General features: G+C 44.0%; 1 protein-coding gene and 1 long non-coding RNA gene across 2 annotated transcripts; both read left to right on the top strand.

The window, feature by feature from the left end:
- Nucleotides 1-5174: 5174 nt before the first annotated feature.
- Nucleotides 5175-106018, top strand: MED23 (mediator complex subunit 23). Its single transcript, XM_044288675.1, is given in 31 exon segments — nt 5175-5413; nt 11034-11065; nt 27581-27668; nt 32038-32162; nt 34164-34275; nt 36240-36338; nt 39551-39652; nt 43353-43422; nt 43857-43969; nt 45357-45452; nt 45940-45957; nt 55395-55595; nt 56353-56496; nt 56683-56828; nt 57551-57796; nt 60043-60185; nt 61596-61770; nt 62249-62412; nt 64478-64602; nt 68867-69072; nt 76918-77098; nt 77263-77433; nt 78179-78395; nt 79293-79529; nt 85334-85359; nt 85361-85500; nt 86921-86993; nt 96435-96649; nt 97179-97299; nt 99957-100088; nt 104830-106018. Coding segments are annotated over 31 exon segments (4131 nt in total). The 5' UTR covers nt 5175-5374; the 3' UTR covers nt 105004-106018.
- Nucleotides 106019-110881: 4863 nt separating this feature from the next.
- LOC122934723 lies at nt 110882-112411 on the top strand. Its single transcript, XR_006388678.1, has 3 exons — nt 110882-110965; nt 112120-112179; nt 112281-112411. It is a non-coding gene; the product is annotated as an uncharacterized LOC122934723 (long non-coding RNA).
- The last annotated feature ends 6330 nt before the right edge of the window (nt 112412-118741 follow it).

The following is a 118741-nucleotide window of genomic DNA, read 5'->3' as shown; positions in this document are numbered from 1 at the left end:
TTCAATTTGGAATAAATCCCCAACAGTGTCCCCAGCAAAGCACCCCCACACCATCACACCTCCTCCTCCATGATTCACGGTGGGAACCAGGCATGTAGAGTCCATACGTTCACCTTTTCTGCATCGCACAAAGACACGGTGAAAGCAGTAATCAAAGCAAAAGGTGGCTACTTTGAAGAACCTAGAATATGACATATTTTCAGTTGTTTCACACTTTTTTGTTATGTATATAATTCCACATGTGTTAATTCATAGTTTTGATGCCTTCAGTGTGAATCTACAATTTTCATAGTCATGAAAATAAAGAAAACTCTTTGAATGAGAAGGTGTGTCCAAACTTTTGGTCTGTACTGTACTGTATATATATATATATATATTGCGGGGTTTCGCTCTGGTAGATAGGGTAAGCAGGCGCAGTACAGAGGCAAAATACAAGTACTTAACTCAAAACTTCAGTATTCACACTTGAGGCAATTGCACAAAACAGCACGTAACTTTGCAGTCTTGGTGTTAATTCACACACAATAGAAAGCTCATATAACACAAGTCACCTTGCTGGCAGTTCTGCCTACAGTAGTCCACAGCAGGCTTTAGGGGGCCTGTTTCCCCAGCATGCGGCTCTCATCCCTCCTTTATTTCCCTAGTGGTGACTGGTCGGGGCCAATTCCGTATCGCCTCTATTTTGTTCACTTGGGGCTTTATGACTCCGTGCCCAATGACATACCCCAGGTACTTAGTCTCTTCTAACCCTATCGCACATTTTTTGGGTTAGCGGTTAGGCCATCTTTCCGAAGGGAGTCCACTACAGCCTGCACTTTGGGTAGGGGGACTTTCCCAGTCGGTACTGTGGATGACAATATTGTCCAGGTAAGCCAAAGCGTACGGACGATGTGGACGCAGCACAATGTCCATTAGTCGCTGAAAAGTGGCGGGGGGCGCCATGCAGACCAAAGGGTAAGACCTTATATTGATACAGCCCCTCAGGCGTGATGAAGGCAGTTTTCTCTTTGGCAGCCTCTGTTAAGGGAATCGGCCAGTACCCTTTTCGTAAGGTCCAAAACAGAAAAATACAGGGCTTTTCCTAACTAGTGATGAGTGGGAGGTGCCATATTCGATTTTGCGATATTTCACAAATATTTGATTGAATATTCGTCTTATAGTCTTCGAAATCAAATATTCGTCATTATTCTATTTATCGCAAATAATTTGCAATTTAGACAACTTTCCTATTGGTTGGCTATGGCTAATATGTGTATTTTGCGAATATTCGCTATATTGCTATATATTCTTGTTTTAGAATATGACGAATATGACGAGTATTCTAAAAAACAAAGTTAGCGAATATTCGTAAAATACACAAATAGACTGTAATTTAGCTAATATAGTGCTATAATCTTTTTTTTATAGTTAGATTTTTTTGTCTCTTCTGAACTACAGATTTGGAAAAAATTTACACTATAAAAAAATAAAATACTATAGCACTATATTAGCTAAATTGCAGTCTATATGTGTATTTTACGAATATTCGCTATATTGCTATAACTTTGTTTTTTAGAATATGACGAATATTCTAAAAAACAAAGTTATAGCAATATAGCGAATATTGTTATTTAGAATATTTACATTTTCTAAATAACGTTCACAAACTTCTCCCCGACAAGCGTCCCCGTCACCATGGGAACGCCTGTGGGTTAGAATATACCATCGGATCTGAGTTTTCACGATCTCAGGAAAAACTCAGATCCGATGGTATTTTCTATTCTAACTTACAGGCGTTCCCATGGTGACGGGGAGGCTTGTCGGGGAGGAGTATGTGAACGACCGGACAGATTGGAAAAAAAATTAGAATATTCTAAATAACGAATATATTCCCTATATTGCTATATATTAGTTTTTTTAGAATATTCGTCATTTTTTTCCCACATGAAAACATGTTTCCTTTCTGCTTAAGTTGCTTGTGGGCCAATGACTCATTGACCCACAAGAAAGAAGCAGGGAGGAATCATGTTTTCAGATGTTAAAAAATGACGAATATTCGATATAGCGAATATATAGCACTATATTCATAATATTCGCGAATTAGCGAAGTTGCGATATTTGCGATTAATTTTTCGCTATTTGAATATTCGCACTCAACACTATTCCTAACCTCTCGATGAGGTCATTCACCCGGGCCATGGGATACACATCGAATTTGGAAACCTTGTTAAGTTTTTGAAAGTCGTTACAAAACCGCAACGTCCCGTCCGGCTTGGGTATTTATACTATAGGACTGGCCCACTCACTTTTTGACTCCTCAATGACGTCTAGCTGCAACATTAGCTGCTCCTCCTCTGATATGGATTGTCGCCGAGCCTCGGGTACCTGGTATGGTTTTAACCGGACTTTTGCCTGAGGCTCAGTGACAATGTCATGCTGGATTACGGAAGTGCGACCAGGGAGGTCTGAGAACATGTCCGTGTTCCGACTAATGAACTCCCTGGCCTCCTGAGTCTGTTTAGAGGAGAGGCTGTCAGCAGTTTTTACTGTGGCAGCTGCCTCTCTTGCATCAGAGGGGCTGGAACCTTTTCTACTAGAAAACCTGGCCGCGGGCTGTCTTTTGTACAAGTTTCCCTATCTTTCCACGGTTTGAGTAAATTCACATGGTAAACCTGCTCTGGCTTTTGCCGCCCTGGCTGGTCTACCCTGTAGTTTACATCTCCAATTTTCTCAAGTACCTCATAGGGCCCCTGCCACCTAGCCAGGAACTTACTGTCCACGGTCGGCACCAGAACAAAAACCCGATCACCCAGGTTAAAGATCCGGACCCGAGCCTGACGATTATAGACCAGACTCTGGGCTCATGCAAACATATGATAATAAATCAAAGCAAACTGCCAGTATATATAAAAATAAGTACCATTATAAAAAAAGAAAGAAAGAAAAAACGATGGATAAACACATGCTCAAATGAACATATGTTATATGGACATATATAAAGTGCAGAAGTGTGCAGCAAACATGCCGGCCAACAAGGATACCTATGTAATAACAGACGGACCATCTGAGAAAAACACATTGCATCCCGCAAGCCCCATTCAGTTTTCTAAGGTGAGGGCTGTGTGAAAAACGCACAATATAGAAGATGCTGTGATTTTTCCTGAACACATAGATGATGCGTGAAAAACAACACTCATGTGCACAGTCCTATTAAAATGAATGGGTCAGGAATCTGGTCGCTCAACCACAAAAAAAAATGAGAAAAGCAGGCCCAAAGTAAAAATACCACAGTTTATTTATTCCATAATGACACAAAATGCTAGTGTATAAAAATCAGTATTGCTGAAAAATATTAGAGGGAAATAAAACCCCCCACCAATATAGAGTGCACCCGGGCGGTGCAACCCACACTCAGTGTCTCAAGGAATATGTATAAAAAGATTACCCATATTAAATAGCAGAGTACTGAGAAATAAAAATAAAAAAGGTACATCTATGTAAATAAAGCTGTGGGAACAAAGATAATTAATATATACAATATATATATATATATATATATATATATATTGTGGTACAGGGAGGGGTTGTGTTTGGCAAGGCAGGTATTTTCCTCCCAGAATGTGCGGCTGGGCTGGTTTCCAGCCAGGTGAGGTCAAATACCGAACAGAAGTTTAAGTGCTGTTCTGGGTTTTGGCAGCACCTGGCTGTCCTTAAATTGGCAGCTGGGCTCAGCAGAGATGTCTCTGTTTTTGGGATCTGAGGCTTTGTGCCATGCTGGAGGGCTGAGAGCTGCACGCTGGAGAAACAGGCCTCCTAAAGCCTGCTGTGGACTACTGGAGGCAGAACTGCCAGCAAGGTGACTTGTGTTATATGAACTTTCTATTGTGTGTGAATTAACACCAAGGCTGCAAAGTTACGTGCTGTTTTGTGCAATTGCCTCAAGTGTGAATAAACACTGACGTTTTGAGTTAAGAACTTGTATTTTGCCCGCTTACCCTGTCTACCAGAGCAAAACCCCACAATATATAGTGACAAGATATGTCACATCAATAATTGCAAAGAGTGCTCAATATGAGAGCTTTACATGACACTGCCGTCCTCATTCACCAGGACAGAGCTTACGGTATTTCACTATCCACATAGACCACCCATAAGCCTTTTTATGGCGGCCCAGTCTAAGCGCTGCACGGGTCCCTCATGCAGCGGACTCCCTCTGTCTCACATCTGCATCTAGCAAATGCTAGATGCAGAAAGTTACGTGCTGTTTTGTGCAATTGCCTCAAGTGTGAGTGTGAAATAAGTTTTTCAATGAAAAAAACTGCAAAAACCAAAATCTCCCCCATATGTTTGATATCGTCCGTAATGACCCACACTACATAAATATCATGTAAGTTATCCCCTACGGTAAACGCCGTAAAAAATGCTTTTCCGGCATAGAGTTCCGTCCCAGGGGCTCAATACTGGAAAATAACTGATCAGTTTTATCCTAATGCATTCTGATTGGAGAGAAATCCGTTCAGGATGCATCAGGATGTCTTCAGTTCAGTCACTGTACGGTTTTTGGACTGAGAAAATACCGCAGCATGCTGCAGTATTTTCTCCGTCCTAAATTCCGGAACACTTGTCGGAATGCCAGATCTGGAATTATTTTCCATTGAAATGCATTAATGCCAGATTTGGTTTTGCGGTCTGCACATGCGCAGACCTTTAAAAATGTGAAAAAGATGAATACCGGATCCGTTTTTCTGGATGACAACCGGAGAGACAATTCCGGTATTGCAATGTATTTGTGAGACGGATCCGCATCCGGATCCGTCTACAAATGGTGTCCGTTTACATACAGATTGCCGGGCGTAATCCAACAACGCAAGTGTGAAAGTACCCTTAGTTGAAACTGAAAAAACTTCATAACAAGCGATCAAAATGAAATACCAATGAAAACTACAGAAAAAATAAAAAAGCTCTAGCTCTTGGAACGCAAGTATGAAAAATGAAAGAATAATGTTTGGTAAGAGAGTAAGTGGTTAAACAAGAATCCTTATTATGGCTTCCTGCAAAAAACAAACAAACTGTAGGCGACTGGTAAACCCTGAACTGAGCTCGAGCTTCCAGCACGCATGCGCAGTACTGGTCCTTTGCCGTCGCGTTGGGAGACCCAAATGAAGCGGAAGTTGATAGTTTCCGGGGGAGTGAATTATAGGTTGCGCTCAGTAACCCGGAGACAATAGTGAGAACCCCCACTGTTGTGCACTATGTATTGTCGCAATAGCTGGTTATTGTGTGACATTGTGGCACTTCCATTGTAGTGTGAGCAGCATGACGTGTAGTGTGTGGTGAGGCCACTGTCGCGGTGCCCTGCAGACTTGTAGCGCCCGGCTGGTATTCCTCCGTGCACATGGAGTCCCAGCTACAGAGCATCTTCGAGGAGGTGGTGGTAAGTGGGCACCCAGTGGGGTTATGGGGAGCAGCTGCCGCCAGTGATGGGGCTGATGGTGACAGTACAGGATTAACCCCTGTCTTTCTGGATTACATTTTGAGAGCTATGTTTATAGGGTGAAGTAGTAGCACATGGCAGAAAGAAAGTGTGTCCTCCACACAGAGCTCATATAGTAATGCCAGGGGCTCATACATATCTCTTTTATTATGTACTGCAGCCAAATGCATATGTAACAGGCTGTGGGCGCACCAGGCAGCGCTAGGTGACGGGCTGTGGGCTCACCAGGCAGCGCTAGGTGACGGGCTGTGGGCTCACCAGGCAGCGCTAGGTGACGGGCTGTGGGCTCACCAGGCAGCGCTAGGTGACGGGCTGTGGGCTCACCAGGCAGCGCTAGGTGACGGGCTGTGGGCTCACCAGGCAGCGCTAGGTGACGGGCTGTGGGCTCACCAGGCAGCGCTAGGTGACGGGCTGTGGGCGCACCAGGCAGCGCTAGGTGACGGGCTGTGGGCGCACCAGGCAGCGCTAGGTGACGGGCTGTGGGCGCACCAGGCAGCGCTAGGTGACGGGCTGTGGGCGCACCAGGCAGCGCTAGGTGACGGGCTGTGGGCGCACCAGGCAGCGCTAGGTGACGGGCTGTGGGCGCACCAGGCAGCGCTAGGTGACGGGCTGTGGGCGCACCAGGCAGCGCTAGGTGACGGGCTGTGGGCGCACCAGGCAGCGCTAGGTGACGGGCTGTGGGCGCATTGTTATTGTCCATATTGCTTTTTTTTTGTGGTTGGGTTCATTTTTCCATTGCATTATACACTGCTCGTTTCCATGGTTACGACCACCCTGCAATCCATCAGCGTGGTTGTGCTTGCATACTATAGAAAAAGCACCAGCATATGTGCGCTCCCTTGGTCCCGGACACCAGAGAGGTCAGCATTTTTTATTATAGTGTGCAAGCATGACTACCACTGATGGATTGCAGGGTGCTCTGTAACCATGGAAACGAGCAGTGTATAATGTGATAGAAAAATGAATCCATCCAGCAAAGGAAGCAATATGGACAATCACAATACATTAGTAAGTGCCTTGTATTAACTCTCTCTACATGATAAATGCTGATTGCTGAAGTGAGACAACCCCTTTAAACAGGTATTCCGGTAGGTAAAAGTTATCTCCTATCCACAAGATAGGGCATAACTATAAGTTCAGTGGGAGTACTACGGCTGGGAACTCCACTGATCACAAGAATGGGGGACCATGCCCCCTGCTGCTTCCCTGAAATGACCGGAGTGGACGCTCCATTCATTTCTGTGGCAGTTCCGGAGATGGCTGAGCACTGTACTTGGCTCTCTTCGGAACTCCCATAGAAATGAACGGAGCTGCTGACCGTTTGTGCGACTGGCCTCTCCGTTCTTTCCAGGGGATCAGCTTGGAGTATGGAGCCCCCGTTCTCCAGCAGTGGGACCCACACTAAACTGTGGATAGGGGATAACTTTTATCTACCACAATACCCCTTTAAGTTTCTAAAAGATCTTCTTGCAAATTTTGATGACCGTTAGTTCATATGTCAAAGGACAGCTGTATATGCAGATGTCAGAGTTTCTGTCACCAGACATTACTACGCAGAAGTCGGTCACCTCGATTAGCCATTACTAAAGAGAACCAGTCACCAGGAAATGCAGTTATACTGCCGGAGGAGCTGAGCAGGCTGATATCTAGTTTTATGGGAAAAGATTCACCAAAACTCATCATTTTATACTTTTTAAATCTCTGCTCTTTCTGAGCTGAAGATGGCCCATTTGGCTATTATCAATGATTGATGGCATTCTCTGTGTGTGTATATCAAGATAGCTGTCAGTCACTGATAAAAATGGTCCCCATGTACAACTAAACTCAGAAAAAACAGAGACTTAAAAGTATAAAATTTAAAGTTTTGTTGGGTCTTTTACCACAAAGCTACAAATCGGTCCGCTCAGCTCCTCCTGCTCTATCACATTCTGCCAGCAGATTGCTCTGCATTTCGTATTGACAGGTCTGCTTTAATTGCAATATTACATGAGTAGTTCTGCTGACCCTGCTTTCCCATTCCCCCGTGTGTTGTAATACACAGAGAGGACTCGGGCACCATCATGGGCACAAGCTCACAATTCATGGTAATGTCCTACAGAAGAGCATTGCATGGGGGTGGGTGGCAGTATAGACATATGAAGTACTGTTTGGAAGTCAGTGTCACCAGTACTATTTTTTGTTGTAGTGCTTAAAGGGGTTGTGCAGCCACAGGGTAGGTCATCTATATCTGATTGGCTGGGGTCTGACGCCTGGCACCCCTGCTGATCAGCTGTTTGAAGAAGAGACATTGCTGCTTCCTCTTCATTACACTGCCCGTTGTCTCAGAAGTGCAGTGTAATTACGAGTAGTGTTGAGCGAACTTGTTTGGCGTCTAAAGTTCAAGTTATCGAAGAATCGCGTTATGGATTCCACTACCACGGACCATAATGGAATTAGAATCCATACCACGATTCTGCACGAGCCCTGTAATCAAAGTGACAAATTCCCTTTAAATGCCCTCTTATAATACCGCCATACTTGGCATGTATGCTGTGGAATTGCATGCAGAAAACCCACAACATTTAAAGTAGCAGCAAAGTAGATAAGATTTTAACCCATAGGAATCGAGCGCCGTACAGCTACGGCACTCTGATCAGGCGGGCTGCAGGGGTCCGGCAGTCACTGATAGCCGGACCCCTGCTGTATGCGCTGGCACATTAAAGGGGTTGTCCAGGTTCAGAGCTGAACCTGGACATCCCTCCATTTTCACCCCGGCAGCCCCCCTGACATGAGCATCGGAGCAGTTCATGCTCCGATGCTCTCCTTTGCCCTGCGCTAAATCGCGCAGGGCAAAGGCATTTTTCTGAGTTCCGGTGACATACCGGGCTCTCTATGGGACTGACAGGCAGCCCGGTGACGTCACCGGCACTGATGGGCGGGATTTGGCTCTGCCCTAGCCAGTAAAACGGCTAGGGCAGAGCTAAAGCCCGCTACGATTTGGACCGCACAGCCGCAGTGGAAAAGGACAGGGGAGGGGAGTAAACGGGCGGGCAGAGGCGCACGGAGTGCGGGGTTATGAGCCGTTTAGGAGGTGCCTGCCTGGGGCTCCGAGGATTGAGAGACCGCCCTGGGCACTTGAGAGGGCTCAGAACATAATCTTATAACTTCATTTTCGGCAAAAAGAAAAGTCCGTTTTCTACTACAAAGGTACCGTTTTTATGTTCTGGCTGGATCACATAACCCTATTTTAACGGTCTAACATGCTAAAATGTGGTGACAGACTCCCTTTAAAGGGGTTTTCGGGGATTTCAATATTGATAGGATAGGGACTCAATATCAGATTGGCGGGGTCCGGCGCCTCCACCGATCAGCTGTTTGAAGAGAAGGCCGCGCTCATGCTTGCATGCAGTGGAATAACAAGAAGCCGTCCCATTCACTCCAGTAGGACAGCTGCTTCACATACACTTGAATAGGAAGGAGCCGTCCCATAGAAGTGAACGTGGCCTTCCCTCCAAACACCTGATCGGCGAGGCTGCCGTGTTTCGGACCCCCATCGATGTAATACTGAGGATAGGTCATCCATTGTAAAATCCCTTTAATAAAATCTGTGAGCCGCTTTCCCATGCTCATTATCTGTAAGCTGAATCCAGGTGATCATACAGGACTGTATAACGTGGGCTTGGATCCTGTGTAGCAGATGGGCCATAAATAGCAGTCAAGGTCCAGCTGCCATTAGGATTCTATATTTACTTACATATTACCGCCTGATTTTTGATACCCGGCTTGAAATTGAAAATGCCCCTTTACTGACCCTCATCAGATCTGATATCCAGTGTGAAGAGATGCAGCAGGGTGCGGAGGCACCCGTACAACACCTGGCTAATACTGTGAACCGGTCCTATTAATAATTGGTGTACAGTTTAGCATTATGTAAGGGTCATCGCTGATGGGGAATCTTAAGGGGGTTGTCAAAGAAAACTGTACCAGAGCCCCAAATGAAATAATAATAAAAAAAAATATATATATATAAAAATACCATTTATCACTCACCATTTTATATAAAATAGCACCCAGACCTTGTATCAAACAATACTTAGAGAGTAAAACATTTGTAACACTTTGGGGGACATTTATCAAACGGGTGTGAAGTAAAACTGGCTTACTTGCCCATAGCAACCATTCCGATTCCACTTTTCATTTTCCAAAGGAGCTGTGAAAAATGAAAGGTGGAATCTGATTGGTTGCTAAGGGCACTAAGCCACTTCTACTTTACACCAGCTTGATAAATGACCCCCTTTGACTAATATCAGACACATTTTTCAGGGCCGAACACTGCTCCTCTGACCCAAACTCCCAGCCTCCTGATGTGAAATTAGTCTTAAAGGGAATCTATCACTCTGATTTTAGACCATTATCTACAGCAGGCATCTCACACTGCGGCCCTCCAGCTGTTGCAAAACTACAACTCCCACAATGCCCTGCTGTAGGCTGATACCTGTAGGCTGTCCGGGCATGCTGGGAGTTGAAGTTTTGCAACAGCTGGAGGGCCGCAGTTTGAGATCCCTTATCTACAGTGATACATGAGTGGTACTGCACATCACTATTTATTTTCCGACTGTCCTCCGTTCCCCCATTGTCAGTGCTCAGTCTGGACTGCTGTGCTGTTCTAACATAATGTAGAGGACTCATGAGCGCATGCACAGCAGTCCTGACAATGTATTTCAATGCAGCTCTAAGCGCTGATAGCAGGGGAATGGGAGGCAGTAGGAAAGTAAAATATAGTGACCTGGACTCCATATCTGCAGTACTACTCATATATTACTGTAGATGGTCCAGAATCAGGGTGATAGATTCTCTGTAAATTCAGTACAGAGACACAAGAAGGGCCATGATACACCCCAGTCTCTAAAACCACTGCACCTGTATCACACAATGAATTTAAGATGATAGATACAACATAAAGCAGAGAATAATAATAAAAAGTTATCATTACCATTAATATGTCATATGACTGGAGGAGGCCTTGTGTCCTATACTGCTAAGTCACCGCTTCAGCGCGCACGGTGTGGGGGAAATGCGCTATGTGTTCTTTTGTTATTTTATCACATTTGGGGGCCACTGGGTGTTTTCTTGTACCTCAATCAATATGCCGAGCGCTCCATTATTGACCAGTGCCCGTTTCTCATGCTGTATTCAAGTTCACAGTGAGTTCTGTAAGGGCAGCACTCAGTGACGCTTGCTGTAGCTGAGGGCCCATTTACACTGATTGCAGATGGGTGCTCATCAGGTGATCAAAATGTTCACATGGGCACCTGATCATCTGCCCATGTGAATAGTCCTTAGGGATTGTCTGCAGCGGCGTCAAACAGTAAGTTTACATGGAGGGACCTGAGATGAGCAGCAGAGGCTGGGGATCAGGGAGGTATGATCACCAACGCAGGTCCTGCCAGGCTGAGAGGAAATTAGTGCACCACCCCTTTAAGGGGGCCGAAAGTATTGACTTTTCATTAGTGTGTGTTAGTTGTTGTTCCTTAGAGATGGGTGGAGTCGAACCATTTAATATTTTTGTTTCCTTTTGCAGAAGACGGAGGTCATTGAAGAGGCCTTTGCTGGGTGAGTATCTTGTCTTCCTATCCTGAACAATTCTGTGCATGGGATGTGTGGTGATAACACCAGACATCAGTGGCCTCTCTAGGAACAATATATAGGGGGGCACATAAGATACAGCAGTCAAAAATGGGGGGGGGGGCGCCACTAATCATTTTTACCACTTAATCATACTACTGAAAAAAAGAAAATGCATTTATACAGTGAATATAAAAAGTCTACACACCCCTGTTAAAATGTCAGGTTTCTGTGATTTAAAAAATGAGACAAAGATAAATCATTTCAGAACTTTTTCCACCTTTAGGCCTCTTTCACACTACCGTATGGCTATTTCAGTGTTTTTCGGTCCGTTTTTCACTGATCCGTTGTTCCGTTTTTTTTGTTTCTGTTTTTCTGTATGGCATATACAGTAATTGCATAGAACAAATTGGGCTGGGCATAACATTTTCAATAGATTGTTCCGCAAAAAGCGGAACGGATACGGAAGACATACGGATGCATTTCCGTATGCATTCCGTTTTTTTTTTTTTTTGCAGGCCCATTGACTTTGATGGAGCCACGGAACGTGATTTGCGGCCAAATATAGAACATGTTTCATCTTTGCATGATACGGAAACGGAATGCATACGGAGTACATTCATTTTTTTAATTTATTTTTTGCGGACACGTTGAAATAAAGGGTTCTGTATACGGAACACCAGAAAACGCCCCGCAAAACGGAAAAACTGTACAACTGTTGGAAAACAAACTGAAATCTTTTAGGTAGAGGGAAGAAAAAATATAAAAATAAAATATGGTTGCATAAGTGGGCACACCCTTAAACTAATACTTTGTTGAAGCACCTTTTGATTTTATTACAGCACTGTCTTTTGGGTATGAGTCAGCATGGCTCATTTTGACTTGGCAAGATTTGCCCACTCTTTGCAAAAACACTCCATATCTGTCAGATTGTGAGGGCATCTCCTGTGCACAGCCCTCTTCAGATCACCCCACAGATTTTCAGTCGGATTCAGGTCTGGGCTCTGGCTGGGCCATTCCAAAACTTTAATCTTCTTCTGGTGAAGCCATTCCTTTGTTGATTTGGATGTATGCTTTGGGTTGTTCTCATGCTGAAAGATGAAGTTCCTCTTCATGTTCAGCTTTCTAGCAGAAGCCTGAAGGTTTTGTGCCAATATTGACTGCTATTTGGAACTGTTCATAATTCGCTCTAGCTTAAAGGGATTCTGTCACGTTTTTGACCCCCACATTCAAAAATATGGTTATGTGCATGGAGCTCTTGTGATTCCTAATGTGGTCTGAACATTTCAGGTCATCGGGAGGTTGAGTGAAGTGCCGGCGCATGCGCACTTCGCTCAGTGAAGCCGAACGGAGAAGTCCGCACGGGCGCATCAGGCACAAGCCTGTGCGCACGCGCGGGATGTTAGAGAAGAAGGAGGGGGGAGTGAGGGAGAGCCGGAGGAGTAGCAAAGGATTCTGAGGCGGCGCTGATGACAGCAAAGGAGGAGCTGGGCACAAACGGCGGCGGGTGCGGGCGGCATCTGAAAGACATGAGCATCCCCCTGTGCACCTTAGTGAGATGAATGACAGGTTAGATAAAACGTTTTTTTACACTAAATGAGCACACAGATTTAGCTTATAAGACCACATTAGGAATCACAAGAGCTCCATGCACATAACCATATTTTTGAATGTGGGGGTCAAAAACTGGTGACAGAATCCCTTTAACCACCTCCGGACCGCCTAACGCAGATGTGCGGTCCGGAGGTGGCGGCCCTGCGCAGAGTCACGCATATACGCGTCATCTCGCGAGGGCCGGGATTTCCTGTGAACGCGCGCACACAGGCGCGCGCGCTCACAGGAACGGAAGGTAAGCGAGTGGATCTCCAGCCTGCCAGCGGCGATCGCTCGCTGGCAGGCTGGAGATCCGAATTTTTTAACCCCTAACAGGTATATTAGACGCTGTTTTCATAACGGCGTCTAATATACCTCCTACCTGGTCCTCTGGTGGTCCCTTTTGTTAGGATCGACCACCAGAGGACTCAGGTAGGTCAGTACAGTCGCACCAAACACCACACTACACTACACCCCCCCCCCCCGTCACTTATTAACCCCTTATAAACCCCTGATCACCCATGATCACCCCATATAAACTCCCTGATCACCGCCCTGTCATTGATCACCCCCCTGTCAGGCTCCGTTCAGACGTCCGTATGATTTTTACGGATCCACGGATACATGGATCGGATCCGCAAAAAGCATACTGACGTCTGAATGGAGCCTTACAGGGGGGTGATCAATGACAGGCGGGTGATCACCCATATACACTCCCTGATCACCCCCTGTCATTGATCACCGCCCTGTCACTGATCACCCCCCCTGTAAGGCTCCATTCAGACGTCCGCATGATTTTTACGGATCCACGGATACATGGATCGGATCCGCAAAAAGCATACGGACGTCTGAATGGAGCCTTACAGGGGGGTGATCAATGACAGGCGGGTGATCACCCATATACACTCCCTGATCACCCCCCTGTCATTGATAACCCCCCTGTAAGGCTCCATTCAGACGTCCGCATGTGTTTTGTGGATCCGATCCATGTATCCGTAAAAAATCATGCGGATGTCTGAATGGATCCTTACAGGGGGGGTGATCAGTGACAGGGGGGTGATCACCCTGATCACCCCCTGTCATTGATAACCCCCCTGTAAGGCTCCATTCAGACGTCCGCATGTGTTTTGTGGATCCGATCCATGTATCCATGGATCCGTAAAAAATCATGCGGATGTCTGAATGGATCCTGACAGGGGGGTGATCACCCTGATCACCCCCTGTCATTGATAACCCCCCTGTAAGGCTCCATTCAGACGTCCGCATGTGTTTTGCGGATCCGATCCATGGATCCGTAAAAATTATACGGACGTCTGAATGGAGCCTTACAGGGGGGTGATCAATGACAGGGGGGTGATCAATGACAGGGGGGTGATCAATGACAGGGGGGTGATCAATGACAGGGGGGTGATCAGGGAGTCTATATGGGTGATCACCCCCCTGTCATTGATCACCCCCCTGTCATTGATCACCCCCCCCGGTAAGGCTCCATTCAGACATTTTTTTTTTGGCACAAGTTAGCGGAAATTTTTTGTTTGTTTTTGTTTTTGTTTTTTCTTACAAAGTCTCATATTCTACTAACTTGTGTCAAAAAATAAAATCTCAAATGAACTCACCATACCCCTCACGGAATCCAAATGCGTAAACATTTTTAGACATTTATATTCCAGACTTCTTCTCACGCTTTAGGGCCCCTAAAAAGCCAGGGCAGTATAAATACCCCACATGTGACCCCATTTCGGAAAGAAGACACCCCAAGGTATTCCGTGAGGGGCATATTGAGTCCATGAAAGATTGAAATTTTTGTCCTAAGTTAGCGGAAAGTGAGACTTTGTGAGAAAAAAACAAAAAAAAATCAATATCCGCTAACTTATGCAAAAAAAAAAAAAAATTCTAGGAACTCGCCATGCCCCTCATTGAATACCTTGGGGTGTCTTCTTTCCAAAGTGGGGTCACATGTGGGGTATTTATACTGCCCTGGCTTTTTAGGGGCCCGAAAGTGTGAGAAGAAGTCTGGGATCCAAATGTCTAAAAATGCCCTCCTAAAAGGAATTTGGGCCCCTTTGCGCATCTAGGCTGCAAAAAAGTGTCACACATGTGGTATCGCCGTACTCAGGAGAAGTTGGGGAATGTGTTTTGGGGTGTCATTTTACATATACCCACGCTGGGTGAGAAAAATATCTTGGTCAAATGCCAACTTTGTATAAAAAAATGGGAAAAGTTGTCTTTTGCCAAGATATTTCTCTCACCCAGCATGGGTATATGTAAAATGACCCCCCAAAACACATTGCCCAACTTCTCCTGAGTACGGCGATACCACATGTGTGACACTTTTTTGCAGCCAAGGTGGGCAAAGGGGCACATATTCCAAAGTGCACCTTTTGGATTTCGCAGGCCATTTTTTACACATTTTGATTGCAAGGTACTTCTTACACATTTGGGCCCCTAAATTGCCAGGGCAGTATAACTACCCCACAAGTGACCCCATTTTGGAAAGAAGACACCCCAAGGTATTCCGTGAGGGGCATGGCAAGTTCCTAGAATTTTTTATTTTTTGTCACAAGTTAGCGGAAAATGATGATTTTTCTTTTTTTTTCTTTTTTCCTTACAAAGTCTCATATTCCACTAACTTGCGACAAAAAATAAAAAATTCTAGGAACTCGCCATGCCCCTCACGGAATACCTTGGGGTGTCTTCTTTCCAAAATGGGGTCACTTGTGGCGTAGTTATACTGCCCTGGCAATTTAGGGGCCCAAATGTGTAAGAAGTACCTTGCAATCAAAATGTGTAAAAAATGGCCTGCGAAATCCGAAAGGTGCACTTTGGAATATGTGCCCCTTTGCCCACCTTGGCAGCAAAAAAGTAACTACCCCACAAGTGACCCCATTTTGGAAAGAAGACACCCCAAGGTATTCTGTGAGGGGCATGGTGAGTTCCTAGAATTTTTTATTTTTTGTCGCAAGTTAGTGGAATATGAGACTTTGTAAGAAAAAATAAAAAAAATAAAATCATCATCATTTTCCGCTAACTTGTGACAAAAAATAAAAAGTTCTATGAACTCACTATGCCCATCAGCGAATACCTTAGGGTGTCTACTTTCCGAAATGGGGTCATTTGTGGGGGTTTTCTACTGTTTGGGCATTGTAGAACCTCAGGAATCATGACAGGTGCTCAGAAAGTCAGAGCTGTTTCAAAAAGCGGAAATTCACATTTTTGTACCATAGTTTGTAAATGCTATAACTTTTACCCAAACCATTTTTTTTTTTATCAAAGACATGTAGAACAATAAATTTAGCGAAAAATTTATATATGGATGTCGTTTTTTTGGCAAAATTTTACAGCTGAAAGTGAAAAAATGTCATTTTTTTGCAAAAAAATTGTTACATTTTGATTAATAACAAAAAAAGTTAAAATGTCAGCAGCAATAAAATACCACCAAATGAAAGCTCTATTAGTGAGAAGAAAAGGAGGTAAAATTCATTTGGGTGGTAAGTTGCATGACCGAGCGATAAACGGTGAAAGGAGTGTAGTGCCGAAGTGTAAAAAGTGCTCTGGTCATGAAGGGGGTTTCACCTAGCGGGGCTGAAGTGGTTAACTAAGGCTCTAAGTCCAGCTGAAGAAAAACAGCCCTAAAGCATGATGCTGCCCCCACCATTCTTCACTGTGGGTATGGTGTTCTTTTGGTGATGTGCAGTGTTGCTTTTGCACCAAACATATGTTTTGGAATTATGGCCAAAATGTTCAACCTTGGTATCATCAGACCATAACACCTTTTCCCACATGCCTTTGGGAGACTTCAGATGTGTTTTTGCAAAATGTAGCCTGGCTTGGATGTTTTTCTTCGTAAGAAAAGGCTTTCGTCTTGCCACTGTACCCCATAGCCCAGACTTATGAAGAATACGGGAGATTGTTGTCACATGAACCACACAGGCAGTACTTGACAGATATTCCTGCAGCTCCTTTAATGTTGCTGTAGGCCTCTTGGTAGCCTCCCAGACCAGTTTTCTTCTCGTCTTTTCATCAATTCTGGAGGAACGTCCAGTTCTTGGTAATGTCACTGTTGTGCCGTATTTTCTACACTTGATGATGACTGTCTTCACGGTGTTCCATGGTATATCTAATGCCTTGGAAATTCTTTTGTACCCTTCTCCTGACTGATACCTTTTACAATGAGATCCCTCTGATGCTTTGGAAGCTCTCTGTGGACCATGGCTTTTGCTGTGGGATGCGACTAACAAAATTTCAGGAAAGACCAACTAGAGCAGCTGAACTTTAGTTGGGGTTAATCAGAGGTACTTTAAATGATGGCAGGTGTATGCTGATAGTTAACATGATAATTTGAATGTGATTGCTTAATTCTGAACACAGCTAGATCCTCAGTTATAAGGGTCCATTCACACGTCCGCAAAAGGGTCCGCACCCGTTCCGCAATTTTGCGGAACGGGTGCAGACCCATTCATTCTCTATAGGCCCAGACGTGAAGCGGAGAGCACACTATGTGCTCTCCGCTTCCACATTTGCGGAGCGCGGCCCCGAACTTTCGGTCCGCAGCTCCGCAAAAGATAGAATATGTCCTATTCTTGTCCGCAGCTGCTGACAAGAATAGGCATTTCTATAGCGGGTGCCGGCTGGGTGTGTTGCGGAACCGCAATTTGCGGGTCCGCAACACATCACGGAAATGTAAATGGACCCTAAAGGTGTGCACACTTATGCAACCACATTATATTTTATTTTATTTTTCTTCCCTCCACCTAAAAGATTTCAGTTTATTTTTCAATTGAGTTGTACAGTTTATAGGTCACATTAAGGCCTCTTTCACACTGGCGTGTGTGGCCCGTGGTCGTGCTGCGGCCTGGAAAATGCGGCCCGCAATGCACGAGCACAGTCCGTGGGACAGCTGCAGCAGATCACGGACCTATTCACTTGAATGGGTCCGCGATCCGGCCGTTGCGCAAAAATATATCTCACAGAAACCTGACATTTTACTAGGGGTGTGTAGACTTTTTATATCCACTGTATAAATAAGATTACAAAATACAAGAGTATTGTGGTATGCAGGGATACCTTTTTATTGTACTAACATAATACTTAAAAGACAAGCTTTCAAGAGTTTTCCTTTCTTCCTCGGTATTGCTTCAGACCCGAGAATGAGAGAAACGCTCTTGAAAACTTTTCTTAATAGTTTAACCCTTAGGCTACCAGCGGCGTACATGTGCGCCACTGGTGCGATGTGTAAACATGACGCCCGCTCGCAGTTGCAGCGGGCGTCATGGCCTGCAGATCTCTGCTGTTTCATACAGAAGAGACCTGCAGCTAATTACCGTGACCGGCAATAATGCCGATTTGCGGTAGTTAAATGCTTTAGATGCCGTGATCAAGTGAGATCACGGCACCTAAATGCGCAGAAACCCAGAAGCTCGCACTTCCAGGCTCCCTACCTATGCCCCATGTGTTCAATCTGGGCATAGGTAGTTGCGCTGAATACTGGTAGTCTTACGAAGTAGGCTAACAGTATTCAAACTGCAATTCTTATTTTGGCCACCAGGTGACAGGCCAGGTTAAGAAATTAGCAAAAGTAAGTAAAATAAGCTAATAATAAATTCCTGATAAACCAAAATGAAAAAATGTAATAAGCTCATATATGAGGCACATAATGATCACAAAAAATGTTAAAAAATATATAAAAAAATATATCATTTTCCCTTTCCGTATAATTAAAAAATGAATACCTAAATAACAATAAATATAAACATCATGGGTATTACCAAGACTGAAAATGCACATACTATTAAAATATAAAAATTTAATTCCAATATGGCAAATGGCGAAATGGAAAAAAGGGTCAAAATGGCTGATTTGCAATTTTTTTTTTATTGCTTCTCTTACCCCAGGAGATGGGGGCGTTGCGGGAGGCAGGCGGTGCGGCAGGCCTTGAAAATTCGTTGGCTTCTGATATAAACCCTGCGGTATGGAAAAGGTTAACTGTCATCGGTCAGGGAGCTCTCTCCATCGGGGGGCTGCTGTGCCTTTGCAGCCCCCCGATGGAGAGGGAGAGAGCCCCCCCGACAGCCCCCCTCAGCCGTGTGCTTACCCTTCCCCGTCTGCGAAGTTGTGGCAGACGGGGAATGTTCCCATGGCAACAGGACGCCTTCTCAGGCGTCCTGCTGTCCATGGTGCTGAACAGATCTATGCTAAAGGCATAGATCTGTTCAGACAAAGTGTAAGTAAAATACAGACATCAGACCCACTGGATCTTCAAGAACCAAGTGGGTCTGGGTCCAAAAAAAAGTTAAAAAAGTTAAGATAAAAAAAAAAACATTTATCACTGAATAAAAAAAAAAAAAATGAAATCCACTACACATATTAGGTATCGCTGCGTCCGTAACGACCTGATCTATAAAACGGTCATGTTACTTTCCCTGCACGGTGAACGCCATAATAAAAAAAAAAAGGAGAAAATTGAAATTTTGCCCACCTTACTTCCCAAAAAAGGTAATAAAAGTGATAAAAAAGTCGCATGTACGCCAAAATAGTACCAATCAAACCGTCATCTCATCCCGCAAAAATTGAGACCCTACTCAAGATAATCGCCCAATAACTGAAAAAACTATGGCTCTTAGACTATGGAAACACTAAAACATGATTAACATGATAAAACATGAAATCATTGTGTAAAACTTACAGAAATAAAAATAAAGTTTACATATTAGGTATCGCCGCGTCCGTATCGAGTGGCTCTATAAAAATATCACATGACCTAACCCCTCAGGTGACCACCGTAAAAAATAAAACATCGGTGTAAAAAAATATATTTTTTGTCATCTTGCGTCACAAAAAGTGTAATAGCAAGCGATCAAAAAGTAATATGCACCCCAAAATAGTGCCAATCAAACCATCATCTCATCCCGCAAAAAATGAGATGCTACTCAAGATAATCGCCCAAAAACTGAAAAAACTATGGCTCTTAGACTATGGAGACACAAAAAAATGTTTGGGTTTTAAAAATGAAGTTATTGTATAAAACGTACATAAATAAAAAAAATTGTATACATATTAGGTATCACCGCGTCCGTGACAACCTGCTCTATAAAAATACCACATGATATAACCTCTCAGATGAATGTTGTAAATAACAACAAAAAAAGTGCCAAAAAAGCTATTTCTTGTTACCTTGCCGCACAAAAAGTGTAATATAGAGTAACCAAAAATCATATGTACCCTAAACTAGTACCAACAAAGCTGCCACCCTATTCCGTACTTTCTAAAATGGGGTCACTTTTTTGGAGTTTCTACTCTAGGGGTGCAACAGGGGGGCTTCAAATGGGACATGATGTCAAAAAAACCAGTCCAGCAAAATCTGCCTTCCAAAAACCGTATGGCATTCCTTTCCTTCTGCGCCCTGCCGTGTGCCCGTACAGCAGTTTACGACCACATATGGGGTGTTTCTGTAAACTACAGAATCAGGGCCATAAATAATGAGTTTTGTTTGGCTGTTAACCCTTGTTTTGTAACTGGAAAAAAAAATATTAAAATGGAAAATCTGCCAAAAAAGTGAAATTTTGAAATTGTATCTCTATTTTCCATTAAATCTTATGCAACACCTAAAGGGTTAACAAAGTTTGTAAAATCAGTTTTGAATACCTTGAGGGGTGTAGTTTCTTAGATGGGGTCACTTTCATGGAGTTTCTACTCTAGGGGTGCATCAGGGGGCTTCAAATGGGACATGGTGTCAAAAAAACAGTCCAGCAAAATCTGGCTTCCAAAAACCATACGGCGCACCATTCACTCTACGCCCCGCTGCTTGGCCGTACAGTAGTTTACGGCCACAAATGGGGTGTTTCTGTAAACGGCAGAGTCAAGGCAATAAAGATACCGTCTTGTTTGGCTGTTAACCCTTGCTTTGTTAGTGGAAAAATGGGCTAAAATGGAAAATTAGGCAAAAAAATGAAATTCTCAAATTTCATCCCCATTTGCCAATAACTCTTGTGCAACACCTAAAGGGTTAACGAAGTTTGTAAAATCAGTTTTGAATACCTTGAGGGGTGTAGTTTATAGAATGGGGTCATTTTTGGGCGGTTTCTATTATGTAAGCCTTGCAAAGTGACTTCAGACCTGTAGTGGTCCCTAAAAATTGGGTTTTTGTAAATTTCAGAAAAATTTCAAGATTTACTTCTAAGCCTTATAACATCCCCAAAATATAAAATATCATTCCCAAAATAATTCAAACATGAAGTAGACATATGGGGAATGTAAAGTCATCACAATTTTTGGGGGTATTACTATGTATTACAGAAGTAGAGAAACTGAAACTTTGAAATTTGCTAATTTTTCCAAATTTTTTTTAAATTAGGTATTTTATTATGCAAACATTTTTATTTATTTTTTACTTCATTTTACCAGTGTCATGAAGTACAATATGTGACGAAAAAACAATCTCAGAATGGCCTGGATAAGTTAAAGTGACACTGGTCAGATTTGCAAAAAATTGCAAAGTCCTTAAGGTGAAATAGGGCTGAGTCCTTAACCACTTAAACCCCGCTAGCTGAAACCCCCTTAATGACCAGGCCACGTTTTACACTTCTGCACTACACTACTTTCACCGTTTATCGCTCGGTCATGCAACTTACACCCAAATGAATTTTACCTCCTTTTCTTCTCACTAATAGAGCTTTCATTTGGTGGTATTTTATTGCTGCTGACATTTTTACTTTTTTTGTTATTAATCGAAATGTAACGATTTTTTTGCAAAAAAATGAAATTTTTCACTTTCAGCTGTAAAATTTTGCAAAAAAAACGACATCCATATATAAATTTTTCGCTAAATTTATTGTTCTACATGTCTTTGATAAAAAAAAAATGTTTGGGCAAAAAAAAAAGGTTTGGGTAAAAGTTATAGCGTTTACAAACTATGGTACAAAAATGTGAATTTCCGCTTTTTGAAGCAGCTCTGACTTTCTGAGCACCTGTTATGTTTCCTGAGGTTCTACAATGCCCAGACAGTAGAAAAACCCCACAAATGACCCCATTTCGGAAAGTAGACAGCCCAAGGTATTCGCTGATGGGCATAGTGAGTTCATAGAACTTCTTATTTTTTGTCACAAGTTAGCGGAAAATGATGATCTTAATTTTAATTTTTTTTTTTCTTACAAAGTCTCATATTCCACTAACTTGCGATAAAAAATTCTAGGAACTCGCCATGCCCCTCACGGAATACCTTGTGGTGTCTTCTTTCCAAAATGGGGTCACTTGTGGGGTAGTTATACTGCCCTGGCAATTTAGGGGACCAAATGTGTTAGAAGTACTTTGCAATCAAAATGTGTAAAAAAATGGCCTGCAAAATCCGAAAGGTGCACTTTGGAATATGTGCCCCTTTGCCCACCTTGGCTGCAAAAAAGTGTCACACATCTGGTATCGCCGTACTCGGGAGAAGTTGGGGAATGTGTTTTGGGGTGTCATTTTACATATACCCATGCTGGGTGAGAGAAATATCTTGGCAAAAGATAACTTTTCCCATTTTTTTTATACAAAGTTGGCATTTGACCAAGATATTTTTCTCACCCAGCATGGGTATATGTAAAATGACACCCCAAAACACATTCCCCAACTTCTCCTGAGTACGGCGATACCAGATGTGTGACACTTTTTTGCAGCCTAGATGCGCAAAGGTGCCCAAATTCCTTTTAGGAGGGCATTTTTAGACATTTGGATCCCAGACTTCTTCTCACACTTTCGGGCCCCTAAAAAACCAGGGCAGTATAAATACCCCACATGTGACCCCACTTTGGAAAGAAGACACCCCAAGGTATCCAATGAGGGGCATGGCGAGTTCAAAGAAATTTTTTATTTTCACTTTCCGCTAACTTAGGACAAAAATTTCAATCTTTCATGGACTCAATATGCCCCTCACGGAATACCTTGGGGTGTCTTCTTTCCAAAATGGGGTCACATGTGGGGTATTTATACTGCCCTGGCTTTTTAGGGGCCCTAAAGCGTGAGAAGAAGTCTGGAATATAAATGTCTAAAAATGTTTACGCATTTGGATTCCGTGAGGGGTATGGTGAGTTCATGTGAGATTTTATTTTTTGACACAAGTTAGTGGAATATGAGACTTTGTAAGAAAAAACAAACAAAAAAATATATATATTTCCGCTAACTTCGGCCAAAAAAATGTCTGAATGGAGCCTTACAGGGGGGTGATCAATGACAGGGGGGTGATCACCCATATCGACACCCTGATCACCCCCCTGTCATTGATCACCCCCCTGGTAAGGCTCCATTCAGACGTCCATATGATTTTTACGGATACATGGATCGGATCCGCAAAACACATGCGGACGTCTGAATGGAGCCTTACAGGGGGGTGATCAATGACAGGCGGGTGATCAGGGAGTGTATATGGGTGATCACCCGCCTGTAAGGCTCCATTCAGACGTCCGTATGATTTTTACGGATCCATGGATCGGATCCGCAAAACACATGCGGACGTCTGAATGGAGCCTTACAGGGGGGTTATCAATGACAGGGGGTGATCAGGGAGTGTATATGGGTGATCACCCCCCTGTCATTGATCACCCCCCTGTAAGGCTCCATTCAGACGTCCGTATGATTTTTATGGATACATGGATCGGATCCGCAAAACACATGCGGACGTCTGAATGGAGCCTTACAGGGGGTGATCAGGGAGTGTATATGGGTGATCACCCCCCTGTCATTGATCACCCCCCTGTAAGGCTCCATTCAGACGTCTGTATGATTTTTACGGATCCATGGATACATGGATCGGATCCGCAAAACACATGCGGATGTCTGAATGGAGCCTGACAGGGGGTGATCAGGGAGTGTATATGGGTGATCACCCCCCTGTCATTGATCACCCCCCTGTAAGGCTCCATTCAGACGTTCGTATGATTTTTACGGATCCATGGATACATGGATCGGATCCGCAAAACACATGCGGACGTCTGAATGGAGCCTTACAGGGGGGTGATCAATGACAGGCGGTGATCAGGGAGTGTATATGGGTGATCACCCCCCTGTCAGGCTCCATTTAGACGCCCGCATGTGTTTTGCGGATCCGATCCATGTATCCATGGATCCGTAAAAATCATACGGACGTGTGAATGGAGCCTGACAGGGGGGTGATCAATGACAGGGGGGTGATCAATGACAGGGGGGTGATCAATGACAGGGGGGTGATCAATGACAGGGGGGTGATCAATGACAGGGGGGTGATCAATGACAGGGGGGTGATCAATGACAGGGGGGTGATCAATGACAGGGGGGTGATCAATGACAGGGGGGTGATCAATGACAGGGGGGTGATCAATGACAGGGGGGTGATCAATGACAGGGAAGTGATCAGGGAATCTATGTGGGTGATCACCCGCCTGTCATTGATCACCCCCCTGTAAGGCTCCATTCAGACGTCCGTATGTGTTTTGCGGATCCGATCCATGTATCCGTGGATCCGTAAAAATCATACGGACGTCTGAACGGAGCCTGACAGGGGGGTGATCAATGACAGGGGGGTGATCAGGGAGTTTATATGGGGTGATCATGGGTGATTAGGGGTTCATAAGGGGTTAATAAGTGACGAGGGGGGGGGGGTGTAGTGTAGTGTAGTGTGGTGTTTGGTGCGACTTTACTGACCTACCTGTGTCCTCTGGTGGTCGATCCTAACAAAAGGGGACCACCAGAGGACCAGGTAGCAGGTATATTAGACGCTGTTATCAAAACAGCGTCTAATATACCTGTTAGGGGTTAAAAAAATCAGATCTCCAGCCTGCCAGTGAGCGATCGCCGCTGGCAGGCTGGAGATCCACTCGCTTACCTTCTGTTCCTGTGAGCGCGCGCTCACAGGAAATCTCAGCCCTCGCAAGATGACGCGTATATGCGTCACTCTGCGCAGGGCTGCCGCCTCCGGACCGCACATCTGCGTTAGGCGGTCCGGAGGCGGTTAAGGGGTTAATGGTGGCATTAGAAAGTACAACTTGTCTCGCAAAAAATAAGCCCTCACACAGCTATGTGACCGGAAAAAAAAAAAAAAGTTAGGACTCGCAGAATATAGGGAAGAAAAACGAATGTGAAAACGGAAAAACCTCTGGTATCCAAAGGGTTAAAGCAGTTTCAGCAAACACCAGGGCTGTGTAAATAATCCCATATGTTAAAAATGTCACTAAAGAAGACCAATGAACAGACGCTCACAGGCTTATTCACAAAAGGGTGAAGAGTTTGGAGAAGGGAACAATCTAGGACAACATAACGGAATAGGAAAGTGAGCAGAATTGGAGAATTGTTTTCAAATCGGCTCTGTTGTCCTATATTGTTCACTTCTCCAAATTCTTCACCCTTTTGTGAAATAACCCTGTTGATGTTGTTGGTGTGTGCAACTAATACTACTTATTCTGCTTGTTACGCAGAGTGCGGCGATCAAGGGTGCTTGTAACGCAAGGTCCGCTGGTCAGGGGTGCCTGTGACGCAGGGGAGCGCTGGTCAGGGGTGCCTGTGACGCAGGGGGGCGCTGGTCAGGGGTGCCTGTGACGCAGGGGGGCGCTGGTCAGGGGTGCCTGTGACGCAGGGGGGCGCTGGTCAGGGGTGCCTGTGACGCAGGGGGGCGCTGGTCAGGGGTGCCTGTGACGCAGGGGGGCGCTGGTCAGGGGTGCCTGTGACGCAGGGGGGCGCTGGTCAGGGGTGCCTGTGACGCAGGGGGGCGCTGGTCAGGGGTGCCTGTGACGCAGGGGGGCGCTGGTCAGGGGTGCCTGTGACGCAGGGGGGCGCTGGTCAGGGGTGCCTGTGACGCAGGGGGGCGCTGGTCAGGGGTGCCTGTGACGCAGGGGGGCGCTGGTCAGGGGTGCCTGTGACGCAGGGGGGCGCTGGTCAGGGGTGCCTGTGACGCAGGGGGGCGCTGGTCAGGGGTGCCTGTGGGGAAGATTCACTTGGCTGTCGACTGCCGAGGAGCCCGTAGTGAAGTGGGTGGGCAGCATGGGCAGTACTTTCAGGCAAAACTGACTGATCACTGCTGTAATAGTGACGGCAGCGGCCAGCGTTTTAAAGGGGAATAAGCTGGGGGGGGGGTTGTACTTCTCTTATATCTACCCCTTGTCCTTATGGATTGTCAGTTTTTGTGGGTGGGAATGTTCTTTAGCGTTCCTGTTTTGCCTGTGGTATTACACCTTGGATTGTGTGCTTTCTTTTTTCATTCAATGTCTTTTCTATAGAAGACATTGTGATGTCTTTTATAGAAGTAGTGCGCAGATTAATAATGCATACAGTTCTGCTGGGAACCGTGGGAGCTCCGTGGGAGTTTGAACCCTTTACCCACTATAGGAAACTTGTGGCCCTTTGTAAACAACTTGACCAAAGGTAGGGGATGGCCATTTAACGTCTACGCCTTGCGGTCGCATTGAGCGACAAACTCATGCTGTGTTTACACGGCCAGTTGTTCGGCTTTTTATAAGGAACGAATGCTCGTTTCCATTAATCGGCCCGTCTAAAGGTGCTGCAGATCGCCTGATGAATGAGCGGTACAACATTTGAACATTTGAAATTGATGGCCTATACTCAACATAGGTCTTCAGTATCAGATCTGCGGGGGTCCAACTCTCGGGGCCCCCGCTCATAAGCTGTTAATTGAGGCTGGGAGAGCTTAGCCCTCTTCCTAGGCTAGTGACATCACTGTACATCGGTCACGTGGCCTAGGCCCAGCTAGTTCCCATTCAAGTGAATGGGGTTGAGCTACAAAGCATAGCTGCTCAGCATTGTGCTTAATCTGTGAAGAGACCGCAGCAAAATGTGAACAGAGCCTTAAAGGGGTTATCCAGGAATTTGATATTGATGGCCTGTCAATACCAGACAGTTTGAACTCAGACCGCGGCCTCTACAAAGAGCTGATCGCGGGGCGCCAGGAGTCTGAGTTCAAACTGTCTGGTATTGACAGGCCATCAATATCAAATTCCTGGATAACCCCTTTAAGGCTCTGTTCACATTTTGTCAGAGCCTCCACTGGCTGTCCCATTAGACACATTTGAAAGGTAGAATAAGCCTAGTTTTCCTATCAAAACAGACTCTGTGCTGTTATAACTTGGATCCATCACGCACCCATTAATATTAATCATATCCAGCAATTACTGTTAGAAACTATGATATAAGTGTGAACATACCCTAATTACATGCAGGATTTTCTGTGTGAATGGGGGTTTTAAAGTTTCAAATTTGCGCTGTGTAGATTAGATATAACTCCTTAAAGCAGTGGTTCTTAACCTTGTTGGAGGTACTGAACCCCACAAGTTTCATATGCGCATTCACCGAACCCTTCTTAATTGGAAAAATTAAATATGATTTTTTCAAATTCAAAACATAGGTATATATTTATACATAGGTGCACAAAGTGAATAAAACCATTAAAGAACAAAACCATAAAGAACAAAGAACAAAACCCCTGCTAACCCCCCTCCAATACAATGCTGACCCCTTAAATACAATACACAATAGGTCCTCCAAGCCCCTTTACTCTTACCTGTAGTACAACAGGTCAGCTTAGCTCAATGATGCCGGTGTCTGTGTGCAGGAGGGACAGGATGCCGCCGCCGCCACCATGCTGTGCAGTCACTAGATCCGCCGCCGCGCAGCCGCCAGATATGACGTCATGTCGTCATATGCCGCTCACATCCAGCGGCTGGCGGAAGCAAAATCATTGCGCTCGCTCGGCTCTTCTGATCATGAGCCGCAGCGGGCGCAAAAGGAGTCTGAGTAACAGGAAATAAATATTTTGTGGCAGCCACCTATCAAAGCGGCCCCCCAGGGCCGGCGGCTGAACCCGCGAGACTGACTCGCCGAACCCCTGGGGTTCGATCGAACCCAGGTTAAGAACCACTGCCTTAAAGTGTTAAAAGAACATTTGTATTTTTGCAGTATGTTTATGGACACACCAGAAGATGAAAAGACGAAGCTTATCAGCTGCCTTGGTGCATTTAGACAGTTCTGGAGTGACCTTCCTCAGGTATGTTGTCCTCATTAAGCTTTATTACCTTTTCTTAAAGGGGTATTCCGGTTACATAAAAGGCTATGTATACCTTTTTGGAGGGAATTAGAATTTTTTTTTTGTTTGATTGCATTTTACTCATTTTTGTCATCAGTCATTTTTTTTTTTCAATTGGTCTTCATTAACCACCTCAGGCCCCCTTAATGACCAGACCACTTTTTACAATTCTGCACTACACGACTTTCACGGTTTATTACTCGGTCATACAACTTACCACCCAAATGAATTTTACCTCCTTTTCTTCTAACTAATAGAGCTTTCATTTGGTGGTATTTCATTGCTGCTGACATTTTTACTTTTTTTTTTTATATTAATCAAAATTGACCGAAATTTTTGCAAAAATATGACCTTTTTCACTTTCTGTTGTAAAATTTTTCAAATAAAACTACATTTCTATATAAATTTTTCTCTAAATTTATTGTTCTACATGTATTTGATAAAAAAAAAATGCAATAAGTGTATATTTATTGGTTTGGGTAAAAGTTATAGCTTTTACAATCTATGGTGCAAAAAATTTACGCACTTTGGAATCCAAATGCGTAAAAATGCCCTGTGAAATCCTAAAAGTACTCATTGGAATTTGGGCCCCTTTGCGCATCTTGGCTGCAAAAAAGTGTCACACATGTGGTATCGCCATCTTCAGGAGAAGTAGGGCAATATGTTTTGGGATGTATTTTTACATATACCCATGCTGGGTGAGATAAATATCTCTGTAAAAGACAACTTTTCCCCTTTTTTTTTTTTTTTTTTTTTTTTTTGTATACACAGTTGTCATTTTACAGAGATATTTCTCTCACCCAGAATGGGTATATGTAAAAATACACCCCAAACCACATTGCCCTACTTCTCCTGAGTACAGCGATACCACATGTGTGACACTTTTTTGCAGCCTAGGTGCACAAAGGGGTCCAAATTCCAATGAGTATCTTTAGGATTTCACAGGGCATTCTTTACGCATTTGGTTTCCAAACTACTTCTCACGCTTTAGGGCCCATAAAATGCCAGGGCAGTATAAATACCCCACAAGTGACCCCCATTTTGGAAAGAAGACACCACAAGGTATTCCGTGAGGGGCATGGCGAGTTCCTAGAATATTTTTTTTTTTGGCACAAGTTAGCGGAAAATGATTTTATTAAATTTTTTCTTACAAGGTCTCATATTCCACTAACTTGTGACAAAAAATAAAATTTTACATGAACTCGCCATGCCCCTCACGTAATACCTTGGGGTGTATTCTTTCCAAAATGGGGTCACACGTGGGGTATTTATACTGCCCTGGCATTTTAGGGGCCCTAAAGCGTGGGAAGAAGTCTGGAATACAAATGTCTAAAAATGCCCTCCTAAAAGGTACTCATTGGATTTTAGGCCCCTTTGCGCCCCTAGGCTGCAAAAAAGTGTCACACATGTGAAATCGCCGTACTCAGAAGAAGTAGGGCAATGTGTTTTGGGGTGTATTTTTACATATACCCATACTGTGTGTGAGAAATATCTCTGTAAATGACAACTTGTTACATTTTTGTTTTAATACAAAGTTGTCAATTTACTGAGATATTTCTCTCACCCAGCATGGGTATATGTAAAAATACACCCAAAACCACATTGCCCTACTTCTCCTGAGTACGGCGATACCACATGTGTGAAACTTTTTTGCAGCAAAGATGCGCAAAGGGGCCCAAATTCCAATGAGTACCTTTAGGATTTCACAGGGCATTTTTACGCATTTGGATTCCGTGAGGGGTATGGTGAGTTCATGTAAGATTTTATTCTTTGTCACAAGTTAGTGGAATATTGTACAATACAAGACTTTGTAAGAAAAAAATAAAAATAAAAAATAAAATCAATTTCCGCTTACTTGTGCCAAAAATAATAATAAATCTTCTATGAACTCGCCATGCCTCTCAAAAGTGATCTTTATAGCGCTGTAGCGATTTTACTGTGTTTTTGCAGTGATCAGAAAAAAAAAATATTCTGTCACTGCGGTGGGGCGGACTGAACGCAAGTGTGCGCACAAGATTAGGCCTGATCGAGCGAACACTGCGTTTTTTGTAGAGCCTATAGAACATGTCCTATTCTTGTCCGCAATGTGCGGAAAGCACATTGCCGGTGTCCGTGTTTTGCGGATCCGAAAACACATACAGACGTCTGAATGGAGCCTTACAGGGGGATGACCAATGACAAGGGGGTGATCAGGGGTTAATAAGTGACCGGGGGGGGTGTAGTGTAGTGTAGTGTGGTGACTGGTGCTACTTACAGAGCTGCCTGTGTCCTCTAGTGGTCGATCCAAGCAAAAGGGACCACCAGTGGACCAGGTAGCAGGTATATTAGATGTGTTAACAAAACAGCGTCTAATATACCTTTTTGGGTTAAAAAAATCGCATCTACAGTCTGCCAGCGAATGATCGCTGCTGGCAGGCTGTAGATCAACTTCTCAGGTTAGTGTTGCTGTGAATGCACGCGCTTTCATGCAAAATCTCGCCTCTCACGAGATGACGCGCCGATGCGTCTAGGAGGAATAACCCGGCCGCCCGCAGGTCGCATCCCTGCGTTAGGCGGTCGGGAGGAGGTTAAAAATATTGAGCCGTTCTGTCACAACTGTTTTTCTAGCTGTGTGACTGGTACTTTTACTTTGTGCCGGTCATCTAATAAACCTAATCTCAAAACTACTGAGAGGTCATAAACACTTATTTATGCCACATTCTTATCAATAAATGAGCAGAGATTAGGGGTTGCTACTAGAGCATCTCAGCTTTGTACAGAAAAAAAGGCTCCATATTAATAAAAATGAGTACAATGCAATAATTTAAAAAAAATTACTAAATCTCCTATCCCTCCTCTTGTGATTGGTGAGAATCCTAGCACTGGGACCCTCTCCAATCTAATAGTTATACCCTATCCACCAACTTAAAGGGGTTGTCCAGGTTCAGAGCTGAACCCGGACATCCCTCCATTTTCACCCTGGCAGCCCCCCTGACATGAGCATTGGAGCAGTTCATGCTCTCCTTTGCCCTGCGCTAAATCGCGCAGGGCAAAGGCATTTTTAGGAGTTCCGGTGACATACCGTGACATACAGTAAAATGGCTAGGGCAGAGCTAAAGCCCGCCCCTCAGAGCCGGTGATGTCACCGAACACACGGCCGGGCGGAAGTTACCGCCCGGCAGTGTGTTATTGAAAACAAAATAGCCCGTGCCCTGCACGATTTAGCGCAGGGCACGGGAGCGCATCGGCGCATGAGATGCTCCGATACTAGGCTCAGGGGGGCTGTTCTGGGTGAAAATAAGGGTTCAGCTCTGAACCCGGACAACCCCTTTAATGTAACTGGAATACCTCATTAAGATACAGAACATAAAAAAAAATTATTTACTTCCTCTCACACAATGTGCGCGGCTATAGAACTACCCTCTTACTCTAGTTTGGTGCTTCACATGAGAAGCTGCTTTGCCTGACGCCATGGGTAGCTGACGCTTGGATGACCCATGTTTGTGTACATGCTGAATTCTGGTCTGCATGTGTTTCCGCTGTGACAATCGTTGTACATATTCTCATATGGAAAAAGAGCGATATTCTCTGTGCATTCTGGCTGTGCTGCTAGTTGGTTAGAACACCTATTATACCAGTTCTAAAAATAAATTTGGTCATTAGTTAGCCCATAGCAACCAAGCCAGTTCTACTTTACACCAGTTTGATAAATGACCCCATTAGTTCACATCAGTTGTGTTTTTTTTTTTGTTTTTTTTAATTGCACGATTGTTGCCCAGTGTACATACAGGCTGTTCCTGTAGGCCTTATGCTAGGCCAGTAGGCATCAGCATACTTTTTTTTACTGTATAGGAAAGTGTAGTCTAAGTTTTCCTATGCAAAGCGTAGGAAACGTACACTGCAGAATGTTTTTGGCAATGGGGATCAGTGGCGGATAATGTGGCGTCCTTCACTCACTGCACCGAATACTAAACGGAACGGCGCACGATTATGAGGACGATGTGGAGAAGAACAACGTCAATCAAGTGGGCGTGCCAAACGGCGAGTAGACCGAGCCTCTAGGTGCTGCAGCAACGCCCTCATAGCACCTAGAGGCTCATTAGCATATTATAAAAGTCCATTTTTTAAGAGAACGGCGGCGGGCAGGGAGTTATAAAACGCACTGTTATGTACTGCTGACATTAGCACATTGCTAATGTCAGTCAGCTACATAACGATTTTTCCCATGACGGAAACCCTTTTGTTACATGATCTGCCTAGACATGATCTTTGTGAGCACTTATCTCTATCAAAACTATATTTTCTAATATATACTTAATTAGAAGATTATTTTAACTATTTACTCCTTCAGGATTCTCATGAGCAATGTGTGCAGTGGATCATAAGGTTCATTCATGGGCAACACAGTCCAAAACGAATCTCCTTCCTGTACGACTGCCTGGCTATGGCTGTAGAAACTGCTGTCCTTCCTCCGAGGTATGGTAATGGTTTGATGGGGACTTGTTATTAAGACTTAGTTATTGTATAACTCCAACCAGAATGCATTGCAGGACTTGCCCTTGATTGGATCAAACATTCATGAGATACTGATTAATAGTAACATCTGTTCACACACTCGAAGCTATCATACCTAACCTTCACCCCTTTGTTTCATAGATCTTGCTCACCGCAAAACTTGGCTGTGATTTCACTCCACACGAGTACCTTTTGTCCACTGTATCATATTGAAAAGCATATATTAGCTGTTCCTGAGAGTGACTATGAATACTGTAGTCACTGGTGATTCTCATCTCCGCTTTATTCATATTGATGACTTATCCTCAGGATAGGTCATCAATATCTGATTTGCTGGGAGTCAACACTTGGCACCCCTGCCGATCAGCTGTTTGAAGAGAAAGAAGTCTGCGCTGCCTTCTTTGCTCTCTTTACCAGCTCGCAGTCGCAGCTGCTGTGGTGAGCAGGTGTAATTACACCTAAGGATACTTTCACACTAGCATTTTGGCTTTCCGTTTCTGAGATCCGTTCAGTGTTCTCACAACTGGTCCGAAACGGATCAGTTTTGCCCTAATGCATTCTGAATGGATAAGAATCTGCTCAGAATGCATCAGTTTGCCTCCGTTCTGTCTCCATTCCGGTCTTGAGGCTCTGCCTGCAGCGTTTTAGTATCCATCTGACGAAACTGAGCCAAACGGATCCGTTCTGACACGCAATATAAGTCAATGGGGACGGATCCGTTTTTACTGACACAATCTGGCACAATAGAAAACGGATCCGTCCTCCATTGACTTTCAATGGTGTTCAAGACGGATCCGTTTTGGCTATGTTAAAGATAATACAAACGGTTGTATTATCTGAACGGATCCATCTGTGCAGATCCATGACGGATACACACCAAACACAAGTGTAAAAGTAGCCCAAGTCGTCCCGTTCACTTGAAAGGGACAGTTCCTTCCTGTTCAAGTGAATAGGAAGGACCTGTCCCATTGAAGTGAATGGGGACGCCATAGTTGTAATTACACTTGCTCACCATTGCAGTTCAGACAGCGAGCAGGTAAACAGCTGATTGGCGCGGGTTCTGGGAGTCGGACCCCCGCCAATCTGATTTTGATGACCTATTCTGAAGATAGGTCATCAATATAAAAAAAAGCGGACAACTTCTTTAAAGAGTTTGTCCCATGTCGCGGTTTCCTCAGCAAGATGGGACTAAGCGCTGACCCCAGTTGGCCGGGCTGCCAGAAACAGGCAAGTGGGGTGGTGCTCTGTTGTTTGCATAACTCTTATTGTAGTGAGTGGAAGCTACTTCTGGAAGGTACAGAATGGGAGTTATGGGAACAGCGGAGCACCTGCTCGCTCATCAGTTTCTAGAAGCCCTACTACCTGGATACATCCTGTCTCACGACGTAAACAGTGAGGTGGCACAACCCTTCAGGGTCTTTATTTTTCTTAACCCCCTCTTTTCCATTCCGGTTAAATATATTTTGCTAATGTGTATTGTGCCTTACAACAAGGAGAGAGCGCTGTTCTAATGTATGTGGGAAAAGAGCTACCGATAGCTGGTGATCTGCTGAGGGTCAGTCGGATACCAATTTTAATTCATAGGACCCCATAGCAAAATAAGATGGGTTCCCCACCACCTAATGTAATACAATTAAAAACCGAGCATAAATGGCAGTAACTAAAGATGTGTAATTGCACCATATATCAAAATACTCACATTATAGCAAAAAGCAGCCATATTGTTATTCCTCACAAAAAGGTACAATCTTTCTGCACCTGATTGGGCTCCTGCAACCTCTGGGCACCATGGCAAGTACTATGGCTATAGTCACACCCATGTCGAGCAACCATGACCCACTGTTTCCCTCTCCATACTCCATATCGGCTAATACAATATAAAGGCCGTCTTGTTTTGAAGTGTCTACTACAGTTGCCCTACTACCAACATAGTACAAGAGCTTTATGTTTTTTTCCCCTCAGAATGGTTTGTGAGGCCTTGGTAAACTCGGATGCCTTGGAATGGGAAAGGACACAACTCTGGGTGTTAACATTTAAACTTGTCCTGAAAATCATTGGTGGTGTTGATTATAAGGTATGTAGTCCTAATCCTAGGGTCAACATGATACTGTGAGCTGGAGTCATCAACCCCACGGTCAGAGTCTAGCCTCACCCATGCTTCAGATTTTGTTCCCTTTTTAATACAGCAAAATGTGTAAACTAGGACAGAAGTGTCTTGGGGTACTTTCCGGACGCAAATGGATGCATTTGCGAGACTGATCCGGATGCGGATCCGTCTCTCACAAATACATTGCAATACCAGATCTGTCTTTCTGGTTGTCATCCAGAAAAACGCATCCGGTATTTATTTTTTTCACAGATTTAATGGTCTGCGCATGGCGGGCGGAAAGAACGGATCTGTTTTGCCGGAACACTTGGGTCCGGATCCGTTATTAATGCATTTCAATGGAAATTAATGCTGGATCCGGCATTCCAGCAAGTGTTCAGGATTTTTTGCCGGAGAGAAAACTGCAGCATGCTGCAGTATTTTCTTCGGCCAAAAAACTTAAGAAAGACTGAACTGAAGACATCTGCATACTGAACGGATTGCTCTCTATTCAGAATGCATTGGGTTAAAACTGATCTTCTTTTTTTTTTTTTTCAGTATTGAGCCCCTAGGACGGAACTCAACACTGGAAAAGAAAAACGCTAGTGTGAAAGTGCCCTTACTTCTAGCAATATGCACTACATGAATTATCTGGTGTGAGCCCCCATGATAAATTTGGCCTATCTTCAAACTGACTGTCTAAATATTAGTCAGGATTAGTCAATTTGCCCCATAATGTTGAAATTGTAGATCCGTCCTCTATGTGTATATTGTCCAGCACCGCAGCTGCATTAGTTTTTTTTAAAGGCTCTGTTCACATCTGCTTTGTGGTTTGTTTATAAAGGGAAAACACAGCTCTGTGTCATATCCTTAACACCCATTAGTATCAGTGGTGCCTGACGGACCCGTTGCACTATTCTTTCTGTCAGATATGAGCCTGTGACGCAGATGTGAGCAGGTTGAACAACAACAAGCATAATGCACTCCCTGTACTCTGATCCTATGCAATGAACTCTTTAGACGGGGCGGCCACTTGTTATCTTACTTTATCAATACTTTACTGATCTGTTTTCTTGACTCTAAAAGTTCAAGTGGTTGATAGTAATTCTATAAACTATGCGTGCCACTGCACATAGTAAAATCGTGGACAGATTAATGCAGCCGTCCATTCGCAGTAAACATTTCCGACCGCAGTTATATTTTACCATGGGCAAGCTAATATAGTGCACTCCAAGACAGTATGTTGTGGTTAGCACAGAGTGCCATACTGTTGTATCAAGATGAAAGAACAGGCAACGAATCTGGTTGTAACTGACCGGGAGGCCGGGAGCAGAGAGAACTTTTGGAATGGAAATATGTGATTAAAGGCAGAGATGAGCGAATTTCATGTTATGAAATTCGTTCACGCTTCGTTTGGTGGTAAAAGGTGAATTGCGTTATGGATTCCGTTACCACGGAACATAACACAATTCTATGACTGATAGAAATGGGTGATTAGTGATCATGAAACCTAAGTGGCGCCACGGCGGCTGAAACAAGAGCCCCCAAGGTCTGCCATGTTGTATGTGTCTATTAAACCCTGTAGTAAAGAAATCAAATGTTTGGGAAAAAAACAAACATATTTGGAATTGCTGCAGTTTTATCGGCCTGTAGAATGTAGTTAAAACGGTATTATACTGTACAATGAACAACTAAAAAAAATTAAAATGTTTTATTTACTCCCTCACCAACATCAACTGCATATCTACAGGAATTATTATATGGGTTATAAATGTTTTGAGGTGGGAAAAGCACTTAAATGGTTAAATGTGGTAGAAAGATCAACTGTCCCATAACGATTGACCCTTTACATAATTTTTGGTACTGATATTCTAAATTAAAGTGTATTTAACAATTCCAAATTGTTTAGTGTTTTTTTTTATTTATATTTTTTTCTTTTTTCTTTCTGGCAGGGAGTAAGAGATCTTTTGAGAGTGATAGTGGAGAAAATTCATACTATTCCGAACACTGTGAGCTCTGCTGTTGTACAGCAGCTTCTAGCAGCAAGAGAGGTAATTTGTAATATTTTTTTTTTCCTAAAGACAATATCTCCGAAGGTATATTTCATGTAGATAAACTCCTCAACATTGACATTGCAAAACAATGAAGGTCAAGTGGTAAGGTTATGCAAATCGCACATTTTCTAGCACCTAGCTCCAATCTGTGACATGTGGGAGGGGCATAAAAACCTGATTGAAAGCAAAGTTTTTTTGGCCACATAAAAACTGAAACATCTGATTGTCATGTTGGATGATTGTGGGACGCCTCCTGTTCGTCGGCATGCCGGTTATCGACACTTGTCACAAATGAAGGGAGAGAATTCCTGAACTGAAAGACCTTGGTTTATCACTCCAGCAGATTGCTATGCACCTAGTCTGAGATGTCAGGGCTGCTCGGTGTTGTGTGTCCCGGTAGCTGGGAGAATGGCGATAAACTGGAATGTAAGCAACCGGTGCACAGAGGCGAACCTCTGCATGGATGGATCATCTGATTAGAAGAATGGTGTGTAGTGATCCATTCTGTACTGTGTCTACAGAAACCATCAGAAGGTGTTTGCAGGACATTGGACTACAATCCAGACGTCCAGCTCCAGGTGTTCAATTTACCTCATGCCACCACTCTCAAAGGCTATTATGGTGTACAGCAAGATGGCAATGGAGGTCTATCCTCTTCAGCAATGAGTCCTGCTTTTGTTCATGCATTGATATCCGGAAACTGGTCAGAAGACCACGTGGGCAAGGCCATGTAGAGGTCTTACCAAGGGAACGTCACATCAGTCCTAATCCTGGGATTTTGGTGTGGGGTGGCATAATAGTGTGGTAGCCAGACCCCTCTAGTCCTCACTTCAGGTACACTAACTGCTCGACATTACATTGATTTGGTAGTGGAACCAGTGGTACAGCCATGTCTCCATAGTGTCCCTGGAGCCGGTGTTTTTTGCTCGTGCTACTCTGAGAAGCCTAAATATGCTGGCATGGTCTGGAGCATCTCCGCACTTGTCTCTCATTGAGCACATCTGGGACTTCATTGGTTGGTGATTGCAAAGGGAACTGCCAGTGGCGGATCTTGATTCTCGTGGCCAAGTGTATTCAGCTACCATTAATAATCTCATTGATAGCATCCTAAGGCCTGTGTGTGTATTTCTGCACGTGGTGCTCATACTCGAAACTGATTAAATGAAAATGTTCTGAATATTATTATTTTTTTTTATCATTTTGCATATAATTAACATGTCTATCGATCCAGAGATTTCCATAATTCAGTGACTTTTCCTTCTTGGTGTTGCACTTTCAGTTTTGAGTGTAGTTGATATCGGCCCCTGCAATGCACTTTTATCACTCTTCTGCCACGTAGTCAGACATAGGTCATCGTAATCGTAACTCCTTATAAATACTTCTGAGTAATGTAGTTGTGGTGTAATGTACAGGGAGTGCAGAATTATTAGGCAAGTTGTATTTTTGAGGATTAATTTTATTATTGAACAACAACCATGTTCTCAATGAACCCAAAAAACTCATTAATATCAAAGCTGAATATTTTTGGAAGTAGTTTTTAGTTTGTTTTTAGTTTTAGCTATTTTAGGGGGATATCTGTGTGTGCAGGTGACTATTACTGTGCATAATTAGTAGGCAACTTAACAAAAAACAAATACCCATTTCAATTATTTATTTTTACCAGTGAAACCAATATAACATCTCAACATTCACAAATATACATTTCTGACATTCAAAAACAAATCAGTGACCAATATAGCCACCTTTCTTTGCAAGGACACTCAAAAGCCTGCCATCCATGGATTCTGTCAGTGTTTTGATCTGTTCACCATCAACATTGCGTGCAGCAGCAACCACAGCCTCCCAGACACTGTTCAGAGAGGTGTACTGTTTTCCCTCCTTGTAAATCTCACATTTGATGATGGACCACAGGTTCTCAATGGGGTTCAGATCAGGTGAACAAGGAGGCCATGTCATTAGATTTTCTTCTTTTATACCCTTTCTTGCCAGCCACGCTGTGGAGTACTTGGACGCGTGTGATGGAGCATTGTCCTGCATGAAAATCATGTTTTTCTTGAAGGATGCAGACTTCTTCCTGTACCACTGCTTGAAGAAGGTGTCTTCCAGAAACTGGCAGTAGGACTGGGAGTTGAGCTTGACTCCATCCTCAACCCGAGAAGGCCCCACAAGCTCATCTTTGATGATACCAGCCCAAACCAGTACTCCACCTCCACCTTGCTGGCGTCTGAGTCGGACTGGAGCTCTCTGCCCTTTACCAATCCAGCCACGGGCCCATCCATCTGGCCCATCAAGACTCCCTCTCATTTCATCAGTCCATAAAACCTTAGAAAAATCAGTCTTGAGATATTTCTTGGCCCAGTCTTGACGTTTCAGCTTGTGTGTCTTGTTCAGTGGTGGTCGTCTTTCAGCCTTTCTTACCTTGGCCATGTCTCTGAGTATTGCACACCTTGTGCTTTTGGCACTCCAGTGATGTTGCAGCTCTGAAATATGGCCAAACTGGTGGCAAGTGGCATCTTGGCAGCTGCACGCTTGACTTTTCTCAGTTCATGGGCAGTTATTTTGCGCCTTGGTTTTTCTACACGCTTCTTGCGACCCTGTTGACTATTTTGAATGAAACGCTTGATTGTTCGATGATCACGCTTCAGAAGCTTTGCAATTTTAAGAGTGCTGCATCCCTCTGCAAGATATCTCACTATTTTTGACTTTTCTGAGCCTGTCAAGTCCTTCTTTTGACCCATTTTGCCAAAGGAAAGGAAGTTGCCAAATAATTATGCACACCTGATATAGGGTGTTGATGTCATTAGACCACACCCCTTCTCATTACAGAGATGCACATCACCTAATATGCTTAATTGGTAGTAGGCTTTCGAGCCTATACAGCTTGGAGTAAGACAACATGCATAAAGAGGATGATGTGGTCAAAATACTCATTTGCCTAATAATTCTGCACTCCCTGTATATTAATATTTATTATTAAAGCGCCATTCATTCCATGGCGTTGTACATATGATTTATTATGCTGGTTTATGTGATAAGAGACTAAAGCAGTCTGCTTTGCTGTATTGTGTACATGGATTGTTAAATCCTGAGATGTACATAAAAAATAGTTTTTGGATTGAAATGTCCATTTTGATAATTTGTGCTAAACGCCTGTAGAACAAGAGATCGCTTCTCTGCTTCAGAAGACTGAATAACATTTTCTGTTCCAGGTTGTAGCGTACATTTTAGACAGAAATGCGTGCCTTCTGCCAGCGTACTTTTCAGTAACCGAAATCCGTAAACTGTATCCCGAGGGAAAACTTCCACATTGGGTAAGGACAACTGAGAAGAAAAGAACCACTTAGGCAGAAACTGAAAACATAGAAGTGTACTTTCTTTTTGTAAGGCTGAATTCACACTTGATTTATTTGTTAAGTTATTGCCCTCATTTATTGTGAGCCAAAACCAGGTGCGGCTCAAAAACAGAGAACATGTGCAGATCTTTCCCTTATACCTTAGCTCTGTGGAGACTTCACTACTGGTTTTGGCTGACAATCACCCAAGTTGAACTCAGCCTAAGGCTACATTCACAAGACTGTATGAATGAGTCCGCATCCGTTCCGCAATTATGCGGAACAGGTGCGGACCCATTAATTTCACTGGGACCGCAAAAGATGTGGACCGCACACTGTGTGATGTCTGTATCTATAGTTCCATTCCACGGCCCTGCAAAAAAATATAGGGCATGTCCTATTCTTGTCCGCAATTGAGGACAAGAATAGGCATTTTCTATGATAGCGGCGCCCATGTGCGGTCCGCAAATTGCGGAAAGCATACCGGCCATTATCCGTGTTTTGCTGGTCCACAAAACACTATGGTCGTGTAAATGTACCCTAAGCAGTATGTTGATGATATTAACATTGATGGCCCATCCTTAGGATAGGCCATCAATATCAGATCTGCTGGGTCCTATATCTCACACTCTCGCTGATCAGCTGTTAACGTTTAGCTCTGGCACTGGAAAAACTAATCTCCATCCAATGGAGCCCAAAAAAATGCATCTGTCACCTATTGACTTTCAATGTATTTAGTGACTGATCCGTTTTTTTTCCATTTTGATTTTACACAACCGCATCCTAACGGAATGGATGCACCCTGATGTGCAAAATCAAAATGGATTTAATTCCGGTATAGAGATCTTCTGCCGGATCTTAATACCGGAATTATCAACACAAGTGTGAAAGTAGCCTTAGGCTCTGGTCACATCAGAATTGTGAAGTTTTTTTTCAGCAGATTTATGCTGATGAGACAAAGATAGATACAGTTGCAAGAAAAAGTATGTGAACCCTTTGGAATGATATGGATTTCTGCACAAATTGGTCATAAAATGTGATCTGATCTTCATCTAAGTCACAACAATAGACAATCACACTCTGCTTAAACTAATAACACACAAAGAATTAAATGTTACCATGTTTTTATTGAACACACCATGTAAACATTCACAGTGCAGGTGGAAAAAATATGTGAACCCCTAGACTAATGACATCTCCAAGAGCTAATTGGAGTGAGGTGTCAGCCAACTGGACTATGAGATTAATGAGATGAGATTGGAGGTGTTGGTTACAGCTGCCCTATAAAAAAACACACACCAGTTTTGGGTTTGCTTTTCACAAGAAGCATTGTCTGATGTGAATGATGCCTTGCACAAAAGAGCTCTCAGAAGACCTACTATTAAGAATTGTTGACTTGCACAAAGCTGGAAAGGGTTATAAAAGTATCTCCAAAAGCCTTGCTGTTCATCAGTCCACGGTAAGACAAATTGTCTATAAATGGAGAAGGTTCCACACTGCTGCTACTCTCCGTAGGAGTGGCTGTCCTGTAAAGATGACTGCAAGAGACTGCTCAATGTGGTGAAGAAGAATCCTAGAGTGTCAGCTAAAGACTTACAAAAGTCTCTGGCATATGCTAACATCCCTGTTAGCGAATCTACGATACGTAAAACACTAAACAATCACAGCGCAGAGAGAGGGAGAAAAAAACAACTCCCTCTCTCTGCGCTGTGATTGGTCAGCGCTGCTGTCAGGGGGAAGGACAGACACTGGCGTCTCCTCCTCCTTGCTCTGAATGTTGAAATTACTGGGGGCCACAGCGGGTGAACTGAGCGGCGCCCAGGACTAATAGTAAGTGCACTTAGATCCCTGGGTGCCGCTCTATGCAGCCTGCTACTAATAAGTTAATATTTTTTGGACCCACGAAAGGTCCTCTTTAATTTCATTCATTGCTGATGCAGGCCTCACCCCCCCCCATTATCGCTGGCCACAAGTGCCCCCCCCCCCCCCCCTCATTATCGCTGGCCACAAGTGCCCCCCCCCCCCCCCCCCTCATTATCACTGGCCACAAGTCTCCTCCCATTGTTATATGGTGGCCACAGGGTCCCATCCCCTCCATTGGTGGCAGTGGCAGATTACACTGCTGGGGCTCAGATCGTTACCATGGCAGCCAGGACGCTACTAGAGCCCTGGCTGCCATGTTCAGCTCCCTGCTGCTGTGTGCACAGAGCACAGGGCAGCAGGGAGATGTGTGAGATCCTATTCACCCTGATAGATCTCTATCAGGGTGAATAGCACAAGGGATGAAAAGATCCAGGTTCTAGTCCTAAGGGAAGAAATGGTTATTAAATAAAAAGTTAAACAAAAAAAAACGCCAAAATACTAAAAGTTTAAATGGCCCCCTTCCCAGTTTTACATATAAAATTTACAAACAATAAAGAATTAACATATTACATATCGCCACGTCCCAAAAAGTGTGAGCTCTTAAAATATAAAAAAATATTTCCGCTCGGTGAAGGCCGTAACAGAAAAAAAAAAACTCTAAACCACGCAATTCGCCATTTTTAGTCACCTTGTCCCCCAGAAGATGTCCCTGGATGTGAGAGGTATGTGGTGCTGTTTTCTCCTATATGTAGTGCTGGTTCACTACTGTGACCTGCGTCTCATCTTCTCAAAGTCCTTTTTTTTTAAATTATATGCATTTTAAATTTCGCGACTAAAAAATGTAATTTGGCTCCTAAATTTTTTAGTTTCGGAGCCAATGGCTCCTGGTCATTTTTTTTTGTCTGGAGCACTGCTATGTGTGGAGAAAAAGAGGCACAGCACATCAACATCAAAACCTCATCCCAACTGTAAGTATGGTGGTGGGGGCATCGTGGTTTGGGGCTGCTTGGCTGCGTCGGGGCCTGGACGGATAGCTATCATCGAAGGAAAAATGAATTCCCAAGTTTATAAAGACATATTTTGCAGGAGAACTTAAGGCCATCTGTCCACCAGCTGAAGCTCAACAGAAGATGGGTGTTGCAAGAGGACAACGACCCAAAGCATAGAAGTAAATCAACAACAGAATGGCTTAAACAGAAGAAAATGCACCTTCTGGAGTGGCCCAGTCAGAGTCCTGACCTCAACCCGATTAAGATGCTGTGGCATGACCTCAAGAAAGCGATTTTCACACCAGACATACCAAGAATATTGCTGAACTGAAACAGTTCTGTAAAGAGGAATGGTCAAGAATTACTCCTGAACATTGTGCACGTCTGATCTGCAACTACAGGAAACGTTTGGTTGAAGTTATTGCTGCCAAAGGAGGTTCAACCAGTTATTAAATCCAAGGGTTCACATACTTTTTCCACCTGCACTGTGAATGTTCAATAAAAACATGGTAACATTTAATTCTTTGTGTGTTATTAGTTTAAGCAGACAGTGATTGTCTACTGTTGTGACTTAGATGAAGATCAAATCACATTTTATGACCAAATTGTGCAGAAATCCATATCATTCCAAAGGGTTCACATACTTTTTCTTGTCTCTCTCTCTCTCTCTCTCTCTCTCATCTATTCACACCAAGCGCATCACAGAAAATTGGGCTTCATAAGAATACAAATTATTTATGAAGTTCTGTAGTATTGATTCGCTCATCTCTAGTATAGAGCCTTACTGATTATATTTCCAGACCTAATTCTTGCCTTTTTTTCCTCAGTTGTTGGGGAACTTGGTGTCAGACTTTGTTGACAGTTTTAGGCCCACAGCAAGAATTAACTCTATCTGTGGTAAGTTTAAAGGAAAAAAACACCTGCAAAGGTGTAAAGCTGACCATACACAGTAGGTATCTGCAGAATCTGCCCTGCCAACCTGTCCTACAATGTCTCCTGTCAGAGAAACCAAGATTGGGCAGCTTCAATTTTAACATGCCCAATCCCACGCCTTCAGATGCACCTGGTTACCACTTATCTCGCACTCCTTTTGGAAAAGAAAAATTACCAAATGAGCCAAACATACTTGTCTTTGAAGGAGTCGAGATACATGGCTGACCCGGGGTTTTACATTCTGAATGTGTCTTTGAATCGTAGAGAAGTACAGCCTGTCGTTTCATGTGATATCCATTGTTAATTCTAGAATATCAGGTGCATGAAGAGATTTGTACATTTTGTGAAAACTAGGGGACAAAATTTTTGTGTTTCTTTATCACACACAATGTTCCAAGGTCGCTGCAGTCTTCTTCCTGTGGTGAATAATTCGGGCGCCATCTGTAACTCTTGGAAGTTGGACCCTTTAACGTTGCGATTTCCGCTAAAAGGACTTTTGCCTTATGACAAGGTGAGTTGGTATTGAATTTTTTTTCTTTCACAAATTTGCAGTTGCTTTTTACCTTTTTTTTTAGACTACTGTGTTTTGCATTTGTCACTTAACTGCAAGAATACTGAATGCCTAATTCACCGGGCTTTGTGGGCATACACCCCTTGCTCCAGTATCTGCTTTATTATCATCCAAACATGCCATTTAGAATAGCCTAGATCTATTGAACACATAGATATTGACAAGGAGGAAGTTTAAAGAGGACCTTTCATGCGATTTTATTAAGGGAGATATATACCTGTACTTGCGGAGCAATAAGGAGGAGACTCATCTTTCTCCGTGGGCGTCTCTTTCTCCCTGGCTGTGATGCTCTGCGCTGCGATTGGACAGCGCTACAGCCAGGGAGAAGGAGACGCCCACGGAAAAAGACTCGGTCTCCTCCTCATTGCTCCGATGCTCAGTATTTGCATACTGAGCAGGAGAAAGCCGGCAGGGCATAGGAGGCATATTTTAAAAAAATTAAGCAGGGTGGCAGCATCAGCAAGTACTGGTATATATTTCCCTTAATAAAATAGCATGAAGGTCTTCTTTAACAGGGCAGCAGGACAAAAAGTAGAAAAAAAGCTACCCATTGAGAGAACAAGGGTCCAGTGGCCTTTGTTCTATGATGTGCAGCTGCCACAGCCTCTATATATTTAAAGGGGTTTTGCCAAGTTTTCCCTATTGATCATGAGATGTAACAGCATGTCTTGCATGCTCACTGCCTATGTGAGCCGTCAACAGAGCTTGGTTATCTTTGGTGCTCCCATAAAGAATGAATGGAGCAGCAGTACACGTGCATGGCGGAGGCTTCCGCCCAGCAGTGTATTCGGTGACGTCACCGGTTCTGATGGGCCGGCTTTTTCGCTGCCCTAGCCGTTATCGCTAAATACCGCCCATCAGTGGCGGTGATGTCACTGGGCTAAAGCCTTCGCCTGACAGCCCTAAGGAGAGCCCTGTTGGTCATGGGCAGGAAATCTGCAGCCTGCTCAATACAGCAGATATCCATTTCCACCAACACATTTATTAAGAGCTTTTCACCTCATAATAGATTGGTCAGATCTTCTGATCTGACTCGCCTGTCTTTAGTAAGTGACCCCCTAAGGTGTGAATGCAGGCAGCTCTAGACAGAGGCGGTTTTGATATAATTTTTTTTTTTTAAAGAGGCAGTTCTAAGACAATGTTTCTAGAACTGATTTAATAAAGTGTTGCTTTAATGGAAAACCCTTTTACAGTATACCATGTAAAGACTGCAACTTGGGCTGCATGTCCTAAAAATTGCACGATGGGCATTTACATCAAAAGATGGCCACGATGCAGAGAAGGTGTATTGTGTATTCTCCTATCTGTATTCTGTCTTTTCTTGCAGGACTTATTTGAGCCACAGACCGCTCTGTTGAGATATGTCCTGGAGCAGCCTTACTCCCGGGATATGGTGTGCAACATGTTAGGTCTGAACAAGCAGGTATTGAGTATTGCCCCCTCAGTATTGCTCTATCCCTTACATTTTTCTTTGCTGTAGCAGAATGAACAAAACAGTTGTGATAGTAGTCCCTTCCTTTTATATTTCTTTTAGTATCTTGGGGGTTCTTTTGAACAACTCCTTCTCCTTTTGGTACTTCCTGCCTGGGGGTTTCATAGTGCAGTAGATATTTGAAAATGACTTTTTGTTTTGCATTGCTTTCCCCTTCCTATAAGGCCTGTCTCAAGAGTGCCCTTTGCCAGCCCTTACTACACCATGTAATACTCAGCAAATTGTCTCTCAAAGTGCTTTTAACATCTCATCGCCCTGTAAGACCGAGTGAAATGTTGCTCCCCTTTGCAGATGCATTGGTGGGTATCTTCTGACTCGGGGCCTCTTGAGGCAGGCCTCATAGTCACTGTTTTGTCTTTTCTTTTTTTCTTCCTTCATTTTTGTTCTGTCTTGTCCTGCCCATCCTCCAATGCTCTAGACCTTGAACATTGCTCAGGTATGTTCACAACCTTCTTCTTGTATTGTGACTAACAGTACTGCTGGCTGCTTCGTAGCCGCTGATCCCATTTAGAAAACATACATACAAGGTCAGGGCTTGAAATTGGCATAGCTGCGACATACCAATTTCATGCATACACTTAGATCATCGTTCTAGTGCTTCTGCAGTCCAGAAACTTGCAATTGTACCTTCTCTTCATGGTTATGATGTGGTGAGTTGTTGCAATTCAATATGAGTGAATGCATTGAAAAAGTCAGGGACAGGGTTTCCAAACTTTTTTTTTTGTATAAATATATATTCATATTCCGATGTGCGCTTGTGCATGTGTCAAGTGTTATCTGGATTGTTAGTTATGCTTAATAACTAAAACTTACTCCCATCATGCTGTCATTGCATGCCTTCCTACCATAAATTTTTATTTTTCACCTTACTTTTTTTTTATTCTCAACCTTAGTTGATTTTTTATTTTTCACAGTGTTTGATTGCACACAGTGAGTTGGGGAATGGAATAACTTTCCTGCTGCCACAAACCTTCACTCTTTCCTGGCATACACTACACTACAAGTTAGGGATATTTGGCTTGTGGGTGAAATTTCAGGATGAACCTAAAATGCACTCTAACCTTTACAGGAGAACTTAATATGACCACCTCTAAACTTCTGAATGCACATGTCCAACAATTTCAGTACTTTTTGCACAACTTGCTGTTCTCTAACAAAGAGCTTAAAGGGGTTGTCAGAGTTATGAAAAAATATATTTAGCACTGTAAATCTGATGGGCAGCAATATATAACGAAGCTAAGCAAGTTTTAGGCAACAAAAAAAATATATATTTCCTCATTTCCCTGGTTCTCTTCTGGCCCTTTGTTTACCTGCAATAACAACAATCTCTGCCCCTCCCCCTGCTCTGCAAAGGGAGTGAATACAAGTGCTGCCCTGAGTGACATGTCTGCCTGCTGGAAGACTCAGAAGCATGTTGTATGTGTAGGACTACAACTCCCAGCGGTACAATGACACTGCTGATACACACAGGATCTTCCCCCCTACCTGTTCTTGTGCAATGCTCTGCAGAACTCCTCTGTCAGCTTCTGTGCCCAGCATTTGTCTTCTCCACTGCCTGCAGCTACTCAGTGAAGCCTTCAGCCCTGAGTCTGTGCAGCTGAAGGGGTTAATGTTTTTCCTTAAGAATCCAAGCAGCGGGCAATAAGCAGCAGCCGGCAGTGCAGGAGGCGTGGCCAGCACAGAGACGTTTGGTGTACAGACACATATCTACTCTCAGGCTTCTGCACGAAATATGATCAAAGTACGGAGAGAAGCTGACATCACAGGTCATGTGACCCTCAGTGAAATCTAAAAAGCAGAAACTGGAGATAAAGTAAGTCAGTTGTAAAGTCCTTACATTTGCGTAGTTAGAAACATACAAAGAACAAAAAAATAACTCCGACATCCCCTTTAACAGCAAAATTCACAACCAGTGTTTGATCTATGAATCGCCCAATAAATTACCAGGTTTAATTAGAATTGGTATTTAAACATTCCTCCTCGTCATGCTGTTCACATTTTGACATCATGAGATCTAATAATTGATCAGTACCTCGCCATTGCGAGGCTTCAAGCACGATGTTCTCAGACAGAAGTGGCCACTGAGCTTAGTATCACAGAGTGTCATCAGCAGGTTGCAAAAGAGATGCAGTGCGACTGAAAGGTCAGAGAAATGCATAGCAGTGGGCGTCCTTGGGACACATCCCACACTGATGACCGCTTCATTGTGAACAATGCCCTGCGGAACCGCAGGGTAAATGCCACACAACTTCAGGCACATTTAAGGGAGGTGAGAGGCACCCAAGTGTCACGTCAGACCATTCAAAACCATTTACATCAGTGTGGTCTGCATGCTAGACCGCCTGCAAGGGTACTTGACCACAGGCGTCATTGTCTTGCATGGGCCAGGGAGCATCTATGCTGGACGAGGGACCAGTGCTGATGAAAGTCAGTTCACGCTGAGCTGAAATAATGGCCATTGTGGGCAGGTGTGTCTAGTCAATACAGAACTGCCCTACACTTTGTGACTGGTACAGTGACAAGCCTATACTACTTGAATAGCATCATTAATTCTGTCATTGTCATTGTTCCTCTGCATGAACAACACAGGACTAATTTAATCTTCCTAGGCGACAATGTGCCAGTTAATCAAGGTTGCATCATTATCATTAGGGAACGGCTGCTAGGACACTGGGGTAACTTAAATGGTGTGGCCTGCACTTTCTCCAGATCTGAATCCCATTGACAACCTATGGGATCAGCTGATTTGCCATCTACAGGCTTGTGACTCTGTACCCCAGAACCTCAATAACCTGAAGGCCGCCCTTCAAGAAGAGTGGGATGCCATGTCTCAGCAGATAATAAGTCAACTTGTGAACAGCATGAGATGTTGTTTTTATCCAGATTCAGTGTCCTCTGCTGCCCTTAATTCGGTCAGTAAACGGTGGCCGCTGGTAGCTGTCGCAGTGTCTCCTGTGTCAGCGTGAGTGCTGAATAAAGTGCAGATAAAAATGCCTTCAGGCGGTGGTCACTGATAGGACCACCTCCTTGACTTCAAAGCCCAGAAAGAGAAGGAATTAAAATGTATAAATTAAGTTATTCTGATAAAAAGTTATTCTCATAAAAAAAAGATATATCAATTTGCTCAGCTCCTACTCTATAACATGCTGCCTTTAGCTCAGACACCATGTTCGCCTAGACAGGTTACCTTTAAATCTCTCCTCTTTCTGACTTAATTATTCATGGGGGAGGTGTTATCAGCGATGGCTTTCTCTGTGTAAGTGTGTATACATAGCTGTCATTCACTGATGAAAGCCCCCCCCCCCCCCCCCCCGAGCAATTAAATCAGAAAGAGGAGAGATTTAAATGTATAAATTACACGTTTTCCAGAATTTTTCTCCCCACAAAACTCAAATCAATCTGCTCAGCTCCTACTGCTCTATAACTTGCTGCCTGTAGATTGTATTTTTGTGGTGACCGTTCCCCTTTAAAGTGAATCTGTCACTTCTCCTGACGTGTCTGATTTAGTGGCCTATTTTTATTGACCATGTAATAACAATTCTACAGCATCTTTTCTTATAACTGTGTGTAGTGCCATTATTCCTTCTAGAAGTTTATGAATAAAAGTGCTACTAGGTATTAACAGTTTGGGGTGTATCCCTACACAGTCTGCCACTGGAAGCACTGTTTGGACAGGGACATATCCCCATGTAGTAACATCCTGTTGAACCTTTATTCATAAACTTCTATCAGGAATGGCAACAAAAGTATAAGAAAAGATGCTCCAGAATTTCAGGTGGAATACTGCTATTTAGGAAAAATATACATTCAGAATTGGTGACAGGTCCTCTTTAAATGAATGTTCATTAGTGGTCAGGAAAGTAGAGATGAGTTCTGTAGTTGGAGCCATCAGAGCTGTTTTCTGATGGATTTTGGTGAAGGTCAGTGACGCTGAAGGCTGTAGAAGACAAACAGTTGAAACTTTTTAATAAAAGGCTGATTGGAAAAATACTTTTTAGCCTAAAATAAGCACAATACAATAATAAAATGCCCCGAAGGTGTCTGTAGCCACACTTCCACAGTGTGTACCAGCTGCACACCACGGTGCCACATATAGTAGAAATACACCCATTGACAAAAAATTGAATGAAACATTCTATGTGAGAATGTAATGTTTAAATATATTTACAGGATTAGAGTGAAAGAATAAATCAGTTGAAAGGAGGCTCTAGTACCCTGTTGGGCCACCTCTTTTCTGGATATAATATGAGATACAGTTGGGCATGGAGACAGGTTCCAAATGGTATTCTGCATCATGTTTGCCTACATGTTGCCGCTGGATCATGTAGATCCTGCACACTTGTAGTTTGTGGAAGCTGAATATCCCAGCTGGTTCAATAAATGCTCAATTGGCGATAAATCTGGCAAGTGGGCATGCAAAGAAAGTGTTCCAATCTGAAGGAGACATTCTTGGAAAATCCTTGCTGTGTGTGGGGGAGCGTTATTCTACAGAAAAATTCCCAATGGAAGCCTGTCATGAGAGGCAACACGTGGCCGCAGGATGACCTGCTCATATCGCTGAGCTGTTTGTGTCCCTCGTATCACTACTATGGGAGATCTACTGTCGTTTACGATGGCTCCTCTGAGCATCACATCGGCAGTTGGAGCAGTGTGTTTCTCCACTGAAGCCTAACCATGCGGACTCTATAGATAAACCCAACCATCGTCAGAGCTCAAACAGAACTTGGATTCATCACTAAATACATTGTGGTTCAAGTCCATGGCAGTACAGGTTTCTCGTTCACAACACCACTGAAAACAAAGGCGATGGTGGCTGGCTGTCAATAGAAGGACACATGGGTGCCCTGACACCACATTTCCTTCTGCCAAGCACCTGGATATGATCCAGGCTGAGATAGGAATGTTTAATGAAGGTGTCACTAGTGTCTGGATGGTGGACAAACTGTAGGATCAAACAGTCCTTTCTACTGGTAGTCTGTCTGGGTCATCTGGAGTCTTTTCGGTTTGTGCATGCCCTCACGTATTCACTGCTCCCAACACCTCCTAATAGCTATGTCAGAACAGTTTTCCTAGAAATGACCATCCTGCTTCCCTTAGTCCATTGATGCGCTCCTTCTCAAAGTCTTGCCAACTGAGAAAAATGTCTGTGCCTCATAGAGGCATGTCTAGCAGCCAGTGATCTCTCGCCAAGAGGTACACCTTCCAAAATTAGCCCCTGAGAGCCTTCTTATGGGAGATTACCAAGGTTCTAATCAGACCACACCTGTAATCATTTACAGATCTACCTGAGACATAATTCTTTCCGGGTGCATTCTTTTTTTTGTCAATGACTGTAGAATTGCTGTGCTCCATTTTATTATAGCAGTTTGAAGAGAAGGTTTGCTGTATATCCTTTTTCAGTTTCATGCATATTTATCATCCATTTAATGAGTGATTTACTGTTCTCGGGCCAGCTTACATTTGTCACTTTGTTCTTGTGTATGCTATATATATTTCCATTTCTCTCTCATTTCAGTCAGTAGTATTCGCAGTAAGGCGACTTCAGTAGTTACTCGTCCATCACAGTATTGCTTACGTGTCAGTCTCCCTAAGTTACTAGTGCCTTACTAGAACCCTTGCTGTACTCCAATTTACCATTAGTCTGTCTGCAAACAGATCATGCCCATCAACATTTTCCATAGTATATTCTAGAATGGAATGTACATTTGGAGTTACTGAGACATTTGGTTATTACTGGAGACACTTGTTTGACAATTCTCTTTACGTTCAGGTTTTCTAATAAAAGCAATACTTTTAGAAATACCTTCTCAAGTACAACCGTTTCCATGTTGTACACAAATAGTACTCCTCCTGGATGCGCAGGACTAGTTAATTTCAAGCCCTGTACACTAGTTTTTTTTTTTTTTTTTTTTGTTTTTTTGCATGCTAGATAACATTGATTTTGTTGTGTTGTGCATTTTTCTGTGTTTGTCTCGGATGATAGTTTTTCTTAAGTCTTGTCGTCCAAGGGGTCACAAGCAGTCTCTAATTTTCTTCTGTTCAGAATTTAACAAACTGCTCTAAAATTAACATGTTGCTTTTCAACTTTCTGCTTTACTACCATGGGTTGGTGTACTGTTTTTAAACGCTTAGGGTGTTTTTACCAGCATAAACTGCGGCTGGCCACAAATTCAATGGCAGTTGAGCAGTGTTATGAGGTTTGTGCATGTCAAGCTCATTTTTACATGGGAGCCACTATTAAGATTCATAAAATATTTGAGGTATACTGGTTTTCGATAGGTTAGAAAAAAACATTTGCACTTGGCTGCATTGTAAATGCTAAGTGTGAAACACTGTTCGGTCATCATTTGCATATTTTGTCAATTCCATCTCGTTATCTTCTCAGGAACACATTAGCAAATGAAAACTGACATTGGTATAGCAGGGTCAGATACAACCCAGTGTCGGGGTCGTCATGGCAACGCATCGGCTGACTTTCCAGGCCTTTATGCATTTGGTGTCTGAATGCCGTCCAGTGCAGACTGAGTGGAGCTGGGCTTTCAGTGAGAATATCAATCTCCATCTCTTGAATTGATCTCAGCAGAGACTGATGCAGAAACCTGAAGCTGACAGCCAAAACTTGGCTGCTTACCTGTGTCTTCTTGCCTGCAATTTTGAGTAGATTTTTGAGAGTGTATGGTTGTAGGTACTGAGGCTTGAGAGCAATACGCATAGGCATGGTTTAGTCTGTTGCTAAGAAGATGATTGGAAGCATCTGACTGATAAAAGTGAACCTACAGATGTAGCAGGGTTAACACACAAACTATTAACTCAACTCAAATTTCTTGACTCATCGTGTTATCTTGAAACAAAAGCCATTGAAAAGCAATTGAAGGTGTTTGCTTAACGCATTTAGTTTAGGTAACGCCTATCATAATGCATGAGCGTTAACTCTACTACATCTGTATGCTTAAAAGGGGTTGTCCCAAAATAACAAGATAGATCATGTGTCTGATTGGTAGGGGTCCCCGACCATTGTGACCTTTACCAATCATAAACAAAGGGGTCCCATGTCTACCAGCTGTTGAGCATGCTCACTGCCACCCCATTCCAACTCTCTACTGGAGATAACCAAGCATTGTACTATGTGCCCTGTACACAAGCATACTGTATGGCTGGGTTTATCTTGATCAGTTCAACTCTGCTTTCCTTTCTACAATCAGATGTTCTGTTGCAGAGAAATCCAAACTTTTCTTAATATGCTAATGAGGTGCTCGGAGCACCGCTTCACCTTCTCCGCTCTCCGGTTGCCACTTTCCCTCTTGCACTGATTGAGAGGGCCAGACACTCACTGCTCCAATCCCTGACCCTGAAATCTTGTGCATTCGCCAGTGAGATTACAATTGGCACATCACAGTTCAGATATCAGACAGGGGGCAGCTGAATGAGATCAACAGCACATTCACCATGTGCGAGCAGTAAAGATGCCTGGTCCTGTCAATCGGTGGTAGAGGTAAAGCCTGGGCTTAGCATATTAATTAAAAATGAAAGGCGAGTTCATATCTGCGTTAGAGGCTCTGTTGTCCGGTAAATAAACAGGGGTCCAAACAGAAAGTGAACGGACTCTATTGTAGTCGGTGAAGTCTGTTCAGGTCTGTTTGGGCGAGTTATGTGCTGTATCCATCACTTCTGCTACTCTAAAGGAACAGAACAGCAGAAATATTTAGTGAGATGTTTTGAGATTTTTGGTATATAATTCAAGAAAGGAAGTAGCATTGAACTCAGCATGATTGATCCTTCCAGTCTGTACGCCTGGTTTAATAGGTTCAGCATGTTGTGTTTAACATAGACTGGAAGGGTCAGATATAACCCATTTCCTTCCTAAGGTATGCTTTTGCATTCCTCTATATCCATTCATAATCAAAGGTATTAAAGGAGTTATCTGGGAATTTATATTGATGACCTATCCTCTGGTGTTGGATCGCCACCGATCAGATGTTAGAAGAGGCCAGTGCTCCGTGAGCCCCGCTGCCTTTTCCTAGGTCATGTAACATCACCATACATCAGTCACATGGCCTAGTTGCAGCTCATTCCCATTCAAGTCAATGAGGCTGAGCTGCAATACTAAGCACAGCATCCATTCAATGTACAGTGCTGTTCGCGGAAAGCTTCCAGGAGCCAGATGCGCGCACCAGAGCCCTGGTGAGAGCGGTGGCTCCCTGAAACAGCTGAACGGTGGGTCTGCCAGTATTCGCACTCCCGCCGATGTGATAATGATGACCCATCTAAGAATAGGTCATTATCAATTCCTGGATAACCCCTTTAACTACATCAGTGGTCAGCAACTTGGTGCACTCCAGCCGTTGTGAAACTATAATTCCACGATGCACGCTTGCTTGTCTGTACTCGGAACTACCGTAGAAGTTCATACAGCATGCTGGGAGTTGTAATTTCACAACAGCTGGAGTTTCGGAGGTTGCTTACCTCCGATCTGCATAGTTGCTATTGTATTTGTCACTGTGTAGTGTGTTTTTTGAACCTGGGAGGACCATAACCGACTGTCTGATCATCATAGAGTAGTCAGATTTTCGCTGGTATGGGATATCCTAATTATTGGAGGATACCCAGCAATAGAGGTTACCCTAGACTGCTTTGAGTCAATTTCAGCCTATTTATATTTGCTTTCACATCGATAAGATTTTGATGTGGTATAAATGGTGATGGTTTGGTAAGATCAATGGGCTGCCTATTATCTGCTTTGATCATGGAGAATTATGCTGAAAAGCTATGGAAATGTATGTAACGTGTCATAGTCTTGGCACCCCCACAGATCAGCTGTTTGTAGGGGCCGCAGTGCTCTGGACGCTCTTGATCGTTTACATATGTCTGAACGCTCCGCTTTTAGCGGCTGTTCTGAGTATTGCGGCTTTGTCTCCTCAATTGCTGTTGAAGGAGAGACTTTATCATCTACATTAGTACTAAGCTATTGGTGCATACTAAGGAAGCTGAAGCCATGACAGTCCGTAAGCAGGTATGACGTTATTGTTGGGAAAGCTTGTAGATAATGAACTGCCATTGGCTTCAGAGCCACAGACTGCGTATTGCTGCTTTACATGTGGATCTCCCATTTACAAATGTCAGCCTGTCCTCTGATTGAGTTTCGCTGGCCCCGAGACTACATGTTACTCTTTGTCACGGCATGTCTTGCCAAGTCGTCCTTAGTCTTGCATCTTTTGTGTTTCTCTGCTGGCAAAGAGCATGTAAGGGCAATGTTAATTGTACGTACATATCTTAACTTGGCAGCCATTTTCCTTCTCCCTTTTTTATGGCAAAAAATGCAATGTCATGTCCACCTATACTTTTACAGAAGTTGCCAATTCTTGACTAACAATATGTCATAGCCGTTCATTGCTCTATGTACCCTCTGTATATATTTTTCTACAAAATATATACGTCTGGTTTTGCCTGCAGAAAGGGACACTGCAATTCTTTGTTTAGTCTTCTGCTTCTTTTCACAGACTACATGAAAGCTGAGTGACGGTGACAGGAGCACCCTGGTGACAATGTGAAGAATATTCACTGCAGCCTTACTTATCATTCATCTACAGTGCTGAAAGCAATTGAAATAAATTGTGAGCTAAAGTTCATTTAGCTTACACTGGGATAGTCTGCTTTGATGGTTAATTGTGGTGGTCACGGCTTTTATGGTTTCTGATTTAAACTTAAAAATGGGAAGTACAGACGTATAGTTCAGTCACTTTCATTCAGCTTTCATGAGCATTCTTGAGATGTAATCCATTTCATGCTTCTTGGCCTGGTTTGGCCACCTTTATTGTGTGCTGATACATCGGTTTGGAGTGTGGGACTTTTGGAATACTGATTTCTACTTTTCAGCACAAGCAGAGATGTCCTGTGCTGGAGGACCAGCTGGTTGATCTGGTGGTCTATGCCATGGAGCGATCCGAGACGGAAGAGAAGTTTGACGATGGTGGGACGAGCCAGTTGTTGTGGCAGCATCTTTCAAGCCAGCTGATTTTCTTTGTGCTCTTTCAGTTTGCAAGTTTTCCACATATGGTCTTGTCTCTTCACCAAAAGGTATTGAATTGCATATCTGACATAGCTAGTGTCTTTGAAGATTCATTGATGGGAGCTATGCACAGTGTCATTTTAAAGGGGTTCTCTGGGCTCTTAATATTGATGACCTTTCCTTGGGATGGGTCATCCGTATCAGATCGGCGGTGGTCAGATGTATGAAGGGAAGGCACGCACACTGTGTGGGTGCCGTTTCCCGTCTCTCTTCCTGCTCTACAATAGACATAGCAGCAGCCACGTGTGCACTGTGCGCGCCTTCCCTTCATACAGCTGATCGGACACCTGCCGATCTGATATTGATGACCTATCCAACAGTTTTCAGTGCCAGCGACTACCCAAAACAGTTATTCGGTGGGGGTGTTGGAACCCCACCCATCTGATATCGATGACCTGCCATGAAGTACTGAAAACTCATACATAGTTTATGCAGATCTTCTTGTGGATTTTTGTGCATCAATATCCATATATGTAACTTGCGGACTTTGAGGCTGATTTGCCGCAGCTCTCACCCTTTCTATTGCAGAAGGTGAAATCTGCATAAACATAACAACATAAACAGTTGACATGTTGCGGAAAATTTACGTAACCGTGTACATGAGATTTTGAAAAGGTCATTTACTCAGCTAGTACTGTATTCACGAAAATCCGTACATAATGCGCATTGTGTGCAAGTGCCTTTTAGGTAATGTTGCTCATGTACTTTAAGAAAAAGCTGATAATTTACTACAGTGTTTTTATCAGTGACACACATTTGTTACAGCTTGCAGGTCGAGGTCTCATTAAAGGCAGAGACCATCTCATGTGGGTTCTTCTTCAGTTCATCTCTGGAAGCATACAGAAGAATGCTCTGGCTGACTTTTTACCAGTTATGAAGCTCTTTGACCTCTTGTACCCTGAAAAGGAGGCGAGTATTTGGTTAAATGACAAGATGAAATATTGTTTTCATGTTTCTTTGTCAATAGAAGTAGATATTTTTATTATAACCTAGCTAAAGATTTTAGAATTTGTCTACTTGATTTACTATAATTACCCAATTTAAATGTTTTTAGTAATGTTTTTCCCCAATTTTTTTTTTTGTTTTTTGTTTTAGTGTATCCCTGTGCCAGATATCACCAAGCCTCAGTCCACACATTCCTTTGCAATGACTTGTATTTGGATCCACCTTAACAGAAAAGCTCAAAATGACAACTCCAAGCTACAGATTCCTATTCCTCACTCACTAAAATTACATCATGAGTATGTAAAAAAACCCACTATTGATATATATTAACTGAATATTGAATGTTATCTCGGTTCTTCACCACCATATATGTAATGACCTCCACATTAATTGCATTTCAATGGGAGATTCAGCGCTGATTCTGCCCCAAGATAGGATATACATTTTTTTTTTTTTTTTAGATGTGTGTAAAAAAAAAAAAAAAATGAAAAAGCTGCTTCCCATTGAAATTAATGAAAGGCTGATTTTGAGGTAGAAGCACCCCAAAATCAGCGCCAAAACTGTGTGAACTGACCCTTATAGTTTGACTGTTTTTAAAGAAGGACTTAAATAGAAATACATTTTTTGTAAGTAGCTCCATCCCTTGCTAACCCAAGCCTATTTGTACCCTATTAGCCTGTCTAATTTGAATATGCTCTTTGCTCAGTATCAGTTTACTACAGTTAGGGCACATTCACATGACCGCGCCGTATTTTGAGACCCGCAATTTGGGTATCCGCAAAACAAGTATGCCGTCTATGTGCCTTCTGCAATTTGCGGGACGGAACAACGGATGTGGAACTATTCATACGGTCGTGTGAATGAGCCCTTATTAGTAAATTTTATACTGTTGGTGTGTTTGGTGTTGCATTGCTAGACGGAAAAATCCATATTAAATGTCCTTACCTAATTTAGTAATTTTTTTTTTATAGATTCAGGTAGCATTTTATTTGTAACTGGATTGTGCCTTCTTTTTTAGGTTTTTGCAGCAGAGTTTACGGAATAAGAGCTTGCATATGAACGACTACAAAATAGCCTTACTGTGCAATGCCTATTCCACCAATTCTGAGTATTTCACGTTACCCATGGGAGTGCTTGTGGAAACTATTTATGGAAATGGAAATGTAAAGATACCACTACCAGGGACAAATTGTACAGCATCTGGTTCAACTACTCCGCTGCCAATGAACTTGTTGGATTCACTTACTGTTCATGCAAAAATGAGGTATGGCTCTTAAAGGATAATAACACTCACTCTCGATTGACATTTACCAATATGCCTAAGTCTACATAGAAAGCTGACTAGTTTTGTAAACTGCTTTCATTATTTGTGTGACGTTTTGGTGGCTGTTCAGACAGAAAACTTTCAATTCTGCTGTATTCCTGTTATCTGTGAGCATTGCATTGTGAGAGCTCAGAACTATGCTAATAAACTTGAACATAAACTATAAAACAGCTTTTCCTGAACGAATAGGACATATGAATATAATAAGCTTTTGTAATAAATCTTATTAAAGAAAAAGTTTTCTTTTAAGGCTGCTTTGCTCTTTTCTGGCTTTAATTTTTGAAGTCTGTGGAGAGAGGAGGTGAGAAGAGGAGGCTGCTAAATGACAGACACACAAACTGCAGTTTCTTAGCTATGCTGCACTTAGCACTTTTGACTGTACTATATCTAGTAAGATAATGTGCTACTACTGAAGTAATAAATCTCTACCAGGCAGCAGCCTCCTCATTTCTACTCCCCTCTCCACAGACTTTTATGTGTGATGCTGGAGACAGGTGCTATGGCTGAGTGAAGGGAAGGAGGAAAAGCAGCCTGAAAAGCCTACGAGGAAGCATAATTCTTTTTATGAGATAATGAGATTTATTACAAAGTTTCTTATATTTACCAGTACTTTACATTTATGCAAACTTGTTCATACTTGGCGGTACACTTATCTTAACTAGCATTATTGGAAGCAGCAGTGCACATTAATGAAGAAATTAAATGGAATCTATAGAAACTGAAACAAAATCTGTAAGCGGCCACATTCAACGCGCAGCATTTTCTTCAAATACATTTTTAAGTTTAAGAAATACAAATTTACCAGCTTGTTACCTTCTTTGAAAAATAAAATAAAAAAAAGTGCTATGGCATCAGTGGGGGCTGCCCTATAAAGGTAAGACCATAATTAGACTAGGGCTAAACTGATAAAAGGTCCTCTTTAAAGTCTGTTAATTGCACAAATGGTGCAGGCATAGTGAGCACTGCAACAACACTCAATCAACAGTCTTGTAAGACAGACAGGGGCAGATTGACCATAGACCTTACAGGGAAATTTTCCCGGTGGGCCGATGCCCAAGGGGCCGCCTGAGGCCTCCTCACGGCCGGCAACTGAATGTTTTTGCGGCTGTATTTTGTGCTGATGGCTGCAATATTTTGTGATGGACTGTGGTATTTGGCTCTGTTAGGGTAGTATTGCTGGCCCTGCCTACTTGTGTTGGCCCTGCCTTCCATTAATTTGGACCGGACTACAAAATGGTGGCACTTAGTATTTTTTTCCAGGGCCACTTTAAATTCCCAATCCACCCCTGAAGACAGAAGATGAAAAACAGGGCTGTCAGGCAACAAAAAACTCAACAGTGATGCCAGACAAAAAATAAATCAGTGGAGCATCTGTATGTAAAGGATCTTGCAACTTTGATCACTACACATAACACCCTCCAGCAATGCTATATTGTAAAATAAGCTTTTCATCTGAACTTTCTAGGTGAACTTTTTTTTTTTTCATTTTCTACAAGGGAAATGGGGTGACAATTAGGGCAACAAAAGCGGTCTTTGCCAGGTTTTGGGAAAACTATTATGTCAGCTTCAAGCAATTGTCTTGCAGTGAAGGGAAGAGTTGGAGAGCGTTGAAAAATTTTATTAAAAATATGGAAGCGGGGTTGTAGACATTAGGGCTGGACTGCTTTCCTTGTCTGAATTGTGTTTTAGTCAGTATTTTACATCAGTATTTGCAGTTCAAGTACAGAAGTGGAATATAAACAGAAATATAATGGAAATATTTTTTAATCTTCTGTATTTTGGACCTACTCCTGTCTTTGTTTTACTGACCAGGATATTGCCATGTAAAAGTGGCCACACTCAACGATCAACTACTCAACTATCTGCATTTTAACTCGAAAATTATATTATCTGTTAGATTTAATTTTGCTGGTTTCTGAATTTATATACACAAAAATTATACACAAAAAAAAATTCAGAGAAGGTAGTAAATGAAAGTATGAAAAGTATTGGAGTCTTTCTGTAGTAACAATGAAAAGGTTTTTAAAACCTTTTTCTGCACAATATGAAATGTTGAACCATTTTCTTGGTGACTTATTGGTAGAGTAACACATTTATTGCTTTGGCCACACATATTCTACAGTTCCTTGCTGTAACTTTTGTTTTTTTTTACGACTTATTTATTTTATTTTTTTCTTATTTTTCAGTCTTATACACAGCATTGCTACTAGAGTTATTAAACTGGCTCATACAAAATCTAGCCCAGCCCTGGCCCCTGCACTCGTGGAAACCTACAGTCGCTTGTTGGTATATATGGAGATAGAATCGCTTGGCATCAAAGGATTCATCAGTAAGCATTTGTCATTTTATGCATAAAATGGAGACTATAAAAAGAGCAAGCAATCCAGTCAAGCAGAGAATTTCAATATTAAATAATAATATAACTCCATTCAGCATCTGTGTATTTTGGTGGTAGTAACTGAAGGAGACCATGAATGCACGATCCAAAACCCAAACTTAAAGGGGTTGTCTCATCTGGGACATTGATGGCTTATCTCTAGGAAATGTCATCAATGTCAAATAGGTGCAGGTCCCAACTCTGGGACTGACTCCTGTCTTCAGAATGGGTGAAAAACAAAGTGAAGATGTGTACCCTATGCTTGCGCGGCTTGCACACTATTCAATGCCATGGAAGTACCAAAAAGCAGTGAATGGAGAGTAAGTACAACTTGGCAACTTCTCCATTCACCTCTATGGGACTAGTGGACATAGTCAAGCACTTTCTATGCTGTCAGAAAAAAATATGTTATAACCCCATAGCTACGGTATGGTCCCTGACATATAGTGACCATTCTACCCAGCTTATGGGCACCATGTGCGGTTTTGCACCAAAGTGTAACTTTTTGTAAAAATTCTAATTAATATTTGCTGGCAGGTCTGATACAAAACACAGCCTGAGGCATCTCCTAAAAAAATGAAAGTTCTATGTCTAAATGCGCAGATCATATATTCACCAGAACTGAAAACACCCAAAATTTGTCATGATCCAGATTGCATGTCACAGAGACAAGTGACCTGATTAGGTACATTAGCTAATTAGATGACAAATTGCCCATCTTCTTACCTAATTAACAAGAACACCCAGAGCAAAAAGTAGCTTATCTGTCCTGTTTAATGTTTCCCGTGGACCTTCAGTTCCATCTGGAGATGGCGTTTTACCACTGTAAACGCCACAAAAAATGCAAACGTGCAGAAAACACCACAAAAATTGTGTGTGTGAAAGCAGCCTCAGTTTAAGGCCTCGTGCACGCGTTGATATCCGTTCCGCGCATTGGGGACCGCAGTTTGCAGTCCCCAATGCACAGGCAACATCTGTGTAAATTCTGCAGACAGATCAAGACCCATTCAACTTAAATGGGTCCGTGGTCCGGCCGCATTGCAAAAAAGTATTGCATGGGCACGGACAGAAACCCCACGAAGCCACTTCGTGATGCTTCCATGGGGTTTTGTGTTTCTGTTCCACACCGGACCTTCCGGATTGCGTGCCCATTCATTGCGGGCCGCAATACGGGCACGGCCGGGCAACGGCCATGTGCCTGAGTCCTAACAATCAGAGACCACATATCCTCTTTCAGTGATGTGAGGGGAGACAACACCAAGAAAAGGCTTTGGGAGACTATATGGGTGCAGAGAAGTAAAACAGAAGACTGTGACTATATTAGTATTTTAAACAATTTTTTTTTTTTTTTTCTTCTACCAGGTCAGCTATTACCCACTGTGTTCAAGTCTCATTCATGGGGAATCCTTCACACCCTGCTGGAAATGTTCAGTTACCGAATGCACCATATCCAGCCTCATTATCGAGTTCAGCTCCTAAGTCACCTCCATTCGCTTGCTGGAGTCCCACAGACCAATCAGAATCAGCTCCACCTCTGGTTGGTACCCCTAAATTCAATACTTGGCCCATGATTAAGTTTATATTTCTGAGGTGTTTTTCCATGATGTAATTTCAGTTTTCCTTGCCTCCCTGTATTATGTGTGTGTGCTCTAATCAAGTATACAGATAGAAGATGTCTTATTTAGTTAAGCCAAAGAGCAGAGAGCAGTTACTTAAAGGGGACTTCCAGGGCAAGAACTAGAAGGCGTATCTATAGGACATGCCATATATCTGTGGAGATACTAGGTCTCCTGTTGGGGGAAATGAAAAGAGGCTATGGGGATTGACTGAAATATTGCCATTGTATAGATATACCCTGTTCTGTATTGGTGTCACTCAAATACCTCTTTTAAAGCTTCACTTGAAGGTTATTTGCTTTGTTTTCTTATTTTAGAGTTTAATAACTTTGTGTGCTGAAAAAAATACCAAATCTTTTTATATATATATATTATTATTATTATTTTTTTTATTTCAAGTGTTGAGAGTACAGCTTTAAGATTGATCACAGCTCTGGGAAGTTCTGAGGTGCAGCCACAGTTTACTCGTTTCCTGAGCGATCCCAAAACTGTTTTATCAGCAGAATCGGAGGAGCTGAACAGAGCACTGATTTTAACGCTGGCAAGAGCCACTCACGTCACTGGTATGTTTAGTGTCTTTAGCAGTAAGAGAAAAAATACATTTTTATGGGAATAGCTGACCATCTTATGTGTATTCATGGTGCCCCTACTCTCCTGTGATGGCAGATGTCAGGGGGAGAAATAACGGGAGGGTTGCATTTCAACGTGCCCAATTCTTTCTTCTCACTGGATTTAAAGCAGTTGTCTCACTTCAGAAAATTGCATTTATTATGTAGATAAAGGTAATACAAGGCACTTACTAATGTATTGTGATTGTCCATATTGCCTCCTTTATTGGCTGGATTCATTTTTCCATCACATTATACAATGATTACTTCCATGGTTACGACCACCATGCAATCTATCAGTGGTGGTCGTGCTTGCACACTATAGGAAAAAGCACCAACCTACGTGTACTTCTGCGGCCACCAGAGAGGCTGACACTTTTTCCCTACAGTGTGCAAGCACGACCACCACTGATAGATTGCAGGGTGTCGTAACCATAGAAGTAATCATTGTATAATGTGATGGACAAATGAATCCAGCCAGCAAAGGAGGCAATATGGACAATCACAATACATTAGTAAGTGCCTTGTATTACCTTTCTCTACATGATATAAATACCATTTTCTCAAGTGTGACAACCTATTTAAGCTACTGTTAGAGATGTCTCTTTGTAGTTTATTACCCTTTCCCAATTGAAAACACATGCACGTTAAGCATACCGCTATCTAAGGTGTATGTAATGTAACAGGATTAGCTTGCGGTCTCCTGGGATAGACGGGCGCTGTTGGCACACAAAACACAGTACAGTCCAAGCAAGTATGGTGCAATTGACTCAGCCAGTTTTATTGGCTTTTTCAGACAAAAGTATTAATCAAAACAGTACAAAATAAAAGAAATACCTGGCTGTCTGGCCACTACTTCTATATATCAAGCAGTTCCTAACTAAAGGAAACTGAGTCTTGTACCCAGCACCCTAAACAAGACACACGGTTGCTTTTTACTCACAGCAGAGCTTCCCGGGAGCAGAGACCTCAATTAGTGAGCTGTCTGCCCCGTTTATGGCACACCCAGCTTTTCAGGTGATTGCCAGTTACCACAAATACCTGGAGTGGCTAATTGGAGCAAGGACCCACCCAACTCTCCCTGCTCCAAGCAGCCAGCCTCTTCTAACCAAGTTTTTGATGAAAACCCTTAGGCCTCTTGCACACGACCATATGCCCTCTGAGATATACGGTCTGTGAGCGGGAGAAGCATTGATTGTGCGCACGGGAGCACACAACATCATAGATCACAGTGATGCTGTGCACGTCGGGCCACCCGTGGGGCTATTGTCCCACATAAGATCATATGAGTGCAGGACACTTGCCCGTGGGCGGCCCAATATGTGAAGTATCATTGTAATCTATGATGCTGTGTACTCCCGTGCGCACGATCAATGCCGTTCTGGTACATATGGCCCGCTCACGGACTGTATATATCTCGGAGGGCATACAGTCGTGTGAAAGAGGCCTAACTGAGCTACATGTAAAGCTTAACCTGGACTGAGGTGAGTTGTAATACATTATAATGCTCCAATGTCTGTGTATTGTGGGAAGGTCAGATCTATGAATCAGCATTTTGCTTAAAATAGGTCATTGGTAAATATACGCTGTTCAGACCATGCCCTCCATTACAGGAGTTCTCATCCATAGAATATTAGCCTTTTGGGGTTTTTCAGGGGCAGTGAATGGATCGCTGAATAAGTAGGGCACCCAGAACTGTAATAGCCTGGGTGACAACTTCTGTAATAATTGTAAAAGCTTGTGCTCGGCTCTCCCAGATGCAAATGGTACTAAGACAGAAACAGCAGCGTGCAAGCATTTTTAGGAAAAATTGCTCTTTTAAAGCCTCTTGTGAGAAATTATTTTTTTCTTTTTTTCCCCTAAACTTTCTTAATACGGTACGTCTTCATCTTACATTATTTGTCAGAAGCTAGTATGTTGAACATTTGCATATACAGTTGTATCTATCTTTTTTTTTTTTTTTTTTTTTTTTTTTTTTTTTTTTTCTCTTTTAACTCATGAAGTGTTGTTGCTTTGCTAGATTTTTTCACAGGTTCCGAATCAATTCAAGGCACTTGGTGCAAGGACATCCTGCAGACAATTATTAGCTTCACACCACATAACTGGGCCTTGCACACACTCAGCTGCTTTCCTGCTCCATTACAGGTAAACATATTCATGATTTGTATTGCCAACCTCAGCCGCAAGCAGTAAATTGTAACTATTTTGACATTTAATTTTTTTTATTTTATTTTATTTTTTATAAATTATTTTAACCCGCAAGGCAGAAAAGTTCTAGCCTCATTCAGTGGGGCTAATCCTTGAGCAGCTGCTCGTCGTGATTTCTGTACCAAAACTGTTCCAACAATGGACGTGGCATTTTATTTTTTACATAATGTGTATTACAAATGTTTATTCCCATTTTAATCAATATGCAGTTTTCAGATTTGCTGCTTTGTGAACATAGTCTTAATTATCTGTGTTTAGTAGTTTTGTGCAAGTGGTGGTTTAATCGAAAACACTTCCGTTTTGTTCCCATTCGTTGTCAATGGGGACAAAACTGTACTGAAGGGAACGGAATGCACCAGAATGCATTCCCTTTGGTTTGCGGAGCAAAACGGATGACGCACAATGTAAGTCAATGGTGCCGGATCCGTTTTCTCGGACACAATAGAAAACTAATTTGGTACCCATTGACTTACAATGGTTTTAATGCCGGATCCGTCATTGCTGTTTTAGAGATAATACAACTGGATCCGTTCATAATGTATGCAGCCGATTGTATCAATAACGAAAGCATTTTTTGCTGATCCTTGCCGGATTGGGCAAAAATGCATGTGTGAAAGTTGCCTTAGGGCTGCTCCTCTTTTCATTTTTTTATTAGAGTAAATTGTTGAAAAAGTATGAAAAATCAGTTACTGGCAGTCGTTCCGTACCTGCTAAGACCCTGCGGGTCAGCATTGCACTAACATTACCGCTGCCTCTGTTCACTATGCAATGTTAGACTGCTGGAATATTAAACCGCACGGTAGCTTTACTGCAGTGGATCCTTGCCATTTTAGTGGAAGAAGAGAGCTGTCCCTTAAGCCTCATGCACACATCCGTGGGAACACGGACCGTGAGATACCGGCCTGGATTCCTGCTGAGTGCACGGCGTCATTGGTTGCTATGACGCTGTGCGCCCGCTGCTGTACAGTAATACACTCGTATAGATAATACCTAGGGTTGTTGCGGGTATCGAAATTTCGATACCCAATCGATACTTTTGTCCCGGTATCGATACGATACCGGGATTTCCGTTTTTTCGATACTGGGCTGCACTTCTGCGCAGTCTAGTATCTCTGAACATGAGCTCGCTGCTATCGGCGCGCTCATGTTCTCTCTCAGCAGCACGGGGAGAAGGAAGCTGTCCTCCCTCCCCCTGTCCTGCTGCCGCTGCCACCAATGAGAAGCGAGGGGCGGAGGAGGGACGGCAATGAGAAGAGAGGGACGGAGGAGGGGCGGCAATGAGAAGAGAGGGGCGGAGGAGGGGCGGCAATGAGAAGAGAGGGGCGGAGGAGGGGCCGGGCGCACTGCGCCACCAATGATAGGATTATTTCCACACAGAGCGGCGCCCCGCAGTGCTCCATTACTGTCTCCTCTCCTGCTCCACATGCTGCTGATTACTATCGGAGCGATGGGAGGAGACATCAGCTTCACTAGTGGGCGTTCCTTCTCCCTGCGCTGTGATTGGACAGCGCTACAGCCAGGGAGAAGGAACGCCCACTAGTGAATCTGATGTCTCCTCCCATCGCTCCGATAGTAATCAGCATGTGGAGCAGGAGAGGAGACAGTAATGGAGCACTGCAGGCGAACGGAGCGGCGCCCAGGACTAATGGTGAGTGCTGAGACATTGCTGGGCGCCGCTCTGTGTGGCCTGATAGTGAAATACTCATATACAGTAGTCAGTCTGGACTCATATACAGTAGTCAGTCTTTAACACATACAGGAGGCGGGTGCCGGCAGCAGAATCGCATTGCCGGCACCCTGCCCCTGACAGGGAGCTGCGATCAGCGGCAGTTAACTGCCGCTGATCTGCCAGTACCCGCCTCCTGTATAAAGGGGTAGTTATCATTGGTGGTGCAGTGTGCCCCCCCCCCCCTCAACCCCCCCATCCCATTAAAATCATTGGTGGCACAGTGCACCGGCCCCTCTCAACCCCCCAGTATTAAAATCATTGGTGGCAGTGGCCACAGGGACCGCTCCCCTCCCCCTCATTGGTGGTGCAGTGGCAGCTTCTGATCAGAGCCCCAGCTGTGTAAGCCTGGGGCTCCGATCGGTTACCATGGCAGCCAGGACGCTACAGAAGCCCTGGTTGCCATGGTAACATCCCTGATGCTGTGTGCACAAAGCACAGAGCAGCAGGGACAGTGTGGAGTCCTATTCACCCTGATAGAGATCTATCAGGCTGAATAGGAAAAGGGATGAAAGATCCCAGGTTCTAGCCCCTAAGGGGGAAATAGTTATTAAATAAAAAGTATAAAAAATAAATAAAAAAAACCACTAAAATATGAAGTATAAATCACCCCCTTTTCCCAATTTCACATATAAAATATATAAATAATAAACATATTACATCGCCACGTCAGAAAAGTCCAAACTATTAAAATATATTAAAAAAATCTAGGTGGTGAATGCCGGAACAGAAAAAATAAAATAAAAACTGCGCGATTCGCCATTTTTAAAAATGAGGAATGCACGTGGCTTTTTTTGTTTATTTTTTTCGCGTGGTATCGAATGGTATCGAGTATCGCAATACTTTTTCATGGTATCGAAACCGAATCAAAAAATTGGTATCGCAACAACTCTAATAATACCAGTGTATTACTGTACAGCAGCGGGCGTCCCGACATCATAGCAACCAATGACCCATGCTCTCCTGCACTCAGCAGGAATCCAGGCCGGTATCTCATGGTCCGTGTTCCACTGACATGTGCATGAGGCTTTAAAGGCTATGTACACCTTCAGAGTTTTTTTTTTTTTTTTTTACAATTCCATTTTACTCATTTTGGGTTATAAATCATTTTTTCAATTGGTTTTTATTAAAAATATTTAGCTGTTCTGTCACAAAGGTTAACTGTTTTTCTAGCTGTTTGACAGGTACTTTCATTTTGTGCCAAATCCTTATCTCTAAATTACAAAGAGGTAAGAGGCCATAAACGCTTATTTAATCCCCATCAGTAAGATAAGAACTGAGCTATAATTAGTATCTATAAGGTCACAGAGCAGAGATAAGGAGCCCATCAGCTGAGCTGGCTGAGGAGGCAGAGAGAAAATTCAGATCCTGCTAGTAGAGCATCTCAGCCCTGCACAGAAAAAAGGTTACATATTTTTAATACCAATAAAAAAAAAAATTCAGCTCAAAATGAGTACAATGCTACAATAAAAAAATACTCCCAAAAGCGTACGTAGCCTTTAACCCATTCTACCCCGGGCCAGTTTTCACCCTTCTGCCCAGGCCATTTTTTGTAAATCTGATATTTGTCACTTTGTGGTAATAGCTTTGGAACACTTATATTTATCCAAGCCATTCTGAGATTGTTTTCTCATGACACATTGTACTTCATGATAGTCATAAATTTGAGTCAATATATTTCACCTTTTTATATATGAAAAAAAATCCTGTTTACCAAAAATTTTGAAAAAATTCGCAATTTTTGAAATTTTCAATTTCTCTGCTTTTAAAACAAAGTGATAGCTCATAAAATATTTATTACTTAACATTCCCCATATGTCTACTTTGTTTGCATCATTTTGTAAATGTTATTTTATTTTTTGGGACGTTGGAAGGCTTAGAATTTTAGAAGCAATTCTTAAAATGTTTAAGAAAATTTCCAAAAACCACTTTTAAGGACCAGTTCAGATCTGAACTTTTGGGGGTGCATTACATTACATATGTATTGTAACGCATTGCCTGTTAGTGTATTACACTGAGTAGTCCACTAATAGGTTGCCTAGGAGACCTAGCCTGAGGCTGGATCTCCTGGGCACCAGTATAAGGCAGGTACCGATGCCGTGCAAGGCATTGGGCAGCCTGTGCATGGCATTAGGCTGCCTTGTCACCCATTGGGTCACCGCCACAGCAGCGCGGGACCCGATGGGCTTCCTAACCCGCCGCATGCACCTTCTATGCCGCGGTCAGCGCTGATGCCGGTGGATACAGTCCCTGATAGCCGGGCCCCTGCAGTGATCAGGCACGCACCGCTCCGGTGCCCGCCCAATCACCATAACGTAATAGTATGTCAAAATGCCGCAAGTCACTTGCCTCCATGATGTACTATTACGTCAAATGTCGGGAAGGGGTTTAATCCGTATGAATGCATAGCCATAACTGTGTCTTCCCTTTCTTGTAATTGTGTCCACTAAAATAATTTTCTATCTGTTATTGTAGGCTTTCTTCAAACAGAACAATGTGCCTCAAGAAAGTCGTTTCAACCTCAAGAAAAATGTGGAAGAGGAGTACAGAAAGTGGAAGTCTATGACCAATGAAAACGATATCATCTCTCACTTCTCCTTGCAGGGCTCCTCGCCTCTGTTTCTTTGTCTTCTTTGGAAAATGCTTCTAGAGACCGATCAAATCAACCAGATTGGATACAGGTAAATGAAGTCTGGGTTCTGTGTGCATGAGAACATATTACCTTAGGCCTCATGCACACGACTGTTGTTTTGGTTCCGCATCCGAGTTTTTGTGTGCTGTCTGCATCCGCTGTCTGTTCCGTTCCGTGGTCCGCAAAAAAATATAACATGTCCTATTCTTTTTTTTGTTTTGTTTTTTGTTTTTGTTTTCTGTTTTTATTAACAGAAGTAAATTAACAACAATCTTATACACATTTGTTGCCAAATACAGTATAGAAATAGAAGACAGAAGACCTATGTGCTCTCCATCTCTTACTGCAGAACCTATCCTATTCTTGTCCTTTTGCGGACAAGAATAAGCAGTTATTTTAACCACTTAAGGACCACAGGTTTATACCCCCCTAGTGACCAGGCCCTTTTTTACAAATCGGCACTCCACAACTTTAGCGGTTTATTGCTCGGTCATGCAACTTACCACCCAAATGAATTTTACCTCCTTTTCTTCTCACTAATGGAGCTTTCATTTGGTGGTATTTCATTGCCGCTGACATTTTTACTTTTTTTGTTATTAATCGAAATTTAACGATTTTTTTGCAAAAAAATGACATTTTTCACTTTCAGCTGTAAAATTTTGCAAAAAAAACGACATCCATATATACATTTTTCGCCAAATTTATTGTTCTACATGTCTTTGATAAAAAAAAAATGTTTGGGCAAAAAAAAAATGGTTTGGGTAAAAGTTATAGCATTTGCAAACTATGGTACAAAAATGTGAATTTCCGCTTTTTGAAACAGCTCTGACTTTCTGAGCACCTGTCATAATTCCTGAGGTTCTACAATGCCCAAACAGTAGAAAACCCCCACAAATGACCCCATTTCGGAAAGTAGACACCCTAAGGTATTCGCTGATGGGCATAGTGAGTTCATAGAACTTTTTATTTTTTGTCACAAGTTAGCGGAAAATGATGATGATTTTATTTTTTCTTACAAAGTCTCATATTCCACTAACTTGCGACAAAAAATAAAAAATTCTAAAAACTTGCCATGCCCCTCACGGAATACCTTGGGGTGTCTTCTTTCCAAAATGGGGTCACTTGTGGGGTAGTTATACTGCCCTGGCAATTTAGTGGCCCAAATGTGTGAGAAGTACCTTGCAATCAAAATGTGTAAGAAATGACCGGTGAAATCCAAAAGGTGCACTTTGGAATATGTGCCCCATTGCCCACCTTGGCAGCAAAAAAGTGTGACACATCTGGTATCGCCGTACTCAGGAGAAGTTGGGGAATGTGTTTTGGGGTGTCATTTTACATATACCCATGCTGGGTGACAAAAATATCTTGGTCAAATGCCAACTTTGTATAAAAAAATGGGAAAAGTTGTCTTTTGCCAAGATATTTCTCTCACCCAGCATGGGTATATGTAAAATGACACCCCAAAACACATTCCCCAACTTCTCCTGAGTACGGCGATACCACATGTGTGACACTTTTTTGCTGCCAAGGTGGGCAAAGGGGCACATATTCCAAAGTGCACCTTTCAGATTTTGCAGGCCATTTTTTACACATTTTGATTGCAAGGCACTTCTCACACATTTGGGCCCCTAAATTGCCAGGGCAGTATAACTACACCACAAGTGACCCCATTTTGGAAAGAAGACACCCCAAGGTATTCCGTGAGGGGCATGGCGAGTTCCTAGAATTTTTTATTTTTTGTCACAAGTTAGCGGAAAATGATGATTTTTTATTTTTATCTTTTTTCCTTACAAAGTCTCATATTCCACTAACTTGCGACAAAAAATAAAAAATTCTAGGAACTCGCCATGCCCCTCACGGAATACCTTGGGGTGTCTTCTTTCCAAAATGGGGTCACTTGTGGCGTAGTTATACTGCCCTGGCAATTTAGGGGCCCAAATGTGTGAGAAGTACTTTGCAATCAAAATGTGTAAAAAATGGCCGGTGAAATCCGAAAGGTGCACTTTGGAATATGTGCCCCTTTGCCCACCTTGGCATCAAAAAAGTGTCACACATCTGGTATCGCCGTACTCAGGAGAAGTTGGGGAATGTGTTTTGGGGTATCATTTTACATATACCCATGCTGGGTGAGAGAAATATCTTGGCAAAAGACAACTTTTCCCATTTTTTTATACAAAGTTGGCATTTGACCAAGATATTTTTGTCACCCAGCATGGGTATATGTAAAATGACACCCCAAAACACATTCCCCAACTTCTCCTGAGTACGGCGATACCAGATGTGTCACACTTTTTTGCTGCCAAGGTGGGCAAAGGGGCACATATTCCAAAGTGCACCTTTCGGATTTTGCAGGGCATTTTTTACACATTTTGATTGCAAAGTTCTTCTCACACATTTGGGCCCCTAAATTGCCAGGGCAGTATAACTACGCCACAAGTGACCCCATTTTGGAAAGAAGACACCCCAAGGTATTCCGTGAGGGGCATGGCGAGTTCCTAGAATTTTTTATTTTTTGTCGCAAGTTAGTGGAATATGAGACTTTGTAAGGAAAAAAGAAAAAAAAAGAAAAATCATCATTTTCCGCTAACTTGTGACAAAAAAAAAAAAATTCTAGGAACTCGCCGTGCCCCTCACGGAATACCTTGGGGTGTCTTCTTTCCAAAATGGGGTCACTTGTGGCGTAGTTATACTGCCCTGGCAATTTAGGGGCCCAAATGTGTAAGAAGTACCTTGCAATCAAAATGTGTAAAAAATGGCCGGTGAAATCCGAAAGGTGCACTTTGGAATATGCGCCCCTTTGCCCACCTTGGCATCAAAAAAGTGTGACACATCTGGTATCGCCGTACTCAGGAGAAGTTGGGGAATGTGTTTTGGGGTGTCATTTTACATATACCCATGCTGGGTGAGAGAAATATCTTGGCAAAAGACAACTTTTCCCATTTGTTTTATACAAAGTTGGCATTTGACCAAGATATTTATCTCACCCAGCATGGGTATATGTGAAATGACACCCCAAAACACATTCCCCAACTTCTCCTGAGTACGGCGATACCACATGTGTGACACTTTTTTGCAGCCTAGATGCGCAAAGCGGCCCAAATTCCTTTTAGGAGGGCATTTTTAGACATTTGGATCCCAGACTTCTTCTGGCTCTTTAGGGCCCCTAAAAAGCCAGGGCAGTATAAATACCCCACATGTGACCCCACTTTGGAAAGAAGACACCCCAAGGTATTCAATGAGGGGCCTGGCGAGTTCATAGAAATTTTTTTTTGGCCATAATTTAGCAAAAAAAAAATGTTTTTTTGTTTTTTTCTCACAAAGTGTCACTTTCCGCTAACTTAGGACAAAAATTTAAATCTTTCATAGACTCAATATGCCCCTCAGCAAATACCTTGGGGTGTCTTCTTTCCAAAATGGGGTCATTTGTGGGGTGTTTGTACTGCCCTTGCATTTGAGGGTCTCCGCAATCATTACATGTATGGCCAGCATTAGGAGTTTCTGCTATTCTCCTTATATTGAGCATACAGGTAATGAGATTTTTTTTTCCGTTCAGCCTCTGGGCTGAAAGAAAAAAATGAACGGCACAGATTTCTTCATTCGCATCGATCAATGTGGATGAAAAAATCTCTGCCCAAAAAAAAAAAGGAGGGGAAAGGCGTCTGCCAGGACATAGGAGCTCCGCCCTACATCCATACCCACTTAGCTCGTATGCCCTGGCAAACCAGATTTCTCCATTCGCATCAATCGATGTGGATGAATAAATCATTGCCGGGATATTATTTTTTTACATACAAAGTGTTTGCCAAAGCATAGGAACGCCGCCTCCTCCTCAGCTCGTATGCTTCGGCAAACGTATCTGTTACTGCAGAGTAGAAATCTCGTCTTGCAGCGCCGCATACACCGACTTGCGTGTAATCTGACAGCAGCGCAATGCTTCTGTCAGAATGCACATCAGTGCTGCAGCTGCTTGATCGCTTGGTCCACCTGGAAGGTAAAAAAACAAAAAAACAAAAAAGAAAAAACCAGGCCGCAACGCAATAATTTTATTAACATTAACTTTAGAGAACATTAACTTTTCTAAACTTTTGAAACAGAACAATAACTTTTTTGCTTACCGGTGATTTTTTCTTTTCTTTTTTTTTTGTTTTTTTACCTTTATTGGACAAACCTCTCCTTCCCCATGGGACAATGTGCAAAGCGCAAATCGCCCAGAGATGCGGCGAAGTACATTATGCACTTTGTCCCAGGTGAAAGGAGAGGTTTGTGGCAGCTCTGTGTGAAAGGGCCCTAAGACCCCTGTGTGCCTGTCCTGTGTACGCAATCCCTATGCTAATAGTGTACCTGAGTGTGGAACTTGCGGAAACACTCCCCTATGCATAGGGCAGGCTGGTCAGGACAGTCAGGACAAAAAAAGGTGGTGTCACGCCTTATTCCACCCCTGCTACAGACACAACATCTTTTTCTTGTGGAACGTTGAGTTGGGGTACCAGGATAGACAGACGGGAAGTGTCTGCCATGTAGCCGGCTCACTACATCAGGGCCTTGGGGCACGGACCCTCCTGGATACAGGATTTCCGAAATGATCTCTTCCTGGAATTTTAGGAAGGATCCTGTTCTCCCAGCCTTACTGTAGAGAACAAAACTATTGTACATCGCCAATTGGATCAAATAAACAGACACCTTCTTATACCAGCGTCTGGTGCGTCGGGACACTAAATAGGGAGCCAACATCTGGTCATTGAAGTCCACCCCTCCCATCTGAAGGTTATAGTCGTGGACAGAGAGGGGTTTCACAATGACTCCAGTTGCCCGTTCAATTTGGACAGTCGTGTCTGCGTGAATGGTGGACAGAAGGTAAACGTCCCTCTTGTCCCTCCACTTCACCGCGAGCAGTTCTTGGTCACACAAGGCAGCCCTCTCCCCCCGTGCAAGTCGGGTACTAACGAGCCGTTGGGGGAAGCCCCGGCGACTAGGTCGCGCGGTACCACAGCATTGAATTCCGACTATATGTAAGTGCCGAAAGAGGGCCACGCTTGAGTAAAAATTGTCCACGTATAAGTGGTACCCCTTGTGGAATAAGGGTGACACCAAGTCCCAGACAATCTTGCCACTGCTCCCCAGGTAGTCAGGACATCCGACCGGCTCCAGTTTTGAGTCTTTTCCCTCATAGACCCTAAAACGATATGTATAGCCTGTGGCCCTTTCACAGAGCTTATACAGTTTGACCCCATACCGGGCGCGCTTGCTGGGGATGTACTGTTTTATGCCAAGGCGCCCGGTAAAATGTACTAGGGACTCGTCTATGCAGATGTTTTGATTAGGGGTATACGCATCTGCAAATCTGGATGACAAATGGTCTATGAGGGGCCGAATTTTGTGGAGCCGGTCATAAGCAGGGTGGCCTCTTGGATGACAGGTGCTATTGTCCGCAAAATGCATAAAGCACATGATGACCTCAAAACGTGCCCTAGACATTGCAGCAGAGAACATGGGCATGTAATGTATTGGGTCTTTAGACCAATATGACCGCAATACATTTTTTTTTGTTAGACCCATGCTGAGGATAAGGCCCAAAAAAATTTTAAACTCGGAAACAGTGACTGGTTTCCACCGGAAAGGCTGGGCATAGTAGCTTTCCGGATTGGCGGTAATAAACTGTGTGGCGTAGCGGTTGGTTTCAGCCACAACTAGGTCATAGAGATCCGCGGTGAAGAACAGCTCAAAAAACTGAAGGGCCGTTCCTAAATGAGCCGTCTCCACGCGAACTCCAGACTGGGCGGTGAAAGGGGGCAATACGGGTGCGGCGGAATCAGGGGATTGCCAATTAGGATTTGCCAGCACCTCTGGGAGACTAAGGGTTCTACGGGCCTGTGAACGCGGTGGCTGCGACGGGGGAGTTATTGCACGTGCCACCGTACCAGCTGGAACTGCCCTTCTGGTGCTCGCCACTTCACCAGGGACTACGGCAGTGCTGGTAGAAGGTCCAGGCTGTGCTGCGCTGCTGGTGTATGCCGCACCATAAACAAGATCAGCGCTAGCACCACTCTGCTGCAAATGAGGATCATCATGCAGGGTAGGCAGAACTCTTACATGGGATCGGGTACGTCTGGCCGTAGCAGGGACCTCTACCTCGTCATCCTCACTAGCCGTTAGAGTGCCACTGCTGTCTACAGGTTCATATTCTGAACCACTGGATTCAGCGGATAAGGCGTCCCCATCGCTTTCATCCATCACGGTCAGAATCCTGTAGGCCTCTTCAGCGGAATACCCCTTGTTTGACATTTTGGGTTCACTAAATTTAGGGGGTATTCCTCTGAGACTACCCAGGAAAAAGAGCAAACCTGCTTAGTAAAAAGGAGTGCTTGCGAAGTAAAGCTGCGATCGCTAATAAAGATCCAAAAAGCTCAAAAGTGATCTTTTATAGCGGCGCAGCGATTTTACGTTTTTTGCAGTGATCAGAAAAAAAAAATTCTGTCACTGCGGTGGGGCGGACTGAACGCAAGTGTGCGCACAAAATCAGGCCTGATCGGGCGAACACTGCGTTTTTTGTAGAACCTAAGGTGACCCTAATGTACTTATATAGATCTGATTGCGATCAGTATTGATCACTTACAGATACTATATAGTACTAGTGCTGATTAGCGACAGCGATGACGCTAATCAGCGACTAATCGGTGACTGCGGTGCGGTGCGGAGGGCGCTAACTACCTAACAAGTAGCTAACTACCTGGCGGTGATAAGGGACCCTAACAGGGGGGTGATCAATGACAGGGGGGTGGATAAGGGGGTGATCAGGGTGTCTAATATGGGTGATCAGGAGCTAAATAAGGGGTTAAATAAATGACAGGGTAATATCTAATGTGTAGTGTGGTGTTTGGTGCTACTTACTGAGCTGCCTGTATCCTCTGGTGGTCGATCCAAGCAAAAGGGACCACCAGAGGACCAGGCAGGAGTTATATCAGACGCTATTTTCAAAATAGCGTCTGACATAACCATTTCATTGGCCGATTCAAAAATCCACAGCCTGCCAGCCAATGATCGCGGCCGGCAGGCTGCAGATGAACTTGTGAACTGCGGAATCCTGTGAACGCACGCTCCTGTGAGCGCGCGTTCACAGGAAATCTCGGCTCACGCGAGATGACGCCAATCGGCGTTAGTGTGACCTGGCAGCGCCGCAGCATTGACGCCTTTCGGCGTTAGTGTGACGGCAGAAGGTTAATGGCTGTCTGTGCCATTCCGCAAATTGCGGAATGCACACGGACGCCATCCGTGTTTTGCGGATCCGCAATTTGCAGACTGCAAAACACACAACGGTCGTGTGCATGTAGCCTAATTCAGCGCTTCAGAATGGATTAGCTGCAGTGCCGTTTTTGCACTGTGGCCCTCACCGTTTTTCCCTGCATAGTGGTGCTTTTGGCCACCCTGCTGTGCAGAGAACTGAATTGGGCACATTCACATCAGCATTGTAGCTGCTCCATTCTCAGCATTGGGGAAGGTCCCAGAGTTTGGTCCTCCACTAATTATAAAGTGATGGCATGTGCTAGTCCTCACTCACACCATTTGCCATTTGAGATTGGAATAGCCCTTTTTGTGTATTTTTTTTCCCCACTTATACAAATTTTTGGTAATGAAAATGTTCTAATATGACAACAACTCCTGTGCATATGCCATGTTAGGACACATACATGTCATAGAGGGGGTGCATGGAATATATGGCCAAACATGGCAAGGAGTTACATTTGAAGACATTTATACCAAATTAGTCTGGTATCTTGAAATGCATGTGAAGAACACAAGAAAAACAGATACGGAAATACTTACAGGCTAGTTTCATGCAGGGTGATTGCCAGTGTAATTCTTCTCCTTCAGTGTTATTTTTTTTTTTTGTTCCCAGGGTTCTGGAGAGAATCGGTGCCAGAGCACTTGTTGCCCATGTCCGCACATTTGCAGATTTTCTTGTTTATGAATTCTCCACCTCCGCTGGGGGTCAACAGCTCAATAAGTGTATTGAGATGCTCAATGACATGGTGTGGAAATACAACATTGTCACGCTGGACAGGCTGATTCTATGCTTGGTAATTTTTTATTATTATTAACTTGCTGTATTGCCTATTGGTTAAAATACATACAAATATTGAGGTTTTGGATACAAGGGAATTGGCTTGGGTAAACCAAAATAGTTTAAGACCTTGTTGTACATCATGGAAATCAAAGATGTATTTTTTCATCATTGTTACAGGCCATGCGCAGCCATGAAGGAAATGAAGCTCAAGTCTGCTACTTTATAATTCAGTTGCTTCTTCTGAAGCCTAATGACTTCAGAAACCGAGTGAGCGACTTTGTTAAGGAGAATTCCCCAGAGCACTGGCTGCAGAACGATTGGCATACCAAACATATGAACTACCATAAGGTAAGGTAATTCAGAAAATGAAAACCACATGAAACTAGGCTGGACTTCTGTTTCTGGAAACTCATTTGATTATAATGGCCTTGACCAATCCTTTCGGAAGTCACTACAGGCTGCTTTCCTTGCCTTGCTATCCCTCGCTTGTGACATGGATTTTTCATCTTAACCTCTTTATATGTAAGGGACATTGCAGGAGATATATAGATTTCTTCCAGTTAGTAGGCTATCTTTTGTCCAAGATGCATTGGTGCGTTTAGGGTATATTCTCACGTGGCAGATATGTTGTAGAAATTTCTGCAACTGAAAACCCGTTTTGTTAATCCGGTTGAGGTTATTTTGGTGAGTCACATGGATTTCCTAATGGAACAGTCGCAGAACTCTGCATTAAATCTGCCGCCTGTGAGTGTACTTTGGGGTTTCCTGCTAGAAATAGCTTGCCTTTTTCAGAGTCAGTTCACAACATTTCATAGTCAGTTCGCTCATAACAGATCGTATTGATTCCATCCATAAGTGACTAAAAAAAGCTCCCTGTTATGCCTAATAAAGTAACATATACAGCCTTCCTCTTTTCCGTGGGGTCTGCGGCCATTTGTATCAGTGGATGGATAGGTTGTTCCAGTTTCTATCCATATGAGTCAGGAACTGAGTTTATCAGAGTGATGCGTGTAGATAAGTTCCTATGCATGTCTTTTAATTACAGATTGGTTTTGTTCCTAATGTTTGGTGATGAATAATGCTTCTTTTTCAGAAATACCCAGAAAAGCTTTATTTTGAAGGCTTAGCAGAACAAGTCAATCCACCTGTGCAGATCCAACCTCAGTACCTTCCTATCTACTTTGGAAATGTGTGCCTTCGTTTCTTGCCAGTATTCGACATTGTTATCCACAGGTTTCTAGAGCTGCTTCCGGTTTCAAAGTCCCTGGAAACCTTGCTTGATCATCTTGGAGGCCTGTACAAATTCCATGGTGAGTCTACTATTAGCATTTTATTGGTTTCACATTGCCTTGTTTTTCTTTTGGTGTCTAAAAAGGGTGGTTTGAATAGGAATTTCTTTACTGTATAAAAAAAGTTCTCAAAAATTGTGACAATCTTAAAGACTACTATAAAGTTTAAAATATGTGATATGCAGAGTTTTTAATTTTTTTTTTGTCTTAGGCCCCATTCACACAGTCTTTTGCAAGCAGATTTTTGTGCAGACTGCTTGGTGCTATAAAGCGGTCTGGTGGCCACACAGGGTTCGCCTCCCATTGTTTTGGATGGGAAGCCATGCTGTCGTTCATGCGACCATGGTTTATTGCCACAACCAGGAGCCAAGAACTGACATGTTCATACTTGGTTCAGTGGAAACAGCTGCAATTTAACTTGAAACCATTGAATTAACCCCATTGAATTGGGATGAACCGTGAGCGGATCCGCCACATTCAAATTGAAAAATTGTGACCGAAACCAAAAGGGTTTCTGCTGCTGAATTCTAGATAAAGTAAAGCCTCATGCACACCACTGTATCCGTTTTGCAGTCCTTAAACCACGGATCCACAAAATATGGACGCCTTCCGTCAGCATTTTTCTGTATTCCAGGAAATGGCTATTGTTGTCCGCATTACGGACAAGAATAGGACATGTTCTGTAATTTGTGGAATGGACGTACAGATGTAGAGAGCACACGGATGAAATTCATATGCTGAGGAGTTTTTGGGCGGACCCATGGAAATAAATAGGTCCATATGCATTCCGCAGAAAATACGGATCAGGCCATGCAAACTACGGCTGTGTGCATGAAGCCTAAGATGCAGTAAAATGTATGTTTTTTGTTTTCTGTGGCATGGATTGTTTGACCTTCACTAATTCTCGTTGTGCTTTAGATCGACCAGTCACCTACTTGTACAACACCCTCCACTACTACGAAAATCACCTGCGTGATCGCACTAATCTTAAACGCAAACTTGTCCACTCCATCATTGGTTCTCTAAAGGATAACCGACCCCAAGGTTGGTGCCTGAGTGAAACGTACCTCAAGTGTGGTATGAATGCGCGGGAGGACAACCCTTGGATCCCTGATGACACTTATTACTGCAAGTTGATTGGCCGATTGGTTGACAATATCCTTTTGGATTAGAGTCCAGTGTGATGTCCTTGAGTCCAGCGTATATTTAATTCAGAGCTATAGCCACTCCCCTGCCCACCTGCTGCTGATTCATATGGAAAAAAACTGTCATTCAGCAGCAGGTGGGCGGGGAGAGTCAGGAGCTCATGAATATCATTATCAGCTGGAGCTTTTCAATACAAGATGTTGGCAGATTGACTGGGTCAATTAAAGAAAGTGACCCAGCATTTTTCTAAGAGAATCAGTCACTTATGTATGTTGCCCTTAGGCCTCTTTCACACTTGCGTTGTCCGGATCCGGCGTGTACTCCACTTGCCGGAATTACACGCCGGATCCGGAAAAACGCAAGTGTACTGAAAGCATTTGAAGACGGATCCGTCTTCCAAATGCTTTCAGTGTTACTATGGCACCCAGGACGCTATTAAAGTCCTGGTTGCCATAGTAGTAGCGGGGAGTGGTATACTTACAGTCCGCGCGGCTCCCGTGGCGCTCCAGAGTGACGTCAGAGCGCCCCATGCGCATGGATGACGTGCCATGCGATCACGTGATCCATGCGCTTGGGGCGCCCTGACGTCACTCTGGAGCGCCCCGGGAACCGCACGGACGGTAAGTAGTAAGTATGCTGCTCCCCCGCTACACTTTACCATGGCTGCCAGGACTTTAGCGTCCCGGCAGCCATGGTAACCACTCTAAAAAAGCTAAACGTCAGATCTGGCAATGCGCCGAAACGACGTTTAGCTTAAGGCCGGATCCGGATCAATGCCTTTCAATGGGCATTCATTCCGGATCCGGCCTTGCGGCAAGTCTTCAGGATTTTTGGCCGGAGCAAAAAGCGCAGCATGCTGCGGTATTTTCTCCGGCCAAAAAACGTTCTGTTCCGGAACTGAATACATCCTGATGCATCCTGATGCATCCTGAACGGATTTCACTCCATTCAGAATGCATGGGGATAATCCTGATCAGGATTCTTCCGGCATAGAGCCCCGACGACGGAACTCTATGCCGGAAGACAAGAACGCAGGTGTGAAAGAGCCCTTAGTTAGGACACCATAAAACTGGTGACGGGTTCCCTTTAACTCCAAATTTTACACGTTCACTTATTTTACTTGTTTTACTCCCCAACGTTTCCAGCTTGGGCATTCACTTCAAGTTTATTTCTGTTCTTGAGTTATTTGCATTTCTTAGGTTCTTCCCTTATGCTTTATGTTCATATAAGCTGCTGAGTATGTAAGCAGCTGTTTGTGGGCAGCATATCATACTTTCTAAACACTCTGCTGCCCAGAAAGAATGGATCTGTAAGAGGATGAGCTATGGCAGTAGCGATATCTCGTTCCCATTCAGTGGAGGGGATCACTGCATTGAAATACAGCTTTCGCCTCCACTGGCAAGCAGGCAGTAGTCTGGAAGGAAGAATTCCTTCCCGAAAACAGTCACTTGCTCCATCAGGCCATGGAAACCAGCCTTAAAGGGGTTGTGCCACTTCAGCAATTGTCATTTTTCTCGTTAATGTCATTGGGGGACACAGCACCATGAGTATATGCCCAGCTACCACTAGGAGGCTACACTAGATATGAAAAAGGTTGGCTCAGCCCAGGTGGGGTATACCCTCTGCACAGACTCTAGGCTAATCAGTTTTAGTCTAGTGTCTGTAGGAGGCAGACACGACCTGCTCTTCTGCAGGTCTTGCTGCTACTTTTTTTTTCTTTTATTATAATTTTTTTTTCTCTTTACTTTACAGGTGCAGGTTTTATCCTGCAGCAGGGAGTCTTCATCATAGAGGTCCACTTTAGTAGCACCTCCTGCGGGCGCGTACCTCGGTATTTCGCCGGTCACCCATTTCCCCAGTACTGCATCCGCAGTGGAGTACCTGTAATCCCACTGTAGTGCGAGTTTACCGAAGGGGTGATCCTGCAGCACCCGAAGACGCCAGATGGTGAGTATGCTCCCTACCCTAGATAGGGACTCCTTCCCTCCCATCCATCCATACTCCATCAGGGCCCTGGCTATCCTTCCCTTCCTCTGCCTCCTTATTACTCTAGTCCCCGGCTTGTGCCTGGACTAGGCCGCGCCAGTTCCCACCTTTTTCCTGGCACCCAGGATCTCTGTGTCCTCCTTCCTAGTGGGTGCTCTCCCCATCTTCACAGTGCCCCCCGCCCGCATGTAGCATCATTGGTGGAATGTATTATCTTGGGCCCCTGTTCGGTGGTTCATGTTGTGGCAGGTCCCCTTGCACTCCATCCCTCCACCTGGGTTGCTTCTGCTCCTGCGGTGCCTGGCTGTCCTGCATGCAGTGACTGGATCCTGGTCTCAGTTAGGTTACCCTAAACTCTGTTCAGGGGTCACCTTCTCCACACGTGGGTCTAGCACGGAGGGAAACGCCTCACGTTTCTCCTGCCTCATCGGGGGACTCCTCTGCACCGATTCTGACTTGGAACAGAGCATCAGGCTTCCACCATACAGAATCTCTCTGGGTGGTCAATGACAAATGTCCACTGAGGAACCTCTCCTCTGCAGGGTTGGTATCCCCTTTAGTGACTTTTCAGATGGCACTCCCCTGGTTGTACAGGTAATTATCCTCACAGGTAATTCAGCTTGCTGCCTCTCCAGTGGGTAGTGCTTTACCCGCCATCGTGTTTAGCACGCCGGCACACCTATGTGGTCTCCCAGGTACATACGCCTTCCTCTTCACAGGGGGATACTCGTACCACTGCCAACTGCTGTATCCGGCAGACCTTCCTGGAGTAATTCAGCTGGAGTTATTCCACTATTACCAGGGGCTATTTTCAACACACCCTCCTAGTCGGAGAGTGTTCCAGGCCACCATATTACTTCTCCAGATGCTGTAGCCAATACACCATCCTGGTGCTAGTGTGCACCACGCAACCATATTACTCCCTGATCAAGCGGAGTACCTGTACCATCTTCAGATGCTATAGCCATTTCACCTGTCTGGTTCTAATGTGCCCCATGCACCAGATTACTCCTTTCTCAGGTGGAGTACCTGTTCCATCTCCAGAGGCTGTAGCCATTATACCTGTCTGGTTCTAGTTTGCACTATGCAGCTGTATTTCTCTCTTATCAGGCGAAGTACACGTGCTATCTTCAGATGCTGTAGCCATTACTCCTGTCTGGTTCTAGTGTGCATCACGCAGTCATACTACTCCTTTATCAAGTGGAGTATTTATACCATTTCCAGATGCTGTAGCCGTATCTCCACTCTCATTATAGTGTGCACCATGCAGCCAGATTGCTCCCATTCTCAGGCGGAGTATTTGTCGTATCTCCAAGTGCTGTGCCCTATTGGTACAATCTGTGGCCCATACTGCTCCTGCATTACCCTTTCCTGGCTCTGTGTGCTAGGCAATCATGTAGCCCCACTTGGGATGGTTGGTTAACCATGGCTGATGGTTTTTTCCCTATGTTTGCTACTTTTATTTTTTATTTGATAATCTGGCTATTATTGTCCTCATGTGGTCCAGTTCTGTAAACTCTACTTGAGCCTCTGACTGGGTAATCCTGCTTGGAGTCCCTGCCCCAATGATTCTTAGACCATCTAGCTGGCTGGTTCCCTCTGGGGAAGCTACTCATGGCATCTCTGACCACACATGCTGTGTATGACAGCTGCTTGCTGGTTTGGTTCTTTTCCCTCCTAGGTCCCCATAGGCTTGTTTCCCTCTTGATATTCTAACCTCTCTTCCTTTCTCCCCAGGTTCAGGTCCTGGTACCTGGGAGTTTATTGCTCCGGTTTGCAATTTTCATTTATATTGGCACTTCTGGGATGGAGCTTTCCCTCGATTTGAGAGCTGTTTCTCCTTAGGCTGTTTGGAGTCCTCTCTCTTCTACTCCAATATCTCTCAGACGAGTGTGTCTCCACTTGTATTACCAGGGCCTGTGACTGGTTCCTTTTTTCCTGAGACTTCATGTGGCCAGGGATTTCTCTGGTCTTACATTTCACAGTGATATTTTGTTCCAGTTTTTCTGAGACTCGATTCTCGTCTCCTTTGTATGGGAAGCATGTCTTTATGTTTCCTTCTTTTGGCCATTACCAAGGACCCCCTTCTCACCCAGGGGTTGGCTGCTTTATCTGGCAGGATGGGGTTTCCACCTTCTCATCGGGTGTTTCTCTTTTCTCACCTGCCTGCAGTGGAAGGAGTCTTGCACCCTTCCCATGGTGAGTCTTTGCTATTCTTTCCCTCAATCGTTCAGCCTCCAGTGCCTCTTTGTTTCCTCTCTACCCTGGCCTTCACATGGTGTTTGCCACAGACAGGCCATGTTTTGGGTCTGAGACAATTTAGAGTTTTTTCCTTGCCGGGTCCTCTTACTTGATCGGGTTCCTTTGCTTCCAGGCCTTTTGGAATCGCGTTCTTTTTGCAGAGGGGTGGTCCACAGGTTTTTCCTTGGTTCAGGACTGCTCTTGTCCTTTTCCCAGACATTTTTCTCTCCTGCCAGGTTCCCTCATGGTCACCTGGGACCATCCAAATTTTTCTTGTTTCGTCTGTCCTCTTATAGATCCTCCTCCTGGAGCATCCTTCTATATGCAGAGCACTAGGTCATTGCCAACAGATGCTTTCCGGTTGTGCTGCTCTCCTGTTTCTTCATGGGGAGCCCTGGTTCTTCCAGATCCTTCTTCTGGCTCTCTAGTGCGCACATGTTCAACTCTCAGTTCTTGCACAGGACATCTTGCCCTGCTATCTATCCTCTAGCTTCTTTATTTTTTTAGATTTATCTTCCCACCCTCGGGGACTGCTTTGGGACGTCCCATGGTGCTGTATCCCCCAATGACATTAACCAGAAAATAGTTTTTTCTGTACTTACAGTAAAATCCCTTTCTCGTTCAATTCATTGGGGGACACAGATCCCACCCTTTGTTTTCATTTATCTTTGTCACCGGGCTACTGTTCTTTCCTTCTCTGATCATGTTGGTTCTTTGCTTTTGTTTCTCTCTCCTAGTGCTAATTGGTACAAGAGAAAAAAAGAAAGAAAAAAGTAGCCTGCAAGACTTGCAGGAGAAGAGCAAGTCGTGTCTGCCTCCTACAGATGCTAGACTAAAACTGATAAGCCTAGCGTCTGTGGAGAGGGTATAGCCCACCTGGGCGGAGCCAACCTTTTTCATATCTAGTGTTGCCTCCTAGTGGTAGCTGGGCGTATACCCATGGTGCTGTGCCCCCCAATGAATTGAACGAGAAAGGGATTTTACGGTAAGTACAAAAATCCATTTATTATGTAGAGAAAGTTAATACAAGGCACTTACTAATGTGTTGTTATTGTACATATTGTTTCCTTTACTTTCATTCATTTTCATCGGCAATCAAGCAGTGGGTGGCCATGCTTGCGAACTATAAAAAAAAATAAAGCACCAGCCAATAAGCTCCCACTGTCCCGGTGACCAGAGAGGCCAACATTTTTTCCTACTGTGTGCAAGCACAAGTACCACTGATGCTTTGCAGGGGTGGTCATAACCATGGAATCAAGCAGTGTATAATTTCATGGAAAAATTAATCCAGCCAGCAAAGGAGACAATATGGAAAATCACAATACATTAGTAAGTGCCTTGTATTAACTTTCCCTACATAACAAAATGCCACTTACTGAAGTGACACAACCTCCTTAATGCCTAACTTGTGTTCTATTAACATGGAAAAGATTCTTTCGTTGTTGGTGGATTTACTGTTTAAATGCTGGAAAAGTACTGTTACAGGGTATATATATTCCAACTGAACCAAACTGGAATTTTATTCTTTAGGAAATGCTTTTTTTTTTTGCTGTACACATTACTTTTCCTTAATTGCCCTCTTTCACCGATGGCTGGGAAATCTCCTGGACCAGTTTCCAAACTGTGACTGGAGATTCAATGAGTTCCCCAACCCAGCTGCCCATGCACTTCATGTGACTTGTGTCGAGCTGATGGCTTTGGCTGTTCCAGGGAAGGATGTTGGCAACGCTCTTCTTAATGTGGTGTTGAAGAGGTATTTCTAAACATGAATTACTCTTCTTTTGCATTAATCTCTTTGCGTGACATTCTTTTAGGAACACAGGGTTATCTTTGAAAAAGTAACATCACATGTATTAGGGTTTGTTACCATTACATTGTGGTGTACGTTCACCATATATGCTCGATATGTCCACAGCCTATGGACCTCACTAATGAACATGTATACAGAGGCAACTGTCAGTCACTGAGTAGCCCGCCTACTGGACGTCTAAGCTCAGAATGACCAGGGGTTTAAATGAATAAAGTACAAGTGATATTGTTGTTTTTCCCCCCCCACATAACTAGGTCAGTCTGCGCAACTCCTCTTGCTCTATAACATACTGATTGACAGATCAGACTGCTTGATCAACATGTTCTCTTTGACTTGGGAGATCTGCAGAGATTACGATCTCCTGGATCAGGGATGACTATTTCTGATTGGTGGGGGTGTGCTGCCTGCAGAGGTGTATTTGCTGCATCCACCATGTTGGGAGAGGGGAAAGAGCCCCTGTTTTTCGCAGGATGGTAGTGGAGTCTTTGAGAAGGAACTACAATGAGCTACATGCATAGGTATAGTCCTGAGAAAAATGGGAACTCTGCTCCAGAAGAACCCCTGTGGTATTTGGCGATTTATAGAGGCAGGAAAGGTATTGGAATATGGATTAGCCAGAAGTATATGAGCTAGTCTCTTCATCAGGTCAGCTATGTGGGGTAGTCAGGGGTATGGAAACACATTTTTCCACCAGAGAACTTATGTCTGAAGGAAGGTAATGAGGGGTGTACCAGTTTGGCAGTCACCACACAATGCCGCAGGTTAACACTTCCTATGACGCTTCCTGTGTCTGGGCTTTTAAGGTGTTATCCCCTTGAGCCTCTCGCCTATTGTGGAGAGGTGGTTCCAGGATTGTCAGTATCTTTCCTGAGGGATATTTAAAGGGAACCTGTCATCGGGATTTTGTGTACAGAGCTGAGGACACGGGTTGCTAGATGGCCGCTAGAACATCCACAATACCCAGTCCCCATAGCTCTGTGTGCTTTTATTGTGTAAATAAACCGGTTTGATACATATGCAAATTAACCTGAGATGAGTCCGTGTATGTGAGATGAGTCAGAGACAGGACTCATCTCAGGTTAATTTGCATATGTATCAAACCGGTTTATTTACACAATAAAAGCACACAGAGCTATGGGGACTGGGTATTGTGGATGTGCTAGCGGCCATCTAGCAACCCATGTCCTCAGCTTTATACACAAAATCCCGGTGACAGGTTCCCTTTAAGTCCTGTCTACACTGCCCTATTCTTGTCCAGTCATAGGATAATGCCTCCCTAAAAGTCCACAATTTGGTAAATCTTACAGGTTATTAATTATTTTATGCTCCATGGATCATGTTATGTATTATTCCCTCTTTACAGTCAGCCACTTGTACCAAGAGAAAATATCACAGCTTGGATGAATGCGATTGGACTCATTATTACAGCTTTACCAGTGAGTAAAACATGTTTCCCTTCTCTAGATTGCTTTGATATTTCAGTTTCTCACATCTATGTTTATTTATGTGGCCATTTGTTTAAATGAAGCAATTATATCTCAGATGTTTTCTGCTTCTACAGTGTTTTCTGGGAATAGCTAGTTATTTACTGTGCATGGTAATTGCATTGGCCTTCTGATCAGATTGCATGCCAGCATCTCCTCCTGCTTAATATGTAGAAGAGAAGAGCAATCTGTTTTTAAACCTTTTACAGAATATCTTTTAAATTAAGCATGATCTTGAAGGTGTGTGTGTATTGTAAGAAGGTGCAAGGAATCATCGTGGATGATAGGTACATGTCACCGAGGTTCCTGGCCTCGGAGTAAGAGCTGGTTTTTATGTGTCAGCAGCAGTTGCTGTTTGACAACTTGGTACCTTAGCATGGCTGTAATAGCTGATTCGGGACGGCTCTTACTGGGAGTAGTCAAAGTGCTGGGTGGGTGACTACTCCCCACGTTCACGGCTGGGTTTTGCCAGGCATAAAACCAGCCAGCACTGCCAGGTGGAGAGGATTACCTCCGTCTGACAGTAGAGCTCAGGAGGTCGGTGTGCTGGGATCTGAGGCCTGTGCTGGGCTTGAGAGCGGAGACCTATGTGTCGGGGAACAGGCAGTCTAAAGCCTGTATTTGAACTTTCTGAGGCAGAGCTGCCACCAAGGTGACTTTTTTGTTATATTAATTTGCCATTGGGTGTGAGGTAACGCCAACACTGCAAAACTGACGTTTTGTTTTTGGCATCATGTGTGAATAAACACTGAAGTTTGAATTAGGAACTTGTATTTTGCCTCTGTACTGCGCCCGCTTATCCTAACTACCAGAGCAAATCACCAATATATACAGTACAGACCAAAAGTTTGGACACACCTTCTCATTCAAAGAGTTTTCTTTATTTTCATGACTATGAAAATTGTAGATTCACACTGAAGGCATCAAAACTATGAATTAACACATGTGGAATTATATACATAACAAAAAAGTGTGAAACAAATGAATATATGTCATATTCTAGGTTCTTCAAAGTAGCCACCTTTTGCTTTGATTACTGCTCTTGGCATTCTCTTGATGAGCTTCAAGAGGTAGTCACCTGAAATGGTCTTCCAACAGTCTTGAAGGATTTCCCAGAGATGCTTAGCACTTGTTGGCCCTTTTGCCTTCACTCTGCGGTCCAGCTCACCCCAAACCATCTTGATTGGGTTCAGGTCCAGTGACTGTGGAGGTAAGGTCATCTGGCGCAGCACGCGATCACTCTCCTTCATGGTCAAATAGCCCTTACACAGCCTGGAGGTGTGTTTGGGGTCATTGTCCTGTTGAAAAATAAATGATGGTCCAATTAAACGCAAACCCAATGGAATAGCATGCCGCTGCCAGTTGCTGTGGTAACCATGCTGGTTCAGTATGCGTTCAATTTTGAATAAATCCCCAACAGTGTCTCCAGCAAAGCACCATCACACCTCCTCCTCCATGCTTCACGGTGGGAACCAGGCATGTAGAGTCCATCCGTTCACCTTTTCTGCGTCGCACAAAGACACGGTGGTTGGAACCAAAGATCTCAAATTTGGACTCATCAGACCAAAGCACAGATTTCCACTGGTCTAATGTCCATTCCTTGTGTTCTTTAGCCCAAACAAGTCTCTTCTGCTTGTTGCCTGTCCTTAGCAGTGGTTTCCTAGCAGATATTCTACCATGAAGACCTGATTCACACAGTCTCCTCTTAGTTGTTCTAGAGATGTGTCTGCTGCTAGAACTCCGTGTGGCATTGACCTGGTCTCTAATCTGAGCTTCTGTTAACCTGCGATTTCTGAGGCTGGTGACTTGGATGAACTTATCCTCCGCAGCAGAGGTGACTCTTGGTCTTTCTTTCCTGGGGCGGTCCGCATGTGAGCCAGTTTCTTTGTAGCGCTTGATGGTTTTTGTGACTGCACTTGGGTACACTTTCAAAGTTTTCCCAATTTTTCGGACTGACTGACCCTTCATTTCCTAAAGTAATTATGGTCACTCGTTTTTTCTTTACTTGGCTGCTTTTTTCTTGCCATAATACAAATTCTAACAGTCTATTCAGTAGGACTATCAGCTGTGTATCCACCTGACTTCTCCACAACGCAACTGATGGTCCCAACCCCATTTATAAGGCAAGAAATCCCACTTATTAAACCTGACAGGGCACACCTGTGAAGTGAAAACCATTTCAGGTGACTACCTCTTGAAGCTCATCAAGAGAATGCCAAGAGTGTGCAAAGCAGTAATCAAAGCAAAAGGTGGCTACTTTGAAGAACCTAGAATATTACATATTTTCAGTTGTTTCACACTTTTTTGTTATGTATATAATTCCACATGTGTTAATTCATAGTTTTGATGCCTTCAGTGTGAATCTACAATTTTCATAGTCATGAAAATAAAGAAAACTCTTTAAATGAGAAGGTGTCCAAACTTTTGGTCTGTACTGTATATCTATTTATTTTTTGCTAATTTAAAGGGGTTATACCATGATTGATGTAAAAAATAAAAATATAGTACATGACAGTCTCTTTCTAACAAAGCTAGAACCAGCCCTGTATCTCACATGGATCCAGAAATGTCCACATGCACTGCTCCAATTGCTCTGCTAGATTTATGTCAAGCTTTCTGCTGCAGCTCGGATACGGAAGGGGGGTGTGGGGGGGGGGGGGAATGTCCTTTCTGCTGCAACTCTCTCCCTATCACAACTCGGGAGGCGTATGAAGGATGGTGCTGAGAAATGAGAAAAAGAACAAATAGCAGGTGGCGCTATACAATTATATTTTATTGAATAATTCAGTGGCTATACAAAAAATTTATATTACATGCAACCCTACAACATTTAGGGTGCATTCACATGTCCGCAAGTGTTTTGGCCGTTACTACGATAGAAATGCCTATTCTTGTCCCTGGCTGTGGAAAAGTATAGGACATGCTCTATCTTTTTTGCGGGGCCACGGAACGGAAGTGCGGGTGTGGACAGCATACGGTGTGCTGTCCACATCTTTTTCAGCCCCATTGAAATAAATGGGTCCGCATTCGTTCCGCAAAATTGAATGTTGATTAGTAACTATGCACGTTTTCATGCTCTTACTTTCTAATATGCATTGTATAAATTCAGGCCTATAGCAGTAAACTTTGGGCAATGCGGCTTCCTGCTCCTGTCATAGCGAACATGTGATCACTGGGAGCCGGGAATCTGCATGAGATGCTGAGTCTTATCAGACCTAGACCAGCTCTGCAGTGAGTCTTGTTACAACCTCGGTGTGCTGTCCCCCCCCTGTGACTAGGGCTAATATGTCAATAAGAAGAAAAAAAAAGTAATGTTGAAGAGGACCTTTCACCACTCCTGACATTCCTGTTTTAATAGCTTCATGCATTCCCAATGTAATAACAATTCTGGAACATCTAGTCCTATGTCTCTGTTATTCTATTCCTTTATTATTTTTACTAGAAGTTATGGATGAATGGCTATTAGCCTTCAGTAAGGGTACAGATGGGTGATAAACAAGATGGGAGTGTGTACCTGCACAGTCTGAAAATGGCAGCACTGATTGGATAGAGTGAGTCTGTGCAGGTACACCCCCCCCCCCCCCCAAATTGTTACCTCCCCTCTGTACCCTTACTGAAGGCTAATAGCAATTCATCCATAACTTCTAGTAGAGATAATAAAGGAATGGCATAACATAGAGACATAAGAATAGACGTTCCAGCATTGTTAGTACGTAGGGAATGTGTGTAGCTATTAAAATAAGCAGGTCAGGAGTGGTGAAAGGTCCTCTTTAAATGTCCCACAGAGGTCTTGTATGACCTTTTATAAGAGGCACAAACTCCAAAATATAAAAATATGAAACGGTTTCGGTCATCAGAAATAACGTTATGTAGCTGACTGACATTAGCGATGTGCTAATGTCAGCAGTACATACCAGTGTGTTTTATAACTCCCTGCCTGCCGCCGTTCTCTTAAAATAAAGACTTTTGAAATATGCTAATGAGCCTCTAGGTGCTGAAGCAACGCCCTAGTACAGTGATGGCTAACCTCCAGCACTCCAGCTGTTGTGAAACTACAACTCCCAGCATGCTCCATTTATTTCTACAGAGTTCTGAGAGCAGCCAAGCAAGGGGGGCATCTTGGGAGTTGTAGTTTTACCACAGCTGGAGTGCCAAGGTTAGCCATCACTGTACTAGGGCGTTGCTTCAGCACCTAGAGGCTCGGTCTACTCACCCTTTGGCACTCCCCAGGCCCCGTTGATTGACTGTCGAGTTCTCCTCATCGTCACGTAAATCCTGCGCCGTCCCGTTTAGTATTCGTCATAGGCGCAGTGAGTGAAGGACGTGCTCCTGCTGCCGGCTTCCTGCCTTCGGCGCAGGCGCAGTGAGGAAGCCTGCAGCTGTGTCTTTCCTAAGTTTCTGATCACTCCGCCTCCCCTCTCCTTAGACTTGTATTGACATGTGTAATCTGATCCTTCAGTGGGCTGCTGTTTCGAGGACTGTTTCAACAGAAATACAGCTGATAAAATAGAAATTTCTAGTTCTCCTGTTGATAAGATGTAATGCAAAGTTTTGGTCGCTTGTACTGTTGATTTATTCAAAGTTGTGTGAAAAGTTAGTAACCATTAAAAGAAAGCTATAGTATTTCACGCTAGCATCTTTACTACTACTTCTTTCACCAGCAACAAAAAATATTGAATGTATGATTCAATTATTTTGGTTACTGAAGCTGGAAGCATTGAGTATTTTACAAGGAACTACTATAAGCCTCAAGGCCTCATTACCATACTTGACCCAGAGCAATATGAAGCACTAAAACACTAGACCTACATACAACAAGGAATAGTTTATAGGGCGATGAGGATCAATATTGTCCCCAATTCACATCAGGAGAATGCTGCGTTTATTAAAGGTTGGCAGCAGTTACTGACAGAGAACTCTCTATGCATGTTACAATATCTTTTAGATTATGAAAGAGGAGCCCTGACCAGAATTACCATTCAGTTAGAGAAAGAAATTGCACAAATTCAGAGTTTCAGACAGCAGTCAAATTTTGCCCAATGGGAATCACGTCTACAAAAGAATATTGAGTTATTTTAATCAGAAATTAAAGACAGAAAATACATTGGAAACCGAAGGGACTTTGACAAGGAAATCAATACTGGGCCACCTGAAAAGAGGAGGTGGAAGTTATCCCAGGGCGTCACAGACTGATATCTCAGAATCAGACTGGTCTGGTTCTGAAGATCAAGTGTCCAGAAATCAATCTAATAGACAAACGGGCACAAAATGTAAAAACAAAGGTTGTGTACCATAGACACAAAGAAAAGCGCCCGCCCCACAACCCTCAACAACACCATCAGTTGGGGCTCAGACATGGGACACCACCATGTTTATTCCTACTGCCCCAAAACCGAGTGGGCCAATGCCACATACACCGCAACAACTAAATATGGCACAATACACATCTTTGTCTGGTTCTTCATCCTCCTATTTACAGTCTTCAAAAAATCTTGGTCCCACTGCATCAGTGACCACCACACCCTCAGTGAATTCTTTTTTAGCCCAGGGCGTGCAACTGAGGGACAGGGACGAATGGGCGTACAATGCCAAAACTTAGGAGATACTCTCCAGATCATTAATCAAAGTTAGAAGACAGGCACACTAAATTATTAAGCAAAGGGCTGTCCTTTACCCCCACACAAAGCTTTGAGTGTTTCACGTGGGTTAAAGACATTAACCTCTTTGCTCGCAAACTTGCATTACATAAAACTTACAAACAACAAGAAAGAGACTTTCACCATCTACAAAAACAAGAAAAAGCTACTCTGGCTATCCTGAAATCACTTGACACCTCTGATGTCACAGCCATTGACACGATAGAGCCTCCCCTCTCTTCCTTAAAACCAAGATCCAAATTCACTACACCTTTTTCCCAATTTGGGAACATCGATACGTTTGTTCAATTGGTGACTAAGAAGCTCAAGCAGATTAAAAAGTGCACCTCACTCAGCACTTACAATTTGGATCTGGAAGAGAGACAGGCTCTACAGGAACTAGCTAATAACCGGGAGCTAGTTATAAAACCCTCTGATAAGGGTGGTAACATTGTTCTTATGGATAAGTCACTGTACCAAGAGATGGTGGAAGAATTACTGTGTAAGACCGATACATACAAAAAAACTGAAGAGTAATCCCACAGAACAATTCCTCAAGGAACTAAAAATAATACTTCCCTAAAGCCAGAAATGACCATCTTCTCTTTAAAGACGAATACAAGTTTCTCTATAACTCACATCCGACGATCACTACTCTATATGCGATCCCCAAGGTACACAAACAAAGACTACCGATTCCGGAAAGACCAATAGTCTCCGATAATGGAAGTCTCACAGAAAACGTCAGCCAATATGTGGATGAATTAATCTCACAATTTGTCGCTAGCCTGCCATCCTATATTAAGGACACTAAGGATGCGGTCACCAGACTCCAGATAACACAAAACTAGTTAGCCTTGATAGCTTTGTACACAAGCATCAGAAGTGATCTGGGCATTCAAGCCACTTCTTCATTCCCTTTCACTAAGGGGATACAATTCCATGCACATAATAAATGTATTCTGTCTTTGCTACCGTTTATTTGCTCACCCACAATTATTTTCTGTTTGATCATTTTTATTTACAGTTAATTGGCACTGCAATGGGAAGTAAATGTACACCAAATTATGCAAATTAGTTTTTAGGGTGGTGGGAGAACTCTATTGTTTTCACAGATGAATTTCACACCTTCACTAGACACATTTTATTTTGGGGCAGGTACATCGACGATGTACTCCTACTTTGGGACGGCACCACAGATTTATTTCAGGATTGTGTTAGATCACTAAATCACAATAACATAGGGATGAAGTTTACCTCTGAAAAAGCCAGACGTTCACATTTTTGGACCTACGGCTGTCTGTGGACTCTGGTGGCCATATCCTCACAGAGGCTTTTTTCAAACTGACTGCTATAAATCTGCTGCATTGGCAGAGCTACCACCTCCAATCCCTAAAAAAAAGGCATTCCAATACATTAGAGCTGGGAGAAACTGTACTGAGGACTCTAGCTTTATTCGAGAGTGTGATAATCTTTATCACAGATTTAGATCAAGGGGTTACCCTAAAAATGTCCTACATAGGGCTTTTGCACGTGCCAAAAACACCACACGATCTGACTTATTGTACACTGTCCCTAAGGTTCCCACCTCCAAAATCATCAGATGCATTGGCACATATGATGCCCAGAATCATCAAATATACCAGATCCTAAACAAATAATGGCATGTATTCCAGCCAGATTCCGACCTGAGATCACTGCACGACCCAGTATCACACATCGGAGGGGGGGGGGATCTTAAGGACATGCTAGTCCATAGCCTCTACTAATCGGAACCAAAGAAAACAACCTGGCTAAAATTTAGAATGACACCCATGAAGAATTACCCCAGAAAACTGATATGTATTGCAATATACCCTATACAGTGGCTTTTATGAACAGTATCATACTATCGGTCTTGTCCTATAAATCCAAGTCTATAAAGATCATCATTGGGTAGTGTACAATGCCATACTTACCTCTCAGTCCATGCGCAACCCGTCGTCATGTAGAGTATGCGCAGTAGAGGACTTGATATATGGCCACTTGTTTTTTTTCCCCTTTTTACTTTATTTCATCACTCTTTGTCATTTTATTTTCTTATATATTTTTTCCTTGATTATTTTGAGTATATTCTATATTTGACTCCCTTTGTGGAGTGATAGCCATGAAGAATTAACCCGAGATAATTGATATGCACTGTGATATACCCTATACAACGGCTGTTACAGACACCACAATACTATCTGTTTTGTCCTGTGAATTAAAGTCTGCAAGGATCATCATAGGGTAGTGTACTATCCCTTACTTACCTCAAAGTCTGTGCGCATCCAGATGCCGCGCAGAGCATGCGCAGTAGAGTACTTGGCTCCCGGATATTTCTAAGTCTGTGTGCAGCATATTTGTGCGAGGCACCTGACTCGGGCACGACCTCCGCTGCTCTGTGATTCGCCACGCGGCGATGTGGGGGAGAATACGAGCACGGTCAGTTGGCAAGGGTATTGGTGGTTACATCCCGATTCAGCTTCTCCTAGGTAACGTTGGGGTGTCCCCATTGGTTTACCCATCTATCCATCATTACCAGTATGTCTTTTATACCTTATCGGCAGCGAGCGCCTTCAATTCTGCCCGTTACCCCCGAGGAAGCCAGGTTGCTGGTAAAACATGTCGGGGTCAGACTTAGGTTTTAAAATCTGTTTACCTGCTGCAGCTATAGTAGACAGTTTACAAAAAAGCAAGTGGAGATAATATGCCAAAATATAAATTTATTATCAAATATAAAAATGGGGAAAAGACAGGATGGTAGACAGTATACAGAGAAGCAAAGGGCAGTATACACAACTGCATTTACATGTATATCCACGCAATTATGAGCATAGATGGCCTACAGGTAAAGGTGGTTATAGTGACGGACAACCAAATCTGCGTAACAAATGGTACTCTGTATACTGTCTACCATCCTGTCTTTTCCCCATTTTTATATTTGATAATAAATTAATATTTTGGTATATTATCTCCACTTGCTTTTTTGTTAATAGATCAGATGCCATACAGGTGGAATGTTTTGCTGTCTAGTTTGGACAGAGAGGTTTTTGTAGGTTAAATAGTAGACAGCTAGCCAGATTGCAATTATAGCTAGCACTAGTGAGTCAATTCTCCTGCCGTTAACTCATGGTTCCGTCAGATAGACTAACGTTAGTGAGCAATTTTCAGTGTGTGTCCTATTAGACAGTTAGTTAGCTCATAGTACAGTTAGTATCGACGAGTGTATCCTGAGGTGATAGCTCATCCTCTAGGTAGCTCACCTGTATGTTAGACCGAACCAGTGAGTAAAGCTCCAGTTCTCCATATGTGTGTCAGTGTAGTACCTGACCAAGAGGGCAGTATTGTGACTACTGCTGTGTGTAGGAGAGAGTGCACATCTCCACCACAAACGAGCAGCATACGTTCATCAGATGCTGTTCGCAGTCAACAGGACGTTTTAAACACTTTTCTTGGCTCACAGATTTTTTTTTAAATGTACCAATAAAAGCTATATTTTAGTGCTTCATATTGATCTGGGTCAAGTATGGTAATGATCCCTTGAGGCTTATAGTAGTTCCTTGTGTAAGTATACCTCTACCCAGATTGGGTCTGTTTTGGTATTATCACGATATTGAGTATTTTACTTCATTTTTTTTTTTAGAGGTTTATGGCTTTTCTATGTACCGTATAAACTGCCTTTGACACATACCTTTTGTCTTTTTCTCATCTGTTCTCTTATTTTGTTGTATTTCAGGAGCCTTATTGGATAGTTCTCCACGACAGAATTATTAGTGTACTCAGCAGTCCAAGTCTGACATCGGAGACTGACTGGGTCGATTACCCATTTCAGCTTTTTGACTTTACAGCGTGTCACAAGGCTTACTCAGAGATGAACTGCAGTTACACACTGGCTCTGGCACATGCTGTGTGGCATCATTCAAGCATTGGGCAGCTATCTCTCATTCCCAAGTATGAGCTCAAGCTTTTCTTTTGAAGAGCGTTGTATTACTAAATCTGCCAGTTGACATTTAATAGTTGCGAGCCGGACAGCTATGTCTCCTGACTTCCTCTCGGCTCGGCCGAATGTGTACTGTATGGAGAGAGCAGAGCTCATCTCCTGGGAGAACAAAAGGACGAGGTGGATATATTCATTTTGCCCGATCCTTGTCTCCCCTGACATTATCTGTCAAGAGCTCCCCACACACATTAATGTGTCAGCGGGTTCAGCTGGCAAAATCTAATGTGTATTGCCAGCTATCCGGGAATTAATATTGATGACCTATCCTCTGTGTAGGAGTCTGTTATTCTTTGACTCAAATCTATGAACGGATCAGCAAAACCCTACGGACTTCATTGTAATTCTGTAACTGCTTCATAGTTTCATGGAAAACACAATGCGGATGTAAACAGAGCCTAACAATGCTCATTACGGAATGTTAATATATTTATCTAATCGTATCAATAATGCATATACTTTTTTTTTTTTTTTTTTTTGTAGGTTCCTCTCTGAAGGTCTCATACCAATAGTGAAAACAGAGTACCAATTACTGTATGTTTACCACTTGGTAGGACCATTTCTGCAGCGCTTTCAACAAGAAAGGACTAGGTGCATGATAGAGGTAAAGGACTAGTGTACATGGTTCAGCTCCATATCGCAGAAGGATTCATTTCCTTGAAATTCAAATATTTGTGAAATGGTTTGGCCAGAAAAGAATTGTGGCATATCAAAAAAGTCAGTTTGTTGGATACCTGGCATCCCATTCCCCACTGATGCCAAAAATGAGTCGGCCTTATGCCGTTTTAAGTATAGTGATAGATGCACGTGGTTTGTGGGTTGCCCCTGCAACGTGCAAAATAATGTTTCCCATGGGTAATTGCTCACAACGCTACAAATGGCAGTCATTTTATCAGCCTACACAAAGTAAGTGTTAAAGGGGTTGTGCAGGGGTTTTATATTAATGACCTATTCTTAGGATAGTATTCCAATCAAAGTTGACGGAAGCATATCTATTAGAAGTTCTTTATTCATAATGGATCTATAGAAAAATTTACAAAAAAAGCCAAAGAAAGTGCAACGTTTCGACATAGTGTTTTTCAAGCATAATGTGGTGTGAACATTAGAAGTTTATAAAGTGTATATAGCACCTCCTCCAATATTCCTATACCAATAAAGCTTGCAGATTCATCACTATAACACCCACTTATTAAAAATCACCAATACAACGCATTCACTAGTTGATTGTCATCACTACTGACCAACCTCAAGTGGTGCATAAAGTGTTACCTCATGGAGGACGGTGGCAAATGGATCCATCACATCATGCGCGTAGGTCCGGCGTATCTTCCAAGAGACTGCGCATGTCAGTTCACAGTTCCTTCCTCCTGCGTCACATTCATCCTTAGTGAGTGACGTATCAACGTCACATGACTTACTCCCAGTCATGTGGCCAGACAGCTCACGTCCGCCTGACCTTACCAAACACGCCCAGCACCGGGAGCGTCTCTATTGCAATGGAGACCAACCCAGCTTCATGACGCAACAGTAGAACATACCACCACTGGTAGGTCGATCCACCGTGCGATCTGGTATCTCGGTCATCACAGGACAGTTACTGACTTCCTCTGGGGTATATAGTCATAAGCAAACCATTATTAAATGAATCAGAGGTTACCCACTTTGTCGCTCAAAGATCACCATCTGACACAACATTCCCGTGCACGATGGAAATCCAATGCAGTCTGTCCTCCACCTATCGATAAAAAATTAAAAACTGTGTATTAAAAACTACTGGTGAGGTAACACTTTATGCACCACTTGAGGTTGGTCACTAGTGATGACACCTAGTGAAAGTGTTGTATTGGTGATTTTTAATAAGTGGGTGTTATAGTGATGAATCTGCACGCTTTATTGGTATAGGAATATTGGGGGAGGTGCTATATACGCTTTATAAACTTCTAATGTTCACTCCACATTATGCTTCAAAAAGGCTACTATGTAGTCGAAACGTTGCACTTTCTTTGTTTTGTTTTTTATACATTTTTCTATGGGCCCATTATGCATAAAGAACTTCTAATGGATATGCTGCTGTCAACTTTGATTGGAATACTGATCTAATGACCACTGTGGATCTGGAGTCACAGATTCATTCCTGTGAAAGTCTACATGGTACGTTGGTGCTGCTCTCAGCTAGTGGTTTTTTTATTCTCGGGATAGGTCATCAATATCTGATCAGCGGGGGTCTAACACCAGGCATCCCAACCAATCAGCTGTTTGAAGAGGTTGCAGTGCTCCATGCGAGCACCACTTCCTGTTCTCTACACTGGCCGGTATCTCAAAAGCGAGTGTGATTAGAATTCACTCGATTAGAGCAAGTACTTGTAATTACACTACCCACCGCTATAGGGAAGCTGACGCATAGTGTAATGAAGAGGAAGCAGCACTCGCATGGAGTGCCGCCTCCTCTTCAAACAGCTGATCAGCAGGGGTGCAGGTTGTCGGACCCCTGACAATCAGATATTGATGACCTACCCTGAGTAAAGCTTTGCTTTGGAGTCTTTCCAACCTGTCTCCTCTTTAAAGGGAACCTGTTACCATGTTCTGACATACCGTATAAACCCAAATGTACCTTAATGCTTGTTTACCCTGATAGCTCCCAGCGATCGATGTCCTATTTTATTGGCCTATAATACTTTCCCGCCTTTTATGCTAATTAGAGTAGTATAGAAGAGTCATATCTTGCATGCTTGACCAGAGGAGAGTCATATTTTCTCAGAGTCAAGCACTTCAGCTCCGCCTAAGAAACGCCCCTATAGATTAAATCTCGCGCATGCGCAGTATTCATTGCAGGCAGAACTACGTTGTGATTGTATCGCAACGCTACAACGTGATGTACGTAGTGCCGTCCGAAATGCGCACTCCTTATTTACTTCCGCACGTAGTGGCGTGAGGGAGAGGGGATATACACTAAGCTAGCTGATTGGCCTTTCATAAAAAGGGCAAGTGCGCAGGGGGAAGGAAATAGGCTATGGTGGTGTGAGGGGAAGGACTTATTTATGCTAATGAGCTTAACAGCGGGAAAGCATTATATGGCGATAAAATAGGACAGGTTAGTCCTGAGAAGATAAAGGATCGATCGCTTGGAACTATCAGGGTAAATAAGCATTAAGATACATTTGGTTTGACATGTCAGAACATGGTGACAGATTCCCTTTAAGCCATGCTACATTTTGCTTTGTTTTCCAACTATCATAACAATGTTATTTTCCTTTTCATTAGATTGGTGTGGCATTCTATGAAATGCTATTGAATGTGGATCAAAGCAGTATACACCTGAATTTCATGGACCCCATATGTGACTTCCTTTATCACATGAAATACATGTTCACTGGAGACAGCATAAAAGACCAGGTAAGTCCCTTAAGGATTTGTGAGTGTCTCAAAAGATGACTGGAGTAAGGGGATGGGTTGTGATTAGAGATGAGCGAATTGAAGTTGACGAAGTGGAATTCGATCCGAATTTCAGGATATATTCGATTCGCACCGAATCAGAATTTTCTCACTCTTAGTAGTAACAAATCGCATTTTTTCCTAAAATGGCTGCTGCACGTGTTAGGACATGAACCAAAGAACTCTGGGAACGAGGGATCACCCAAAATGCCATGCATGCAGCCAATCAGCAGCCAGCCAGCCCTCTGATGTCACAGCCCTATAATTAGCCTCAGCCATTTTCCAGTGTACTTTGTGCAGGGAGAGACATCAGCAAGCGCTAGGGACAGTGCTAGGAAAGACTTGAAAACTTTTATTTTGCTGAATAGAAGTTCAGGGAAAGATCATTAGAAGTGTAGGATAAGGATAGGGAGAAATTATTCCACACTATAAAAGGAGAACCGGGTCCGATAGGGGAGTGTACAGCCTGGGTAATAGGCGCAATCCTATTGCACCTTGCTGCAGGATCCAAATTTCCAATATACTGCTGCTTTCAGGTTTGCAATAGATGATACCTCTGTAATTCCAGCAAACCGTTCTTTTTATTGGGGTGCAAGTGCTGTAAAGTCCTGGCTGCCATGGTAACCGATCGGAGCCCCAGGATTACACTGCTGGGGCTCCGATCAGAAGCTGCCACTGCCACCAATGAGAGGAGGTGAGGGGACTCTGTGGCCACTGCTACCAATGATTTTAATACTGGGGTGGGGGTGGGAGGGCGCACTGAGCCACCAATGATAATTAATGTTTAATATACAAGTACAGCCGGTGGCAGAAACACATTGCTGGCACCCGACCTCTGACAGGGCGCTGCGATCAGCGGCGGTTAACCCCTCAGGGGGTTAATTGCAGCTGGTTGCAGCGCCCTGTAGGAGGCAGGGTACCGGCAATGTGTTTTTGCTGCCGCCTGCATTTGTAATGTATTAAAGGGGTTCTGCAGTTTATCCTCTGGATAGATCATCAGCATCTGATCGGCGGGGGTCCGACACCCGGGACCCCTGCCGATCAGCTGTTTGAGAAGGCAGCGGTGAACGGAGCTTAGCCGCGCCCAGGCCAGTTGATACTAGTCGTGACATCACTGGGGCTGCGGTAAACAGCGAGAAGGCCGCGGCACTACTGCCAGCGCATCTGCCTTCTCAAACAGCTGATCGGCGGTGGTCCCGGGTGTCAGATGCTGATGATCTATCCAGAGGATAGATCATCAGTTTAAACAAACTGCAGAACCCCTTTTAAACGTTATTTTATCATTGGTGGCGCAGTGGCCACAGCCACTCCCCTTCTCTGCCCCTCTGTGCCCTCATTGGAGGCAGCGGCAGCACAGGGGGAGGGAGAGACTGCTTCCTTCTTCCCCGTGCTGCTGAGGGAATATGGCGCACGCTGAGAGCAGCGAGATCCATATTCTCTGATACTAGGCTGTGCAGTAGCACAGCCTAGTATCGATAAAAGACCAATCCTGGTATCGTATTGATATCGGGCTAAAAGTATCGATTGGGAATCAGAAGTTTCGATACCCGAAACAACCCTAGAAGTGACCTCTGCTGCGACTTGTGCCTGCGCCAGAAACATCTGCCTGGCACCTCTCTGTCTGACATACTGCTAGATCAAATAAGTAAATAAAAAGGAAATTAATACACCCCAAAAAAGGCTGTAATTTTGTCACTTCACCACACAACGGCAAATACTTTTTTTTGCCACTAATACACGCCAAAACAGGCTTTAGAACATAACTGCACCGTTGAATGGCAAATAATACTTTTTTTATGCCAGTAATACACGCAGAAAAAGCTTTAGAGCATATAACTGCACTGCTGGCTAATAAGATATTTCCTAGTAATACACCCTGTTATTGTACTTGTATATTAAACGTTTATCATTGGTGGCTCAGTGCGCCCCCTCACCCCCTCCCCAGTATTAAAATCATTGGTGGCAGTGGCCACAGAGTCCCCTCACCTCCTCTCATTGGTGGCAGTGGCAGCTTCTGATCAGAGGCCCCAGCAGTGTAATGCTGGGGCTCCGATCGATTACCATAGCAGCCAGGACGTTATTGGAGCCCTGGCTGCCATAGTCTGCTCCCTGCTGCTGTGTGTACTATGCACAGGGCAGCAGGGAGAGTGTGAAGCCCTATTCACCCTGATAGAGCTCTATTAGGGTGAATAGACAAGGGATTAAAAGATCCCAGGTTCTAGCCCCTAAGGGGGGAAATAGTTATTAAAGAAACTGTCACCTTGTCCCCCCCAAAAATAGAATAGGACTGCTCGATTATGGGCCGGACGGTCCATAAAATAAGGAATGCACGCAGCTTTTTTGGCATTTTTTTTTTCCGCGTGGTATCGAATGGTGTTGAGCATCGCAGTACTTTTTTATGGTATCGAAACAACACTAGTCACTCCCAGAGGCCTGAGCTCCCAGTGTCAGCTAGCGGTCGTGTCTTGACCAGCAACCCAGCGGTTCCTGAATGGTTGACTCTGTCATCCACTTCGTCCCAAGTGACATCAGACGCCCCCAACCAAGAGTTGGTGGGTTCATCAGACACAACCCTTAGTTAGCATGGCCCGGGAGCAGGCACTGTGCCCTCACCTGTTCTCAACCTGCCTCTGTCCTTTTCTGTTCCCTCAGCCAGAGAAGTGTTATATGCTGTGGGCTCAGCTCCGCTATAAAGCGAGGACGAGCTACTAGGGGACAGTCGGCAGCTACTGCCCAACAAATATCTGGAGGAGACATCCGCTGCTTCCTCCGGTAGGCGGGCAAGTAGTGATGAGGAGAGTGGCGTGGGAGCTGGTGTTGCAAGCGGTCAGGCTCCTGGCTAAAAGTTGAGGAGGACATCAATGACGTGTAGACAGTACTCGATGATGATGTAGCCGATCTCAATTGGGAGCCGGGTGACGAAGGGGCTTCATCAAAATCGGGAGAAGAGGGTGGCAGCTTGCGCGTGAGGCAGCGGCGGAGCCAGCAAGTCGGTAGCGTGGCTGGGAGTCAGCAGGGTGGCAGCACTGGGAGGTCAGGAGCCAAACGTGCCTGGGGTAGACCACCTGCTTCGCAGGAGCCTACCTGCCCGGAAAGTAGTGGTGCAGGGGTTCATGGAGGCAGCTGCGGTAGCAGTCAGTCAGTGCGGAGTGTTGGAGGTAAAATCACCTACTCAGCGATGTGGCAGTATTTTGTTAAGCCGCCGGAGGAGGTGAACATGGCCATTTGCCATATCTGTGGGCAGAAGGTGAAGCGTGGCCAGGGTGCCAATGCTGGCACCATGGCCCTGCGTCAACATATGTAGCGTCAACATAAAGTGGCCTGGGAGAACCGTGGCACCAATGTGATGGTCCAGCCTGCCGCAGCAACCGCTGCATCACCCAGTGGCATGCACCCATTTCAGGCAGTCAAGGCTCCACCACCTTAGCCGAAGGGAGCTGTCTGTCCTTCTTATCATCTACCGGTCCTTATACTCCTGCTCCTTGCCCTCCTACTCCTCGTCAGTAATTCTGTCAGCAATCGATCACCGAAGCGATTTCCAAGAGACAACAGTATGCGCGCACTCATCCAGCGGTGTAGAAGCTGATGGATTACTGACCAAATGCTGACTGAGTGAACCCGAATGCTCAACAGACAGGATCCCTATTTTGGGGGTTATTGTTCTGAAGGATCAGATGAAGGGCAAAATAATCAGTGATGTCAGTGTCAACACAAAGTTACGGCTGACACCCTCTCCACTATGTCAGGGGGGGTCTACTTGTCTAAGCATTTAATAGAACAGGTTCTGTAGACATCTATGTGGAATTGGCTGACGACAGTGTAAAATGAGTGCGCTTTTTCATGCTACAGTAGGATCTTGGGCCTCTGCACGGTTCTTTTATACCTGGCGCTATCGACCTGTAAGGCTGAGTTCACGCTTGAGTTATTTGGTCAGTTATGACCCCGTAACTGCCCAAATAAGTGACGTGTGCAGTGATTCTAAGAGTGACGCCTGTCATCTGCATAGCATACGGACTCACAGTATTGTTTCACTACCACAGCAGACTCCCTCTGCGTGTTACTACAAGCCACAGTGTTCTACACCACTAGAAAGGCTCTCTGCAGCCAGGAAATAGCTGTTTTTTAACGAGATTTGCCGCAAATAAATTCAGATTGAATCTTTTCAGAAAATTCGTTGAACCAGCCGAATAGAATCTTTGAGAAATTCGTTAATTTCTGGTTGTGATGAATACAGCGCGCAATATGTTTTGACCTGTTGCAAGCCTGCTTAGGAATACGGTACACACTATTAAAATTCCAGGCACTTTGGGAATGTCCACGCGACCGATTTATCTGTCAAAAATCTGTGGCAGAAATCTTAGACTAAAGGGGTTATCCAACACTAACAAATGACCCCCCATAGGCTGGCGAACTCGCACTGATTATACTTGCCTCGCTCCCTGCGCTGCTCCTGGTCCCCGCACCGCCGCTGCTGCTGCTTCTCTCCATGCACGGGGATCCGGTGTCGGGGGGCAGCCAATGGCAGGTGGTGACTGGGAGGAGCCTCCCTAGCATTTGTTAGTGTCGGATAACCCCTTTAAATATTCTGGGCATGTCCAGAGGTCTTGGTTGGAAATAGCATGTAGACAAAGGCAGCCCAGTCCCACAGCAGTGGTCCCCAGTAGACGTGATGATGAAACATGTCATTTATTATCTTTTTCAGGTTGAAAAGATCATCTTCAGCCTGCGACCAGCTTTAAAGTTACGGCTGCGCTTTATCACTCACATCAGCAAGCAGGAGCCAGCCACGGCACCTCCTCCACCGATTAATAGTGGATCTCCAGCGCCTCAGGCTAACCAGGTCTCTGTAAATGTTACTTTGCCTGTGGCACAATAAAAGCCATCGTTGGACAGTCACTTCTGGTTTTCCACAAACACTGTGAGGGATCTCTAAATGGTTTCATGCCATTTGAACAAACCAGTTTCTGGACCGATATTATTTTTGTAAATTTTGAACTTCTAGCCAGTCGTTTTAATTTTCTTGTCTTTACCTTTTGAGAAATCAGACCGAAATTCTTTTTTTTTTTTTTTTTAACACACAAAAGAGCTGCAATTTGTTTTGTGAACCAGAAGACACAAATGCATATCCATACGGAGCGTAACCTGAAAGCTGCCCTGTAATGGCTACATTAGACTGACATTGTATGTAACCAATGCTAAAGGACTGATCCTTGACTCCCACGACTGTCACTACAACTTTCCCAAGTACGAAGGTTGATTGTGAGCCTACAGTCATTCTTACTGGCACAGCAGTTTAGTAGCAGGAGGATATGTAGCGATCCGGACGCTGGCTTCCCTGTTCCCTGCTTTCGTGTACCAACCTTTTTAAGTGTCAGAATTGCTCCGGTTGGCAGCATAAGCACTGATGGTTTTCAGGGCTGCTCATGGAAATTCAAGGTCCCTGTGGCCCAACCCATTGAAAAATCATGAATTCTTTAAATAAAAAGGATGTTGCCGACGTTGACCTGATTCTTCCCATTGTGAGTTCACTAAACTTGATCATATACGGTATCACAATATGGGTTCTGTGGGCTTAGTTTACTAGTCCCGTGGGAAGATGTAGTGGGAGTTGTTGGGAGTGGTCATAAAATATCTGTATCACATCCACATGAAACTAGGCTTATATCATTGTGTTTGAGCCTCGTTATTTTTGGATATCTAGTTTTTGAGCACATGCCTGACCATCTGATGTTGGACAAGAACTATTCTAATGATGGTTTGGGGATGATCAGCCATGAGGCTGTGCGCTATCTTTTAAAAAGTTACAAATGCTTTCAGGCATATTTAATTATTTGTATGTTTGAGGGACTTAAAATGTGTAATTATTTTTATAATAAAAAAATGAAACCCCTCTTGGTGCGTCTCATTGTCTTTGTATTTTATAAAACAATTCAAGGCACCACCAAAAGTCCACTGAATCCATATGATCCAAAGCAAGTAGCAGCCTTCCAGCCGAGTAGCCTTCCTCAGGCTGTGTGGTGTGCTCAATGGGGCATAGCTGGATCAGCTTGTTTACACCACTCAAGAGATTTGCTGCCAATATTAAAGAGGACCTTTCATCAGAAAGAAGTGTGTGCAATTCTCATACTACCTTATCGGGCTGCTGCCACAGATGTCCGAAAACTTTTTTTTATTTTTTTTTATTTCAAAAGGCCCCCCCCCCCCAGTTCGCCTGCTGTGCTCCCCGTTTGTTTTGTCGCCTCATATGCAAATGAGGCGACTTGGTTATAGTAGGCGTTGACATTTTAGTTCTGCTGTGCACGGTTATCTTCTCCCTGGCAGCAACGCATCCAATCGCAGCGCCCCGCTCTTAGCCAGGGAGAAGGAGAGAAGGAGCTCAAGTTCTCGCAAGACATCCGGACCGAGCGCCATCTTGGAGTCCCCAGCGTAGAGCATCTGAGAAGACGGCGGCGGCAGCAGCAGCATCAGCATCCTGTGGGTAACTGTAAAAATCACCCCTAGGCGAACGAGCATAATGGTTGTATTGTCTATTTACCTCCCATAATCCCCCTAAGGCAAGAAGTAGACAGATGCTAATAAGTATGTGACTCCATAACTGCCCCCCTATGGCAACGAGCATGTCAGGGATTATACTGCATACCCCATAACTGCTCCCCTATGGCAACGAGCATGTTGGGGGTTATACTGCATACCCTATAACTGGCCACCTAAGGCAATGAGCATGTTGGAGGTTATAGTGCCCACCCCATAACTGCCCCCCCTATGGCAACGAGCATGTTGGGGGTTATCGTGCCTGCCCCCCTATGGCAACGAGCATGCTGGGAGTTATAGTGCCTACCCCCATAACTGGCCCCCTATAGCAACGAGCATGTTGGTTATACTGATTCGCCCAACAAAAAAGAACTCTGACAGCAACCATGCCGGTACTACTTTGAACAACAACTCCCTTGTATTCTGAACATGCTTTGTTGATTACAGTTTACGATTATACTCGCTTATCATGTTCAATAAGGGAGATATGTTATCCACTGTGGGCAATATTACTGAAGCCATTTATACTATCTCTCCTTACTAATGGCTAAGGGCTAAATAATTGTATTCATTTTCCACCAAATAAGTTGTCTCAATGTTTAACCATGTCTTTGTATAGTAATGTAATTTTTTTATGCCCCACTGATATCAGTTCCTCTTTTTTGTAAATTATATCTTGGACTTCATCTAGATCGTGGAAGAGCACAAAACAGTAAAGTGGAAACTACCTATTAAAATGGTTAACGAGGGCGTGAGTTGGGGAGTAATTATTTCAATAAAGTGGTTACCAACATTGCGATTTGTCATCTTGCTATTCAATACTTGCAGTGGTAGTAATGGGTGCCTCTGTATAGACGCTCCCATCACTATGACAGGGTCTTATTGTCGGCCAGCGTGTTTTTGATTGTGACAACTGTGCTGACAGTAAACCCCAACTCAATTACCCCGGTACCCAAAGCCCTAGGGGTGCCGTCAAGCCTGAAACCATCTGATGTGATGGTTTCTTTCTTGGGGCGGTTGCGGGCTGTTTTTTGAATCAGATAATTATTTTATTTATTTTTTTAAATCACAAAAATACAAAGGAAGACAGTCTGCACAGCATACATGCAACGGTTGATGACAAAAATACCATAGCATTACACAATCAGACAAGTAGGTACTCCTATGAGTATCCCAAGTAACATCAACCATGGTACAAGAGGTACATAAAAGCACGTAATCCAGTTACAAAGCATACCTGATACGGAACTGGAATTCCTATCCAATAATTTATAAACCGGAAACCATCCCTCCCTACCCACCTAAGGCTACTTTCACACTTGCGTTCGGGGCTCCGCTTGTGAGTTCCGTTTAAAGGCTCTCACAAGCGGCCCCGAACGCATCCGTCCAGCCCTAATGCATTCTGAGTGGATGCGGATCCGCTCAGAATGCATCAGTCTGGCACCGTCTGTCGTCCGCGCCGCTCAGCAGGCCGACACCTGAACGCTGCTCCGTCCCCCATTGACTTTCAATGTAAAGTCTGGACGGATCCGTCTGCGGCTACTTTCACACTTAGAATTTTTTCTACAATATAATGCAGACGGATCCGTTCTGAATGGATACCATCGTCCGCATTATATGAGCGGATCCGTCTGGGCGGATCCGCTCTGAACGCAAGTGTGAAAGTAGCCTAAAGCCCAACTCCCCCTACCCAAGCGATGGAGAGGATCCGAACTCCAAAATTGGTCAACCTATTAGCATAACAAAGGCATATCCCTTGGTGTACTCTTCCCATCTGTGTAGCAGACCTCTACACCTTCGACCTACGTAGTACCACACACCTTCATACAGCATACATCCAGAGCAAAATAGGATATAGGAGATAGAAAGCACGCAGAAACAAGACCTGTGCCACTACCTACCTCACCGTTTGACTACGAGGAGAGGCTAAACCGGACACTGCATTTCTCCCAGTTATCCCATATTTTGTTAAACTTCACAACACAGTTTCTTTTAACATACACACCTTTCTCTAAGCAGAATATATCTGACATTCTATTGAGGAATTCTCCCCTAGTCGGCGATTGAGGCCTAAGCCAATATCTAGCTATTAGTTTCCTAGCCTGAAATGGCAGAATCTGTACTCTCAGACGGTGATGTCGATTTTTGATGTCCAATATCCCGACCACACATGCTCTTGGTCCAGGCGGGACCATAATATTATATGCCTCTTTTATTAGGGCTAGAACCGCGGACCAAAAGTTCCGGAGCTCTGCACACTCCCAGAATATGTGTAACAAGGATGCAGGACCCCTGCCACATCTAGGACAATCCGCATCCTCCCAAACACCTATCCGGCATAAAAACTCTGGCGTCCTATACACCCTGTGTATTAAAAACAGCTGGGACATACGCTGCCCCTCACAAACTGACAATTGTGGAGTGAGAGAACAAAACCGATTTCCACTGCTCTTCTGAGATTGGCCCGACCTCCCTTTCCCATTTAGATTTGACTGCTAAACCCTCTTGTTTCAGTGATTTCACATACAAGTTCCCGTAGATAGAGGCTATCAGACTTTTTGTAAGAAGCTGCTGAAACAACGGGACCACAGTGCATTTCAACGACACAGATTTAGCCTGTGTCTGAAAGGCATGACGAAGTTGTAGAAATTGATAGAAGGCCGTGTGCAGGAGACCAAATTCAGTTCTCAACTGTTCAAAGGATTTAAAAAGATCGGCACTCTGAAGTTGACATAAATATCTCACTCCTTTCCGCTCCCAGGGTGAAAAGCCATCTAACTGGAATAGTTCAGGAAGGTGCAGATTTCTCCAAATAGGGGAAAACTGCGAAAACCCCCGTACTGATAACAGCGCCCGGCATTTTTGCCAAACCTTGTGCATCATAAAAAGTGTGGGGTGCCCCGACATCTTACCTATAATTCTGCTATTCTCCAATAGAGCCACCGGAGAACTGTGCCCAATAATGTGTGCCACCAATCTGGCTGAGGCAACGTCTCCAGGAGTCCTCCCCCATCCCCTCAACTGTTGCAGCTGGGCCGAGATGTAATAAAGCCATGCATTCGGTACTGATAGCCCACCCTCCTCTTTTCCCCTCTGCAGAGTGTCCAGTCTAATCCGTGCCTTTTTATGGCGCCAAATCAAGTCCCTAAACAATCTATCAATTTTTATGAATATTCTGCGAGGGATCCATACCGGGGAGTTATGCAGTATATACATGAGTTTGGGCATAAGAATCATTTTAAGAAGGTTACTCCTCCCAATTTCAGATAGCGGCAACTTGCACCAAGCCTTAATTTTATCCGGCATTTCTATTAAGAGCGGCTCTATATTCAGTTTAATATAACTGTTAGGATTTGCTGTAACCATTATCCCCAGATATTTGACCTGATGCGCAACTTGCAATGGACAATGTTTTGGGATAAGAGTTATAGCAGATTCATCTAACGGTAGGAGAGTGGACTTATCCCAGTTTATACGGAGACCAGACCTATCACCAAACTCCTGTATAAGTGTCATGACGGGACCTAAAGACTGTTTCACATTGCCCAAATAGATTAACATGTCATCAGCGTAAAGGGATACCCTCTCCTCCCAAGTCCCACACGGAAACCCCACAATCCTGTCAGATGAGCGCAACACGCAGGCAAGCGGCTCAATTGCAATAGGTGGGGCCCCTGGTGGCGGAGCGCGAAACGGCACTCTGTGCGCCCTTTCAATAGCAAACATCCTGGATAACAAGTCCTTGCCAAATTTAATTGTAATCCAATCTTCAAAAGAGGATACTGGATCAGGACCTTCAGCTTTCTCGGGGACCCCCACCAACCGGAGATTGTTCCTCCTTGAACGATTCTCTAGGTCGTCCGCTTTAGACATCAACAGGGTTACATTATGAATAACCTTGCCCAGATCTCTCTTAACAGGAGGCAATTGATCCTCCACTGTGCTCCTCCACGGTTTCAACCTCAGTCATTCTATCAGTAACTTTTTAAAGGTCTTGGCGGAGAAGGGCGACACTTTCTTGCAGGCTTCCCATGTTAGCGATGAGGAGAGCAAGTGAGTTGTTGCTTTGCTGGACTGCCTTAAATATATCTTTAAAAGTAGGCTCACCAGTAATTTCATTGTGTGCTGAGGACACAGCGATGCAAGGCCACTAGGTGGAGCTGTTGGAACAGAGGCTGCAGCTCCAGCCATTTCCTCTGCTTGTGACTGCTCACGATCTAGTCCCAGTGTCGGCCATGCTGAGGCTTCTTGCCTCACATCTGTCTCCCCTGATGCAGCGATGGACGATGCAGGCATCTCAGATGGAGGTAAACTTGTAGTTGAGCGGGCAAATTTACCCAGACGAGCCGCCAGGTCCGCGGCCCGCACCTCCGATGCAGCACTATCTTGCTTGACCGGCGTGGACGTGCCGGCCTCCCTCAGCTCCCTCTCCTTTCTGCCAGTGCGTGTCATGGCTCACTGTATAGGGTCCGCACACTCTCCGGTGCCCCTCAGTAAAAATTAGAGCAGCAGCGCTTGCTGCAGAGATAGGATCCCACAGGATGGTAGACAGCAGGTCAGGAGCTCCCCTCAGGCACGTCCGCTCACATGCCCGACCAGGCCATGTCCCGGTTGCGGGCTGTTATTACTAGAGGTATCCAAATACCATGGACCTTCTCACCCTGATAATGGCAGCCCACAGCTGTTGGTTTGGCATTTTGGTTTAAAAAAGGTATTGGGGCCCACCCTTTTATCATAATCTGCCACAGATGACCCAAACGATTATAACACATTGTTTTCACCCAAAAGGCGAGCTTGTGGGACAACATGGTTATGGATTGTTTGTACTCTGGCTCTCGTTGTATTCTTCTCTGCCAGCTGTGAAAAACTAAAATAATAATACTCCCTTTGCCAACTATTACATTACAGCTGCTTCCGTTTTTAACACTGCAAGTAATTGTTCCAAATACAAACTAGCCATGTTTGAGATTAACCACTTTATTGAAATATACGCTTCACTGCAACAGCCGTCTCATTCTTCAATATTTTTTTACCTCTACTACACTCTTTGTTTCTGTGCTAATTAGCTATGAAACAATACAAGTATTGTTTTGAAAACGCATTGATGTCAGTAATAACACAATGCCAATAGCCCCTTTTGCTTGTTTTTTGGGGGGACAGTTGAGAGAAGACTTTGGGAGGTTTAGTAGTAGATATACCAAAAGGGATAACGCCTCTTCTTTTTACAATGGTGGGTGACTATGGATCAGATCAACCACGCTTGCAGTTACTAAATTCTAGTGGCAACACACACCAACTTATGAATTCTAATAATACAACCACCCCAAAAATAATGTAGAAAGCTAATTTTTTTAAGTGACATTGGTTTCATCGACTGCTAAATCAGCTTGTAATAAACACATATTCAATATGGACCTAAAAGTATTTTTCAATTTATATTATCTTATTTTTTTCATTTTAGGATCTCTAAAATATCTTTGTGTGACATTAATCATTTCTAATATAAAACCATTTTAAAAAGGTACTTATTAAATTAATCTAAGTTCTATTTGTTCACCAAATAGATTACCATTTTTATGTTTAGATTTTTGATTATAATTTCTTGAATTTTGTTTTGTATAGTGGTTTCTGTGGTAAGGATTTGTAGGTACCTACCACACCGGTAAGTTTCAATCCAACGTTCATCGCTGGAAGAAGAAACATGTTGCGTGAAGTTATGGAGTTAAAAACCCATATCCATGGTTGCAATGGGTTATTTGCATGTTCAATGATTAAACGTTTGTGTTTATATGTTTGAACACCATTTATGGTAAGTAAGAAAATTATTTTTTTTAAAAAGTATTGAATGCAAAAGTTTTGTTCAAAGCTTCAACAATGGACGAAGAAAGAAGAGTAATCTATTTTTTGTGTTCCCAAAAAATATTCCCTGTTGGAATAAGTTGTAGCCTAGATCTACGTTTCTACGTTACAAAGTTAGTTATTTTTTAAAACAAATCTGGTAAGTTTAATTTCTCGCACTTTTTACCATTGGGGGACACAGACCATGGGTATAGCTTAGAGGTATTAGTAGGAGGGACACTATGCAAATACAAAAGAGCTCCTCCTCATCGGGCTATACCCCCCGACTCCACCAGGAGAAACTCAGTCTTTGCTTAGTGTCTGGTGAAGGAGGTTGACACTTTCTTGATTCGTCTCCTTTGTTATTTTCTAGATGGAGACGCAGGTCGGCATGGCGCCTTCCTGGTCCCACATGGAGTGCCTGCCGCCGTCGGTTGGACGCTGCCTCCATTATCCCCCAAGAAGGCAAGTGGATCCAGGCTCGACCTGTCAGCTCCGGCATCCCACCAGCTCCTGGGTCACCTGCTGCCACCCTCCACCAGAGCACTGAACTCCTGGGCAAGGAGTCAGAAGTCTGAAGAGGTGCATCCCTGCTGGTCCTGGAGTCTAGCGAGAAGATCTGCAGGAGCAGATAAGTATGAAGCTGCATCCTCTGTGTCCCGCCTTTTTCCTCCCTCCCTCCTCCCTTCCCCTCTGCACTGAGACCTATGGGCTGTCTGGGTGAATGGAGACTTGGGTGATTCATCTGTCTGGGGCGCACACGGCTACCTGTGGAATCTGGAGGCATTTATTAAGTCCAGGCTTTCTCTCTTTATGCGGCACCTCTGATTAAAGCGGCGCCAGTGCGGCGCCGCTCCACTATAATACAGCGACATCACCAGCGGCGGATCCCCGCTTTCCGGGTTTCCTCTGCCTTCCCCTGCATGAGCGGCCATACTTTTATTAACGCCCGCTGCGCCACGTTCGGCGCCGGGGGCCTTTTCATCAGTAGTCCTGGGACTGGACCGCGCAATTTTTTCGCGCCTCTATGACGCGTCTAGAGGGCGGAGCCTAGCGATTTGCTCCTGCTCCCTCCTCTGCTACTGTGAGCTCTCCTCTTGCCGGGCGGCTGCTCTCCTGCTCCCTGCTCCTCTGGTGATTCCTGTGCTGTGCCTGGGTGGTAGGATTGTCAGCTTCTAGCTGCAGTTATATATTTCTTTGGTTGCCATCATGCCAAAACCTAAGTCTGTTAAGACCTCTTCTCAGACCCCAATAGGTTCCTGTATAGAGTGTCTTCTTCCACTTTTGGTCACTGGTGCCTGTGCCTCCTGCCCTGCCCCATGACAGAGTCACCCTTCTCCCCCTTCTCTTGCCCAGACTAGTTCCCCACGGTCACTGCGGAGTCTGCGGCACCCGCTTGGGCATCCGCCATGTCCAGTGCGGCCGCTGATTTGGCCTTATTCGCCAAGACAGCCATGTCCTTCATGGAACGTATCCCTCCTCGGATGACTCCGCTTCTCCCCCTCGGCTTGAAGCATGCTCAGACTCCTCCCCCCCCCCCCCCCCCCCAGGGAGCGCAGGTCTGAAGGGGAATTGTCCGGATGAGGTCACGGAGCACGGGACCTTCCGCCTAAGCTCTCCACCATGGTGACTGATCTAGTAGCGGCTGTCCGTGACACATTTAATCTCCAAGGGGATTCTCCTCCTTCCACTAGGAGGGAGTTCGCCCTTTTTCCTCCCAAAAAACTGGAGGCTGCTGCCTTTCTGGTCCATGAGGAATTTTCCGCTGTCATATCCAGGGCATGGAACTGTCCTAATCAAAAGTTTTCCGCCACAAAGCGCATGGATACCCTATATCCTTTCCCGGCGGACTGCGTGGAGAAGTGATCTTCTCCCCCTAAGGTGGATCCCCCGGTAGCCAGGTTGGCCAAAAACACGGCCCTCCCTGTCCTGGACGGCTCCTCTCTGCAGGACGCTGTGGACAGGCGCCTAGATTCTCTGGCAAAATCCATATTCTCACTGGCGGGCACGTCCCTGCGACCTGCCTTTGCCTTGGCATGGGTGGCCAGAGCTCTCTCTATGTGGTTGCAGCGCCATCACCAGGACCTGGCGGACCAAGGTGCGTCTGCGGACACACTGGATTTGGTGCTCCAGATGTCTCAGGCCTCCAAATTCCTCTGCGAGGCTTCCATGGATGTTGGTTCCCTTTTTGCCCGCATTTCGGCCCTCTCGGTCGTTCAACGCAGGGAAGTCTGGTTGAAGGTATGGGACGCCGACGCTTCCTCCAAGCAGTCCCTTGCTAACCTCCCCTTTGAGGGTTCCAGACTTTTTGGGGCTCAATTTGATCCAGGCGAGTGGTCTCTGCATCCAGATGTGTTCAAAGAAATCTGCCGCAAATGGGGCCGTCCGGATGTGGACTTGATGGCGTCCAGGCTCAACAACAAGCTCCCGGTGTTCCTGGCTTGCGCCCGGGATCCATGGGCGTACGGGGTGGACGCGCTGGTGTCGCCGTGGCAGGACTTCAGTCTCCTCTATGTTTTCCCTCCTTTTCCTCTACTACCGAAGGTTCTACGCAAGATCGAGGCGGAAGGGATCCCGACCGTTCTCGTCGCCCCAGAGTGGCCTCGCCGCTTGTGGTTTTCAGACGTGGCTCAGATGCTGGCGGACGCCCCATTGCCTCTTCCCGACAGAAAGGACCTGCTGTCTCTGGGTCCGCTCTTCCACCAGAATTTACAGTCTCTTTGTTTAACGGTGTGGCTGTTGAAACCGCCATCCTGAAGAAGAGGGGGTTCTCGGATTCAGTGATTAGAACCATGATCGGAGCGAGGAAGCCGGCTTCCTCACGAATTTATTATCGTACCTTGAAGGCCTTCCTGACCTTTTGTGAGTGCTCGGGTTTCCCTCCCCTTCGCTTTTCCATCCCGATGTTGCTGTCTTTTCTTCAGTCCGGGCTTGAGATGGGACTGTCGTTGAGTTCCTTGAAGGGTCAGGTTTCTGCGCTGGCCATCTTTTTTCAGAGGTCCCTTGCTCTTATGGGTCCTGTGAAGACTTTTCTTCAGGGGGTGGCACATTCCGTTCCTCCGTATGTTCCCCCTTTGCCTCCTTGGGATCTCAATTTGGTCCTGCTCGCTCTGCAGTCGGCCCCCTTCGAGCCTTTGAGAGAGGTCTCTCTGACTTTTCTCACCTGGAAAGTGGTCTTCCTTGTGGCCATAACTTCCATCAGACGGGTGTCGGAGCTGGCTGCTCTTTCCTGCCTGGAGCCTTTTCTGTTTTTTCACCAGGATAAGGTTGTGCTTCGTCCGGTCCCCTACTTTTTGCCCAAGGTGGTGTCTCCCTTCTACCTTAATGAGGATCTTGTCCTACCTTCCTTTTGTCCTTCTCCGGCAAACCCCAAGGAACGCACTCTGCATTCCCTGGATGTCATACGGGCCCTGAAGGTGTATCTCGTGGCTACTGCTTCAGTCCGCCGTTCAGATTCCCTCTTTGTGATTCCCGAGGGACCTCGCAAGGGTCTGGCGGCCTCCAAAGTCACTGTGGCGCGATGGATCCACTCGGCTATTTCTGCGGCTTATCGCGCTCGTGGTAGAGTTCCCCCGGCTAGGATTACCGCTCACTCCACTAGGGCGGTGGGGGCTTCCTGGGCAAGACGCAATCGTGCCTCTGCGTCTCATCTGTGTAAGAAGGCCACCTGGTCGTCCTTACATACCTTTACGAAGTTTTATCAGTTGCATTCACTAGCTTTGGCTGATGCTGTCTTTGGCCTCAGGGTTTTGCAGGCTGGGGTTCCTGTTTGACCGTTGGACGTTCCTCCTGGCGGTGCTGATATTTTTTCCCACCCCATGGACTGCTTTAGGACGTCCCATGGTCTGTGTCCCCCAATGGTAAAAAGTGCGAGAAAAGGAGATATTTTGTGAAATCTTTTTCTCGACTTTTCCATTGGGGGAAACAGCTCCCACCCATTCTGCCTGTTGCAGGAGTGGTTTTCAGTTCAGTTTCTGTGGTTGGACCTCATGGGCTTTGGTCCGTTGGCTTCTATTATTTTTCTTCTCCTACTGCTTTTGCAACGCCTGAGTTTCTATTTTTCTACTGCTTTTGCAACGCCTGAGTTTCTCCTGGTGGAGTCGGGGGGTATAGCCCGAGGAGGAGGAGCTCTTTTGTATTTGCATAGTGTCCCTCTTACGAATACCTCTAAGCTATACCCATGGTCTGTGTCCCCCAATGGAAAAGTCAAGAAAAAGATTTTACAGGTGAGTTTCACAAAAACTCTCCTTTTTACTTTAGCAATTCTATCCATACAATATGTATTTATTTATTTTTGTTTTTCAACAGGAATTGGAAAAATACTATCCACTTGTTGGATCAAGAACTGCTTTTTTGTGGCTGGACATATCCACAACGGCCACGAAATAAAATTTACACTGCTTTCCCAACAGTAGGGAAAGAATAATAGGAATAGTTGTCAATATTAATTCCTTTAGGGGGAGAGGAATTAAATTATCTTGCAGAAGACATTTTAACATGCAAAAAGGAAAATTCTAATAAGTATAAACTGTGTTCTTTACATTTCACAGAAGACAATTCCATTGTCAATGCTGGTGGCCGTGTAGTTCGTCCAATTTCAAATCCAACCATATTTGAAAATTAGCTTGAATCCGAAAGGAAAGTGACAGACAATTTGAAACAAATAAATAAAAAATTGTTCAAAAAAAGAAAAATTGTTAATCTTAGTGCGCAACAGTTTGATAATATACCTTTTGTCTTCTGAATCCTCTATAAATACCGAGTCAAGTGGGCAGACTGAATTTTTTTCATGCTTGGAAATTCAACAAGTCAGAGAGAGTTGAAATTCCAACTTCCAAATTCAGTGATGCTTAGATTATGATTTCCCAAATGTGGTCCTTGTGGAAGAACAATCCCCTGTAAGACAACTTACTATCATAGTAACTGAATCTACTCCTTTGCCAAAAGGTTCAACAAATCTAAATCAAATTAATGGGGCATTATCAACACACCATTTTATACTTACCTGCTCCCGGCACGCTGTCCACTTCCTGGTTTCGGCACTCGGCAGGGGACGGGCTCCATCTTGATTGAAGTCTTCTCCCGGCCGGGCCGCGCGCTGGACTGAACGCGCACGCCGAGGCCGCGCATGCGCCCTGGTGACTTCTTCCTGGCAATTATACTATACTGGCCAGGAAGAAATTACCATAGCGCATGCGCGGCCTCGGCGTGCGCTTTCAGGGCTGCGGGCGGCCGGCCGGGAGAAGAGAAGAAGTCCTCTGCGCAAGTGCAGCAACCGCAATTCCTGAGAAGGGCGGTGGCCATAACCAGGGGAGACGGAAGACAACAGTCAGGTAAGTATATGTTTATTTTCTTCTCAGGGGTGGGAATTAGTTAATTAAATATATTTAGAAAAATGATCACTGTTAAATCATTAACAGATTTAACAGTGATCATTAAGATAAGAATACCCCTTTAACATTCCTTTTGTTAGCCTGTCTCCTATTTGTACAAAAAAAAAATATAATCCTGTTTCAACCAGAAGATGTAGTTAACAGTGATGATGATGAGGTTAGTGGAATTTTTCCATTAACAGGTGAAATTCCGGAGTTTAGCAATATTGGCACTCGTGCAGAAGTTGACACAGGGGAAGTCCTGGATTCAAGGGATAACTCGTATGACCCTTTGATGCTAAGCCACTGCTCGTCTGATTTGATTGCATTACAGTCAGTTTTGTTAACTAATCCTGAATATTCTTTTCCAGAACTAACTGTTGAAGACATGGTCAATGATCCTTAATTTATAGTTAACGAAGGTTGCCTTGATGTACTTCTACGTCAGGTGAAATGTCAGTATACTGACAGTTATAATCTAACCATATTTTCTATTTCAAAACAGAGGAAAGTGCTTTGACAATTTGTGGTAGTTGTAGGAGAGGGCACTCGTCTTTATTATGGAGTACTCAGCCTAAAATTGGTTGTTTTTGGAGTGGCAATGTCCTTTTGCCATCATCGATCTTGTGCAGTGGACTCAACTTTCAAAAGGTGCACGAGTTGGTTAACAATTTTGCTTTGACCGCATTTTCGGAGACAACTTTTTACCGTTATCAAGCTAGATTTATTTTACCTGCAATTGATATTGCCTGGCAGAAATAAAAGAGAAAAGTACATGAAGAAATGCATGCTTTTCCCATGTGTATAGCCGGTGATGGTCAATGTGATAGGCCTAGCCACTCTGCAAAATATTGTACATACACAGCTATGGAA

The sequence above is a fragment of the Bufo gargarizans genome, chromosome 4 (assembly GCF_014858855.1).
Source record: "Bufo gargarizans isolate SCDJY-AF-19 chromosome 4, ASM1485885v1, whole genome shotgun sequence".
Taxonomy (NCBI): Eukaryota; Metazoa; Chordata; class Amphibia; order Anura; family Bufonidae; genus Bufo; species Bufo gargarizans.
Note: the sequence above shows the minus strand (reverse complement) of the source record. Positions and strands in the feature narration are given on the sequence as shown.